The following is a 144,179-nucleotide window of genomic DNA, read 5'->3' as shown; positions in this document are numbered from 1 at the left end:
ATGATGGCGCGAGCTCAAAGCCACAAAAACAACAATCCTAAAAGTCGTGCACACAGTCAGTGTTCACAGTGGAGTGATCCACCAAAGATTGATACACTGCCTCAACACTCATCACTTGAGACTTCCTGTCACTTCCTGCCTGACAGAGAAGTCTCACCGTCGCAAGTCACAAAAGAGGAAGTTATGGTTACTACTATATGATGAAAGTGGCATGCAGGCTGCCTCTTAATCAACCCACTGTAGTGGGCACACAGAAACATGCATGCATAAGCATAAATTTGCTCTGTATGTGGCAAAATACTGTACTTTTGTTCTGTTGTACACACTGTAACTTAAGCTCCGTCTCACAGCTGCAGTTTTCATGCCAACTTACTACTACTTACTGTAGTTTGAACAACTCTAGTTAACTGTACTTGAGAAGTAATGCTACCTTTTGAGGAACTGTTTGCACTCTGTAACATGTCACCAGATGTCATGTTTCCATTCCTTTTATTTTTTCCTCTGCCTACAAACACTAAGGTACACATAATTGTCATTATCTGTCCATCCATATTCAAATAAACTATAATGACTAATGATTTATTTCCTCCTTTCACTACTTGACTTTTTTTCTTTTTTTACATACAGTACATGTAACAATGTCCAGCCTTTACTAGAACGAATAGATTACCATCAAATTGTCATTCTGTAATTTCTCACACTGGTATTACTCTATAAAGACATTACTCATGCTGAGACAGATTTGACAAGAGTTACAACTTACTGTAACTTATGTAGCATCACTTCTATAAAGAATGCATACATTTTAAAATAGCCTATCAGAAGTCAGATTCCATCTGCAGAGGAAACAGACAATAAAAAACTCAACTAACATGTAGGATACAGGTAAAGATGTGAGTTGAGTGCATAGCTGTGTCCCACAAACCAACTAAATAATTATTGTGTATGGAAAATGTGTTAATTTCAGGCACCATTTCCAACTTGTAAATTTAAGGCACCACCAAAAATGATAGTGATAGCTGTGTGCATAAAATGACAGTCATACCTTGTTGTCGACCATGATGATACATTTCTTGATGTGTTTCTTATACTTTCTGTAATGTTTTTTCACTGTGCTTTTGGCAAATCGATACACACTACTAAGACGAATCCTGGCGACCATCTTCACAAACAGAACACAATATTAGGCTATATAGAAACAAATGTAGCCTATAGAATGTTTAATTAAATGTCAGACTTTCTCCAAGTAGCCTGACCTCAAACAAACACTTGATGTCGCACCTGAAACAGGTGACAATTAGCTGATCGCGCTCGTGCATCTCATTGGCCATTGGCCCCCTGCATCCGCAGATTCCCCATTGGTTCATGTCACAAACTGAGACTGGTAGGTTGCTGATCAACTGGTCGTCTAGGTCTAGTCTTGAGGAAATGATAGGGATCTTCAAGCCTATACTGCACCTCTCCTGGTATCGAGGCTTAATTTTAGACCTTATCTGCGAGAAACATGGAGCATTGGCTACATGTTTGTACAAGTTCAGGCTTTAATTTGCAAGGAAAGTCGTAGCGTATTCAAAAGATTTCACCGACGTGAAACAGCGCTTCACCAGAGAGTGAGAGATCAATCAACAGCACCCTCTCCTGGCCATTGCGTGAATAAAGTAAAGCAACATAACATTGCTCTCTCTCTCTCTCTCTCTCTCTCTCTCTCTCTCTCTCTCTCTCTCTCTCTCTCTCTCTCTCTCTCTCTCTCTCTCTCTCTCTCTCTCTCTCTCTCTCTCTCTCTCTCTCTCTCTCTCTCTCTCTCTCTCTCTCTCTCTCTCTCTGTTTGAAATGTTATGTCATCCTCTTCATCATAATAACCAGTGGTGTAAAGTAACTAAGTACATGTACTCAAGTACTGTACTTGAGTACAACTTTTAGGTATTTTTTTACTTTACTTGAGTATTTGCAATTGTCTATACTTTTACTTCCACTCCACTTACATCTCAGAGGCAAATATTGTACTTTTACTCCACTACAGTTATTTATATCCTTTCTTACAATCCGCAAACCTGCAAATACTTTTGCACTTATACACCACCCCACCATCGTCATCATCATCATCATCATCATCATCATCATCATCATCAATAACATCAACACCAACAATAACAAGAAAAGCAGCAGCATCAACAGCAGTGCCATCATATGTGTTTCAAAGCATTACAGGCATATTGGAGTCCAGGAATGAATACATTTGCATTGTGTTATCAATGTTTACAGTGTTCAGTTTCACTGCATTTCCCAGTACAAAGGACAGGCTGTAGTTTAGGCAAAGTAGAGATACTCACTCTCCTCCATGGAATACAGTGGATGAAGACACAAAACTGATGCAACAGGTAAAAATAAAACCATTAAATTACCAAAATATCTTTATTACTCTTACTTTAACCACTTATATTGTAAATTTACGCACTTTCAACCTGGTGGCCCTATTTTTGGGCCTTTTGTTTTTAAATTCTAAACAATAGCAAAAATAGTACATCTACAAGTTCACAATGGGTGCGTTCGGATATTACGCACCGGAGCACACTCGCCTATTAGTTTGTATTGGCCAGTGCGCTCAGTGCTGTATTTTCAAACGCACCCAATGCATGCAGCGTGCGTTTGTTCTTCAATGGGTTTGTTTTCTGTTGAAAAAGAGAACATTTCATTTTAAATGTGTGTTGGCACTTTTGTGAGGAGTAGGACATGATAGGATTATGGTTGATTGATTTGAATTTTGAGTTCTCACAGAATTGTAAATATGCGTATACATTGATGACAAGTTTTCTGTCTAACAGATAATGGATGTGACAGAGATGTCGCTGTATCATGGACTTGGTATTCTCTTGATAAGTAAGAAAGCACTATTTTTGTTGAACAATTTGATATTTCCTCATGAAAATTGTCAGCGCTCACATGTTTTGTCTTCCCTATACTGTAGGTCAGGTTTGTTCTTCCTGCATACATGTCCAATGCCTGAGTTGTAATATCACAGGTGATGCACCTTTCACTGTTTATATTTAAACTGTGTTGTAATGTATGATAAAGTTCAAGAAAGCTGTTCTGATAAATGATCAATTTACTCCTCCTTTGTCTCTGTTTCACCTATCACCTTTCTACTAGATGATGGTACGGTCTGCTTCAATGGTCAGTAAACAATTTCCTCTGTTTTCTTATTGTTGTTTTTTCATATATACATATATGTGTGTGTATGTATGTATGTTTGTTTTGTTATGTTTATTTTTTTAATAAGGTGGCCGGTCTAAAGTTCATGCTGACCAATGTTCTGTTCTCTTTTCATTTTCGTGCTAATTTCCCTAGAAGTTCCAGGGAACTGCACTCTTAAAGGTAGATTGAAGAAGTGACTGACATGAATGACATCGCAATATCTGCATTACCACTTTTACAGAGATTAGGCATCTTTTGACTGACTTGATGTTCTACTTGTCAGATTTCCAGGTGTCTCTGAATTCCAGCGGTGGGTTTGCCTTGGATGAGGGTGATTCCATCACCATGAACTGTACCCACAACCTGCCCCCTTTGCCCCTGGAGTTGCCCCTGGAGTTCACGTGGAAGAAGGATGCTCATACCCTGGAGGGTCGCAATGCCAGTAGCCTAACGCTGATGAAAGTGTTTACCATTGACCAGGGCCAATACACCTGCGGTATCCAGAGTCGCTGTGGCAATTTCAGCTCTTTGCCACAGAAGGTCACTGTTGCAAGTAGTTATTCATATTTTTTATTGTCTATCTATTGTCTTGAAAATGAATGAACTAGAAGTTGGAGAATATGGCATGTTGAAGTCCTTGAACTGGAAATAAACAGTAGAAATGTGTAACGCTTTCTTAATCATCAGTGTTGTGGTATCTCAGACTTTGTATAACTGCCTGCGTTTTGTGTTCTTTGTTTTTCTTTTCTGTCTGTCTGTCTGTCTGTCTGTCTGTGTGTGTGTTTCCCAGCCAACAGTGCAGTGATTCTGATCATCTGTGGCCTTTCTGCAGTGTTTCTGGTTGTGTGTCTAGGACTGGCTATGAAGTACAAGTTGAAAACGGAGACTGGTAAGACTGGCCTTTTCTGTTTAACTAAAAATTAAATGTATTAACTTAATGATGCTTAATAATAATAATAATAATAATAAACAAAGCTTTATAAGTGCACATGTTTAGCGGTACTGTTTAACCTGAATAATGCACCCTGAAGGATGCAATGAACCATTTGGGTACATTCATTTTTGGTTTTTGCCCTGTTCCCTTCTGTCCTTCTTTTCATCTGTCTTTCTGTCTTCCTGTCTGTCTGCCGTTTGTCTCTACAGCTCAGAATCGGAGAAGGAAACTTCAGCTTCAACAGAACCAAAGGGGTCCAGAGATGAGACCTAGAGATGCCTGACTCACTTCTTATATCTTCCAATCAATCTAATCTGTATGCCTCTGGCTGAGGCATAAAACATGTTTTGAGTAACTACGTAACTACGTTGAGTGATACGTGTAAGCTGTAAATATGTAAACTCTTCTGTATAATAGTTCTAATGAATGTTAAAGCATCATGGGTTTCACAGCTCTTTATTTCAGGTTTATCTGGGGAGCCAGTGCCTGGGTCCCAAAGTGTCACGCTGGGTCAATACTGACAGTCACTTGTCATATGATGTTATATTATTGAGGGACCCCATTCAAACAGATTCATAAACGGGGAACTTTTCGGATTTCTCTCCATCTCATCAGTCTATGGTTGTACTGTACTGTACTGTATATATCCGAGCGAAACGCCCATATGGTTTCAGTAATAATATTAAAGAGAAATACAGCAAAGTGCACTGAGTTTGTTTGTGAAATACACTCATGAGCATGGACTGCTTTATGCAAATCTACTAAGACATGAGGGTCCATTGAAGGGACAATACCACTTCTAATGTGAAGCTGTAAATATTTAGATTATTAATTAGCCTATTTATGTAGTTTATTATGTTACTAATAGTTTGTTAATGTGATGGTGATTGATTGATTGATTGAATACTTTATTTAGAAAAGACATGGAAACATGAAGTCTTATCTCTAGCTCAAGCATTTCTAGAAGGACAGTATGAGTAATCTGAGTTCTCAGAAGTATACATACAAATGGGAGGGGAGAGAAACATTATGAAGAACTGTCTGCCACTAGGTGGCGCCATCAGACTTTGTTTTGACCACGATGCAGCAATGAAAATCGGTGTTCCTATTATTTCCTGCCTGCACACTCATCATGGGCAGACCCATCCTGTTCATTGGTATCAAAATACACTTAAATTAAAGTACAAAAGTACTCATTATGCAGAAAGTCCCATATTTTGCAATGTTTCAAATGTATAAAAATCTTTTGAAAATAGCAGATCTACAAGCTCACAATGCGTCGCATCGCGACCCGCGTGTGTGTGAGAGACAGAGAGAGAGAGATAATGTGTGCATGCCTGCATGCATGCATGTGTGCACGCACACACGTACGCATGCAGGTCAGCTGTAGTTCCACCCACGAGAGATGGTGTAAGAAGCTGTTTCCAAGGCTGTTCAGTTGAGGAAAATGTTTTAATCCAGTAATAAAACAAGAGTGAAAATAATCCAAATGAATCCTTTGCTCTCAGGAGCACACATGATGTTCACAGCATGATCAGTTTACTCATGATGATAAAAAGGCCTCCGTTCCCTAGGCTTGATGCTCTGCCATATGGTGAGTTATCAGGACTGTGCTTTTTGTGTGTGTGTGTGTGTGTGTGTGTGTGTGTGTGTGTGTGTGTGTGTGTGTGTGTGTGTGTTGGGTTTCTTAGCAGGTGGTAAGGGATAATCCAGCTAAAGCTCCAGTGCAAAGTGAGGATGGAGTGATGGAGGGACGGGCAGAGAGAGGAGGGAGGGCTGAGTTGATAATTCTGGCCTCCTAATCCTGTCCATTCCACCCTCCCCCTCATCCTGCTTGCGAACTCCAACCCAGGAGACATTCTTATCACATTTGCATGCACACACACAAACATACAGTACATACAGAGACAGGCACACACACACACACACACACACACACACACACACAGACGCACATGTAAAGATAGACTCACCCACTTTGGGAGGAAGACGAAGACGAGAAGGCCACCGGTGCCTTTTGCGTCCCCCTGATAGCTAACATACCTGTTAGCTTCACCTGAGGATGTAGCTTCAGCCGCTCATTGGAGCCACAGAAACATACGGCATCATGGGAGAAGCTCAAAGGGTACGTTAGCCTCTCTGCTTTCATTATTTCATATGCTCCATTATGCTTCAATGTGCCTTGCATCTACAAGGTGTCACTGAGTGCCCTTTAAACACCAAAGCATGTGTTGTCTATCATTGGTTGATATTTGGTTGTGGTGTCTGTTTTGTAGGTTGTTGTGCTTTCAGGGATGTAACTTACCTCATTAATCAGTTGGTCATTATACGAATGGTGCCTAGCAAACACTGGTTATGTTCTCAAACAAGAGACAGATGAAGTGTGCCAGAGCTGTAGTGTAGACGTCTACTAAGTCATGTCATATTTACTGACATCCTGGCAAAGGTCAACCTCTGACAAAGGTCAGAGGTTGAGAGTTCTGGAAAGTTTGACATTGACTGTGTCTGAAAGAATTCACTCAAAGTCATTCACTACTACCCTATATATGAAGGTCTATGTAGAGTCCGACTATATACAGTATAGTGAACGCATCGGTTAAAACTGTTAGTCGGGTCGACGTAATTTTGGCCAAACAAGTAAAACGTGCCAGAACATCATAGTAGTGCTTGGTTAGTGACCATAGTTAAAAGGTAGGGTATAATAATGATCACATTATATTCAGACAGCACTACAAAATGGCAAATATAATGGACTATGTGCAAATAGTGACCCCAGCAACTACAAAATACAGTAGTGAGTAGTGAGTGATTTCGAACATAACCCTCTGTTGCTCTCTACCTTTTGGGCATATGATTGTCATAGCAAGCTATAACCATGTGAACCATGGAGGGAAAGATAGGGTCAGTTACTTCCTGGTTCACTCAAAAGGTACACTGACTTTGCAAGAATGAAATAAGCAGTATAACAAAAGCACGTATATTTACACAAAACTACTTTACCGATGCCATTGGTCAAAGCAGAAATAATAATATAACCGTTAATTCTTAATTAATGTTAATTCAATCTTTACATTGAAAAATGCAAAGGACTAATCATAACATAGGTGTCAGTATACAGGTTAAACATATTCCCATTACTCAGAGCAGACCACCAGCATCAGTGGTACGACATACGACTTTCTCTTCATAAATGAAAGGCTGTGTCTTAGTTCTCCACAAATATAAGAAGGGATTCTCTCAGAACAACCAGTTCATTAACATATGTACTGACTGAGTACTGACAGTGTTGCATGTTGTTCCTTCCACTGAGTTCTCTTCATGTTCCTGTCTCTGAGTGAACTAAAGAAAACTCCTATTCTTCCATGCAGGGTTTACTGTCAGTCATTGAAAAACTGAAGGGGGCCACAGAGAAAGAATTGAGGATAGTTCTGCTGGGTTTGGACAATGCCGGCAAAACAACACTGCTGAAGAGCCTTGCCTCTGAAGACATTGACACAATCACACCCACACAGGTGAGGGGAAGCTGCAACACACACACGCACACGCACACGCACACGCGCGCGCGCACACACACACACACACACACACACACACACACACACACACACACACACACACACACACACACACACACACACACACACACACACACACACACACACACACACACACACACACACACACACACACACTCACACACACACACACACACACTCACACACACACAAAGCTGCACACGACTGCAATTATTGTAAGTGAATGTGAATTTCATTTTACAGTATGTGACCGCCTGGTGTCAGTTTATATAGTATGTTTTACTACAGCTATCTCGCTAGGTAGGCTACTCTAATATAATATGCATCATTTTGCGACATATACTACTATACATAAGCCTTCAATTAAGTCAGAACAGGTGTATCTCACAAGCTCTCATTCAAAGAATGAGTCACTTTCAGCTGTTTTTCCTGCAGCAAGCTGTGAAATGAGATGTTAAAGAATGTCTCATTAGGAGGAGATAGACCACTAGACCATCTGGATTTGCATACTCTCACAGCACTCACAACACTCTCACAGCTCTTGAGCGTTTAATGTATGTTTTGTAATAATGTTAATATACGTATACTCCTCTGCCTCAGGGATGTAGTGGAGTAGGAGTATTGAAAATACTCCAGTAAAGTAAAAAAAAAAAAACTCAAAATTGTACTTAAGTTCAGTACTTGACTACATGTACAGTACTTGTTACTTTCCACCACTGGTAAGGTCCCACTGGTAAGGTGGGTTTGATCCTTTGAGTCTTATCCTCAGCTGGCCTGTAGGATAATGTTGTTGCACAACCACCATGTGAACTAAATGTTATGGAAGAAGCTGTGGCTTTACTTACTGCGTAGCATTTCCAGTGTAAAACTCAATTTATAGTATACTTCTCACCACCGTCATATTTATGACGGCATGCTTGCCAAAAAGTTATTTTGGCAAGCGACTTCCTAGTGCGATGGAGCAGTAGGCTATAAATTAAGCTTAAGTGAGTTCAGTGGATCACATGCATGGTTCTTCTGGCATTAGTAGGATCACAATTCATTTAGACAATGTTCTTTATTTTGTGGCCTTCTAATTCTAGATCAAACTGGGACATTCCTTTCTTGCAGCAGCCATTTGTGATGTAACAGTTTTCCAAATAGGACACTGATATACAGTAACATTGCTGTGTCTTTGACCTCAGGGCTTTAACATAAAGTGTGTGGCTTCTCACGGCATGAAACTAAATGTCTGGGACATCGGGGGACAACGAATGATCAGATCCTTCTGGAAGAAGTATCTAGAAAACACAGACCTGTTGGTGAGTGGCTGTTCATCCAGAATTGTGTTTCTTTGTTTGTTGAAACAGCAGTTTCCGTCTTTTTTCTTTTGCATCATTACTTCCTTTTGAACAACTGTTGACTGTTTCTGTATAAGAGAACAAATGAGTTAGTAAACCCTGTTAAATCCAATTAACACCCATCAATTAGAGCAGTGTTCATGCTGCAAAGGTTAACCACATGACCCCTGGCATCCACATTCTAGGGTGAACATTCAGCCAAAATAGCCGATCTACAAGCTCCCAGAGCTTTGGTGTAGAAGGAAATACAAGCAGACGTAGTATAAAGCCCTGGGGGACCCCGGACAACTGGGTTTAAGTGGTTAATATGATGATAAACTCTTTCATCAGTAAGTCTCACTGATTTGATGTATGATTCCCTCTTTCAGATCTATGTTATAGATAGTGCAGACAAAAAGCGATTTGAGGAGACAGGATTGGTAAGTCTGAAGTACAATTTAATGACAATAAAACTGTAACACCCAACACAATTTGCAATGTGAACATCATCCATCCATGCATGTGTGTGTGTGTGTGTGTGTGTGTGTGTGTGTGTGTGTGTGTGTGTGTGTGTGTGTGTGTGTGTGTGTGTGTGTGTGTGTGTGTGTGTGTGTGTGTGTGTGTGTGTGTGTGTGTGTGTGTGTGTGTGTGTGTGTGTGTGTGTGTGTGTGTGTGTGTGTGTGTGTGTGTGTGCGCGCGCGCGCGTGTGTGTGTGTGTGTGCAGGAACTTTCCGAGCTGTTCGATGATGAGAACCTAAAGGATGTTCCAGTGCTCATCTTTGCCAACAAACAGGACCTGGTCACAGCATCGCCGGCCAGTGAGATTGCTGAAGGACTCAACCTGCACACATACCGGTGTGTATGCTAACTATGCAAATATATCGCCGCTGTCAGGTGGAAACCTTGTATGTCCAAAATCGTTCCTTTTTTATAAAAACAAAATAAGTAAAAAATAGTGAAAATAGCAGATCTACAATTCTCTGCTTTTGTGTGACACACTGCATGATAAAGAAGGGCGTTAATTTACGAAAAAAACATAAAAATGTGAAACATGGAGAAGATTCAAGGTTTCTGCCCGACAGCATTATTATGTTGGTTACTCGTACACGCATTATTTCAATTGACATAGACAATAATAACAACCTGCACACATACAGGGACCGCGAGTGGCAGATTCAGGCCTGCTCTGCTGTGTCAGGGGAAGGAGTTCAGGTAAGATCCACCTCTACGGTTAAAGAGAACTCAAAGTAAACACACAGCAAGTACCATCAAAACTAATACAACTGATTTTCTTGCTTTTTATATTTAACAATATTCTATCTAAAAATAAAAATAAATCCCAGCTATGATATTTATTTTTAAATATTCTGGATTGTATTTGTTGTACGTCTCTCTCTCTCTCTCTCTCTCTCTCTCTCTCTCTCTCTCTCTCTCATCCCTGACAGGATGGCATGAACTGGATTTGCAGCAATATTGTGAATAAGAGGAAATAAATGAATATCCCCAGTCCCAACTACATCCAAAAGAAGAAGTTACTCTTATCTTGACACAGTCTGGTTGTGAAGTTGGAACAGCCGTGAGGCATTTATCAAGCAATTGATCACCACCGTCTACAGTATAAACACTGCACCAGTGGGAGATGAACGATTTGTTCTTACTTCCAGACTTTCCAAGATGTGCAAATATAGCTACTGTTTAGCTACAGGAATCTTCCATGTCCTGGGGTTGCTCTACAGGAGAATTGGTGGGCGTTCTTTCTTTACAACAGCAGTGTGTAGCCATGTTGATCTATAGTTATGTTTTCATTCTATCAAATAGTGTGCGTACAATGTATGTTTGTGTTCTGAGATTTTTGACATTAAAATAATTAGACCTTTTTGCTCTTGTAGTGTTTTCATGACCTATTTGATAAAAATGATATATCTATATCTATATCTATATCTATATCTATCTATCTATCTATCTATCTATCTATCTATCTACTGTATCTATCTATCTATCTATCTATCTATCTATATCTATATCTATATCTATATAATTATTTTTTTTAAATACCAGAGATTGAAGAAACATCTAATTAGTGTAGAGATTATTGTTTCAAACTCAACAAATGGTGCAACCAAAATCTCTGCCGCACACCTGGTGGATTATCTCAATACTGAACCCTTACATTCCTAGAGGAATACCAGTGATGTGTTGCTCTGGGAAACTGAGTGAAGAGTCTTGGGTGACCTCGTTTACAGTGAGCTTGCTTGGTCTCGCTACCCACAGAAGATCCACCTCTCCCGGTGTAATACCTAGCAGCATCCTCCCCAGGTTTGTCCTTCAGGGCAACCTTGATATTAGCTGTAATGGATCCATTTTTTATGGCTCCTAGAACAGTAATTGACTGTGTTATTGACTGTTTTACTGACTGTAATTGACTGTCTTAACTCTAGACCCACAGCCACTATTACTTCATCTACAACAGATACAACAGCAGCTCATACTGTAGCTGAGGACAGTTAGACCTAATTGCTGTCTGATTCAGTTGTAATGGTTAATTATTTCTTTGTATGACCAACAGGTGGCAGTGTTTGGCAGCCTTGTTGAAAAAGGCTGTTCCTTTTCAAAGATAACTTATGTCGCCAGCACCTTAGAATTAGAAGGTTCAGCATAAAAAAGACACTCAAAATTGTCTTCAACTACTCTCATCCACACTGGATGTTTTAGGAGTACAGACAGCAGTAATAGAGGTTCTATAACAAAGTCACTTCACTTTCTTGCAGTTAATATCTAAGTGATATTAAATACAAAAACAGTTTTTGTATTTACAAACAGCTCAGCCTTTGGTATTATGAATTGTCATAATTTGTAAGTAAGCTTGTTAATATCATGCTTAATTTACTCATTGCACGACAAAGTATTTCATATCTAAGACATTATCTAACACATGGAATATCGCGATATTAAATACAAGAACAGTTATGGAAAGCTCACCCTTTTGGTATTATAAATCATAATTGTTATTATACATCATAATCTGTGAGTAAGCTTGTTAATATTTAGTTTAATTTTATACTTTGTCATACAGCAAAGTAAAAATCAGGCTTTTTTTCTTCCCTCTCTCCACCTGAGATGATGTCACAGTAAAAGCCCACCAGCGGCCACTCCATGAAGGTTACCATGGTAACCCTCCTTGTTATCCGTTGTTCTCCAGTCACCTCTCTCCTATTATCCCACCCTTCTTCTCTAGTCCTCCTTATCTTTCCTCTCCCTCTGCTCTGCTCATCAAAAGGAAGAAAGACTGGACCCCGCTGTATGAAGACATTACCGGTAAGAACAAAGACAGTGGCTGCTCTGAGAGAAGTTAAGCTGCTCATTTGAAGGGATGCAGATGAAGACAGCAGGGTTCCTTTGAAACTAGGGTTGGCTTAAATTAATTACTCATACGGAGCGATAGCAGAGTCTCTGTACGTCTATTGTCTGTCACTTGTTGTCGACGAAGAATCGTATTCGCTTGATGTCCTACAGTTATATCCACTTGCATTAGTTGAATAATCTTTGCTTGTGCTTGTGCAAGACAAAATGCTCAAAATTCTAACAAATGTTTTATTTAAACTGTTCTCACTGATACAGATGCACCTTGGCTGATAAAGGATCTTGATGCCATACCGTAAATCCACCCATCAAAACTAACATGGCCAACCTCAACTCTACAGGCCTAGGATCACACACGATGACCCCTAACCTAGATTTGACCCCGAGGCCAACCTTCGGCCTCCCGACCACGACCGCGTTTCCTTGGAAGGAGGAGCACATGCAGATGCCCACGGTGGTGGTGGTGATCGTCATCATCTTCTGTGGGGTGTGCATGCTGCTTCTTGTGGCTTTCTTCTATGCTTTCTGTATCTGCCGCTCCATCCAGACTCCTCCCAAAGACACCGCCGTCAGGCGTAGCTTCGAGCGAGAAGACGCGACGTTCAGACGCAGCTCCTCGGGCGGCCTGACTTTGGGGAATGTTGTCTGACTGTGTCTGCGTTTGGACTAGGGTTGTCCGATATTGGCTTTTTTACCGATAACCGATATACCGATATTGTCCAACTCTTAATTACCGATACCGATATCAACCGATACCGATATATGCGGGGATTATTGTGATTAGGGTAAGCTCAAATTTCATATCACACACACCATATACAGTAAGAACTCCTGTAACCTATTTAAAAAGCAAAAAAAAAAAAAAAAAAAAAAAATTTTTTTTTTTTTTTTTCAAAAACCGATACCGATATTTTCCCGATATCAATTTTTATGCTAATATCGGCCGATAATATCGGGAGGCCGATAATATCGGACATCCCTAGTTTGGACTGGACTACATGGGTCTATGGATGGAGATCCAATGCATGACATCCATTCAGGGGTCATCAATATGTCCGTACACAGACAAATAAGTCTGTGGCAAAAACTTGGTCTTGTCCGTGGAAATGTTTTAATTTACACACCATTATAATGTTCTTATTTTGATCATAAGAATTACTGAATGCCAAGTCTTCAGGTTTTCTTCAGAATATGTATGACTGAATGTTTTATTTACAAGGACCACCATAACTCTGAGAGTGTACACATTTGAACATTTGTACACTCTCAGAGTTACAGACCTGTTATATGGTGATTCAGGGCTCTTTATATGTTTCTGGTAATATTTGTTAATTATTGTTGTCCACTCATTTTGTATGTCTGTGGCAAAAAAAATATTTTGACCAAAATGTCCACCACAAGACAGCATTGTTTTTTCTTTAATTGTATTTTTAATTGTATCTTATTCTTATCTCTTTACTCTTACCTGTACATTTGTCCCACGATTACTGCTCTTGCTGCTACAGCACAATTTCCCCAAGGGGATCAATAAATGTTTATCTTATCTCATTTCATCTTATCTTATCTTATCTTATCTTATCTTATCTGCTGGCATTTTTACCATTGAGCTAATATATAGAACCTGCCTGCTTGCTCAGGGGAGAAATTACACTTTTACCTTCAGGTCAAAATTCATGTCAAACCATAAACAAGATCGTGTCTAACATAGACACAGGATCTAAATGTCTCAATAGAAGAGCAGGGAGAGACCAAATACAATAACCATAATTGTAAAAGTTATATTGTCTATGGTAGAGTTTGTTAAACTCTACCATACAGATTGGACAACCCCTAATTTAAATTACATTTGAATTAAAGAAAAGTTACACAATACCACTTCAAGTTAAATTAAAGTCAATTAAAAAGAATGTGTAAACATACTGTATGTGTGACTGTAAATGGCAGTGCCTGCCTGAGTGACAACAGAAATAATTACCAATTATTTTATTTGAACTTTGAGGTGAAAAGAGCTTCCTGGGCTCTTGGGCAGGATAACCTTATTTGATAAGATAATCTAATAAAAAACAGAAGAGAGGAAGTGAGAGGAAGAATCTGACAGGAAGAGTGAGAGAGAGACATTTTAAATGAGCTGCTCACAAAGTAGAGGAGAATATCAGTTATTTGGGTTCTATCAACGCCCCTTTGCTGTTCCAAAATCACAGTAAGCCTCCTGGGGCTTTATTACTTTAATCTAGCATTATCCACAACATTCAGTGCTTTATGGGAGCATTATACAAAAATACCTATCATTCTGATTAGGCTAAAGCAGTGGTTCTCAAACTTGTACATGTCAAGGGCCCCCCAAATGAATATGTATTTGGCCACAAACACTCATCTCAAAATATGTTGTGCCAGGATCTTTTTCCTCTAAAATAGCAGATATACAAGTATGTATGTCTATAGGGTTAAAGTGGTTAAACTGCTTTTTTGATGCTATATTAGCTAATTTTGCTGTGGACCCAGCCCACCCCTCAAGAACCCCACTTTGAGAACCACTGGGCTATCAGCTTGATCCAGATATAAAATGGGCTCCAGTGACGGTTTCATGACATTGAGCACATGGTGCTCTTCTGGGAGTCGTGGGAGCCATTTGCAGACGCCATGATGATGTGTCTGTCAGCAAACTGTGATAGGTCCAGCTCACAGTGGGGGTCCTGGAGACGCTCCTGCAGGGTGTCCTTATAGTGGGACTACAGGTGGAGGAAAAGAATAAATAGCTTTTGTATATAAACTAGAGGGTCGGGCCGCTACGCGGTCCTCCTGTCTAGTAGCCTGGCGCGCACATCGGAGACAGAGACAGAAGAGCGTATAGACGTTTTCCTTGCAACACCGGTGCTTGTTTCTCGCACATGATTTGGCAACGCGCAAAACGAAAGCGAAACCTAACTGCAGCATGCAAATCGAAAGCGAAACCTAACTGCAACACGCAAACCAAAAGCGAAACCTAACATGCAAGTGACAAACACGAAACAAGCACGAAACCTAACAGACAAACAGACAAACACGCAAACACGCACACATCCAGTTTGCCAATTGTATATATAGAGATGTGTCTTGGGAAGTTCACAACACACTGCGACATGTGCTATTTTCAGTGCAAGAAGACACCGGCGAGCAACTAAGTATAATTTATACTTAGTTGCTCGCCGTATAAATCAGGTGTAACAGTGATGAAGGAGTATATAAATACACTAAAGACAGGGAAACTAATCTGATAACCCAACGAGAGACAACAAACAGGGGTGTAATTAAACACATATCAAGATAACGTAATTAGGCAAAGTGTTTAACAACCCGTCATGTCTCATTGTAATGTAATCTTCCCCTGCCTTTCACCTTGATAAGAGTCATCTCCTCCACACAGCCCTCCTCCGGAGAATGGCCTGCGATTTGAATACGGTGGGAGTGAATAGACTTTACGTCGTCTTCATCCGCCCCTGCTACCCGCGGGAAGACCTGAGGACAGGACGGGTGGAGGGTGATGGTGGAGACACAGACCCAGGGACCCACACATCTACATTCAAAACATTTAAAAACTATATGGACAACTACACAAATAGCAGATGCGTTGTGAGCTATGTTTGAGAATGAGTCAGGTCAGGAATCATGGACTGTATTTAATCATATAATTAACTACATTTTGATCATTTCCGACAGTTCGCGTCACTGAAACGCGTGCTGCATCAGCATCAGGGGGTGTAGTGATGTGATGTAGGGTCGAAGCCTTGCTCATGTCCAGTGGTGGAAAAAGTACTCACATTTATTACTTAAGTAAAACTATCAATACTGTAGAATAGAATTCAAAATGTACTTGAGTAAAAGTACAAAAGTATTGGTATAAAATGTACTTAAAGAACCAAAAGTAGAAAGTACTCTCTGACATGGAGTGGAGTAAGAGAAAAAGTATAGAAAATTGGAAATACTCCAGTAAAGTAAAGGTACCTCAAAATTGTACTTAAGTACAGTACTTGAGTACATGTACTTGGTTACTTTGCACCACTGTTCATATCCGCTGCATCCTACAGTGGGGGATGCGATGTGATGTGATGAAAGCCAGTGGTTCTCAAAGTGGGGTCTGGGGAACCCCCAGGTGGGGAGTTCCAAGGGGTCCCTATAGCTAAATGATTGATAGCTGGGAAATGGAAACCAAATGGACCTTTACGGGTCTGTAAATCAGATAGATAGAACTAAATGGACCGGCAAGGGACCATTTGGTTCTATTTGATTGATTGACCGGTGGGAAATGGGAACCAAACGGACCTTTACAGGTCTGTAACTCAGAGAGTGCCCAAATTGACCCTTACGGGGTAGCCTGACACTAAGCCTGAATTTTCATTTCGATGCAGCTGGAGCCAGGCTACCTTACGGGTCCATTTGGTTCTATTTGTACACTCTCTGATTTATGGGGAGTCCATGGCCTAATGCATACCAAATGGCGGGGTTAAACCCCTGATGTAGGCTGAGAGGCCTGCTCATATCCTCACCAAAGCGTCTTCCTCCTCAGGGGCTCGGCGAGGCAAGACGGGGGCCTTGCTGATGGTCTTGGTCTCAAACTGGGGACACGCTGCCTGAGCATTCCCATCCTTGTCCCGCTTCCCCTTCAGCCAGTAGGTCTCAATCTCCACGTTCCCCTGAGAAGAGGAGACAGGAACGCTCAGCACGAATGATTCACCATGAAGCACACAAATAGACACACACGCACGCACGCATGTTTAATAATAATAATGTTTTTGAAACAAGTATATATTTTCATTCCAAAAATAAATTAGTACAATTTTGAATACAGGACTTTTACTTGTAACAGAGTATTTCTACACTGTGTATTGCTACTTTTACTTAGGTAAAAATAATATTTTTTACCTAAAGATAAAGTACTAAAGTACATAAAGTACTTCTTCCACCACAGCCTGCCCCTGACCTTGATCGTAATGGTGCCCCGCCTCTCAAAGATGAAGTGAGTTCCTTTCAGGTGCTCATAGGTGGCGCTGCTGAGCTGGATGTGCATCTCCTGATGGGACAAAGTGTGATCAATAACAGTGATGTCATCAATCACCACTTTCCAAATGGTGGATCAACGTGTTGATTTCATATAACGGTTGTTCTTTCTCACTGTCTCAATGGATTTCTTTCTTTCTTCCTACCTTGCCACTGCTCTCCATGGCAGATGCAGTGTGGACTGTGTCACCATGGAGACCGTAACGTGGCATCTTGTGCCCGACTACGCCAGCTACCACCATCCCAGAGTGGATCCCTGTTCAATAAGACAGATGGCATTGCAATCAGTCACACACAAACAAACACACACACGCACGCACACACACACACACACGCACGCGCGCGCACGCACGCACGCACGCACGCACGCACGCACGCACGCACGCACACACACACACACACACACACACACACACACACACACACACACACACACACACACACACACACACACACACACACACACACACACACACACACACACACACACACACACACACACACACACACACACACACACACGCGCGCCCACGCACACACACACACACACATATGACTATAACAGCAGGTTATAGTTGCTCACCAACACGTATCTGTATGTGGTTTCCATTGGATGGATCCTTGAGGTGGTCTATGGAGCGAAGCATGTCCAGAGCCATGTCACAGATGTTTTGGGCATGATATTTGGTCTTCTCTGGAGCTCCTGCCACGACCATGTACGCATCGCCAATGGTCTCAACCTGCAACGTACAATGTTCTGTTTCTGTTACAAAATCAGACAAGTAAATAAAAAAACAAACACGATAGCTACGATGGACTATGAGGTAACATCATTTCATGTGAACACACTTGTTTTTGTCTGCAACGCTGATTGATTCTAAAGTCATCACATTATTCTAATGACAGATTAGCAAACGTATCCATTGGCTGTGGTGTGTGTGTGTGTGTGTGTGTGTGTGTGTGTGTGTGTGTGTGTGTGTGTGTGTGTGTGTGTGTGTGTGTGTGTGTGTGTGTGTGTGTGTGTGTGTGTGTGTGTGTGTGTGTGCGTGCGTGGGTGGGTGGGTGCGTGCGTGGGTGCGTGCATGCGTGATTCATACCAAGGTATCAAAGCGTCTCAATATTTGTATAGCTTTCAAAGACAAAAATAACGCACGTATCCTCCGTCGTTGGTGCTGAGCCAAACTGCAAAACAGCGGAAACATGAAAACCAACAGGGCTCGCAAGATCACTTTTAAAATGCTCCAACCTTTTATTCTGTTGCTGCTGTGAATAAAGTTGGAGCATTTTAAAAGTGAGTTGCTTCTTGTTTTCCATAACACAGTATATAGCTACAACAAATACAAAACAAAGACTATATAACAGCTTGAAGAACAGCATCCCAGTGTGTTTTCACCTTGAACACGCGGTGCTTCTCGCTGAGGGTATCAAACAGAGTGTACATGGTGTTTAACATGGACACCACCTGTAGGGGCGTGATGTGACTGCAGATGCGGGTGAATCCCACCACGTCGCTGAACAGGATGGTCACATCAGGAAACACCTGGAGAAAGGAAGCACAAAGTCACGACATGATTCCATTATCATGTTACATACAAGGGCCCAGCTTCCGAGTTGTAAATTGAGGCTACATAGGAAGTTCATATGAATGGCCTGTAGTCTCGCTGTTTCACCCCTGTTGGTGTCAGAAGCAATTAGGCTCCATTCAAGCGGATGGGTTTTTGCCAAACTTTACACTTGATTTTATTACCTTACTAAACATTGTCATAAATACTATATGCTTCCAGTCTATACAACCAAGAGCCTTCAATCCCCATCCCCGCTCAGCTAAGGTGCTGGAGGTCAGAGGTCAGCGATTTCTCTAGCCCTGAGTCCCGTACCTCACATATAGAAAGTTCAGTCCATGTACCTCACATGTGTTCACAGCAGGCTCTCCTTTGCGTAGCCTCTTGGCTACTGGCTTAGGGATCATTCTGTACAGAAGGTCATCGGTCTTCTTCATCTCGTAGTCCAACATCTTCATGCTCTCCTCCAGTTTACTGGACTTCTTCTGCTCCTGAGCTCACAACAGGAAATTGATTGATTGATTGATTGATTGATTGATATATTTACTGATCATGAAATAAAAGCACATGTCACATGCAACATATCTGACCCACCATAATCAAAAGGATAATGCAAAAAAGCTTACATCTTGTTTCCATTGCGGCCCTTAGTATGAGGTGTGTACTGTATGTCTGTATGTCTCTCACACACACACACACACACACACACACACACACACACACACACACACACACACACACACACACACACACACACACACACACACACACACACACACACACACACACACACACACACACACACACACACACACACACACACACAGTCTACCTGTATGAGGGCTCTCTTAAGTTCCTCTGACTGCTGTGTTCCTGCCAGCACCAGGTCTCTGCTGGAGTCATGCATGCTCAGGTCGTTGATGTACAGACCTGTCTTAAACATGGCACTGAGACTCTCCATCCTGACAGACAGACAAACAGACAGACAGACAGACAGACAGACAGACGGACAAGACTATTCTTTACAATGTTTTTTTTTATTTGAACCTTTAATTATAGTTGAATGTTGGATGAGGAAATGTTATTTATTTATCAAGGCATGTCTACTGTGTGTTTATTTTGTGTGTTATGTGTATGCAATGGATGTGTTTGGTTTCCTTACACAGGAGTTCCCAGGAAGATGATGGACTCCCATTCAGGCATGTACCTCATCTGTCCCTTTAGTCTCAGACAGCGCTGCATGCCGTCACCCCAGCTCTCCATAGCATTAGTCACCCCAGCATCTGTGAGAAATGACACAGCTTACAGCACTGTTTCCCAAACTTTTTATGGGTCACAAGTAAATATCTCCTTTTTTCCGTTTCTTACATTTAAAAATATGTATATTATTTCAGAAGATTTTAGAAATTTTAAACAACACAAAAATCAAAAAAGTATTCAAATTAAAATTTTACAAACTTAAAACATCTAATAATGTTCATTAATAAAAAAAATAAAGTTTAAGAAGTAGAGACAATAGCAGATCTACAAGCTCACAACACAGCGCCCATACTATTTTCACTAGTATGGGTCCCGGGGCAAAGGTTTAATTTCTCTTTTGGGTCTTGAGCTAAACAATTTGGGAACCACTGGCTTACAGTATCCAAACTTGTCCAGATTTCACTGTTCTACATACTATAAGTGCCGTATTAGCCTTGCATCACCAGACATCTAAATTCAATATATGAGCTAGCTAGGAGTGGAGAAAACTAGCGCTAGTAAACCTCATACCACTGCCAACCAATCCAATGTCATTTTTTGTCAAAAGACAGTTAACAATCTTTTTTTAAGTGACCTTTGTAGTCGTCTGCGATGGACTGAAAGGCCATAAGCTCCACATCCACATCAGCAGAGCGGTTGGAGTTCTCATAGTCTGAATCTGTGGACAGGACGAATAAAACAAGGTCAAATTAGCACCAATATAAATAATAAAATAATATATAGCACCATTATGCAATCAATTCAAGCTCCAGCTTAGATTGAATAATAAACCACAACTGAGAGATGAATGCTGTGTTTCAAATCAATCTCATGAAATGAAATACATAATCACTTTTCATTGTCACACACATTTTCCTCTTCAGAAAATCTAATCATGTGGGTCTCGGGATCCACAAGGGAATGGTGTGGCTCCAATGTGGATCTCAGACTCCATGTGGCCAGGCTACAACGACAGTCGTCTACATATCTACAGTAGGACAAATCTTTTTGTATTCAAATTGGCTTAAAGGGAGGACCGGCCGGCCGGCCGCCCAGCCAGAGCCTCATTGACTTCCATTATGAAGTTAAAGTAGAATATTTCAAAAAGTATAAAACGTGTGGGGAAAATATTGCGGGCCTGTGGCCTATTGGCAGTATGGACAACAAGTTTGGTGCTGATCAGTGTGGAGGTTAGCTCCGGATACACAGACACATAAACACACAGACAGACTGACCGACCCTCCTACAGTATATAGAGGGTCCTGCAACTCACATAAACACTCGCAGGCACACACACACACGCGCACTCGCACACACACACACACACACACACACACACACACACACACACACACACACACACACACACACACACACACACACACACACACACACACACACACACACACACACACACACACACACACACACACACACACACACACACACACACACACGGCTGAATGGCTCCCACTCTTACTCTGGACTCGGTTGTGGAGGTTCCGTTCTCTCTTCACAGGTTCCTTGGACATGATCTCAAACAGGTTGTTAGGATGGGAGATGATCTGGGTACAAATTCACACGGTCACATACTGCACTGTACTGCTATTCAATAAGCACTGTCATGTGTGAGTGGTGAGGCCACGCTTAAGCTTAATTAATGGCTCTTTTCCACTACTACAAGAACTAAGGGAACCGCAGTGCCGTGTAACTTCACCGGGTCTGGATTTGTTTCCATACGCTACAGCTCACTTTCAGATAAGGTTGTCCCAACATAATTTGGGCCCTGCTCAGAAGGCACTGCTAACCCTGAGTCCTGGTCCGAGAACTTGTACTTTCAAAATGAATGACTATAAACTAGCAAGGCTCACAACATGTCGGCTATTTTTACTTTATTTTGAATTTTTATGTTAAGTATATTTTCGACACACTTATTCGAGTATCAATTAAGCGGTGTAATAGAGGTATAGCCTGAGAGATCACACCATGTTCCAGGTGAACTCCACTAGGGGGCGAGCCAGCAAGAAGGCATCGGTGATCTTCTTTCCATCCAGGTCAGGGAAGACAGTAGACAGACCAGAACCTACATTGTGGACCACCATATCCTGGTGAAACATGTAGAACCATGAACATACTGGATTCAATGAAGTGTACATCTAACGTAGCCTACAAAAATATATGTCTGTGTGTCCTTATTCTTTTAACCACTTATACCCTCTATTAGTGAAACAGTCCTTCTACACCAAATCCCTCCACCAGAAATAGCAGATATAAGCTCACAACTCGTCGCATTATTTGTTACGCGTTGTGAGCTTGTAGATCAGATTTTTCTGGCAAATGCCCCATTTGTCTGTGTGTCCTTATTCTTTTAACCACTTATACCCTCTATTAGTGAAACAGTCCTTCTACACCAAATCCCTCCACCAGAAATAGCAGATATAAGCTCACAACTCGTCGCATTATTTGTTACGCGTTGTGAGCTTGTAGATCAGATTTTTCTGGCAAATGCCCCCCCCCCCCCCGCCACCCAAGATAGGGGTCACTAGGGTTCAACTGGTCAACTTCCTTTGTTGAGTTTGGGATTGATCCATTACCTGTCTGAAGACGATGTTGAAGGGAAACACCTCAAAGAAGAAGTCTGAGGTGATGGGCAGTATTCCCTGCTCCTCTTCATCTTCCTTCATGATGTAGCGATACGCTGAGTTGTCAAAGTTCAGCCTGTGTTCAAAAACAAAAACAAAATCAATGTCATGGTTAGAATTAACATCATAAACAGCTGTACCAAATACAAACTGGGTGGGTGGGTGCGTGTCACATACCTCATGGTAACATGGGAGTAGTCTCCCACCAGCTGTTCAGAAAGCACCTCCACATGGATGTCAGTGTCATAGAACTGCTTCCCCATCTGCCTGAGCTGACCCATGGCATAGTGCAGATAACCCTTCCTCTTACTCCTGCAGGGCACAGAGGAAGTCCCTGATAAAGCTGTCACTTGTCTGCATCTTATCTTTTGAAGAAGGATGGGCTTCATCCAAGTGTGTGTGTGTGTGTGTGTGTGTGTGTGTGTGTGTGTGTGTGTGTGTGTGTGTGTGTGTGTGTGTGTGTGCGCAAGTGTGCGTGCGCGCGTGCATTCGTGCATGCCTGGGTGCGTGCTGTGTGTGTGTGTATGTGTGTGTGTGCGTGCGTGCGTCTCTATGCGTGTGTGTGCGCGTATCATCCCTTGTTCCCTGACCTGTAGTGCAGGGTGACTCCAGAGGGAGATTCTTCCTGACAAAAGAAGGTTGGTGGCTGGACCTTGGGGTAGCTGAAACGAAGGTACTCATGAAGATTGTCCAGCCCGTTGACAAAGTCACGCACATGACGACCCAACACCTTAGTACAGAGGCAGAAATAGTTAGCACTAACGTCAGTCTGTTACACTTGCCCAAAATGTTTGTTTTGGATTTTGTACAAAATCGACAGAAACCTTTGACATGCATATAACATAAAATCTTAATGATGTTTGCAAAAAAACGAACTTAAGAAATCTCTTTCATATGGGTAATTAGAGAAGTAGCCTTGCACTGACTTGAGTTAAATAAACTCCTTCCTACTTGAATGAAATATTAGAGAGTTCTTTCTGCCGTTACTTTGATGATCACGAAACACAGAGAACTAAGGCTACGAATACTATCGCATTCACAGCAATACGTTTAGACTGTTTGCACATATGAATGTCAACAAACAGCAGTAAAGAACAACCCCAATTATATGGCAAAACAGCAACAGAGCAGTACTGGCACTAACAACACAGTATACATCGTCTTTCTGTCATGTTTGTACCATTGAACAACACAGTTTCAACAGCTTCTTCTGCTTGAGTGTTTGTTCTCACCTTGAGGATTCTGTCATATCCGTACTTGCCCACAAAACCCAGAAAATATACACCCCAGGAGTTCATCAGGTCACTGTAGGGAGTACCTGTCACGCCACTGGCAGCCTTCGCAATGCGTGGAATCACACTTTCACTGTACACCTGCACCACACGCACACGCACGCACAAACAAACGCGCGCACACACACACTCTTATTAATTCAAGTCTACATTCTGCAACAAGTATATACAGACTGGCATGAACACATAAACAAACGTCCATACCATTGCAGACAAATATTGCCATGCCATTAACAAAAGGCTATCAAATAAAAACGCTAAACAGATAGCGTTTTTTATACAGATGAAAAAATTACACAAAACAAAATACCTGATGAGTGACAAAGGAGTGCAGCCTGACATCTGCCCTCTCTCTCACCAGCTTCCACACATCATCTCCATATGACTCCTTAATGAAGTCATGAAGGCTCTCACACAGCAGCCCGTACATAATCTCTCTCAAAAGAACTGTACACGCTATGTGCAAGGGAATCACTTCCCAACCAGAACACCAGTAAGTGGAACAATGCTTTTTACTGCCTGTTGTGTCTGAAACGTCCACCCCTCTTACTAGACAGCCAAACTGAGGTGTTATCTGCAGGACCACGATCAGATTTAAAGGTGCCCCTATTACATACAACCTTAAGTGTCAATGGGCCTCTATTGTCTTGCTGTCAGACTGTCACTGCCTGATGGTCCAGTATGTATTTCTATGTGACAGCAACATACAGCAGGGACCACCTCTCAAATACAGGTGACACCTTTCAAAAGCTTGTTGTTCCGTTCAAACAGACAGATCCAGGCTGCACATACTGAATTGTTCAACGATTGCATTGTATACATTGAATCTATGATTGATTATTATGTTTTAATTATGTAGCACTCTGGGATTCCCTGTGAATGAAAAGTGCAATACAAATAACATTTATTATTATATATTAAACACTTGGTCAATGGTGGCTACACTAACACTGTTGACAATGACAAATATTCTGTGGTCCTGAGTGTCTGGAGTTCCCAAATGGCATTGTTGACAACAACCATATCCACTATGTATGGCAGTGAAAGACCTTTCTCCTGCCACCACCTCGGGGTCGTCTTTGAATTCTGTAAAGAAATCTGTGAGAGAAAAAGGCATGTTTTGATGATTACGTAAAGGACACTGATGGAATTATTTTTTACATATACAGTATCATTGAAATACTGTAGTAAGCCTATAGCACAGTCACTTCTAGATGTTCATTCCTGAATTGTTATTATTGATGCCACAGTTGATTTCCTGAGATTGGGCTCGAACTGTAGTCCAGCTTCTCTCACTGAAAAGCTGTGATTAAGGACAATATGATCAATCTTTATCGTTTTATTATATTAAAATTGGCTTAAGGGAAGTCAAGCCGGTCCACATCGTCATTTCACTCTGACTCAGCCATAACCATATAAGGAGTTCCCAATGCAGCTACGCCCAAATATGGAGTGTGTTGTTTAACCTCAATGTGCCGTCAGGTTGAAAAGCAAATTGTTGTTTTATTGTTGTGACCTTTCTTTTGGTTACTTTTAGGTTTTAAATGATATTTACAGAAGAATCTTAATACAATATTTTACAATGGATGCAGATTTTTACATACTTGAAAAGAACCCCAGACGCAAACCAATAAACAAACAAAACAACCTATCTATCCTTACTTTTAACCCTCCAACTATCCTAACCTACATCAAAACAAAAAGTACAATGGGAATCTAAACTAATCTATCTGTTCTAATCTACATAAGGCAAAAGGTTTGGTTACAAAAAGCTGCCGCTGGTTTGTTATCCATACAATAAGGTTGAGGTTGAAAATAGAGTACAACAGAAAATAGTGGGTTCACAAACTCAAAATGTGAGCACCTGTAGACCACAGGGGCTGCCAAACTTTTAGCACCCCTACTGCAACACAGCACTCAGTGGACAGCATGTTACACCATGGCCACCATGTAACACACTGTCAATTTACACAGCTGTTCACAGCTCTTAAATAGGACGTCTTCTTCAGTGATTGGTCCAGGATGATTGAAGGTGCCTAGCCAATCAGTGGCAGCCAGGTCTCCTCCACAGCAGGACCTGAGCTGAATGAATGCATGTCACGGAGCATACCAAACCCTGGGCAACCCATACTACAGAAATAACCCTCACATGTAACAAGGGGGTATGCATATGTGGTAAATACAAGAGGTAAAGTCCCTGCCCACGCAAGGAAGTTGGCTGTGGGTTCAAATCCACCGTGGTGCAACCGGCTTTGTCGGGCGTCTATGCGAACACAATTGGCCCGTGTTTGGGAAGCCGGGCGGGGAGGGTCAGGGTGATGTTGGGGGCTCCTCACTGGTAGGTGAGTCAGTAGGATACAACGGCAGTGACAACACAGAAATGTGTGTGGGGAGGTATCAATTGGCATAACGACTAAATTGGGGAGTAAAAGGGGGTAAAAATAATTGGCTACTGTAATAAAAGAAAGACAGACGGGTACAACGGGTACTCTGACAAAATCCTGACACTATGACTCAGACATATTGGTCAGATCGGCGGTGCGACTTAGGTGTGAGGGCCCAAACCTCTCTGTAAATTCCCCTTTGCACTACTCTACCACTGCGCGTCATCCAGACCCCTCTTCCGCTCTTTTGCACCTGTCCTTGATCTATCACTTGCTCCATTCTTGAAAACTAACTCAGAGGTGACCTCTTTATGCAAGTATAATAACTGAGTGTTGAATGAGTGAATCTGCATAGAGATTTTGCACAAAGGCAGAAAAGCTTCACAATTATGGGAGAAATGTCTCTCATTGACATACTTCATTGAATTCTGTGTCTTTTCTTTTGTATGGAATTACATTTGCATTTTGTGTGAATTGAAAGTAATGAAAATTTACTTCATTTAGGTCATGGTCATGATTCAGTGGACCACAGTTTCATTCAAAGTGAAAACTGTATTCAACACTGTGTTTTGGTACTACTGACTGCAATACGACAGCACAGAACAGTCTGAAAGAGGTGCAAATGGAACAGCAATTTACCGTGGACTTTGACCGCTGACCTTCAACTGGAAGGGTCATATGTACATATGGGTGTGTATGTACATGCCCGCACGTGCGCGTTCCTGACATAGGCTGCATTTGGGGACAAATGTTGGACATGAAACCAGTTGATTGGGGTCGACATGTCAAATTGGGTACAAAATTGGTGTTCTAAGGTTGGGTTGGGATTAGGGTTAAGGTTACAGGATATTGAATGTGTGTGTGTGTGTGTGTGTGTGTGTGTGTGTGTGTGTGTGTGTGTGTGTGCGTGTGCGTGTGCGTGTGCGTGTGCGTGTGCGTGTGCGTGTGCGGGTGCGGGTGCGGGTGCGTGTGCGTGTGCGTGTGTGTGTGTGTGTGTGTGTGGGGGGGGGCATAGAGTATGTGGGCACATGAGGGTTTTTGTGTGGGCAGAGCTTGCGTGTTTGACCTCAGCATATGAGGGCTCAGTGACACACACACACACACACACACACACACACACACACACGCACACGCACACGCACACGCACACGCACACGCACACGCACACACTGTGGATCAAATTTTTATGATCACGCACACTGGGGGGCAGGGATGTAAATCTTTATATGAGTCCCTTCTCCCCTCAACCCCCACACCCCCCCCCCCCCCTCACACTTTATTCCTCCCCTCCATCCTTCTCTTACTGCTGCTAAAATAACCCAGTGAGGTTGAAGCCAAGGCATCCTGGTGTTGCTGCTATACAAACTCCCCCCCTATGCTGAGTTCTGTTACTGTGGACCAGGGCAGCATCCTGCAGACCAGCTCTGCTTCCTGTCATAAATACACAGTCAGCAGCAGGTAAGCCTGAGGGTTGCTTGACTTATCTACAGGTGTAGATTATCTGCTGATTCTGTCTGTGACATAGCTATGTTAACAAAATGTGTTGTTTTGGAAGTCAGCTGGGCTCATACATATAGATACGGTAGTAAAATCCTAGAGGTATGAGTTGACTGCTTGCTACTGTAAATTGTGGTTGGGGTGTGAAATGTTAGACACCCTGCCCTTCAAAATCAAAATGTAAACAAACATGGGTCTGCCAAAAAGAAAATCTAAACATGGGGTGGAGATTGCAGAGAGAACGAGACAACCATGTGCTCACTGGTTTAAAGTAGAGTGCCTATTTACTGGGTCCTCATTCACTCACGTGCAGGTTTCTATTGGTGATTGCTTGATTGTCCCTATGTAATAACTATGTATTAAGTGCTGCACCTACATGCTTTTGTTAAGTGTTTAAATATCGGGCTGGTCTCACCTGTTACCAGCCCTATGTAATGTTGTTGTTTTGTATTCATTTAGCCCTGATGAAGACCGCTTGTGGTTGAAACATGTTGATTTAATAAAGGTGCTCTCTCTTTTAACTCTGAGTGCCCGAATCTCCCATTTTTTATCTGACATTTTTTGTCTGATGGGGTGGTGATTGTTGCGCAATCATAAGTACATTGTAGCTAAACATGATTCTTGTTTTTATTACTTTAAAGACAAGCTAATTGCTGTCGGTTATTCATAGTCTCCCTTAATGTGTGGATAACTGAAACTTACATGATGAAATGGTGAACATATCCAACCTTGTAGATCAAGGTCAACTAAGTATAGGTTTTAAGTGACTAAAGAAATTAAATATCTATTACAAATATAATACTCTAAGTAAGCTTCCCTGCATTTGCAGTAGTTTATTATGACACATCTAATCTTAATGAGGTGTTCCTCATCCGTGTACATGGTCTGTTTCTTTTCAGAGGAAGATGATGATGACGATGGTGAATTCCGGGCATGAGGACCTGGCCAAGCAGAGGATGCTGCAGGCCAGGGCTCTGTGCCAGGAGGTCAGAGGAGGTATGTTTACACCGCTTGATTCAAGTTAACTGTATTAATACGGTTTGGTGACAATAGTAACCCGAGACTCCGGGAGACACAGGCATATAAACATGGAATTGAACACATAATCCAAATGCATTTAATGACAGGATATTCTTATAATTGACATTCATTACAATGACATTCAGAACGGTCAAGGGTAGTCAAATGGAACTGATCAAAGGGATTACATGGGAGTGTGAGAACCCTCACATTGCTGAAACTAAGTTCAGACATTTCCCCAGGAACATTTGGAGTTGTTTGGTTGTTGCCAGCTGAGCTTTGAAACCAAATTAATATAACTCAGCTAAATGTGACCCTCATCGCTGCAAAGACCGCTCCCGAAGGCTGGCACATGCCCTCTAATTCCCCAAACACTTACCATACCGTATCTTACAGACGACAGAGCGTCATCCGTTCTTACGAGAGCTCCTCCATCCAAAGATCCTATTTATATTCCCAGTTACCCATGTAACCCTGAACCACAACAAGCACTTGGACACCCTTGTACGTCATCTACGAATGCTATTTCAAGCTTGTCACTGTGTAATTTATGCACCCACTGAAGTACAGATGAGTCTGACCAGGGCTAAAGTGTGTGGATTACAGTGACGATCAGCGATGATGGCTGAAGGTTGGGTTTATCATATCGGTTGCTCTCAATTGTTTGTAAAGCTGTTAGTAATAAGAGAGCTTGATCATCTCTGAATGCCAAACAAGAAGAGAACTCCAAGTGAAGTGTAGGAATTCTTTATTCCCACTAGTCCACATACAAGCAGTCTATCAAAACGTCATTTAGTATAATTACCTTTCCAAATATAACTGATTGCTTCTGTCTGTCCCAATATAGTGCTATCTCTGGGTCAGTTTAGCTGGCTTGGCATTAGAGTATTTTAACCCGTGAGCAAACTGTAGAGTTAATGTCAATGTAATCTTAAAAGGTCAGAGGAAATTGGGTTCTTCAACTTCTACCTTTCAATTTGATCACTCGAGAACATCAATTTATGTGTTGTGTTGTATCAGGGGGTCTGAACCTTGGGAAGAAGGTCAGTATTCCAAGGGACGTGATGATGGAGGAGCTAAATCTTGAATCCAACCGAGGCTCACGCATGTTCCAGCAGAGACAGAGGAGGGTGGAGAAGTTCACCGTGGAGAACACGATCAACAGCCAGGTAAGGCACAACTACACATACGAGGATGGGTCACTACACATTAACCCATCCTCCTGATGTGTTGCATATTAGCAGCTTTAAGTGTGCTGTATTATAAAAGGACTGTGACTGAAAGCCAATGAAATCTGCCGGTCGCTTCTCGTTTTCCAGCGCTGTTTCTGTCAAAGCATGACAGCCGAGACGAGCAGAACAAATTGTTTTACTAAACTTTTTGCAGTCACATCTGCAATGTGTGGATGGTGGGTGTATTATCATCTTGGTGAAAGAACAACATCTGAACACTGGCAAACACTCAGACAAAATATCTGACGCCATTATTAAACCCAAATACTGTGGCTATAATAAACACACAATACATGGACACCGTAATGTGCTCCCCTCTCCCAGGTATTTCAAGAAGCCATTCCTCCCCCCCAGTACATCCCAGTCCCAGAACCACAGGGAGGAAGGGAGAACCAAGGTTTCTCCATCCCTGGTAAGCATAGCCTGGTCATGAACCTACAGAAGTCGGTAGCAAAGAAGGGAAGTCCTCAAGGCATTGCTCCAGGTAAATAGTGGTACAAAGAGGGAGGATTGCCGCTAGAATAGTTCACTGCAAAGCTGATGTTTGGCAATGCCACTGCCTGCAGAATGCCAACGCTTGGACAATGCTTGAGTGTTGTTTATCTGCTGGCAATGAGGTCTTGTATGAAAGTATTGGAGCAAGTTTTGGTTTTGTGAGACGAAAGAAAAAGTTGGTTGTTATTACTCAGTGGCTCACAGAGCACATACCACATAAATACGGCTATAGTCTTTCTCGCAGCTGACCCTGGTTCGAATTTGACCCGAGGCACTTTATTGCATGGCATGCCCTTCTCTCTCCTGCCTTCCCTGCCTCTGTTCACTGTCCTAATAAAACACAGAAATTCCCCAAATTCATCTAAAAAGAAAAAAATAAGTATCTGTTCTTTATTGGCACCTTAGCTGTTACATATTTGTCCTGACACATATGGCAGTGACATAAGCTCTGTTTATTGAGCTGGATTCATACCAAGATCAACAAGCTCTGCCAGCTTTTGTTACCAAGTGTAATATCTAACATGTTCATATGCATATTAAACCCAGTGGTGGATAACTTTTTGAGTATTTCTATGTTTTGATACTTCCAATTCCACTATACATTTCAATACAAGACAAATATTGTACTTTTGACTCCACTACATTTCTAGCAGGGGAATTTGTACTTTTGTATAGTAGTATTTTTAAAAGCATGTACTTTTTTTTACTACATACAGTAAGTATATTTTTAAAGCAAGTACTCCAGTACTTTAACTCAAGTATACATTTGACAGATCAACATTCACTTGTAGTTGAGTAATATTTGACCAGGAGTATCTATATTTTGGCTCAGGCACTGGGATTGAGTACTTTGTCCACCACTGATTAAACCTGGCAGTACATTACACTTCAAGGCCCAGTTATCTCACGTGTGACATTCATCTTTTTTTGCCAGGGTATTCTGGCCCTCTGCAGCACATTCCTCACGAGAAGTTCAATATGACGATCATCCCAAAGTTATACAGTTCCCCCTGGAAAGAAGCTCTGGGAGACTCTCGTGAGGAGCTTGTCTTCAGCCAGCTGCCTGAGCCCCCACAAAGACTTCCTCCTGAAAACTACAGGTGTTTCAACAGGTAAGGACCTGCCTGTCGGCCAGGTGAGCATTCGCAGAAAAACATCACTCGACTGATGCCAGTGGTCCATTGACGGTTAAAGACAACTGATATCACTTCCCTGAGGGCGGGCCTCGCCACTTTGAAGCTCATTCAGCACAGCTTTTTAGAGACCATGCAACTTCAAATACAGTGGCACATGACCACAGCTCCATGTCATCAATCAAAACTTTCTCTTAAATGTGATTCCTTGGCTCTGTACCATGTTTCCACTGTATGTGAGCCTCTGCTGGCTCACACCTCCTTGGGTTCTGGTTGTCTGAAGGCTATTTTAACCCTGGCTCTAGAAAGATGATCTACTGGGGGTCCACGTGCCTTTCAGCCCTCTCAAGAAAGATTGCGCACAAAGGGGAATCTTCTTTCCTACGACACACAAGGCATTGCGTCACATGAAGGCAGAGAAAATGTTTTGTCAGTATTAGTGTATGAGATTCGAAGAGGAAGGGGTAAGGGATAGAAGGCAGAGAGCATACACAACTTAAGTAGGTCACTGTCAATCATGCTATGCCAGATCGTCAGTAAGAGTACCTCTCATGGATGGATCCATTTACCCTCTGGAAGAGCATTATGAAATTATGAAGTCATAATTAAATCTGTGCCTACACTGATGGTCAGACAAACCATAGATGTCAAATAGGAGATAAGCTCACCATGCTCTCCAATGTCCAGTGGGAGTTAATCTGAAGCTTCAGTAGTCATTTCATCCCATTAACAGGAGCTTAAGTTGAGCCAGATTCATTACATTTTATGAATGACTGAGTATCAGGTGTCGTATAAAAGCTGCCCCCTTTTTAGAGTGTGGAGTATCTGATACTTTATCAGGTTATATACACAATCATGTTCAAAGTTCAAATAAGATCATTTCAAGTTTGAAACAAGTCTTTTGTTTTTGTCCTCTCCATCTCAGATCTGCCATGCCATTTTGTGGTCCGATGGCCAGTAACAGAGTCATCCCAGTGGTCAACCTCGAGGCCCTGCAGGCCCAGAACCTTCCCAGCATGACCGAGGACCACTTTTCTCAACGGCCTAGCTTCAACAGAGCACCAAAAGGATGGGGCAACGCCTACTGACCCAGATCTAATGAACTGTGAGAGGGTCTGAGAGGAATTTTGATCCTCGACCTCTTGTGATCTTTGCCAGACCACAGGCTAAAAAGACTGACAATGCTCTGACTTTTGCTTGCTCTTCTCATCCATCCTCTCTTCATGTGATCTTGTCTGAGTGAGCACTTTTAAACATGATTTGCAAATTAAAGTCAGCTATGGGGAGATCAAATGAAGACATTAGAGACATCCAACAGCTCATTGTCAAAGCTGAGTGGACAATCTGTAAGAACCAATCACCATCACTGAGACCTTAAAGTTATAATCAATACATTTGATGTCTGTTGTCTCCCTCTCCAACAGTTAATTGCAACAATGTCCGAATTTTACAATAAATAATAAATGGCGGCGCATCTAGTAAAACAGTGCGCCGTCTGCTTCAAATAACTTTAATGGCATTGTAAACCTGTAAGTGTCTAGTTATACTGTGCAGAATCACATATATGCTGGTTAATACTTGTTCAGAATTGGTTTTGCTTGACCACTAATGCTAACAATGTGATTTAGATAGCATATCGTATTGTATAGACAGATGCTAGGTTTGATGTTTATCTGGTATCTAAATGTAGTTACTGTGTAGCACTTCATTTTCTTTGTGTCTCCCTCTGACTAGGGTCTATGCCAGAATTACTCTGATTTTGCACTTGTAAGACCATCTGGATAAGTGTCTGCTAAATGCCTATATAGTAAATTGATTGTCCTACCCGACACCCGGGTCACTTTATCTTAATGGAACAGTATAGGAGACCACCTACAACCACTGTGGAAGTGCTAGTTACAGTATATTGTATTAACATTACTACCATACAGATTGATTAAAAACCTTTTATTCAAATTAGTCCTGGATTGTAGCTTTTAGCAAGCTCATCCCATCAGATATCTCTGCATTATACTTGCATCTCAATCCAAGACTCTATTCTGTTCATAGTTTGTAGTAAAATACATGAATATTTATAAATATTAAGTGATCTAATGGATGACAAGATGGAGTTTTAATGACAAAAGTGGACATTATACAAAGAAAACCTTACAATAAAAGCAAACATACTTTGGTGGAATATTAACATTTCATCAAAAAAAAAGGATGTAATTGAAAATCAATGTCTAAACATAATCACACTATGACAAACACGTTCTATCTAAAGTATACACTGTCATCTTAGTGAAGAATGTACAATGGCACCAACTATGGGAGCCCTTTTTAAAACCCATAGGAATCATCTTAATTGAACACCTGACCACATAAACCAGGCAGACGACATATGCTCTAGGTATGTTTAGCTGAGTTATAGGCCATCATCTTTTTCCAGATATAGCTGGTGCTTGTTCAGTCCCCTCTGTACACAGAAAAAGGTACAGATCTAATTTAACCTTTTCAAAGGCAATGTTGTTTCTTATGCAATGCATTTCTATCAAATATATCATATGGGGTTTAACCCCATCCGCAACTCAAGATTGAATTGAAGAACAGCACCTCACTTTGACATTGGTGAGGCCAAGTACAGGAATGACATCTAAATCACAGTGTAATTTGACCCTAGCCACTATTCGCCATGTCGTGAGCCATGTGCAGCGTGAGCGCCCATGCGCTGGGGGTCCTGGGAAGGGTAGTGGATGTGACCGGGAGGTCTCAAACCCATGGGAGGAGGCATAGGGGGGGCCATTGGACCCATATGGTGGAACATTGGAGGGCCGAAACCTGAGGTGATAAAAGAATAGATGAGATTGTAGTACTTTATTAAAGCAGTCATAAACATTACAATCAAAAATATGAACACGGCTCTGCCTAACTGAATTTCAAAACCGATGGAGTCATTTGTATGTAGATAAAGCCACTGTGCTCAGAAAGGTGGATGAATTCTCCTTGCTGAGAATGTTTATTAAAAAGAAATAGGACAAAACCTGTAAGTATTTTACAATGAATAATTCATGTAGAGCTTAATGAAGGCCAGGAGGCTGAAAATGTGAAAGTTAGTAAATCCTAAGTCTACCTGGAGGAGGTGGATTGATCCCAGGAGGAGGGGGAAGAGCGATGTTCAAGATCGCAGGAGAAGTACCAGGGTCAAGGTTGAAATAGTTGGCAGGAGTCTCTTCGTCAAGCGCTGGTGGTGGCGGTAGAGCTGTAGGAAGGAGAGAAAATTAGGGGATAAATAGTGTGCAAAAGTGTGTCAAGTCTAGCAATGCATTGATTGATAATGCAGTGAGTTTCCTGAAGTGATGCCACACAACTTTTGTCCAATGACAAAGCCGGTTCCATGAAGTGGAAAAGTGGCAATAGCTACTCACTTAACTAGAACCTAAGGGATGATTTAAAAGAAAGACACATAGCCACGAAATACAAACATATTTAAAATCTATGTGCATCTTGGTTTCTCTTTATTGTTACATCTTGTGTACCGGTAAATAAGAGTAAAACATATTTGTTTTTTTGATATAAGCAACGTATGTAGACACCAAACACCAACATTGTCTGTTAAGATATTCCATGATTCATTCAAACTCATACATACCACCAACCCACTGACATAAATGACCCCGTCAGTCATGGTGCACTCACCTCCAGGCAGTCCAGGAACCGGGTCAAGCCTGGTGCCCATTTCACTGACCCCTTCCTTAATGGCCTCCTTGCCTCTCGCTGCCTGGGACCTAGACAGATAAATGATAAATAAACCTCGAATTAGTCACATGATACCAGCGATACTGCAGGGAGTCGAACACTTTATATATTCTCCTCTAAAGTTGATGGATGTCACATTTGACAGGTGGTGTGTGAGATGCAATAGCGGGCCTGAGGCGGGAGGTTTGATTCACCGCCAACAAGCAACTTTTATAATGTAGAGCAATCACTCACCTGCCCCATTTAACGGTGAGTCTTCGTCCATTAATGATCAGCTTGTTGAAGGACTTCTCAGCAGCCATCTCAGCAGACTGTCTTGTAGCAAACTGGATGAAAGCACACTGCTGTCTCTGGACAATGGTAATGGTGCGAATCTCCCCAAACTGGTAGAAATGGTTCCTGCAACAGCATTGAAATGTAATACCCATTTTCACCCGTGGGGCAGTACCATGATGCCTCGTGAAAGTGACGGGTATGAATCCTTTTGCATAATATCAGATTCAAACCCTGACAGATTTCAGCTCTTCTTTAGCGCTGCTTATCACCTGATGCTGAAGGCAGGGTTTGAATTCTACGGTCACCTGTCCCTACAACTCATAACCATCTTTTTATACTTCTTCGCACGACTGTCTCTATAGATAAAATAGCTAGTTTAAAAGGGATAGTTCACCCAATAAAGGACTTATTTTTTATCAATTACACACCCCATGAAGCCTTGAATTCCTGACCGTCGGAAAGCCGTAGCCACCGCCGGTCATCAAATTATTGGGTCAGGAATGTGACAAAAACAAACAAATCTCAATGAATTCAAGTCTCCATGGGGTGAGTAATGGATACAAAAAGTCATTATGGAGGTGAACTATCCCTTTAACCACAAAAAAACAGCTGATTGAAGCATTGAGTTACCATAGCAACACCACAGGCCTGTTCACACTGACAGTAATAGGCTGGCCCCTCAGTGCCTGTGCGACCAGTCATTAGAATATATTTGATTGAGATTCTTGTCAAAAGAACATACTTCAGGTCTGCATCTGTAACGGTGTCTCCCAGCCCACCGATGTAGAGGGTACTGATGGTCTTGTCCTCTGGTGGGTCTAAACGAGGCATTGTGGAGGCTCTCTTCAGCAGCTTGTCGGCTACTGGGTCATTGATGCCATAATAACGGTCCTTGATGTTCTGGTCAGCCAGCGGGTCATCTGGATCTGTGGGCTTCTCATGCCTGTATGAATGAGTTGCAAAAGAGAGAAGTTATAACATAGTCCACCGTCTACTAACAAATACAATATATGTTTGTAAAACAGCATAACATTTCCATTTTAAATAGCTTCCCAATTGATGTACAGTAACATAGTAGATATTTAGCTTTTATTTTATTGAAATGGTCAGACATTGACTGACAAAGCACTGATGTCTATGTATCCATTTATTCTATTCATTTATCCAGGGCTCAATTATAAATTGATTGACAATGTTAATATTAGAATGAATGGTAAATATTATTTAATAACAACTATTTAAGAAAGCAACCTTCTGAGCTGCCCCTAAAATTAAAAAGATTTCATAGTCAAACTAAACAATCCCACTGAAAGCAGTGTGTGTCTAAATGTGATAATGGTTAGTATAAATATCTAATGGAAAATAAATTAATATATAATCAGCCAACTTCAAATAACTTTAAATGTTGTTTTACAAACCGTGGTACAAGGTCTGTTTATTACTGACACAACAGCACCACCAAGACTTATCTCTAAGATACTACAACTACTCCTTTCTTTGTTAAAATCACTCACCTGTAGGGGCACTCCTCTCCTCTCTTACACTCTCCCTTCACCCAAAATGAGCAGATGTGTGGCCGGTTCCTCTTGTAGTACGGCGTGGTGCGGGCCAGTTTCAATAACATGTCACTGGAGCTGGGAGCCTTACCCAAGAGACCCACGGGCCTCGTCCCATCAGAGCCTGCAATCTGAGAATTGATGGAAACAAAATGACAAGCTTAGGTGGGAAGCCCCAATATTATGAAAACCGTAAAAGAAAATATGTATAAATGTGTGGTCTGTCACACAACAGTTAGACATTCAACCCAGGAATATGTTAAAGTCTGGCAACCGTTTCTGTCATATTTTGAGGTGTTCCTACTGTTGCAATATAGCCATTAGCCATTCTTTTCCCCCTTCCTCCCAGTTATAGTTGATTTATTTTACAGATTTTTGCCTTTGCATTTAATGACATTTCACTTTAAATATATATATATATTCCATTCTTTTTTTATTTTTTTATTTTCTTATTGACTTTAAATTTGAAATATTACTGCCTCTTTCTATGCCAATGTATTGTACTAAAATCTCCTTTCATTTTGTGTTGATCTCCCAAATCTCTCCTCAGTAATTGGATGGTATGTACCTGTTTCATCTTGCATTGATTACTAGTGTCTGTGGTGTTTTGTAGTCGTTTGTTATGTGTTTGTATGTGTATAACTTTTTGAAAAAATGTAAAAACATATTTGAATAACAACAGCTGGACATACCTCCCTCTCCATATTCTGTGTGTAGTACTCCTTGTTCACATCTGACTTGGGAACATCATCCTTGACAGACAGCCCAGTGTCTCGCACCTGGATAGGTAAACCTACAGTACCACAAAATGGTTGAAAGGGGGTTTCAGTTATCAGCTTCCATGATACAGCCATGCAAGGACAGGAAAGTGACATCACAAACAAAGTGTGTATATGTGTCCTGTAGTTTCATGGGTCCTGACATTAAAGCTTAATACACATTCACTACCTTTCCGATAAGTGTCGCTTGACAAAAATTACAACGTGTAACTTTTTTCATTAGGAAATATGCATAATGCAATTTCTGTTACTAACGATTCATGGGACATGAGTAGAATCAATCAAGTATAAATTGATCCTTAAAGTTATAATGGCACAGTTTTACGATTCAAGGACCCCATGAGCACTTCCATTAGAAAGGTGTGACTAGGGGTGTAAATCACCAGCTTCATCACGATATACCACCATAAAATTCTTCAGATAATCATTTTGACACAATACAATAATTATTTTATTCAAGGGCGTATGATCGTTGAGGCAATACCTTGTGCCCAGCTAAGAAAAAATCATATTACAATACTTTTACATCAGCTCACAATTATGGAACCAAAATATGATGAAACTATATTACTACAACTCTATACTTTAGTAATGTTAATACATATCTAGCAAATTAAGTCACTGTCAAGTTATCACAAGTTATTAATACAATAAGATAATAGTAACATAATAAAATTATAATACAATAAAAAGCCTTTGCTGACTGCCATTATCCATGCTGCTTTTATTTTCGTTGGGGAAGATAAAGGGACACCTGGCGGCAGATGGATGCCTTATAGATGTGACTCAGGGAAATAAGGAACCTTGTGCACTTAAGGAATTCAAGGAAGATCAGTCACTATCAACTATGCGCAACAGCTGTGGGATTTTAATTTCTAAGCAATTTCCATCATGGTTTGCAATAAAATTAAACTCGAAATCATCAATCATTTTAGGGGGTACAGGGTGGAACAAGAGACTCACCATATTCCAGGTCAAGCAAGCATGTCTGGCAGACATTCTTCATCTTACTGCAGGTCTGGCAAACCTCTGTCTTCTTGAAACGCATGCGAGTTCCAGGACACCAACGGAATACTGTGAACGGACGAGCGCATATCTGCGGGGACAGCAGCCAAAGAATTACATCAAACCATAAAATGTACGTGATTGATGTTACTCAAGCTCATTTAAGGCACTGCAGCAACTTACCTTGCATTCTTTCCCATACTTCTCCTTGGTCTGTAAAAACATAAATAAGCAACCCCTTATTCAGAATAATGTAGTTTTCACAAAAATAGAATAGTTATTTGAAATAAATAAAGGTTAATGCTTATTTACCATACGGATGTAAGGATTTTCTCCTAAACATGTCTGGCACAGAATAGGAAAGTCCTGAAAAAGGAAAGAGATAAAGTCACCCTCTGAAGTTTCTAAACACATTAACATTCAGTGCTTGACAATACCTTTTTGGGGCACTTGTCCGTTGCACAGGTACATTTACAATTCACTTGTCCAAGCACAAAGGTCAATTGTCTCAAAATTGTCATTGTACATTAATAAAAATAAAAAGGAAAAGAAAATACTGTTTCATTTGTAAATGCAGAATTCAATTCAGAGTCAGACTAACTGCCATGTTTGTGTTTGCTATCTGTTCATCAGTCATTTAAAATATAAATAAACAAAAGGCGCTCGTCCAAGTGATATTATTAGTTAAAATACAAAGTTCTATATTCTGATCATTATTGGTATAGAATGTTTGTTCATCAAGAGGGGGTCCCGTCCTTTAGTAAACAGAAAATACATCAGGTGGGACACCAATTACATTAATTCAGGAGAGAACCCATTTATCAATATATTATTTTCTGCTCATTTTGTTTCATCAACACTTACAATTTCACTTCTTTATCCTGTTTCTGTATGAGTTCTCGATCCCAATTGGACAATATTACTCCTATTTTGCCATCTGTTGGCAGATGCAATTTCAATCCAAGTTCTGAGTCTGACTGCTGAATGGAACTTTGCCATCTTCTATTCCACACACCTCATCAGACATCAGCCTAAATATAATCAGCTCTTGGCAGGGGGAGATATGATTGCAAAGCTGGTCTTGGGTTGCAGAGTGAACACCCAAAATGTCTTGCTCAAAACCAATATTAACTAAAGACCCTATCACATTACTCAACTTAAAGCAAATAGCATGTTAGGTGCCGTCATGGACTCGGTTCCTTCAAGTGTGTCCAATATGCAGAAACCTACTGGACTGGTGGGTTTGTCTTTTATCTTATAAGATAAATGAGGACTGACTCAAATAAATTCCAAGTTGACCCATTAAGACCTGGAACGCATCCGTGTCATTTTTAGATTTGAGCTAAAAAGCATTATTTTACACTTTGGCTATTCAAAAATATCGTGAAAATGTGTGCAAATCTTTGAATATATTTTATTTTAAAGCGATTTTTCTTTTACTCAAATCTTTGCTTCTGGGACCCCCTGGAACAACATTTTAAGATGTGGGTCCGCGGCCAAATACATATCTTTTTGGGGGTCCTTGACATGAAAAGGTTTGAGCACCACTGATATAGAAACATACGTGTTTCAGAATATTGTTGGGATTTAGAAGACGTATGTAGAATCGGCTTCAGGTCTTAATGGGTTCATTTAAAATCATACAGCACTAAATCCATCCTGAATGACGTGGTATGGTCATAGTTCAGTTTTTATTTCGTTATTAATACAGTGGTTCTCAATGCAGGGTCTGGGATGCCGGGGACACTAGAGATTGGAATCGGGCCGGGGGGTGCACAGCTATATTATTGATATTTCATTATTCCAATACAACCTACACAGTCATCTACAGTGTAGATAGTAAATGTATCCTGGACCAAATAATAGACCATATCATGTCTCAATTCAAAGTTAAAATGTCGTAGTCTAATGCATATCCAGCTGGGGTCTTTGAATGTTAAAAGGTTGAGAATCACTGCATTCATAGATACACAACCAGTGGTGTTAAGTAACTAAGTACATTTACTCAAGTGCAGTACAATGTTGACGTATTTCTAATTTAGTGGAGTACTTTCCGATTTTCAATACTTTTACTTCTACTCCACTACATCTCAGAGGTAAATATTACACGTTTATTCCATTACAATTATTAGAAAACTTTAGTTACTTTGTAGATTTTGATTATTATTACAAAACATACATTAACCACTTCAGCCATATATACACATCTCGCCCATTTGAAAATAGTAGATCTTCAAGCTCACAATGCGTCGCTGTGAGCTTGAAGATCAGCTATTGTCAAAAGATTTGTATACATTTCAAAACTTGTGAAATGGGACATTCTGCATAATGAGTACTTTCTACTTTTGGTACTTTAAGTACATTTAGATAGGCAAACTTTGCCACTTTTACTCCAGTAAATTTTGAATTGTAGACTAACTTGTTAACAGAGTATGTCTATATTGCAGTATTGATACTTTTACTTGGTAAAACATGTGAGTACTTTTTCCACCACTGTCCACGACTACGGAGTCCTGGTTTCACCGGTTCAACACACGGCTAACTGCTAGCTAGCCACAGTAAGCTAGCTCAGGTCGCATTGTCACGTTATCCATCTATTGACAGACTTGGACCCGAAGCATCATGTTGTCTTCGCCTAAATATAATATCAATTATATTACATTACATACATAATCTAACTAATAAGTCACGCAGGCCTTCTTCAGTCAACATTAACAACCACGCTTCCGCTAACTATCGTAGCTAATGCTATGCTAATGCTATGCTACTCTGGCTAACTGAACAGTAAAGACAGCGTAAACTAACGAGCTAAACCAGATCGTTTTTTAATTTCGTTTTCTAATATTAATCTAAACAGACACCTCAGACTCTGTGTAATAATGTATTTTATAGCAGAAACATACCGCGTCTTCCCAGTTCTGTCTGTTGTATGTGTTAGCTCCCAGGGACGTCGCCATTTTGACTCAGAGTGTGTGCAATTTTTTTCCCTCAAGACTCTGAACCCAAAATGCACCGCGGCGTGCAAGGAAGTCACGTTTCACCGTTAGATGTCGCTGTAGCCTGATGGAGAGAATTCACTTCCCCTAGAAGGAGACATAGAGTTCTCCTAATCTCCTTAACGCTATGTTACTTTCGAGACGTAGCCAGTAAACCCGCGGTAGCGCCGGCTGCGCAGCCTCTCGTCTCTAGTAAAATAAGAAATACACTTTTGCTACTCACCAAAACAAAGACAGTTTAAAACATTTTGAAAGCATACTTTCCTTAGTGGGCACCCTCTAAGCCCCCCACCTCACGTTTTTGAATCACTCTACTGCGCCCCCTACAGATCTGATAAATGGAATTTTTCTATTGACAACATTTTTCCCCTCCGGTGAAATATTTTCTTTTCTGGACAAAAGATGTATTTTAGACGTGAGGTGGGGGCCCCGAGTGATCCCACTAAGGAAAGTAGTCGTTCAACATTTTTAAACCGTCTTTTTTTTTGGTGAGTAGCGAAAATATATTTTCTATTTTTACTAAAGACGAGAGGCTGCGCAGCCTGCGCTACCGCGGGTGTGCGGGCAATGCATCGAACGCTATGGACCAGAGCTAGTACAAACCCCAAAGCTATCAAAATCAGAAAAGTCTGTTACACATGTTATTGCCTATTCACTTTTTAAGCATGCAGATTTTGTCTGGCAGCCCATTATTTTCATCAAGGGATCAAAGCAACTAGGGAGCAAGAGAAGTGTGTGTGTGTGTGTGTGTGTGTGTGTGTGTGTGTGTGTGTGTGTGTGTGTGTGTGTGTGCGTGTGTGCGTGTGTGTGCCACTGTGTGGCCTGAGTCCATTTACAGTTTAACGATCCACCTGTTCATGGAATCTTTGCTGTGGAAAACACTAATTAGTGGGGTGACGGGTGTTTGGGATTACGGATCAGTAGTAATGGCAGCATAAGCCCCTGATGTTTATTTAAGGGTTCAGATGAGACACTGTTGTTGCATCTGACTGAGATCAGTAGATCCAGGCCTGAGAAGCTGTCATCTGATGTTTTAAGCTACCTGGAATAAGATATATAGCCAGGCTATCTGTTGTTTGAGAGGAAAACTTTCTACATATGGCTTTGATGTCAAATCAAAGAAAACGAGAGATGTGTGTTTACAAGGCCCCCAAAATGTTCTGTTCTGTCCTTTTGGTAAAATCCAAATGCATTTCTTTTGTCATTCAAGGGTGGATTTGTGCATTTAGTGGGGGGAAGATTGAGACACTGGTCTTTTCAAAGTCCCAACCTGTTCTGCACACTTCTAGACTAGAGAGTGGGGGTCAGGGGTCAGGGGTCCAACCTGTGTGTGTGTGTGTGTGTGTGTGTGTGTGTGTGTGTGTGTGTGTGTGTGTGTGTGTGTGTGTGTGTGTGTGTGTGTGTGTGTGTGTGTGTGTGTGTGTGCGCGTGCGCGCGTGTGCGTGCGCGTGTGTGTAGTGTGTACACTTATCACTATTATTGTGAGGGCCAAATGTCATTTTCATTTTCCCGGTCCTCACAATAGAAATAATTGTTCTATGGTTAAAAACGATTTTTAGAATTAGATTTACAATTAGGAAAATATTCAGGTTGGGGTTAGGATTATAATTATTTAGAGCTTAGGTTTAGGAGTTATATCTGATTTATACTTAGTTGCACACTGGTGTTGTACCGTGTCGTGCACCGAAAATAGCAGCTTGGGTTATAGGGTTAAAAATGGCAGACTTTTGTAAAAATGTCATTCATAGAATCGGCATCCTACATGTTGATGTCCTCAAGTATAGTAATACAAACCTCTGGGCGTGCGTGTGTGTGTGTGTGTGTGTGTGTGTGTGTGTGTGTGTGTGTGTGTGTGTGTGTGTGTGTGTGTGTGTGTGTGTGTGTGCGTGTGTGCGCGCGCGTGCGTGCGTTCAGTGCAGTTTTATATCTGCTCATCAGATGACATCACATATTGATCTAATTCTCCAATGGCTATAGTGCATTAGACTTCAGCATCATCTCTAAGACCATCTCCTCTTATTCTGCAGGACACAGACAGAGAGGGACTGGATCCGTTGTGAGTGGGACACCACACCAGCGTGAAGTCTCATGGCCTCCTCAGTTTTATGAGTCCTGTGACCCCATCTCCCCCATCATGTGATCTGGATAAGACAGCCAAAGCTTTTTTGAAGGACAGCTTTGTCCTGAGTTTAGCCCCCTATAATCAAAATCACCAACCTCATGGTTCATTTAACTCTCAAAGTGCATGTGTCACAAGGTCAGAGGATGTATCGTGCACTTCAGCCTGTCTCCTGTAACAGCATGCTCCAGAACTTTGAGACATATTTAGGATGTTTTGTGGTAATATGTGGCCATACTGGATGACTGCTTTTACTGTATATTATGTGCATTTTAATATGTATTTATTTATTTATTCATCTACCTACGCTCCTATACCAGCCTCTACAGTCTAATAGTGTACACATTGTTTATTGCACATTGAATATGGTTCATTTCTATTTTGAGTAAATAGTTTTAAATAATCAGAAAATGTTTCTGTTCTTTTGCTTCTAATGCACCAACCTCACCAAGATAAATTAATTATGTAATAGCTGGCAAACTATAACTATACAGTATCTGGACTACTACTACTTGGGTGAAACGATGTGTTTACCGCACATTGAATATATTTTATTATTTTGAATAAATAATTAAATAACCAGAAAATGTTTTTGTTTAATGTTTAATCATTCATCTTTTTTTATGGTTTAATCAATTTATATTTTTTTGTAACTGTTTTGTATTTGTATGATTAGAATGGTTACAAGTAATTCTTTGAAACATTTTTGGCATCAAAAGGTTGTGCCTCCAGAAATGCCATTGTAACTCAAAGGGCAACATTTGTTTGGTTTGATTGATTGATTGATTGAATACTTTATCAACAGTTTGCAAAAAGTACAGATCATACAATGAACGCTAAAAGGATAACGCAAAAATCCCTGAGGACTTTCATTGTGGTCCTATGTATTCAATTCAGTTAATTCAGTGGTGGAAAAAGTACTCACATGTTTTACTTAAGTAAAAGTATCAATACTGCAATGTAGATATACTCTGTTCAAGTAGAAGTCCCGTATTCAAAACGACTTGAGTAAAAGTACAAAAGTATAGGCATCAAAATATACTTAATGTACCAAAAGAAAAAGTACTCATTGTGCAGAATGTCCCATTTCACAAGTTCAAAATGTATAAAAAATACATAAATGGCCAAAATATATAGGCTAGTGTGTTTTGTAATAATAATAATATAATAATATTTGTATTAATAATCAAAAAGTAACCAGTAACTAAAGTTTTCATAGAATTGCAGTGGAGCAAAAGTACAATATTTTCCACTGAGATGTAGTGGAGTGGAAGTAAAAGTATTGAAAATAGCAAATACTGAAGAAAGTAAAAATACCTAGTACAGTACTTGAGTACTAGTTACTTTACACCACTGAGTCTATTGATGCACTGCAGGCAGGCCTCGATCTAGTCTACACTATTAAAACCAAATAACAACAATGATCATTTGAATAACAATATGAATCTAGTGATGGTGCCTAGTCTGTCCCTGAGCCGTGGTTACTATGGGTTTTATTGCCATATTTTCAGACAAACAAACATATTGTGCTAGCGCCCCCTACTGATCCGTACAAGCCACTGTAGGCCTGTAGCTGCAGAAAGAGAGAGACGGGTCCGCTGTGTGTGTGTGTGAGTGCGAGTGTGCAGCCGCGTCCAGAACGAAGAGAAAAAGCAACACGACGAAATGAATCAAGGATCCATCTGATCTGAACCAGCCTTCGTTGTCGTGTGATTTTGCACCCGTCTAGAGAAGGTTAGTGCTTTGATACGATCACGATGTTCATGTGGTTGTGGAGCTACCTCTCCGTGTCGCTCAGGCCGGGGGCTAGTGAACGTTGTCTGGCGCAGACGGTAGAGAATGCGGCCTGACTGTGACTGTGTTCTGGATCTAAATCCGATCCAGGGAGAAAGAGTTGGATCTCAGTGCGGGGTTTGTGGAGAGAGCAGCTGCATGGTGGCAGATCAGATGCAACGCGGTTGTTGTTGAATCGGGTCTGGTGGTCCCAAGTTTTTAGTTTTCACCCCCGTTTTAACGTAACGTCTGTAACTCGTATGTATCTGTTGTTTTGTGATCTACCGTCTGGATTCCTTTATGTGGAGAAAGCCCCGTGATGCAGGCGGATACAAAGTAACTTGTCTTTTGTAACTTTGTAACCGCCGAGGTGTCTATTTTGCATTGTCTTAACGCAGTGGTTCTCAAACTTTTTCATGTCAAGGACCCCTAAATTGATATGTAGTTGGTCGCGGACCCCCATCTGAAAAGGTTTTGTGCCAGGGACCCCCAGAATAGAAGATTTATGTTAAAAAAAAAAAATCAACGTTTTTCAAAAGATTCCTTACCCTTTTCAAATGTTTCAAAAATAGCAGATCTACAAGCTAGCTCGCTGTGAGCTTGTAGATTTGTTATTTTTGAATATCCAACGCATACATGGATAAAGTGGTTAACATGATTGTGATGCTACATTAACTACTTTTGCTGGGGACCCCCTGGAACAGCCTCAAGGACCCCTGGGGGTCCCCGGACCTCACTTTGAGAACCATTGGTCTAACGCTTGTCTAGTTTGCGTTTTAATATTTTGGCAACGTTTTACTGCAATTTGCAAACAATTGTTGTGGTCTTGTTGTCGTTGTGACGATAAGTTATGGTTCAGATATGATGGAGGACAGAAATATAGGCCGATTCTTTGGGGGAAACTCACGAAAAGCCATTAAGACTGTGTTGTCTAATCTAATAACGATCCACATGATGGTGATTGAAATGATTACCAGAGGAATGCACCGATAGATAGAAGGCTACTCTTTATGTGATCAAATTAATGTGATCAACTAGTCCAGACTTAATTATCAATCAAATATAGCAGACTATGTAATGAGAGTAACCTATAAAACCATGTTTTATGTTACCATGTAAACATTTCTTCTGCTGGCCATCAATTTGCATCAATGTACAATTTGCATCAATTCCTGAGTGATAATCTTCTAAATACTTTATGTGATCAGATGGACTTGATCAACCCAGACTTAATTATCAATCAAATATTGCAGACAATATATAATGAGAGTAACATAAAAAAACATGTTATGTCACCATGTAAACATTTCTTCTGCTGGCCATCAATTTGCATCAATTTACAATTTTCATAAATTCCTGAGTGATAATCTTCTAAATGAAACAGTTGTCTCTGAAACTCTGAAAAGAAACGTTGATTGCAGAAGATTTGGTCAGGAATCTGTGTTGATAGCTACTAGTTCCAACATCGGAGAAAGGACAGTTGGATGCATTAGCTATACAATAGATCATAAGGCATGCATGCCCACTTGAATTGGTTAACTATATTGTTTGATGCTAGCTGTTGCGTAATGCATCAGTGATAGATTATGTTTCATATCTTATTTGTTATTCTCCATAGTGCTTTATAGAGTAAATTGGCCTCTCCACAGAGAAAGTCTAATCTATTAAATCCTATAAACATTTGACTCCCCTCAATGGGAGGAGGGAGTCCAGACCTGCCTGAAATCTACTGCCTTAGGGTGTGCATGGAGGCCTATATGAGTAAGAGATTAGTGAAAGAGAATGACTCACACACTGTGTTCTGCAAAGTGGAAATTACTTTCCTTGCATTTTTAGTCTTAGCTTCACAAAGCATTCTTGCTCTCTGCTCCCAAAACTCCTCCAGTTAAGTGTCATGGGAATGTTATTTGACCGATGATGCTTCATACTGTGAACTCTCTGATAAACTGCTCTCTTGTTGTCAGATGGGTGTTTTGGTGTTGTTTTTAGTCCCGTTGCCTTGTGAATGTAGAGAAACCCACCCTTATTTCACACCTTATTTGAAATTGGATTAAAACAAATATTAAAGGAGTAGTTCACCCAAGACATGACTTGAAGCCTTGAATTCCTGGAGATTTTCTTGTAGTTTTTGTTGCATTCCTGTGCCAATAATTTGATGACCGGGTCATCGGTGAGTAGTAGACTCTTTGAGCCGATCATCAAATTATTGGTTTAGGAATGCGACAAAAACAAAAACATCTCCATGAATGCAAGGCTTCATGGGGTGTGTAAATGATAGAAAATAAGTCAATTTTGGTAACTTTTTAATGTCATTTGTTTTGTCATATATTTGTGCAATGTTCCACCATACTGTGTTCTAAGTCAGATATAGTGACTGTTGCTCTGACTGTTAGCCAACAACACTGACCTAGTGCTTTAAGTTTAAGAAGGGTGTGCAGCATTTCTGCTGCCAGCCACCATTTCATTGTATATCAGCATCTTTTGCTTCAATATGCCTTCAGAGTGTGACTACTAAGCTACAATGCAAATACATTATTTCAGGTTGGTAGCATAGTATATGTACAAGCACGAAGTGATGCGCTGTGAGCTTGTATATCTGCTATTTTTGAATAGCCAACGCTAAAATCTAAAATGACACAGATGCTTTCCCGGTTTGATTCAGGACTACAGGGCATAGTAAGAGTGTTGTCACCTGCCGTTCATAGTCACGTTTATTCTGTTGTTTATCACCCCTTTTAACCGTTTAACCACTCCTGCACACAGTACACTCACTACACTATAATGGGTTTTGAGATGACATGACGTCACTACTGACCATCCCATCTCATGTAACGTTATGCCAGGTACCTGCAGGCCGATGGGCATTGTGTTGCCCAACAACAACATGCCAGCTTGTGTATTTTTCCATGTCAGCGTCCCTTAAAGCGACACTCAGTGTGTGGGGGGCAGACCTCTCTTTTAGACTGCTGCTGGAGCTAGGCATCAATCCAATACACCAGCTCCCCCTTACCCTCTCTGCTGTGTACAGCACTGCTTTCGTGCTTTGTACTACAAATAATGTTACCCCATGGCTTTGATTCAGTGCTACACTTTATATTGGAACCTGGACTTCAAATTGCCCGTTATTCAACAAGCAACATCAAATGCATGGCGGAAGCATTAGTTTATACTTTTTGAACCACTTAAGCCCTATTTATACATCATTAATGACATGCAAAAATAGCCGATCTACCAGCTCACAACGCACCGCATTGCGATGAAACATTTAAGCACTATTTTATACTTTTTCGCACAATAGAGTCATGTGTAAAATGACGATCTACAAGCTCACAGCGCGTCACATCATGCAAATTAATTTGCCTACAATGATATGCCAGGTTGAAAGTTGCTAATGAATGGAGAAAAAAAGTAACATTATATTTTTTCATGCAAGTTATATATTACATTTGGTTTTGTATTGAAACATACAAGATGCAGGCTGTACTTTTTCCTTTTTTTAAGTAGCATTTTGTCTGCAAGTCTGCATTTTGAAAGGGATTAGTTTCGTCAGTCGTCAGTGCCTTGTTCTGCCTGGAATGTTGCATTTTTGGCTCAGGACTTGATATCGGGAGTGGTATATTGGACCTGTGAGAGTGGGAGCAGAGTAAATACATTTTCGAACATCACAGCACAACCGAGTATTAGCAAATGATCTGATAGCATCTGTAATCCTCTAGAAAACCTGGAGAGTTGTTTTGAATAGCGCTAACCTCCATCAGATACAGTTGGCAGCCACCGTGGGTGTCCGCATGTGTGACTAGCTGGCTGAGCTAGCAATGTGGCTCCATGCTACAGTATGCAGGCAGATCAGATTACTGAACGATTAGCCATGGCCTCCTATCCCCGGCCCAGGGAAATGATTTTCCACTGTCATAATTCCCCAGACTGAATTACGCAGGCCAGTGACTCAGAGACACTCTATACTGTAGGCTTGGATGCTGCACTGCACTGCACAGCACAGCACGACAACACAATATTGGTCTCTGGAGGAGGGAGCCGCGAGTTTTACAATTGTCATGCTGGGAGTGGACAAAATGGACAAGTTGTTTTTTGAAGAGCAATACTGTAGAGCTAGAGCCAGACAGACATATCGGTCTGGCTGATATATCGGCCAGTATCATATCGTATATAGGTATCCGCAGTTTGCAGCCAATCTGTCCCAGTTGTTTTACAACTTTCAATCTGGCGTCTATATTATGAAAAGTTGAAGTAACACAGTGATTTTTTTTTTTTAATGGGGCAGCTTGTTTATTTTTGTATTCGCTCTCCAAAATCGGAATCGCCTTCGGACTCAAATATCGGGCATCAGTCATACTGTACATTGAAAATTAAATTGATGTTGCCCGATCAGTGCGAGCACCGCTAGATAATGTGGCCCTACTTCACGTCGGGTTGGACAATGAGGATGGGTTCAGTTCAGTAGGCAGTTTAACCCCAGGCTGTGTCCTTGTTGGATGTTGGCATAAAACTTCACAGAATAGCCTTGAAACCCTACACTGCTCCATGCATGTCGTTTTCTTTTCCGATGGACATCAAAAATGTAAGCGCATGTCACAGGAGGCGTTCAAGTGGTGTGATTCAAGCAGGCCTCCGGTGGAATTTGGCTCAATGGAAAGTTAGACGGGTAGAGGGGTGGGGGGGTGCGAGGCGAGGCAGCAGAGGTAGGCCTACGTTTCCAAGGTGCTTACCCCCCGAGGCAGGAATCCGATACATTCCAGAGGCTCCTGTATCCAGACGAATAATGGAGACCAGGGTGTAGCGTTTCATCAGATGACACATGATTGGAGCATAAGTGCTGGGAAAGTGAGAGCAATGTCGTGGGCTCTCAGAGGTAACTAGCTCTGGTTGCCTGAGGGATAGGCAAGTATGCCACATGAGCAGTACAGGTTATTGTCCCCCACTGTGGGGTGGTGGCGGAGGGAAGGTGAGGATGGGGGGGTAATGGATTATTTGCCATTGGTTGGTCACACTGTAGTATTATCTACCACTAGCCTGGGCGATGAACCTTTGGAGGTAACAGGAGAAGAGATGTAGCCTGTGTGTGCAGTGTTGGGGGAGTAGATCGATAAATGGCTATAATAGTTATGAGGGGATGATATGGGGAGGTTCATGTAGCATAAATAACATAAAAGTCATTATAAATACTTAACCAGAGATGATGAACTAATTTCAATACAACTCTTATCTAATCTTCAGAGTTTGGCTTGTGGATGTACCAATGCAGTTTCATTTTCCTCACTGGGAGAGCCTACTTGGCCATTAAACCTTCCCCGTTGTTAGCAGAGCACACATATGGTGAATACCTGTGCACATTCTAACCATAACCACACCAAACCTATGCCTAAACCTCACTAGTACTTTAATCACATATGTCCTAGACATGGCAATCCTTGCACCAGCTGTGTCCCTTTAGTATCTACCCTGTTAATGTTCGTTTATTATGATGTTGTTTATGCTGTAATTGGTCTACTATTGAGGGGACATACATGGGTGCTTACGCCTACATGGCAAACTTAGGCCATCCTGAACAACCTTCATTTACTCCACCTTAAACAATCAATATGTTTCTACCTGGAAATATTTCAGAAATAGGCAATGTAGTTGCTGAATCTTGAATCATATTTGTTCTGCATTGTCTATAGTTTGACAGTTTGATCTGACTTTGGTGAGCCATTTGAGTCGCAGGAAAAATACAAGGGTAACATGAGAAACAGCTTTTGACTCCGCTTAATCCTGGCTTGGTGGCGGTGACTCAGGAGGGGGTAGAGCGGCAGCTTTGGAAAGGTTTCCGGTTTGATCCCGGGCTCCTCTTGGCTTTGTGTCGAAGTGTCATTGAGCAAGACACTGAACCCCAACTGGTCCCCAGGCACTGTTCAGTAGCCTGGGTGACCAATCAGAGCCCACTATTCAAAGTGGGTAATGTTTTGCTGGGACGTTTGAATCTGCGTTTAAACCGCCCATTGGAAATTAATCTTTCCACTCCGAAGTTCCAGACTAATATCTACACAGTGATATTAGTGTGGCCATGCCAGGCTAATTGTTGTTTCCCAGTAGTTTCCCACTGCTCCTAACAGTTGGGATGGGTTAAATGCAGAAGACAAATTCCAGGTAAATTATTTGGCTACCCCAACAACTAAAGCCGGGGACACATTCATTATTTTATAATTATACATTTATTATTTATTTATTGTATTATCATTATTATAATTTAACGCACACAAAAACTTTGGAGGACACACACACACAACTTGTAGATTTTAAGCTACACAGTCTACAAGTATCTCTTAATTGTAGGGGTGTAATAATTCATTGATTTATCAATTCAGCGGGCAGTGATCCAGTGTAATCAATGCAAAACTGAAATTCTGATTTAGATCAATTGGAGCTTGTCGATGCAGACCTTCCTTTAAGTGCACATGGTGTTTCATTGGGTAATAGTGGCCATCTCAGTTTGCTGCTTTGTGTGTGGTGACAGCTTATATTAGAGAAAAAACTGCAGGGAAAAAGAAGTACCTTGCCGAAAACAAAAACAGTGTTTCAACTTTTCTTGCTGCTGTTTTTATCCATTTAGTTTTCATTTGACATGATTTCACCAACTCTGAAGCAAAATAATTGCATCGGCCCCCCTCATTATGGTATTGTGTAAAAGAAAATTGTGATATCTGCAAATGTTGAATTATCTGAAGTGATGAAGCTTATTTTTTGCGTAGTTGTTGCTGAGAAATCATTTGGTTATATACAGTAGCTAGTATTGCTAGTATTGACGTTCAATCGTTCATGTTGTTTGTTGTAAAGTATAAAAGTGGTTAGTTACTTGCTTAGAGTGGTTAGTTGGACTTGGATACCGGTATTCTATTTTCTTCCATGCCCTGAGTTGGCACCTATTTATTGTGGCAGTTGCATTTAAAGTGAATGACACTGACATGTCTGTTGTGAGGAATTATCAAAGTCATCAAAGCTAGTTTCCCAACATTGTTGGCATGTTCTGGCAAGACACTGGCTTCTAGGCCTGTGTGAGATTACTGCACCTATTCATAAGGAGCGCTAATATTTTCAGGATTATAAAATGTCCAAAATACAATAACTTACACTGGCAAGAAAAAATATGTATCAGTTGGAATTACTCCGATCTGCTGCACAGTATATTCATTTAACAGTATATTAACCAGGCATGCTAGTTTAGTTGTAAGTCCAAGTACTCTGTATGTTACTCGGGCTCGTCAACTGAGGGTTATTTATACTGTTTATGCAGGAAAATACCCTGTTTTTATTTAGCGGTTAGAAAACACGCTCCTGGATGTTAATGGACTTCACCTCAGCCTTTGTGGACCCTCGGGGCACAGCCTGCTCATCCACTCTGCATGGGAGCTCTACATGTTGGTCTGATAATGAAGCCATTTTCAGAGACTGAGAGATGCAGTAATGGGGAATACACCAACACTTCAGTTAGATATCCTAACCCTGCCCTCCTCATAAGTGCTATCAGTTACCAAGAGATTGAAGATTCAAGAGATTTATTTGTCACGCTCGCTCATACAAGTATGTGTGTGATATGTTGGTGGGGCATGCTTTGCCACGCCGTGCTAACTAACCAGGGTCAAGGAGAGAAAATAGCACAACTTTAAATGACGGCAATACCGTAGAGGGAGAGTGCACATACTGTAGTGCAAATTAGTTAAATAACATGTATAAACATATTTAGTTTATTTTCAGAAAGAGTATGGTCTACCTGCTCTAAAAGAAAAGTGCCCTTAGATTTACTTTTGTTTTCATTTGGTGCTATATCAAATGAAACTGACTTGACTTTCATGGGGGTGGGCAATGGTAGGGGAAAACAATGAGATGGTTGTGTTTTTTTTTCCTGACTCAGTGTGTGTACAGTATGTGTGTGGGTGGGTGTGGTGAGTGTCTGTGGTGCACACACGGCATTCTGAATACCTGTTAATCAGATTCCTTTGTCTGAAAAGAGATGAGTTATTATTAGCAACGTAAAGGCTGTTTTCAATTTCAATAGGAACAGTTGTAGTGCATGTGAATACAGTGTCAGTCCAAACATGTATAATTCCATTGTCTGGCAAATAAATGTATGCCACTGTTGAGTGTAAATTGTGGAACATAAGACTGACTTGGTGTGTGTGTGGGAGGGGGGGGGGGTACATGGCATGCCTCCTAAGGCGTTTAGTTGTTGGTGCTGAAAGTGTGAGCACATGGACATGGCGTGGAGAGAGGGGGCTGTCTGTTTATCCAGTTGTCTTGCTGTAATGGTGATACCAACCAAATGCTCATACCTTAGTGCGCACACCCACAGTGCACACAGCACACCAGCATGCACACATTAATTGGCTCTCAAGATCAGTCATGCTGGGCCTGTGATAGAGTATAGCCTCATGCTGTGTGGCATTATATAGGATATTGACTCGTAGGGTAAATGCTAACCTCGTTCCCAGGCTTTCTTGTGAAGGAGAAAGACCCCTGTGATACCCGTGTCCAAGGGAAGGAGCCTCTGGCATACTCCGATTGGTCTGTTGGGTTGTCAATCCGAAAAACAGGAAGTGCAAAGATTATACTTGATAGGTTTTACAAAGTCGTGCTATTGCTTAATTGAATAATATTGCCTCTAATAGTTCCATATATTTTCTTTTGCGAATGTTAACTACTTGGTGTTTCCCTGGGGAATGTAAACACTGGACTGTGAGGAAATAGTTATCTTACAACTTTGGGACCTTGTTCAGGGCAAGGTACTAAATGTCTGATAACTGGACCATTCAGGTTCTATGACTACACAATATATATTTTTTTAGAGCACAATTAAACTTTAGTAGAGGTTTCGGTGGTGAAGTTGCATACCTTGCCAAGTTGCCATGTTGTCCATCCAAATATCGGCGAGATATCTTCACTAGTTGTAGATTTGATGAATTGATGATCCAATACATATCTTCCCACTGACTTACACTGCATGGTGAAACAGGTCTCAAAGTCAGACTTTTTTTTTTTTTTAGCACAAACGAATGTGAACAAATAAAAAGCTGCCAATGTATGAAATTACAAAACCCGGTTCTGAGTTTTCCCTCTGTTTCCCTCTGTTGTTAACAAGAACAGGTTCTTGACTAATGACTAATGACAATGTGACTCTTGTACTGGTGTCTCTGTATCTTTCATTCTTGCTGTGTGCTCATTATCTGTTCTTTTTGTCTTTTGTATGACTGCTGTACCTGCCCCTTGGCAACTGAATTTCCCTCGTGGGATCAATAAAGGCCTATCTATCTATCTACAATGATTAATAAAGATACTGTTGTTTCTTAAATGTGCAATAACAAACAGTAATTTGGTCACCGTAGCATACCAACCGGATCTTCCTCCTAATTAAATAGTTTTTTCCCCCCACTGAACGGAGTTTGAGGAAAATATGGCGAGCCTCGCCTCTACCTTGCCTTGATGGCCTTGTGTGTTGAGAAGCGCACCAGCCGAGTTACATATCATTAAGGTGGGAATCAGTTAGATTTTGAAATTGCACATCGTTGCTGTCGTCATTAAACCGTGTATCTCCATCCATATTTATTTTTTCATTTCTTTCATGAATTGATGCCCTATTGTGTAATTTTTCGTATGACAGTGTCCTGCAAAAATAACCGATTTTCATGCTCACAGTCGCATTGTGATAACGTATTACCACGAGCCTCTGACTAAATATTGGGATCCATATGACTTAGGTTATCGTCACCCGACAGCATACAGTAGTTGAATATTGATATGAAACATCATGTTGGTTCAGAAATGTTGACATTCAACGTAGCTGGCTTAGCTTAGCTTGACAAGATTACTAAATCTGTGCATACAACAATGCACATCAGGTACAAAACACTGATGCAGGACATTAAGGGACAGTCCCCTGGGTGAAACACCTTGTTTGTAGGGAGTCCCGTTGTAAATGGCTAGTTGATGGTCTCTATAGGCCAGAGCCTTCTATTGGAGAGTCGCGTCAATGAGGGGACAGAAACGGCACCGGTCACGTGGTTCATGTAAATTCGAAATAGTGACAAACAGTTCAGGGTTAGTCTTTTCCTTCTAACTATCAGGACATTCAAAGGAACCTTACTCCAGTAGTCGGGTAGTGGTGTACATGTATCCCTACAGTATACCTGTGGAAAAAGTTCAATAACATTGCTGACATATTAACATGGCCATATTGTCTGATTCTTACATAAAGAACAGCATCAGGTGGAAAGGTCTGTCTTTGAATCCCTTGTTTTCTCTTTGAAGGTTAAGTAAGATCACAGCTGTGACTTGATACAGTCAGGAAGACAGTCTCATGTTTACCAAACAGTGTATATGTGTTTATGTGTCTTGAGAGACATTGATCTGTTTAGCTTACAGAGGAATGCACACCTACACAGGATGACTCGGAGGTACCCACTTTGCTATTTTAGTCTATGACGTTAGATCAGCTTAGTCACACATGGTGATAGTTTGAAATGGACCAGGGCAGAGCATCATGGTTTCCCACCAGGACTGAGGCTAGGTGGAGCACGGCATCTTGTGGCCAATGCCCCCGTTGTGTACTGTCTCTTCGCCCCAGAGCAGTCCAACCCGCCACCCTATAAGCAGGGCATCTGGCGTTCAGTCAGCTCCCATCTGCGAGTGCTTGTGGCCTAACTGTAAACAAGGCATTGCTGCGTGTAAATGGACCCGGCTACATCTAAACAGTCGTGGACGGTAACAAAGTACATTTACTTGAGTACTGTACTTGGTTAAATCTTTCTGTATCTGTGCTTTACTTATTATAATTTTTTGATACTTATGACTTCCACTCAACTACATTTCAAATACTGTACTTTTGACTCCACTACATTTCTTGGAAGGGAAACGGTACATTATGAATTAACCACAATTAAAATGTAGTGAAAATAGCTGACCAACAAGCTCACAAAAACACAATGCGACATGTTCTGAGCTTGCACATCTGCTATTTTCCCTATTATTGATATCTTTTGAAAATGTGTTCTTTGAACTTTGGTGAAAATGTCTACATTTCAATATCATATTAAATAGAAAATATACATTGTAATTTGTTCTTTTGAATACCGTATAATAGTAATTTAAAAAAAACGTTTTGACTAAAGTATTTTTGGACAGAGCAACTTTCATTTATAATGTAGTTGAAAAATATTTGACCAGTATACTCTGAGTCAAGTACTGACGTTGAGTACTTTGTCTACCACTATATGTAAACTGCTTGGTCCCACTATTTAGCCTGCGGTGGTGGAGGAGTGGTGTGTGTGTGGAGGGGACTATGAACGCATTGCTAGGGGGTCAACTCTATTTCAATTCAGTAAATTGTATCAAGGCATTGGGATTCTATAATGCCATACCTCTTCTCCATTTTGAATTACTGAAGTGGAAAGAAGTGTAATGGCGCTGACCCTCTGCTGATCTAAGGATACGTCTAGCCAACCGTGTGTGTGTGTGTCTGTCTGTGTAGGACAGGTGTCAGAGTTCCATACAGGCACAGCTGAGGCATATAGACAGGATGAAGATGACAGCAGGATGAATGTGCCTTGTTTTGAGAGGTTTGATTTAGTGTGTTATGGTAAGAATGGGGTCAGGTGTGATGGCCAGGTGGTGCCATGGCTGGCTACTTTTCAATTGTTTTGGCTTTAGAGCCATAAGCATTTGCTCTAGAGAGGAGCTTGGGGCTGTTTGGGTATAGGAACTAAACTACAGGGGGTCCATGGTGAGCTGTACTAGCCCGCAAACACAACGCAACAGCCTCCCCCCTTTATGAAGTGTTAAGTGGCCGGATATTTGTGGTGAATGGGCCACAGGTGTCTGTGCTGGGTTGTGTGCGCTTGGCCAGAAGTCTATTTGTTTTTGCTTCTTAATGGTCCCAGGTCTTTCACAGCTGGACCAGACCAGACCTCAGTGGCTCTCAATGGGCCGGGGCGGAGGCCCTGTACTGTGGGACTGGGGAGGAAGACGAGGAACTGGAGGCAGAGCCAAGAAATCCCACAGCACACTGTTAAGGATTGAGCAAGTCTGGTATTCTTTACATCCATTCCTTTCCCTTTCTTTTCCCCTCTCTCCATCCCTTCAGCCAATTAGGGCTGCAAAGTATGACTCAAGTAAAGGCGTACTCGTTAAATAAACTATAAACGTTTATGAAAAAGTTAATTAAAATAGTTTTTCTAGGCTTATATAGTTTTTTTTTGTTTTTCTTTTCAACATCCTGATCTTAAGTCTGGTTCAGCTTTGTTACCGGCTGTTCTAGCAGCTACCTTGCATTTAGAAGTCCTCAGATGTATCTGTAGGCGGAGATCTCCAATCACCTGACAAAGCGAGACTACCTTCCTCCAAACACTACACCTATACCAGGGTCATCTCCACTGTGATGTTACTATTTGGTGTCGAGTTAAGGTGTGTTCGGGGTCTTAATACACGCACGCACGCACACAAAAACCTATGTGCTATACCATGAACAGTTTGTCCCAAGGGAGTACAGCAGGGTGAGGTAATGGGTTGTAACCTCCATGTTTCGATGTCCTTCCTTCTGCAGTAGCTGCTATCGCTGCTCTGATCTCTTGATTGTTTGACTAACCCTGTGGCCTGCACAGATGGCCAGGGCTCGTAGCTGCTATATTGTAGCCATATAGTTGATATCTGGCCCCCATTGGTCCCCTGGTCTACCCCTCACTCAGCCGTACCCCAGAGCCTCACAAACTATTCTCCGATGTTTTTCTCTGCCACCCTCTGTGTTATTGTCTCTGACACCCTCTCCAGAGTATGCCCTCTTTTTATTTCTTTATTTAAGTCATCTTTTCAAATTCCAGAATCCATTTCACTCCCCCCGCGGGCAGTAGGGGCGATGGCTGGAGACAGTGTGGCAAATTGAATTTGGTCTCCCTTTTCCTTCGCACAGGCGGACGAGGACAGAATAAGAGACGGAGCAGGGCGGGGACCCATGAAGAGCCCATTGCTCATGCATTGCCGCCTCTTTCCTCAGGGCCTACCTGTATACCTCTTAACAATCTTAATTATTTTTGCAAAAAAAATCTCTCATTCTCTGGTTTACTCTCTCCGATATCCCCCCCCGCTGTTCCTACTTGCACAGACTAATGTAAAAGTCTCTCCACACTCACTACTGCTACTGCAATCTGACCCAGTTTATTAGTTTGCTACTAGTGAATCATTAATGGAGGTTATCTAACTGTTCCTGTAATGACTCTGATCAGTCATCCTCTAATGCCTCTCTTTCCACCAGGTTTCACTCTTCAGTCTTCACGTTTGCATTCTATCATATGCATCTGACAAAAAGCCCCACCTGCCCTCGAGCTAGGCTATGCATTTAATAGGTATGCTGTTCACTGTAATATGTCATTGTGTCGGAGCACAATACGAGGCCTAAGTGCACTGAATGCAAATTAATCTTGTGGGAGATGTCAGCAGCTGAATAGTGTGTGTGGTTTGGGTAAAGGGGGGGACATGGTTGGTGACGGAGAGGAGAAAGGGAGGGAACGGAGGGCTAACAGTGGTGGCAGGGAAGAAGAGACCAATGGAGAAAGAGAGGAGAGCATGTGAAAAGGAGGAGGGATGTGGGTTGTAGTCATCTCCTGGCCCATTCATCATGCAATGCCTGCTGGGATACGGCATGGTTAGTGCTGAACAACACAATTAGTGCCTGTTGTGTTGTGTTCCGTTGTGTTGTGCTGTGCTGGGTTGTAGACAGTCGGTGTTGTGTTGTTTTGCTGTATTCTGTTCTTGTTGTGCTGTGTTGTATTGTTGTGGTGTTGTGTGCAGCCCCACTCTGTTCTATGTTCTGTTGCCTTTTTAGTTAGCTTTGTTCTTCAGTTTTTTCTGTACCGTCTGACTTTCCTCCGAGGCCATCCATCTGTTTTGTGTTCTTGAAAAGACATGACGTGTGCTGCATGCAATCACTCGATTACCCACTGCAGCTATTTTAGAAAATCATCTCAATTAACAGAGCATTTGTTGATGGTTTATCTGAGACTTGTAGCTCTCTCCTCTTACCAGTCTGTCGCCCATAAAGTGCCATATTTTATTTTCATGTGGCATACCGCCTGCTGGGCTGTCATCTGTCCTCTTTCATCCCCGTCTGAATCCTAGTCGCCAGCATGATTTATGTGATTGACAGGCTTGGCTACCCAAGGAGGGGTGGGGTAGGAAGCATGTTGTTTACCCTCTGCTCGACAGTCCTCTGTGCGTCCACAGATGTTTTCCACCAAACCGTAAATACGTTATGTCAGCCGACGGCCTTTCTGATCATAGAAACGCCTCCATCCTTCTGTGTCTGTGTATTTTCTTCATACACCAGCAACAGGGCTTTCCTGCCTACAAACAAACCTTTTTAGGAGGAAGGTGGTGAAAAAGGTCATGTATGTTGGGATATGCACTGCAGGTAATTCCGTGTATAAGCATTGACCTTTGACGTTTTTGTTTCCTCGTTAAAGATATTTGGAATGGCTCAGATACCCTTCTAAAGGACGTTATGTCTGATTAGTTTAGTACTAGCCTTTCTGTGCCGGGGTGAAACCCCCCTCATGGGTGGCGTTAACATTCAAGCCTGTAAAATAAGAATGCATGAAGTAATCTTCAATAGGCCCTTATGAACAGTCCTCCTAAAAGTTCACGGGTATAAAATGGAAAATGACCTAAGGTATTAGCACTGGAACAACGAATGGAAACCATGCCTAACCCCAAGTGTAACGGTATGGATACATGCTAATGCAGATGAAAGGTTAGTGAAGGCTGTGACCTCTGCCTGCAACAATAACGCTGGCTGTATTATATTATGCAGCACGTGAGTTCTAACCGCATCCCATGACGACAGGCTGCAGAGCTCACAACACCTGCTCGGTAGCTCCCCAACTTGCAGACGTGGCGGCTTGTCTATCGTCAGGTCGTCTCCTGTGTGTCCTAATGAAGCCAGGAGATGTGACAACATGGCACACATTTGATTCTCTGCCTAATTGCGTGGATGTGGGGGCTGGCGGTAGTGCTGCAGTGGTTAATCTTGCTGGTGTGACAGGAAACAGCAGAGTCATCAAGGGATATGGCACAGCTAATTAGATTTGCGCATGCTTCCATGTGTGAGGAGAGGAATGGGGTGAAGTGAGATGTAGTGAAGGAGAAAGGGGAAAAGGGGGGAAATTATAGAATTTTTCTCTTTACTAATTGAGGGGTATTAGTAGATTATCCTCGAAGTCGCTCTTGGAAATCAAGGTTTGCAGCTTAGCCCGTTAAAAAACGGAATTCTTCTGTCATTTTAGATTTTGTCGTTTGCTATTCAAAAACAGCTGATATACAAGTAAGTGTACATATGCTATTTTTGGAAATGCTTCAAAAATATTGAAAGAACTATTGGTTTCGAAGGCATTTGTAGAATCGGCCTCAGGTGTGAATGGATTAATGACAATGGACAACTTGAGGAAACCTCTAAGCTCGTTAGAGCCTACAAATCACACTTGAAGTCAAATCTACACTTGAAATCAAATCGAATTCAAAGGACCGTAGACAAAGTAAATAGCCAAATGGGTTGTCACTAGATGGCCTCTAGGGATGGGCATTTTCTTTTTTTCTTACTTTGTTCTTTTTTTCTTTATTTTTTTCAGTCAGTGGTCGATTAGTCAAGAGAATTATCAAGTTGAATTGATCGCTCAGACTTCCTAGTTTATTTTTGAACGCCCAAGATAAATAAAGACTCCCAGCGAACTGCTGTTTTGAGAGGAGTACATTAAAAAGAAGATAAAAAATGCACAGCTGCTGGCCACAGCAAGAGTATGAGCTTGTAGATTTGCTATTTTTTTTTAAATCTTGAAAATTGTAGCAAATCTTTGAATGTATGTTTTTAAAAGTGAACATCTGTAACTCAAATCTTTGCTTCTGGGGGTCCCTGGAAGAACATATTTTGTATTTTGGGGTCCTTGACATGAAAAAGTTTGAGCACCACTGATATAGCAACATAAGTTTTTCAGAAAACTGTTAGGATTTAGAATATTATTATCCTTTGGAGGATTAAAAAGTATTATTACAAACATTTGTTTGAATGAATCATTTACAGACAATTTAAGCAGTTCTTTACAAACAATGTTGTTAGAATTATTCCCTCCTCATTGCCCACAGTGAAAACTTAAAAGCTGCTGGTTCTCTTTCCCCTGGAGAAGGTTGTGTAGAGTTGCCCATGGCCAAACACATGCTGAGGCAGCTAGAGGGCAACTATTCTAATGTATTGTCTTGTCCCTGCCTAGTTTTACTGGGGTTAAGGTTAGGATTAGGTTAGGGTTACATTAACCATAGTTTGGAAAACGCAAGGCAGAAGTCGCACACAAGGCAGAACTGCCATTCAAATCGACTGCTGGCCAATCACAGCACGTCCTCACCGGGTCTTGGGTCAACAACACTGTCATAGCATTTAAACACGCGTCCCTGACCTTTGTTGATGGTGACTGAGAAAGTAAGCATGACACAGTCCATTTTAGGTGTAGGAAACCAAATTATATTTGTGACTCGTTGAGCTTTACAGACTCAGCTTTACAGGCTCAGTGTTTAATGATTTTGTCTGGTCCGTTCTTATGGCTTCCACTGTATTCTGTCCTCAAAGTGTTCACTGAAAAGTTAGATAGTTGTTTCAATTATGGGACTTTTAAAATATTTTATGAATTGTGTTCATGTGTATTTGTTTACACATGTACTATATTTCTTACATGTGACTGTAGTTGACAAGATAACATGAGTAGTTACCCGTGGCATTGGGCAGCTCCAATTACCTGGTCCAGCTCATTGTCTGGCAAGATTAGCTGAGTATATGTTATAAAATTAAAGATCTTGTCCATATGTCCATCTCTCATAATCTCTCATTTCCCTCCCTAGTCCTTTCACTGCTGTCTCCCTCTGGCAGTAACATAAACCTCAGTCTGTCCTTATATGACCTGGCAGTGATATGTTGAGGGGGGTCAACACTTGGTCTCAAGCCTCAGTGCATCCCATAATTTATTATGACTCCAGTACTTAGGTGCTGGGGGATTATATGCTAATATAATTGAGATTGCTTTTGGAGCTGCTATTAGGACTGGGCTTGTAGAGGGGGAAAAAGTACTAGAGAAAAAAGTACAGTGTCATACCTCAAAACAGGCTTCACTTTAACCCATTCAAACCGGGAACGCATCTCTGCCATTTTAGATTTCTTTGGCTATTCAAAAGTAGCAGATATAGCCGATATACAAGCCGTGCTATGAGCTTGTTGATCTGCTAATTTTTTTTTTATTGAAATGTGTGCAAATGTTTGAATATATTTTTTAAAGCGAACACGTGTAAACTATTTTGTTCCAGTGACCCCCCCCGCCACAGAAGAAAAAAAATTAGTTACAAATGTTCGCTTTAAAAATATATATATTAAAAGATTTGCGCACATTTTCGCAATTAAACAAAAAAATAGCAGATCAACAAGCTCATTGCACGGCTTGTATATCGGCTATTTTTGAATAGCCAAAGAAATCTAAAGTGATGACAGAGATGCGTTCCCGGATTGAATGGGTTAAAACACCATTGGGCCTAATTTGAGTCGTTTTGACTTCCACCCTATTGTCAGTTACAAACAAAGTACACACCACGATCCCCCATATTGACAGCTGTTGTTGGTACATGAGAGTCCTCATATTATCCACAATGGTGCCAGTGCCCGGCCACATTACCCACCAGCGGTCGTGCCGTGGCCCTTTCAGGCCATGGGAGACTGCTGGGCTCTGTCACCTGAGGGATATATGGTGGAAACTTGTGTCCTCTGAGGTATGCTGCAGGCCCCTCCGTTGGGTCAGCTGTTGAGCCGTGAGCAGACAGCAGACACCCAGGAGACAGCAGAACACGTCTCTGTCTGTCTGTTTTCCAATAGGAGCGGGTGGTGGGGGTTTGCCTGCATTCTAACCAGTGTTGAGTTCGTCGACTAAAACTATGACGAAAAATGTTCGTCGACTACCTTTTTTCACTGACGAAAACGAAATAAAAACTAAGCTACTATGGCTAAAACTAAGACTAAATATATTGACAATTTTGTTAACAAATAAAAACTAGACTTAAATGTTAGTGAGGGACTTGTGGAGAAGAGATCCAGGAGAACTAAAAGACAAGTCATTTTATGCTTGTTTGCGCTCTGGTGCGCTCTGAAAATAGCAGATCTACAAGCTGTTGTGACCTTGTAGATCGGCTATTTTCAGCATGCAACCAAGTGTAAAATCAGTCATTACGACGCCATCAAGGCCCACCGAAATACATTTTAGTCGACTGAATCAACTGTAGATTTAGTCGACTACAACTAGACAAAAACTAAAACATTTCAGATGACTAAAATATGACTAAAACTAAATGGAATTTTATTCAAAGACCACGACTAAAACTAAATCAAAATTTGCTTTCAAAATCAACACTGATTCTAACCCTTGTTTGTCACGTGAAGTCTGTATAAGTTCACTGGTTTGATTTACTTGAGTCGGATTGATCAGGCGTGTTCAGTCAGTGCTTCTACTACTGAATGCGGTCACCTAAAGACCGCACCACGCTAATCAGAATGGGTGATGTCATATGACCTCTGTGTGTCCTGCTGTAATGCTGCCACCGTTTTTATTAGTGATACGCCTGATCTCCTTCAACAGGGAGACAAGTGGTGACATTGAACAGGGTACTAGGGAGCTACACAGAACAAGCTCTTCCATCAGTCTCTCTAAAAGATGTTTGTCTGTCCTTGTTATTCAATGTTGCCCGATGTTTGGGTCCGATCGATGCGGTCCCGATTTTGGAGGGTCTGATTATGCGGACTACCAAATGTTTAGACTGTATGTGTTTTAGTGCAAAATCCATTCTAATAAATTTGAAAAACCTTCAATTGATTAGTTTTAAAAAATACAAAAATAGCTGACCCATGTGAGCTTGTAGATCTGGCTGCTATTTTTGACATTTAACAAAGAAAAACGTTTGCCTACAATGACATGCCAATAATAGGGACGCCAGGATGAAAGTGGTTAAGATTTGAGACATCATTTGCATAATTGGCCAAACCGTCAAAAGTCAAAATAATGGCCGACATGTCGGCTAAACCGATGTATCAGTCTGGCTCTAGTCTCCATCGCTCTGTGGTCTCTCCTCTAACTTCACCTCTCTTATGGCCTCACCCATTCATTCAATAGGATGACATCACCCTTGCATAATGGCATTCACCCTTATATCCTTCCATACTTCCTTCCTTCCTTCCTTCCTGTCATCAGCTGCTCCCTCTAATTACATGAGGGTGATTTCAATAAAGTAACTGTCGGCCTCACTCCATTAGTTATATTAACACCCAGATTCCTGCCCTGGAGTCTTCTATCTGTCCTCAGTCTTTTTTCACTGGAGGGGGGGGGGGGGATAACCTAGTTACGGAGGCCCAGCGGGGGAGGCCAATCAATTAATGAACAAAGGATCCAACTCGGTGAGCTGTGGGGTCAGTCTGGCACTAGAAGCAGAGCGTTCCCAAAAACAACATGTCTGTCGATTCTCATCTGATGTATATTTGTGTGTGTGTGTGTGTGTTTCTATATGTTCTGATCTGGGGTGGGAGACCATTTCACTGTCCAATGAGCAGTCATCTTGTCGATAAAATGGGTTGTATTTTAGGTTTTTCTCGGATCGCTCACACAACTCAATCTCTCTCTCTCTCATCTAGATCTTGCTCTCTATCTTGCTCTCGCTCTGTCACAAATAAATTAAGGGAGTTACTTCCTTGGCCTACTGGCAAGCCCCGGACTGGCGGATGGACACGCACACACATACCCTCCTCTAGACGACTCGCCCCATAGATAGGATGGATAGGCGGTGATATTCTGATAAGAATCTATTAATTCCTGTGGGGGTCAGAGGTTAAACAATGTAGGCTACTCAATGATTCTGATTAGTGGTTCCCATGGCAACAGGGTGATTGTCTCCCACTCTCATCCCCTCCACCTGCAGTCTTTCTCTCCATCTTTCACCACATTCTCTTTCTCTCCCTCCTTCTCAGTAGCCTTTCATCTCACTCACAGTGTTTTCCCCCTTCTCCACTTTCTCTCTTTTTATCCATGTTTTCTCATACCTTTTTCTTAATCCAGCCGTTCTTCATTTGCACCCCTCCCATCTTTCTCTCCCATAGAATCTCTCTCTCTCTGTCTCTCTCTGTCTCTCTCTCTGTCGCTCTCTCTGTCTCACTCTCTCTCTCTCCTACTCAGTCAGTTGTTGAATAATGTACGTGCAGGGCCATAGGCCAGAGTTGCAGTTAACCCTTTGATCTCTGATCACTCACACATCATAAATGACAGCAGGAACAACCAGACCCCCCCCCAACACACACACACACACACACACACACACACACACACACACACACACACACACACACACACACACACACACACACACACACACACACACACACACACACATCCTCTGCCACTTCTACCTGGAAGGCTTAAGCCACACACACACACACACACCCCGTTGCCACACCCCTTCCGGTCTCATTGTTACGCCATTGTTATCTTCGACATTGATGTATTATTGAAGGCCTCGAAAAGGCCTTGTTGAATAATTGATTTTGGAGCAAAGATGTGTGGTGGCATTCTGAACATCGCTTCGTATACAGTATTTTGAAGTGCAAATTAAAGATTTACCGGTTTATTGTTTGTTTCGCGCCCGTCAAGTCCACTGTGCACTGATTCACTGTGGCACCAATACTGCACACTTTTTCTCCGAGGGCCCAAAATCCATTAGTACGTGTTCCTTTGTGTGAAGTGAACTGTCGGGGGATCTGAATCTAAGCGCCATGGACTGTTTCATCAAGGCATATGCATGTATTTGACCAATTTGTATCAATTAAGTGTCTGATCACGTCACGCTCGTTCAGATTGCACAAAAGCATAGCTAGCAGAGGGTCCTATTAACCCTTTGTAATCAATAGTGATCCCCTTGCCTTTAAGTGCTACTCGTTAGCTTTACCGCCCCATAACCCCAGGCTGGGGGGGTATTGATCTCTTGGCTGACAGGACGTTTCCCCTTCAGTAGCGTGGGGGGGGGGGGGGGGGGGTCTTTGGGCCTAGATCAGCTTTCCTGTTCCCCCTTCCATCACCACAGCTGTTCCAGTCAGCAGGAAGAAAACATAGTGTGTGTGTGTGTGTGTTAGGGCTGGACAATGAGCTGTAAATGTATTGAAACCAAAATTTTGAACCAATTACTGACTTATAACTGAAAATACATTTCTAAATACATTTTTTATTATATATCAACGAATCGACCCAAAAAAATGACCCTGTGTTAGAACTTCATTGTACAATGGTTGTGGTGGCGTACAAAAATAGCCAATCTACAAGCTCACAACGTGTCGCAGCGGGACACGTTGTGAGCTTGTAGATCTGCTATTGTAACTATTAAAAAATATATATGATCGTTCATTAATAGTAATCAAGGCAAATGTTTAAAATAATTGTGATATTGATTTGAAGTAATATCGCCCGGCCCTAGTTTGTGCGTGTGTGCGTGTGCGTGCCGTGATATGCATGTGTGCTCATGGATGCATGTGTGTGCATGGTGTGGCCATGAGGCGTATCAAATGAAAAATGTGCTACATGGGGTTTATGGTGACAGCTTGTACCTGAACCACACTATTGTTGGCAGCTGCTGCTGTGTTAGGGTGGTAGCGAGACACCGCCTGGCACTGTTTCTGTATGACTGACACACACACACACACACACACACACACGCACACGCACACACACACACACACAAAAGCCATACATGTACATAGACACACATGGACACGCAGATGAATGCGCCATTAAACTGTCAAGCGGTGGGTATATAGGCGTGCCTGGTGGCATTTAATCCATAACCGTGACAAGCTTTCCTTGAACTGACAGGAAAAAGCATAGCTGTGGCTAGCTTTCCTGTAGTTGGTCTCTCACTCTCTCTCTCTCTCTCACTCATAACAATGTGAAGCACAGTTTAAGTTTCAATGGTACCGTTGGGTTCCGTTTATACTTCTACACTTCATGCAGGCATTATGGTGGATGCTTGTTCCTGTGCCCCGGCTCTTGGTCCCCCCCCCCCCCCACCCCCCCACTGTAAACCAATCACTGTGTGTGGTTGTGAGGTGTCATGGTTGGACACACAGCAGCTGTGGAGCCAGGGAGGGTGAAATGGGGGTGGTGTAGTGGTGGTTTGGGGGGCGTGCGGGTGGGGTAGTGTAACAGACGGAGATAGACCCGTCACCTCTCTTGACAGCCCCCCATACTTCACCTGCTGGGACAGCACACATGCAGGGGCCCGGGATTGGAGTCATATGGGGTCGGTGGCAGCAGGGTTCACACTAAAGCCCAGGAAGGAATAACGTGTGTGCGAGTTTGTGTGTTTGTTTCCGTTGTGGAGTTACAGAGAGATTGGAAACGGGGGGAGGGGTGGGGGGGGTGCTGGTTACACGAAGCGAAGGTCAGCGGTGGAATCAAACGAGGCTTTGGCTGGGGGGCAGAGTCCACGCCCAGGCTGTTAGCGGCAGTGTTGAGCAACCCTGGAGCATGGCTGCGGTGAGAAATGAGGATGGCAGGGGTTAGATAAGCCCCAGGGTCTGGGGCAGGAACTTGAACTGTGACTTGCAACGATGCAGAGTAGGGGTGCAACAGTTAACCAAACTAATCTATTTCATTGATTATAACAAAATATTAATAAGGTAATCGATCAATAACCGATCAAATATGTCATTGTAGGCGAAACATTTATTTTTTTCAAGTCCAAACTGCTGTATCTACACTCTCACAATGCACTGCGATGTGGCGCATTTCGAGCTTGTAGATACGGCTATTTTTCGATTATTTGAAAAAGTAATCGATAGAATAATCGTTAAGAAAATAATGGATCGGTGCAGCCACAATGCAGAGCCTAGGAAATGTCTCCTTGACCTTCAGTAGAAGTACACTGGGGTCCCTGCCTGTAACAGGCCTGCCATGCAAATGGTGTGTTCCTCTACAGTTGGGCAAGTGGATGAGATTGGTGAATGACATTACCGTTAAGGGCTGCATGTCAAGTCTTATCTATGTAGACATCGATCTGTTGTTCTTGATTAGGCTTTGAAAGCACGCTGGCGATTTAAAGGCAGTCTTCATGCAGGAGTTGGGGGGGAGGGGAGGTTCTATCCGTTTGATCTCGCAGGCAAAAATATGGGCGGCACAACAGAATCTCAGCTCTCTTTTGTCAGCTATTCTTCCTCACCGTGATATTCCCATGGGAACGCCATTTCTGCTGCGCAGATCACAGCTGGATCAGTGCGACTCAGCTCTCCCTTATCTGGACATGAAAGCAGGGGAGATGGAAGGGGAGGGTGAGGAAGGAGAGAAACAGGGCTCCCGTGGGGGCGATAATGTTCTGGTACCTGATGTTCATTGGACAACTTCTTAAATCTCGGCTCATCATCATTTCATGAGCAGATATTATACTGCTGCATATCGTTGCTGTTGGGCGCAAACCCTTACTTTCACAAAATTGATCTACAAGCTCACAGTGTGTCTTAATGCAAAGCACTGTGAGTTTATGGATTGTCTATTTTTGCTACATTTGCGGGACACTTGTCTTATGATGATTCATGAAATGGGGCTTAAGTGGTTAAAGGATGACCAATAGCATTCATTTATGAAAAAAGAAACGTAAAAAGATGATATATTGCTATATGCCGATACAAGAGTTTGAACGACAGCATCAGCGTTGCAGCTCGAGATGGCCCGCACCATCCAGTGCAATGTTTCAGATTGATTTCAATTGGGCAGCCATATTGCTTACTCGAGTGCCTTGATAGCCCATGTTAAAGCAATCCTCTGAATTTCATTATGATTATAAGTTGGTATTTCAGTTTTTTTGGCCATCGTGGGCAGCGTCAATTTGACATTATCTTTTGGTTCAGTTCAGTTCAGCAGATCCATCATGGCTGGCCTGCAGCACGCAAAACAACAAGCCCTTAATAAAGCTGTCGTTCACTGGCTCGGTTACTGACGAGCTCCATATAGGTTTTCCTTAGTCGGACAGTTAATTTGACCAGCAGACCTCTGCAGGGTGAAACAACTCTGACATGTGCTGTTATTGCTACCCCCCCCCCCTCTATTGCGTTACTTATACTTTATCGAGTTATTTACAATTGGATTATTTGATTGTTTTTTGTTACACTGTAAAGAACTGTGTAGCTGTTTTGTGAAGTAGTTGTGTAGATTTATAATAATAATGTATGATTTATGATATTATCTGTAAGCTTAACCTTTTTTCACCGCTGAAGGCTGTGTATTGCGACGTATTGAGACAGGCTCATTAAGCATCCTGCAACCCAATGGAGACATTGTTCTAGCTGCCTTGGTTCTGTGTCCTTCAGCGCCGTCCCGAGATGACAGTGGATAAACAACGGGAACAAACAGTCACTCCCACCAGCATTGATCTTTGGGTCTCTCTCTCTCCTCGCTATCGCCCCCCCCCCAACACCACCACCACATTGATTTCACCTGCACTCAATTTATATAAAAGCCAAGCGGCCGACGACCACCCCCCCCGCCCTCCCCACAATCCCCTTTACTACCAGGACTGACAAAAAATGATAAATGACCGCCTCCCTCCCCCGCCACCTCGCCATGCCTTGCAGTGGGCCGTCTGGGGACTACAAGCCTATTTCTTCCCTCAAAAATCCAATAGAGTCAACTACCCTTTCTACGTGTCTGTGTGTGCAATACCGAATGTTTGTATGTGTGTGTGTGTTCATTGCCCTGGGCCCTCCTTTTAATTTCCACACACAAACATGTCAGTCGTGTTATTTCAGCGCTCTAGGGCATCCATATGCATGACCTCACACCACGACAAAAAAAAAAGAGGGGAAATATCATTATGTATTTCCGTGGCCGTGCCTCCTGTGGCTTCTGGCTAATAGCTTGTGCCATCAGTCAAAAGATGAAACTGGGAGAGAGAACCATATGGAATATGGGGTCAATTATCCCTCATTCTCAGTGGCTCCATCAAGTCCATTGTCTGGTTTGTTGTGTCTTTATCTGCCATGTAATCAGATTCATCAGATTGCAATTAATCCAGAAATGACACCCCTGTTTGGCATATTGAGGGTGATAATGATTTCATTGTCACTCTTAATGGCTTGGCTGCATTAACATGGGCCACTGTTTTTTTACCCCCCTAATCCACCGTTTAGATTTTCTCTGTTGGACCCGCCCCCCCAGCACTAATATAATTTTGCAGTGTACAAAATAACCTGTTCCATTTTCTCATCTGGAGGTTTATAGTGCCGAACCTGTCCCCCACATCAGTAAAATGGGGCACTAAGTGCCTATAAATAGGCATGCTGTAGTAGCTAGTTGCCTGTAGTCATCAGCAGAGGTGTGTGTGTGTGTGTGTGTGTGTGTGTGTGTGTGTGTGTGTGTGTGTGTGTGTGTGTGTGTGTGTGTGTGTGTGTGCGTGTGCGCGCGTGCGCGCGCGCGCGCGCACACACAAAGATCATTAACCCATTAAGACCAGAGCACCCGATTCTACAAAATGTTGTGTTCATCCTAACAGTTTTTTTAAAGTACTTATTTAACTACTATATCAGTGGTTCTCAAACTTCAAGGACCCCCCCAGAATTATGTGTTTGGCCGTAGATCCCCTATCTCAAAATATTTTATTCCAGGTACCCCCAGAAGCAAAGAATTGGGTTAAAAATGTAATTAGGCTCTAGTTATTTGAGGTTACTCAAATTTGGATCCTGCCAAGTACAACCACTGTGTTTTTAAACACAACATGCTTCGACCAATTCAAAAGCGTGGTTTAGCTTAGTGGCTCATTTTAGCACCCCTTTTGTCTTTCTCTGTGATTCACAGGGGTTAAGATTTGCACAAATGTTCAAGATAAAAAAAAAAATGCAGATCTACAAGCTCATATACAAGCTTGTAGATCTGCTATTTTTGAATATCCAAAGTATACAATTAATGGTTAAAGTGGTTAAAATCTAAAATGACACGGATGCTTTCCCCGGTTTTAACGGGTTAAGTGTTGCACAGAAGTGATATACGCCACTGATGAAGGTGTCGGCTCTTTCTCCATTCCACTGCCCAGAGGTGGTTAACCCATTAAGACCGGGAACGCATCTGTGTCACTTTTTGATTTGAGCTAAAAAGCAATATTTTGCACTTTGGCTATTCAAAAATAGCAGATATACAAGCTCGCAGCGCGGCACAGAGTGCCACGCTACGAGCTTGTAGATCTGCTATTTTTGAAAAATCTTTGCTTCTGGGGGTCCCTGTAACAAAATATTTTGAGATGGGGGGGTCGGCGGCAAAATCATAATTTTGGAGGTCCTTGACATGAAAAGGTTTGAGCACCACTGATTATAGAAACATACGTTTTTTTCAGAATACTGTTGGGATTTAGAAGACATTAACATTTTGTAGAATCGGCTTCAGGGCTTAATGGGTTAAACCCATCGAAAGGAAAAGGCTCCATTTCACATCTGTGCACCACTGTTCCCTAATGGCTCTTCCTATCTCTCGTCCTCCCCATGGCACACGCATCACCATCCACGCTCCCGATCCCACCGCGTGCAAATCCATTTCACACTTCCTGCCTCTCTGATCCCACATCTCTCCTTTTTCCTGCCAGAGAGAGAGAGAGCCTAGATCTGAGGAAGAGTGGATCGGGATTGCGAGAGAAATGGGGGGGGGGAGGGGGAGGGAGGGTGGGGGGGGGGGGGGGGGTCGAGAGAGAGAGAGAGAGAGGAAGGAGCCATGTATATTTTATATTCCACCTTCCGCGATTTGATTCATCACGGCCCTGGTCGTCTCGTCTGCACAGAACATGAATCTATAATCACACTATTATGCCTGTTCGAGTTATCCTCGTGGAGCGGGATATCATGCTGATGGAATCTGACCACATCCTTTAATGGAAGCCTATTATGGTGGAATTTTCACTGTCTGATAGTGAATACGCAGGTACAGAAATAGTCAATTTCTCAAGCCATTCTAAGTGAACATGCTTTCACTGTCTTCCTTTTTACTCATAGTAGCTCTTAGGAAGAGATTGCGCTCTCCTGTCTGGATTTAAAGATTCATTTTTACCACTTTTCACCATTAGTGCATGAGCAAATTACATCACAATCATCTCAATTGCAAAGGCACTGAGTTTGGGTTCCCAAAGTGGGGCCCCCCAAGACGTAGGCTAATTGGGGGGACATGGACAATTTGAGGGAAAGCTTTTTTCTCTGTGAAATTGCCTCAGTCTTGGGGAGAGTAAATTGAGTTGCTGAAGAAAGATGTGATAATTCAGCCACAAAGGAAACACTTTCCAGAGAATTAGAAGACAAAACTACATTTCCTCCCAAAGTCCTCTGTCCTTCACACGCGGACATGAAATGAATTGATGAGACGCTGGGGGAGAGAGAGGGTGGAAGTGTAAATGTTTGCTGTGTGGCTGTGCATTTGGATTGGTTGTAGGGTGACAGAAGGAAGCAGTGCTGTGTTGTACACTATTTCACAAAATAAGCCTTTAATCTCACCAGCCACAATGAATGCATGAAATGGAATTTGAATTTCAGATTGATTGATTCTGTATTGATGAATGCCAAGGAGGGAGGCTTAAGCAAAAAGCGATGACTGTGTGGCTTTTAAATGTAGCGTGTGTGTGTGTGTGTGTGTGTGTGTGTGTGTGTCCTAAGAAAGAGTCCATGCTCTTCATGTGTGTGTGCTTTTAGATGTATTGCAAACTGCAGACATTTTCATTTCTTTTGAACCTTAATCCTGGGATGGAAGATGAATACAAATGAGAGATTTGCTTTTAGCTGTGTTCTTGAATGACAGGGAATTATAACACCATGTTCTTTAAGTCATCTTCAGTGGCCATAACCGTCAACTTCTAAATATTGAGTTTACTCCCAATATTTAGACTTGGATTTTTATTACCATGGTGAAAAAAGCAATGTGTGCCGGCGGTTAACCGCAGCACATGGAAATAAGAAATGTGTTCTTCAGATAAAAGAGAGAGAGTAGCACACATTAGTTATGTAAAACAAACAATGAGTAAATCCCAGATCAACTTGTCTTGTTAATCCATACAGTAACAGAGCTGGGCATTTTCACATTGTTAATGTTTGCAGTGTCCAGATTAACAGGATTACAGAGTAGGGATTACGCTGGCCTTGCCTGGATCCATTTGACATTGACCTCCCCTGTCATGGACACATCAGTCGGATAGACCAATCCTGAGATCCCTGATTGTTGCAAGTCCTGGAAGTCTGTGTAGAAGGAACAATAAGTTGTCTGTTGTTCAGACACGCAATACAGAGAGAGTGCTTTGTAGCGAGAGACTGGTGATAGAATGAGGGAGTATGTGTGTGTCTGGTGCATGTTACTCATAAAAAGCCATTTGGTTTGCGGATGTCCTAATCAGCCTCTCAGGTCAGATGCGATCCAACCACTTTAGATCCCAAACGGCAACAACAACAGCCTTTTGTGAGGCAGTCCTGTGGTCCATCCTTCAGAGTTTCCATCCAATGAACACACAACGTAACCCTGTTGTTTCCATGGAGAACATACGGTTGCCAAGGCACTTGGAGATGGAGCACAGAGGGGTCATCATTTATTTCTGTCAGCTGGCACCATGGGGGTGGTTGGAGTTGGTTAAGAGGGGTTGCTGGGGGAGAAGGGGGGGCACTGTCAAGGTCCTGAGGGGCCCAGAGGGCCGCCGCCACTCCCTGAAAGTTTTTATTTGTAAATGGATCAGAGAGAAGTAGAGAGAGAGAGAGAGAGAGATGTTAAGGCCTTTACAGACCAAGCTGTCTTGTCCTGACTAACTGTGACAAGTCTGGAGATCATATCGGGTTATGTGTCACGTTTAAAAATTACTCAAACACTCTGCACTATTACAGTTGACGACCAGCTGAAGACATAAATCTCCTTACCATACTGGTTGAATACATAAATGAATGACATACACGTGACAACATTTAATATACCCTTTGCAAAAAGGCGATAATGGTATGTAGCTCTTTGAGTTGTTGAACACACCCCTGCAGTAGGCGGAGTGCATTTTTATTCACTCTTTTATTATTATTATTATAATTTTTATCGACTTGCACATAAAGTGCACAAGCAAAGAGTTAACATGGTGGTTCGCTGTGAGTTTTCATGACAGACTCCTTTCCCACTGCCAGTAGACAAGTACGGTAGCGGTACCTTTCTTTTTATGTTTTTGGAATGTCACTTTTTGACCCCGATCAAAACTCACTACTGGAGCTTTATCAGCCATTACAAATAAAAGGATGCCTGTCATCTCATCAATCGTGACATTCTCTTGCCAGAAATGAGTGCGTTCCTTAAAATAATTGCATCTGTGTACCTGCGAGTCTCTCTCTCTCGCTCTCACTATCTTTCCTCTCTCTGTTTGCTTCACTATCTTCCTCTACTGCTGTGTGTGTGTGTGTGTGTGTGTGTGTGTGTGTGTGTGTGTGTGTGTGTGTGTGTGTGTGTGTGTGTGTGTGTGTGTGTGTGTGTGTGTGTGTGTGTGTGTGTGTGTGTGTGTGTGTGTGTGTGTGTGTGTGTGTGTGTGTGTGTGTGTGTGTGTGTGTGTGTGTGTGCGTGTGTGTGCGTGCTGTGTTTTTACGGCTTGCACTATCTGCTTTTAGGGAGAGAAATTCTTCCCAACGAGTCCCGCTGCCAAATCAACTTGCTGCATCGGGTGTTTGGGCCCTGCTAATGTCTGACTATCTCCAATGGTGGGGTCTGGGGAACACACTGCACAACGTATGACTGGACTGTACAACAGATATTAATTACGGTCACCTGCATGTTCAGCACAAATGTGTGAGTGCAAGAGGGTGCAAGGGCTGGAAGTGTAATAAATACTTTTGAGGAATGGGACAGCACTTTGTGACGACGATAGCGGTTGTAATAGACCGAAGAGATAAAGCGAGGCTCAGATTACAATACATAATTTATTTAGATGGGTTTGATGTTCACTCCCTGTTTATAAGCAAAATTGGAATGTTGTCGTTAGATCAAATCAGATGAAAAAGTCATCGTAGGATAAGCAACCACACAGTGCTATGACTCACCAGTGAGTTATGAGTTATTACTTGCATGTAAACGATTTCTTGCCAGCTCCTTCCATGTGGTTTTTATGCTTCTGGGATTCACCTCTCATCCCCTTCACAATGCTAGGAATTGTGGGCTATTGCCTCAAGCAAAGTCTGCAGCAAAGTAGTATTATGGAAACTGTGCATTAAGGGCTCAAAAAGTCTGCAAGACGAGCAGCCCATGAATGCTTGCGGTCTGTACAGCTGGAACACACATCAAAGTCTGTGAGTGCGGACGTTGAGACTGAGAGTGGGCCTTCTTCTTCACTGCAATCCTCCGTTTACTTTACTTCACTGTTACCCAAACAAATGGCCGCGACTGATTTTGGGTCACAGACCCGTTTCCTACAATTATTTATTTATGTATTAGTAAAAATAAATACATAAAATGTCTGAAGATTTTCATAAATAAATATAAAACAACTTTCAGAAACTTTGGGAAAATACTGATCTACAAGCTCACAATGTGTTGCGCTGCGGCGTGTTGTGAACTTAATGGCTATTTTCACTATTTTTTAAATGAGGCTTGAGTGATTACTAGCTGAACAAGTTTGGTACAGCGAACCCTGCATGGTTTACTTAACTAGCTCCATCTGCAAACTAACTGAGCATGGACTTCCGTCACATGAAATAACACAACCATCCAAATATGCATCACCCTTGCCTGCCCACCATCCAGCTGTCGTTTTTTATTATCACCGAGACTTGGTTAAACCCAGGTGACAGATGGGTCTATGTTTACCTCAGTCAGCCAAGATCCTCTGGTCATGGTGGTGACGTAGCAGTTATTTGTTAGAATAGCATCACCTGCTCTCCAGTTACAGTTGGATCCTTCATTTATTTTGAATTTGTGAGTAGGCCTACTGATCTATAACAATCCAAAGCCTTTCCTACGGTAGATTAATTCTCTTAGCCTACCCCTATCGCTTATTATGTCAAGGTATGACAGGGCGTTAATACTTTGGTCTGACCCTCGCAAGCTCTAGCTAGTGAGTGAATTCTTTATACCTCATTGAATCATTCAGCCGTGTCCAGACTTCAATTGGGAGAGGGGCATCGAAGATCACACTATGGAGTATGGATTTAGTTTGATCTTCAGGCCTCTCAGTAATTTCTGTCTCGGATCACAAACTCATTTTATTCAATACACAATTGTTTATCTCTGCTCTTTTCTGTTCCTGCATCCTCAACTCTACCACAGCTAGTCTGTTCTTGAATGAATCAATGAATACTCACCTGCAGCCTGCTTTATTGATTCCACTCTTCTATTGCACAAAATACTGACAAAAACATTAGAGCACATAAATGGAAGAATGAACCTTCAAATTTCCCACAACATTTAAGAATACGCCTATTAATATATTCTCTGACGTTCTATCCAGCAACCTACACAATTCTCGAATCTTGTTCAACATCATACATTTTGGAATAAACCCCCTCCCAGATGTGGCCTGGCTTGTTGACCGTAAAAAAAAATATATTCGTAAATAAGGTCAAGGGAATTAGGATGAGCAGGGTTCCTTCCGTTCTCCCAGAGAGTATACGGTTTTGCAGTACATTTTTCAGCCCATCCCCCTTTCTCTTGAGACAACTATCACAGGCATGACGCCAACTAGGCTACCAGCTGCCTGGACATTGTTCCGACCCCGCTCTTAAAGGAGGTTTTTGTGAATGTCGTTCCCAGCATTCGGACTATCACAACCACACTCTGGTCCCCTCCTATTTCAGACATGCAGTATTTCAACCCCTTCTTATACAACCTGGCTCATTTCAAAACTCTTTTCAAAAACTATTTTTGAGTAAAGTATTAACCACTTAAACCCTGTATACTTAATTGACCAGGGTCCTCCAGGGCCACTGGTTCTGAAATTGTATTTATTTCAAGGAACTCCAGTTTGGTATGCATCAGACTATCATTAATCCATAACTCTGAGAGTGTACAAATGTACACTTGTACACTCTCAGAGTTATAGACCGGAAAGGGTCCAATATCAATAATATTTTGCTGGGGAGTGGGTACCCCCATGGACGGACTCAAGGACCCCTGGGGATCTCTGGATGCCACTTTGAGAACCACTGCTCCAGGGGTCTACTCTTGGTTCTCAACTTTTTCCCCCTACACCAAAACATTTAGCCAAAAATAGCAGAACTACAAGCTCACAACGCGTCGTACTGCAATGCGCTGTGAGCTTGTAGATCTGCTGTTTTCGTCGAAGGTTCACATATTTTCACTTTCTGTTATGACATGACCCAGAATAGGGGTGCTAGGGTTCCTGTGGATAAAGTAAGGCATTCCATAGAGGCGCTCGGGTGGCGCAGTGGTAAAGTCCCTGACCACCACCACGGAGGTTATGGGTTCCGGCCCGACAAATCCGGCTTTGTCGGGCGTAGGCGGGGAGTGTTGGGTGGGAGGAGTAGAACCAAGGCCCTACGTCCTCCTGCTGGGGGCTCCTCACTGGCAGGTGAATCAGGAGGATACAACTGCAGTGACAGCACAGAAATGTGTGTGGGGAGGAATTAATTGGCATAACGACTAAATTGGGGAGAAAAAGGGGGTAAAAAATTTGCTACTCTAAATTAAAAGGGAAAAAAAGGCATTCTTCAACAGTCTATAAATGTCTGTATGGCATTAGAAGTTGGATGGCAGCCCAAAGACAACAAAACACATCATTTAATGTTTGGTCCTCTACCATCACCATTGCCAAGGCCCATCTTCTTTCTAGTGAGAATTATTTCCAAGATCATGGACCGTCCAAACGTTTCTCACCTAGAAAGAATCCTTCATTCTTCCTCACGACTCAATTACTGTGTAATTTGTTGTATTTTGGCATCAACCGTTTATACTGTAGCTGGTAGAAAATGCTGCGGTTACACTTTTGTGCAGATGTACTGGGATCACATGACCAAAGTCTTGGCCACAGCATCTCTGCAGTCTTCACTAACTCCCTGTTTTATTGTATGATTAACTTTAAAAGCTGAGGGTCACTGACTGTCTCTGTCTCTCTCTTGACTGGTATAATTTCACTGTTAAATAATGAACTTGGTGTTAGTGGGTGTTTTTCAAAGCCCACCTAGATTTGAGATGGATTGCCTCCTTAAGGGGGGTGATGTTCTCGCTCATTTCTCCTGCTCATCGGCCTTTTTTCCCCACTCTATTATTAACTGGCATTGTTTTGTATTGTTTTCCTTTCCTTTGTTTGCTTTTCCTTGTACCTCTCTGTGTCTGCCACTTCCGTTTAGGATGCCTCCAACTCCACGTGCGCAATTACATGGTTCATATTTCTGTCTCTGAGATGAATGAAAAGGTTTCTGTCTGGCAGACTGCACCTTCTGGCTGCTCTTTACCGGCTAGACCTCCCATCAGCTTCTTCTGAACATGAAATATTCATGTGTCCTTTCTTCTGCTTTCTGTGCTCTTTTGCATTTATTTTATTATTTTGGGGTGCAGGTGAGGGAGGCAGCGTTTTGCCTGAAGAACAGCCTTGTTAGGTGGATGTGCAGAGATTTTAGATTTATTCCTTGTTATTCCACTTGGTGCTGATTCTGATGTCTGTCTTAACCACCTCCATTATATTGCAATGTATGCCTCTTTACCACTGGGAAAGAAATGAAGGGGTATGTCAGACCAAATAAATAGAGAAAAGAATGAAGGTGTATGTCAGACCAGTCTCATTCTCTGTGCTATAAGCTCACAACGTGTTGTAGATCTGCTATTCTCCATGATCGACACTGTCGTACAATGACATATAAACCCTCTTGAAACGGTTTAGTCTCTTCGCAAATCTTTGGTCTGAACTAGGCTTAACACCCACTAACATCTGGCTTTTGCCTTTAGTGGGAAAGGTTACAATCGGCATTCATTCCCAGGACAAATTATTCTGCAGCAGGCAAGGGTATTTATTGGCTCCAGCTCCAGTTGGCAGTGATGAAAGCATGACATGCTGTTAGACGTGTTAATTTTCTGCCCTTTTCCAACGTGATACTATGAGAGAACTTCTCCTGAATTGAGGGGGAGATAAACTAAGGAGACAGAGGGCTCTACAGTGAGAGTATGTGACTCGCATTTGCCCTTAAAAATACATTTGCATGAACCGGAAAAATAATTGACGTGACACACCAGAAAAGAAACGGAGATGTACAATGGGAAAGGACCCATTCACATATTTTTTTGTGCGGTTGATTAAAAAAACTGAAATAATTACAGTAGCCTCAAACTGAAATCCTTGGGCTCTCCTGTGTTCGTGCTCCTTTCGTTCTGCCTGTTTATCGCTCTCCTCTTCTCTCCTGTAGAGCTGCGTCCGTTATTTGTCACAGAGTGTGAAGGTTAACATTGGGGGGCGGTCATCGCTGCTGAGAGTTGGGCAATACATGCGATAGCACGTGCCCCAGTTCTGTTTGTGCTGCCATACCGTTTAATCTGTTCCCAGGCCCTGTCAACAGTGTCATTAGAACCATGCTATAGACCTGGTTTCCCTGTAGACCTTGGCTGTTTAGATAACGGGAGCTCATTATTGTGACTAATCATTTACAGAACATTACGTTGAAATTACCCCCTTTTCTTAACCCATTAAGACCGGGAATGAACCTGTGAATCTTTTTGATTTCTTTGGCTATTCAAAACTAGCAGATATACAAGCTATTAGCTTGTAGATCTGCTATTTTTGAAAACAATCGTTAAAATGTGTGTACATTTTTTAATATATATATATATATATATATATATATATATATATATATATATATATATATATATATATATATATATATATTTTTTTTTTTATATTTTAAAGCGAACATTTGTAACTCAAATCTTTGCTTCTGTTTTAAAAATAAACACACATTTTCACTATTTTTCTAAAATAGCAGATATACAAGCTCATAGCGCGGCACTCGGTGCCGCGCTATGAGCTTGTAGATCTGCTATTTTTGAATAGCCAAAGAAATCCAAAGAAAGACACAGATGCGTTCCCGGTCTTAAAGGGTTAAGAGAGGAAGGTTTTTTGACTTTGTGGGACCACATACAGTAGTGCATCTTTTTTGTTCTGCACATGGATCACAAGAGAGACCTGACAGGAAACCCATGCCTGTCCGTGCGGTTCTCCTTTGCTGTCATCAGCACAAAGCTCATTGTCTTCCCGCGGCTAATCTGGTTTTGATGTCCGTGGCATGGACTCCCAGCTCCTGCAGACCAGACAAGGAGGTATGGGGAGGGGGGGTCTGTCTGCTCTACTGCAATACTGCCTTTGAACACCCACTGCTTTTCTCTTTAGAACCCTCTGGTCCTGTGAAGAGGACATTTAGAGGCAGCTCAGAGAAAAGCGTGGTCTCTTCAGCTATACTTGCAGAGAGCATTTTCTCTGTGGTATGCAGCTTGGAATGTTGTATGGAATGATACTGCTAGACTGTCAAAAATCAATAAGTCATTAAATATACCGTGTCAGATGGCTAATAACTGCCCGTGGGATATACAATGTCTGGGGTGGTGTACCCACTGCTTGGTTTCCTTCCATCATTAAGTCAATCTTAGTTTATAGTCCTCCTATAATGAACACTTTCAGTACATTTTAATGTGCCCTCGATGGGTGTTACTGTTGATGGATCAAGCGGTCATTGTTGAATGTTTTCTGTAATATGGTATCCAGGGTGTTATCCACAGCTCAATGGCTGAGCTGTCTCTCAGAACAGAGATAACACTCTGCCAGCGAGGGCTCCAGAATGATGTCTTCTGTGTGTTGTGACTGCCTTAGGGGATGTCAACGATACCGTCTCTTTTCCCCAGCAGACCAGACTTGTCGGAGGCATTTGCCAATTAGTCTTTGTTTTACTGTGCATTTTTTAAGATTCCTTCTGACATCACATCCAGATTCTGACATTACGTCCAGTATTATTATAATCTTGTCATTATTAAATTGTTGCGATTTAGCACAGTCTTGCAGAACATGCCACAACAACGTTTTGCTGCTTGTACCGGTTTGAGTGAGTGACAAATAAACACCTCTTGAATCTTGATGTAGACCTGTCATCTAAAAAAAACACACGCTAGGTAGGTAGCCTATGTTACATGGGGGTCCATCCATCTGTAGTAAGAACTACTTGGTCTTTGTTGGACAAGGCTTTGGCAATGCCTAGGCATGTCTGTTCATAAAAGCTATAATTAATTAGTTGTTATAGTTAATTACTGTGTCGCTGAAGTGCCAGCAAGTGGCGATATTATAGCGTGGCTCAAGTGCTAAATGCTGAAATCCTGCATCCTCCACAGAGCTACATAGAGCATATCTTTTGCTTTGACCCATTCAATCCTGGGAACGCATCTGTGTCATTTTAGATTTGAGCTATAACCATTATTTAATACTATTCAAAAATAGCAGATTTAGAGCGTAGATCTGCTATTTTTGAAAAATCATGAGAATTTGTGCAAATCTTTGAATATATATATATATTCGTAACCCAAATATTTGCTTCTGGAGGTCCCTGGAATACAATATTTAAACAAATGTTCGCTTTAAAAAATATATATTCAATTTGCACAGAGTGCCGCGCTATGAGCTTGTATATCTGCTATTTTTTAATAGCTAAAATGACAGGGATGCGTTCCCCTATTGAATGGGTCAAATGAAAGGAAACACATTTTTCTAATGCTTTAGTTATGGAGTTCAGCCCCGGTCTGAAATCTGCATGGAGACTTAAATGCTGCGGGGAGAAGGAGTTGCTGTTTCTTATCACACGTCTCCTCCTTGCTCTGTCAGTGGACACAGTGGGGGCGGCACACTGGCTCTCAGGATGTAGAGTGGCCGTCTAAGGAACTGGAAGGGTTCCCGGTTCAATCCCTGGCTTTGTGTCAAAAAAAAGTGTACTTGAGCAAGATGTTAAACCCCCTAACTGCTCCCGATGAGCAAGTTGGCACCTTGCATGGGTTGCTTCTGCCGTCATTATGTGAATGTGTGTGTGAATGGGTGAATGTAACGCACATTGTAAAGCGCTTTGGATAAAGGCGCTATAGAAATTCAGACCATTTGACACGCTGGTGTGTGCTGTGAATGATGTCTTGGTAAATGGGTCATCATAGGGGAAGTGCTGTTGCTATAGTGTTGCACAGTGCTTGCACACAGTCACCATTTTGTCCGCCACTTCTTCCCATCATTGTCATAGGTAACACTAAATCCGTGATGCTCCCATACACAGCACACCCAAACAATGCTGGTGGATCCCCTTAACCATTGGTTCTCAAAGTGGGGTCCGGGGACCCCCAGGGGTCCTTGAGGGAGTTCCAGGGGGTTCCTAGACAATTTCTTTAATACAGCGTCACACTCATTTTAACCCCTTCATCCATATTCCAACTTTTTTAAGTTTTGAAAAATTGTATAATGCTTAACATAAATCTTCTCTTCTGGGGGTCCCTGGCACAAAACAATTTCGGATGGGGGGTCCACAGCCAAATATCAGTTTTGGCGGTCCTTGACATGAATGGGTTATTGATTGAACCCGCATATCAATACCCCCCCCCACCTCCCCCCACGAATAACTTTACTGAACCGAAACACTTACATACCCAAACCGTGGTCAGTGTCTATTACTAAACTGTACTATTCCGCAGACAGCAAATGGAACATTTTTGTGCTTTTGTAAGCTAGTTTTTCGAGGTTTGTCATTTTGTTGAGAATTTCTTTTTCCATTATCTTTTTCCCTCCAATTTTTCATTATTCTATTCTCAAGTCATGCAAATTCCCAATTCCCCCATGTAGTCCGTGTCACTGTTGACCCCCTACTGATTGGTCTTGGGGAGGGTGTAGACAACCATGTGTCTCCTCCTCCGATACACGTGACACGTTGGCAGCTGCTTCTTTTCACCTGACACTGAAGCGTTTCACTGGGAGGATGTAACACAAGCAGAGGAACTCGCTATTCTTCCCAGTTCCACTCCCTGCTGAACGGGCCGACTTGTAGGAGTCATTATATTAGTGCAGCGAAGGAGATCACCCTCCCCACCGTGGATGATTTGAACCCCAGTCTCCGTGGTGGTGAGCAGGAATCTTTACCCTGGCAACACCCGGAAATGGGCATGTCACACTTATTACATAATCACCTAATCACAATCATTTGAGATAATCACAATCATTTTGCATAATCATCATAATTGTTTCCATGTTGAAACATTTTCATACATTTTCAAACATAAAAACAGTGGAAATGGCCGATCTACGAGCTCACAACACGTACTGTAGCTATGCAACGTGTGGTGAGTTGTAGATTATTAGCTGTATTTAATGTTATTTAATATGCAATGTATTTGTATAGTTACGTTATTTGTCATATCTGCCCTGTAGAATTGTGTTTGCAATCCCTGAAAGCCAAACAGAAATGTAGTTTATTTTTTTATGTTCAGTGCCAAAAACAATGAAATCGTTAATCACAATTATTTGTTTGCCAATTTAATCATCAAATAAGATTTTATGATTGTGACAGCCCTACCGGGAAACACCCGTCAACACATTTTAACATGCCTGATTCTGTATCTTGTACTTTTTTTTTACTTTTGCCTTTAAATGATCGGATATTCACCTGATCATGTTTTCAGCCTTGTAAGAACCAATATGTGATCTACAGATGCATGGCCATAATGTGTTTGGTTTAGGGCAGGGGTTTTCAACTCATTGTGAACCGGGGACCACCACCCTGACTAAGAATCAACCTGGGGACCCCTGTTGTGTTGGGTGGGGATATGGACTAAGATTAGTGCTTTGGTAACACTTGCTATGCATCCCATGTCTATGCATCCCACTGTTTCTCAACCAATAGTCCACAGACGAGACTACTAGTGGTCCATGGCATAAAGGCCTGCAGGTGGTCCATGGGGAAATGCTAAATAAAGTGTAAATACATAAATAAAATACCCTTTTGTTAAATGTATTAAAATAATATGTAATAAGTCTTGTAATTAAACAATGACTATTAAGGGCTTGATGTAATTTGTTGCACGATACTATGTGCAGCAAATGATATCAAGCCCAGGCATTATATAACTGAAATATGTGAGTGGTCCAGAGCTCAAAAAAAAAAAAAGAACCACTGATCTATTCCTATCCCACGGTTACCCTTATTCCATTCTCTTACTTTATCCAACCATCCATTAAACTGATGTTAACTGATATACTGATTTGTATCTTATGTATGAGTGAGCAGACACATGCGATTATATGGGCTTATACAGTATATGGGATTATATGGGCAACTCAATCAGGCAATCCGGTATAATTCTTCAGATTTTCTGTGGAATTTCGTGACCTCCGACTTCCCAGTAACTGACAACATTAAGCATCATCATAGGTCACCTCAGGTCATTTAGTGCAGGGGTTTTCAACAGGTGGTCCGTGGACCACTTATGGTCCCTGAAGGTATTGCATGTGGTCCCTGACCATGTTTCAATATGTTTTTTCTTCTTGTTCCATGGAACATGTCAATGTTGTCAGTTTCTGGGAAGTCTGAGGTCAAGAAATTCCACAGAAAAGGGAGTTAGAATCTCAAGAAGGGGAATTGTACGAGTCATCATTATTAGGAAATGTGACCATATAATTGCATGTGTCTGTGTAGTCCATGGACCACTGGGATTGTATCATGGAATGCATGCATACAGCAGCAAGTGTTAGCAAAGCACTAATCTTAGCTCTAATCTCACCCAACACAACAGTGGTCCCCAGGTTGATTCTTAATCAGGGTGGTGGTCCCTGGTTCACAATCGGTTGAAAACCCCTGATTTAGTGTACTGTTCTGTGGAAGAACATATTCACTTTCCTACATTACTAAATGCATGGTCAGGGACCACATGCAATACCTTCACAGACCACCAGTGGTCCACGGACCATCTGTTGAAAACCCCTGGTTTAGGGGAAGGGACGTGTGGATGTGTATAAATTGGGGTGGGGCAAATATTCAAAGAGTTGGAGTGGAGTTTTTGAATATTATTTTGGTCAGTCAGTCATGCACATCTCCACATAATGTATGCCTACACCTAGTACCGAATGTAGTAGTAAGCGTTAGCCTGCCATGACATAACCAAGGATTTTACCCACACCATTTCTACTATATGCAAGTGTATGCATCCAACAACATACACTTGTATGCTTTTTTGCCCAATGTCACATGCAGCCTTTTACACAACCCTGGGTAGGCCACCTGGTCTGGTGGAGAGATATGCATTCCTTGGTGTGCCCCTTTCTCGTTTTTGTTTGTTTGGCTTTTTTTAATTTTATTTTCCCCCTCCTTTCAATTTCCATTTTGAGGTTTAGGAGGAAATGGAATGCAAGTCCCTGTGGGTGATGGCTTCACTTTACATGCAGTCACAGAGTCCCGCTGTACCGAATCAGAGAATTGGCTTGCCTCAGGGCATTGTTGTCACTCTCATTGTGCCAGTTGATTGTGTGGAATGTGTGTTTGTGTGCGGTGGCCATGGATGCAGACTAGAGCCCGACTTGTGCCGATCCCAATGGTCCTAGACCAATCATCACTGATGTTTTGACCGATATTTGTAAAATAACATTTCTACTTGAGAACTTTTAACTTTATTTGTACAACGAACAAGCAAACAAGTAAATATAAAATACACACAAACTGAACATATTCTTTAACCACTTAAGCCCTATTCAAATATTTTCAAAGTATACCATCTACAATCTCACTATGTTGTGATGCGTTGTAAGCTTGTAGGTCTGATTCTAAAAAGAATGCGCCTATTAGACTTTCCGAGAGTAGGGACACCAGGTTGAGACGAGATTGTTTAAAAATCGGGACACATCCACCAATACCAATGTTAATCAAAAACGTGAAATGATGGCAGATATATCGGCCAAACTGATAGTATGAGAGTGTAAGTCGGGCTGTAGTAAGAGGAATTGGCAGCTCTGACAGCTTGAATGCCAGGTCTTCAAAATGTTACTTTTGAAGTAAGTTGTATTGTACCAATAGCATTACATTAGCAGTACACCTCCCAGAACCCTGCACAGCAACAAATATGGTTGATGTTGAGGTTCTTAAACTCTATTGTTGTTGGGATTTTATTTCATGTGCTGAACTTTTCTCTTTGTCGCTTTGTCTCTAGGTGAGCAGTTTCTGTCCAGAGGAGAATGGTGCTGAGATGACCTGCGTGACATCACTTTCTCCCCAGAGGCCATCCTCCAATCAAGAGAGCAGAGAAAAACCCTAGCAGGGATGCGGTTGGTTGGTTGGTGTGATGGACAGTTGACGGAGTGACTGCCCTTCCTCGCTCATAAGTCATCGTTGTGCTCCAGTGGACTCGAGGCCCCTCTTCTTCTCTGCCATGGTGACATAATCAGCCCGACGATATGAAGGAGAGCCAACGTGAGACCATCTCATTTCTTTCTCCAGTAGCCGCTGCACCCTGTGCATTTCTCTCCAGAACCAGACTGACTGTGTGGTGAGTTCCACCGCTCATCATCTTCTAGCCCCAGAGAGACTGTGTTTACCAGGAGGGGGCGTGTTGCTAGGCCGACGGGGCGGGGCGGTGTGGCGTGATACGATGCTGGGATGCATGACACGCCTTCGTCGGCTGGTCCGCCTACCCCTGGTCCGCCTACCCCTCCAGACCTCCCTCCTCCTCCTGTTCCTCTTCTGCGCCGTCAGTGTCTTTGTCTCCGCCTACTTCCTGTATGGCGTCAAGCGGGAGCTGGAGCCGTCGGGAGGCGGCGTCTCGGGGGCCGACGGCGCTTCGGCCGACTCCGACGACCCCCGGGTGACTCCGTCTCGACTGCTGCCTTTGCGGAGCGTGCCGGGCGGGCCGGGGGCGGACCCGGGAGGGGCCAGAACGGACCCCGTGGTTCTGGTGTTTGTGGAGAGCCAGTACTCCCAGCTGGGCCAGGAGATCGTGGCCATCTTGGAGTCCAGTAGGTTCCGGTACCGGACGGAGATCTCTCCGGGAAAAGGGGACATGCCGACACTAACGGACAAGGAGAGAGGACGTTTCACCTTGGTGATTTATGAGAACATTCTGAAATATGTCAACCTGGACGCCTGGAACCGAGAGCTGCTGGACAAATACTGTGTGGAATATGGAGTAGGAATCATCGGCTTCTTCAAGGTTAGGATAATACAGCACACACACACACACACACACACACACACACACACACACACACACACACACACACACACACACACACACACACACACACTATTCCAACTCTACTCACACCTTCTGCACTGTCCAGCTGGCTCACATGTCTCTAAGGAGACAGGACTCACAAGGTTGGAAAGACTTGCCTAGTTCTCCCTCTTCTCTCATGTTCTCTCTATCTCTACTGCTTTTTTATGCCCTTTCTCATTCTGGCCTGTTCTCCTTTCTATTTCTCTCCCAGCCTCGTCTCTTTTTCTCTCCTCTCTGGTATTAGTCCCTCTGGCTGTTCATTTTATTCTCTCTCTTTCTCTCCCTCTCGCTCAGTAATCCCCAGCCGAGCCTGCTTGCCCAAGGCCAGTTTTCAGGTGGTCACTGGTCATGGTTTTAATCACCAACTGTGAGAGATGGAGAGAATATAGAAAGAGACATGGAGAGGTGGGGAAGGGAGGAGGTAAAGTTCAGGGACTGCTGATGGGATTTAAAACGTGGGTATATCTGGGAATCATGACAAAGACACACAGTGCAGCTCCACTAACTCTCTGGTAGTGTTTGTAGATCACAGTGGGCAAAGAGATTTTTAATCAATAGCCATCGTGTGGGCACTTCAGAGTGTGGGCAAGTGTTAACTTAATAATGCTCTGTTTTCTCAGGCACCCACACTGTCATGGTAGTGAAATATTATGCAATAGCCACAGCAGAACTGGTGTATACCAGTATGCAGAGATGTGACAGAATTGTAGAGCAATGGCTTTGGAAGGGGAAAGTCTGGATAAGAATAATCACTGTATCCTCCTTCTGTGAATCCTCAGAGGACACAGCAGGGGGTTATTCATGGGGACTGAAAACTTTGAGAAGAGCAGATTGAGTGTAGCAGGTGGAAGCTGTTTTGTGTATAATTGGTCAATTATGTCCAATAGAACTCATCACTGCCTTCATCACTCTTAATGTGCAATGATGTTGTTGTTTTCTTGAGGGTGGCGTTGCCTATATTACTCTCTCATGTCTTCCTGGCTGTCTCTTTCACTTCTTCTGTCTGTCTCTTTCTTGATGTTTTTGTCACATGTCCATCAATCAGGCCAACGAGAACAGCCTGCTGAGTGCGCAGCTGAAGGGTTTCCCCCTCTTCCTCCACTCCAACCTGGGCCTGAAGGACTGCTCCGTCAACCCCAAGTCGCCCCTCCTTTTCATCACCCGCTCCGGGCAGCCGTTGCCGGGCCCGCTCCCGGGAGACGACTGGACCGTGTTCCAGTCCAACCACTCCACGTACGAGCCCGTGCTCCTGGCCAAGACCCAGTCCGCCGACAGCGTGGCGACGATCGGTCAGAACGCCGCCCTGCTCCCGTCGGTGGTGCAGGACCTGGGCCTCCACGACGGCATCCAGAGGGTCCTGTTCGGCAACAACCTGGTCTTCTGGCTGCACAAGCTGGTGTTTGTGGACGCCGTGGCCTTCCTGACGGGGAAGAGGCTCTCGCTGTCCCTGGAGCGCCACGTCCTGGTGGACGTGGACGACATCTTCGTGGGCAAGGAGGGAACCCGCATGAAGGTGCCTGATGTGAAGGTAAGTTCCAAGTCTCAAATCCACGTGTGTTCATGGTTGTAGATCTATTCCTTTTGACACGCAACATCCTACGTAGTGTAAACAAAGAGTATAGAAGCCAAGAGATGGAACTCTGGCGCTTTGACCAATATAGGCTCTATGCACAGCAGCCATATCGTCAAGAAATTCACAGGTGTTGCCAATGATACCAATGAAGGCTCTGTTCCATTCTGGTCAAACGGGTGCTGATGTTGTGCATGTTGGCTCACTGGAAACACTCTGCAACACCAGTGGGTCTAAAATTGGGTATCAGGGACCGTTGAGGGGGTTCCAAATGGCCTCTTACGGGTGTGTAACTCTGAGAGTATACAAATGGAACCAAATGGACCCGTAAGGGTCCATTTGGTTCCATTTGTACACTCTCATTTGTACACTCCCATTTGTACACTCTCATTTGTACACTCTCAAAGTTAAAAAGTCTTTGAGAACCACTGTGCTACTCTAAATGGAACAGAGCCTTCATTAGCATCATTGGTAACACCTGTGAAGGAAGTGATACTATGGCTGGTATGCATAGAGCCTATTGAACTGTAATGAACACACACGTGAGGTAATTAAATTCCCTCTCCCTTGTTCTAACGGTGGTTGCCAGGCAATTCAACTGTTAAATTCAACTTTTCTGCTCATGCTGAAAAACGTAGAAACCGACAACCGACATAATGCTGTTGCTGTTTGCGCGATTGAACCACTCCGCTGCGCGTGCATGTAGATATGACCGCCACAGAATTGGATTTGTGAGACCGACCAGCTGGTCAGGATCACGGCCGAGCAGCTGAAAACTGGCCGATTCTGATTTGGTTTGGGTGGGCTGATTGCTTGGTACATTTACACATACCGTACAAGCCAGCAGTTGTACTAGCCAGTTACAATGTGATTGTCCCTCCGCCTAAGGGATGATCAATTTATCTTGTAGCAATAGCTACCAAGTCTGAGAATAATTACACAATAAGCAGAAAAGGAGAATTGTTTAAAAACACAATTTGCGTCCATGTCTTCTAATGTAATGTGTTGTTGGCTACTGTGTGTGTACTGTGAACGAACAGGGACCGGAGGGACAGAGCAAGAGGAGGCTGTCACTAGTTAATCGATTGTGGAGGCTGTTGTTTTCTTGGACAGAAAATAGAAATAGAAACTTGATAAAATGGGTCTTATATATACCTAGACAGCAGTTAGTATACCAGAGTGGCCCACCCCAGCAAAACCCTCTTTTTTTCCTTTCTTTTTTTTTAAACATTTTGTTAGGATGAATTGACTGTCAAATACCCCTAGCAGCACCATTTGTCCAGGAGCTTATTGGTATTTCAGTTCTGACCATTCAGGAACCCGTACCAAATTGCCTCCGGTTCTCAGTACTTAGCCCTAGCTCATAGGCTTGCATATTTGTATGTGTTTGAGTGAAAGTGAAATTATTTATTTGATGCTGCACAACACAGGCTGACTACTTATGTTCATACATAGTATGGTGATGGTCTATCATTTAGCCAAATGAAAATGGTGATCTTTACCAATAACAACAAAAATGCTTCACAAGATCAATGTTGGTGTAACATAAGAGATTTGCTAAAACAAGTATAGATAACCATTAGAACTACGATCCAACTTTCATGAAGAGCATGAAAGTTGGATTTTGCATACAGACAATCCCTGAGCTAGACCACTGGTTCTTAACATATGGTAAGGGGACCCCCAGAGGTCCCAGGCGTCCCCAGCTAAAATGTTTGAGAAAAGGCTGAGAATCACTGCTCTAGATCAGGGGTCTTCAACGTTTTTCAGGCCAAGGAACCCTGTGAGAGAGAGATAAAGCAGGGACCCCCATTATGTATTGTATAAAATATTTTTTTTCCCATAGATTTCATAGGCAGCTTCATAGACTTGTTTGACAGCACTGTCATCAGTGTGCGTTGGATTCATGTTAATGTGGATTTTCAGACATTTGACCACTTAAACCGTCAATACTAAGTAGGTTAAACTTGCCCTTTCACTCTGTACTTGGTCTGCTCTTTTTCCCCCTTACACCAAACCTCGTTGGCAAAAATAGCAGATCTACAAGCGCACTGCTAGGCGTTGTGCGCTTGTAGATCTGCTATTTTTGGCTAAAGTTCTCCTCAGAATAGGGATGCTTGGTTGAAGCGGTTAATGTAAAAATCACACAAAGATTTGGTGGACCCCCTGTAGTAACTCTGAGGACCCCCTAAAGGTCCCCAGACCCCCTGTTGAAGACCTCTGCTCTAGATATCTTGACTTATGGCCATGTCGTAAAAAGACGGCCGACGGTCCTCTTCCTTTTCACTGAGACGCAGTGGAACACGGTGTAGGTAGCGTACAGAAAGCAGTTCATGTGGGATTTGAACAAGCCAGCCGAGGGCGTCCCTAAGCAGAAATAAAGAGACCAGAAATATTGGTTGTTGTCCCCCCAAACACCCATGTGCCGTCCCTCTGCTAGTTAAAACCAGCCTCTTTCCTCCTGAATGGTTCCGTCCCAGGATGCCTCAAAGCAGACAGACTCCAGTGCTCATACTGTCACAGAAGCTCAGTGGCCATGAATATTTCAATGTGCCTCTAGAGACATACAAAGAAAGAGAACTCCTTCTTGCGTCCCCTTCTTGAGTGGAACAGACCCCCCCCCCCCCCACATGCAGGCAGGGGGTAGAGGAAAACTTGGGGAAGAGGCATCAAGGCTTTCTCACTGGCAAGGCAGCACAACTGCTAGGAAGAATGAATCGCAGCCTGAGAGAGGGTGGGTGGGTGTGTGTGTGTGTGTGTGTGTGTGTGTGTGTGTGTGTGTGTGTGTGTGTGTGTGTGTGTGTGTGTGTGTGTGTGTGTGTGTGTGTGTGTGTGTGTGTGTGTGTGTGTGTGTGTGTGTGTGTGTGTGTGTGTGTGTGTGTGTGTTATCATCCAGTCAAATGAAACAAACACCCAAAATCAGAGGAGAGCAAAGAATCAAAAACAATGGAGGATAGCCTGAAGCAACTTCGGGGTCAATGTTGTTGCTGTGTTCCAAAAGAATCTTCCACAATAAAGATTTGTAGATTGCATGCACATCCACATCCACACACATGCCTGGAAGTGTAAACGTGCCTGTGGGAGGGTGTGCATGCTCATTAACGTGCCCGTTTACAATTTAGGCATTTAGCGGACGCTCTTATCCAGAGCGACTTACAAAAAGGTAAACACATGCACCAAAAGCAGAGAGACAGTGTAGTGCGTCAGTAAATTAGGATCACAGGTAAACCAAGAACCTAGCATCAGTCTAAAAACAATACTATCAAAAATAATCATCTATACACTAAAGGATACCAGGTACACAATGAACCTAGCATCAGTCTAAATAACATGCTATCTAAATTACATCTTGCATAAGTCTGCATGGCCGTTTACTGTATACTGTATATGTGTGTGTTGCCTCACTTGTTTACTGTGTTTTGTTTACTGTGTTTTCCGGCTCAGGCTCTACTTGAGACACAGAAGGAGCTTCGTACTCATGTACCCAACTTCACGTTCAACCTGGGCTTCTCTGGGAAATTCTTCCATGCCGGTAAAATCCTGTGGCCTTTTGAGAGCCCCCTGTTTATTCAGCCTCAGCACTGATAAAAAACATGGCACCAAACTGAATGTGATAACACCCGTACAACTGTAGTTGAAGAACAAGTTTTCACATGCTCTTTTTTTGTCTTTCTTTATCCATCACCCTTCTATCTCATATCTCGTTGTTCTTCTGTCTGAATCCGATCCCGTGCTTCATTTACTTCTCTTTATTCGTTTCTACCTTCACTTTGCCCGTTTCCTTTACCTGCTTAACTTAACTTTTTTCATTGACCTTGCATTACCTTTACCCTTTTTATGGCATGGCTCGTACAGTGTGTGTGTGTGTGTGTGTGTGTGTGTGTGTGTGGGGTCTGGAGCTAATCTCACAAACCAAACCACTGGACATCGTCGTAAACTTTGTGCGCACGCTCCCAGTAGGCCACTGAAGTACCTCCATATAAACATTTTTTAAAAAGCCATATTTTCTCATACTTTTTGAAATATAGAAATAAAAACTTTTTATAATGAAAGTCAAATTGGCCTTTTAAAATCTTCACATGAACCCTCAAATTGACTTGAAAAATAATGTAATATAACTGTACATGAGAAATAGACTTCATAGTTGTGATATTGAAACGTATTGTTAGTCATATTTTCTGTATTGTAATGACAGATTACATTAGATTACCCTGGCTGTGGAACCCCTGACCCCTGAAGTACTGCAATAGGTCATACAGTATAAACACAGTGGTGGTCAGACAAGACAAACTCAAGTTGGTAAATTCGTAGCAGTAGTAGTCCCACCGCTTTACAGCGGCTTAAATGCATAAAACACCTTAAACATTATTTACCCATTCAATCCGGGAACTCAAAACTGTGTCATTTTAGATTTTTAGCTATATTTTATACTTTGGGCTATTCAAAAATAGCAGATATACAAGCTCATAGCGCGGCACCGAGTGCCGCGCTACGAGCTTGTAGATCTGCTATTTTTTTGAATAAACTTTTTTTTTGTTGCAAATCTTGGAATATCGTTTGTCTGTGTTCCTGAAGGTTCGGATGAGGAGGACCTGGGAGATGACTTGCTGCTGTCCTACGTCAAGGAGTTCTGGTGGTTCCCACACATGTGGAGCCACATGCAGCCGCACCTCTTCCACAACCAGTCTGTGCTGGCTGAGCAGATGCTGCTCAACAAAAGATTTGCCATGGTGAGTCGCAGGAATCAAGCACTCATCCTGTGTCTAAAGGCAGTGTAATCAATTCCCAGTTTAGGCATTTAGCATGCAGCTCATTGACCATGACTCGCCAATCACCGTATGCTTGTTGACCATTTTCCAAAGATGTTCTTTGAGAAAGACAGCGTTTCCCATTCATTTCAGTACAAAACAATTTCACAACCAATACAATCAACTTGCTGGGACCTTGCTTGAGATGGGTACTAACACATCGTGTGCCAAACACGGTCTGAACCGTGTGTTTACATAGTGGCGGTTCCGAAGCTTCGGTGCCGAACACGGTCTGAACCGTGATTTCAGTCTTTTTGTTTTTTTTTGTTTTTCTCCGCGCGGGCGGGGCTAGAGCAGCTCTGGGAGCACCCATTGTAATCCTGCGAAGGAAGTGCCAGATCGCTCACCGGAAACATTTTTTTTTCCCCCATCCGCTTCCTGTCTATTTCCTACTTTGAAACGCCTATATCTCCGAATCTGTTTCCTGTGGGGAAAAACGGTCATGCGCGATGCGCGATCCCCCCCCCCCGTTGTAACCTGCGAGGGGAATGTTATGGTTCCAGCCTGTAGCCAGGCTCATGGCAGAACATGAATCGATGCTTTTTTTTGCGTGGATTTGCTTGTAACGCACGCGGACACTTTAAACAGCAAAGCGCAGTCAATGGGGAGAATGCTGGCACCCACGGTAAGTTGTTATGAAAAAATGCTGGCACCCGATGTGTTAATAGGGTGGCACTGTCTCAGGAGGCAGAGTGGCCGTATTGGAATTGAAATGTTTCCGGTTTGATCCCTAGCCCCTGCTGGCTTTGTGACAATTAGTGTCCTTGAGCAAGACAGTGACTGAAGAACAGCTAATTGCTCCCGATGAGCAGGTTGGTGCCTTGCGTGGTTTCCTCTGTCGATGGTTTGTCACTGTATGTCAGTGATTCTCAACCAGTGGTCCGGGGACCACCAGTGGTCCTTGAGGAGGTTCCAGGTGGTCCCCAGATAAATGATGGAGAGTTGATAACCAAATGGACCCTTATATATCTTTAACTCTTGAGAGTGTAAAATGAAACCAATCTGGCGTTAAAATTATTGTTAAACATCTGCATTACATAATTAAAGAATTGTTATTTTGATCAAAGTTTGCCTGATATCTCTCCTATGGTACCACATCAATACAGCATGGAATTGTGGACAAAATCCAACGAACAAACAAAATATTAAAAGTTTTGTGTCCGGGTAGCTCAGTCGGTAGAGCTCTCGCCTTCAGACCAAAAGGTCATGGGTTCGAATCCCGGGCACCGCCAACTCAGCGCATGAGTAGCACGGCTTGGGTGCGGCAAGTCGTGCGGTAAGTACTGGGAGCTGAGGATAGGTGTGGCGCTCCACCTCAGCAATGCATCTCCCAGGGGTCTAGCGCATTGTAACAGGGACAGACTCCTGCGTGTTACTCGGCTGATACCGACAATAAGCCACCTCCCGACCTACTTATATTATTGGGTCCGAGAGTCTAAATTTCATCAAATGGTTATGAATCTGTGACTCAAATGCAGAATAAATAATGGACCTTGAAAAGAAAAGCGTTGAAAAACACTGCTGTATGTGAAGGGTGAATATAATGTGCTTTGTAAAGCGCTTTGATGAAAGGCGCTACATAAATGCACCATTTATAGTTTAGGTAATGCTATACACTACAGTAGTTGCATTATTGTTGCCACAAATGGTCCCTGGAGAAGAGCTTGATTTGCGAATGAAATGCAATTCTCCATGACTTATTAATCACACCGTTTTGTTGGTTCAGTTGTCAGTTTTTAAAATAAAGTCGTTTTGTACAAAATGTAAACAAACGTACAATAACCGTGACCTCTGAAATTTAACGCACAACATATTGACGAAGCTGTGAGTAGACGATAACATGTTTATACCGTTATGGTCCTTCAACATTAAGTCAAACAACAGATAAAATGGAATTGGAGAGCAAGGATATTATGCTACAATTTATCTAGGATAACAAGAAAATAACACACACACACACACACACACACACACACACACACACACACACACACACACACACACACACACACACACACACACACACACACACACACACACAATTGTACAGGAGCTGGAGCTTTTTGCCTCTGGTCTTTACCATCCAAGTTTAGATGTGTTGATGTTCTCCTGATTACTTCTCATTCTCTCTTCACCAGGAGCATGGCATCCCGACTAACATGGGCTATGCAGTGGCTCCCCATCATTCTGGGGTGTACCCCGTACATCTGCAACTGTATGACGCCTGGAAGAAGGTGTGGGGCATCAAAGTGACCAGCACAGAGGAATACCCCCACCTGAAGCCTGCCCGCTTCCGACGAGGTTTCATCCACAGCGGCATCAGTGTAAGGCCACACACCCGTATTGTGCGGCTGCAATGTGTCTTACTGCTCTGGCTGGTCTATTTTCCTCCTCTGTGCTTTTTTGTTTCAGCTTATAGTTTTGTTCTTCTCTTCAGCTACGTAGTTCTTGCTCACTCTCCCCTCCAACTCCTGCAGCCGTCCATAATCTATTCTCTATCTGTCCATTTCTGACAAATCACAATCTTTGTGATCTCATCGTTGATGTCAATCATTTTCTTGCCATCCTACCTTTGACCCACCCATTTTGGAGACACATTTTGGTTTTTATTTACATCGATGTGGCAACAGGGGCCTCAAGGAAGCTATCATCATCTCCATAGTAGTTTACTGAACCGCATGGTATCAAACAGCCCTGTCACATGTAATTGTGAGACTTCAGTACCACAGTGATGACTGACAATGTTGGCCAGAAGATAGCAAATGCTTGTACAAAGCCAATCACTGAAATGTCAACATTGTGAAATTTTTGGCTTTTGTTTTGCTTGGCAGCGCTTGGGCAATCTAAAAAAAATGCGCGCACACACACACACCTAAACAAAGCTTTAGGATACCTTGGGAATGTTGTTTCACATTTTAATATTTGAAACTGTTTTTATTTTGCCTTAATCAAGCTTTGTTTTTGAGGTCATATCAAGCATTTCACAAGTCAACTAAAGCTCACTTTGAAAACAAAAGAATGGAAAATATTGAAATATTTCCGCAGGCTTTCACCGTGACCTTCAGTACAGATAGGAAATAATGACGCCTCAGTCCAGGTCCTTTGTAGTGGTTGCATTTCTTCATTCAGAACCTCTATCTCAAGGACAACAGTTTGGACAGTCTCCACTGCTTACCCATGATTGATATTCAGTTCCCCAGACTCTCCAAACTGTAAACGCATTTCCATGAATTTCCATATAGACTCAGAGTGGATAAGAGGTTTGCCTTGGCTAGATGAGCAGCATAATATGAACGTTATTGAAAGCAAACGATGTGTGTGGGACTATCGGCTTGGGTATTGACTGCTCTGTATTCAGCAGAGGTGTGTGTGTGTGTGTGTGTGTGTGTCACTTTGTTGATCTGTATTTCTGTGTTCATATTTCAGGTGCTGCCCAGGCAGACGTGCGGTCTCTTCACACACACCATCTTCTACAAAGACTACCCAGGCAGTCCGAATGAACTGGACAAGCTCATCAATGGGGGAGAACTGTTCCTCACAGTGCTGCTCAATCCTGTACGTTAAACGAACACGAACAACGCCTGGATGCTTACTTCGTTCACATTGCATTCATTTTAACCACTTTCATTGTCATTATAGGCAAAAATGAATTGTAATTGTAATTGCTTGTAGATTATTGAACGCATCCCTACTTCATGCTCCACCTTTTCATCCCGTCCTCAGATCAGCATCTTCATGACCCACCTGTCCAACTATGGGAACGATCGCCTCGGCCTGTACACCTTCAAGAGTCTGGTGAAGTTTGTCCAGACGTGGACCAACCTGAAGTTGCAGACCCTGCCGCCTATCCAGCTGGCCCAGAAGTATTTCAGCCTCTTCCCCTCTGAGAGAGACCCCCTCTGGCAGGTGAGACACTGAGAAATATGATCATGTCACAGCTTTTTTTTTATGGTAATTCTTTTTTTGGGAGGTGTTTATTTTGTGCAATATTGCACTGGGTGAGTTTGTCTGGCCAATACGTGTCCATGTCACTTACTTTACTCACTGACTCCCCATTGTTGAAACATGCATGTGTGCATGGTCCCACCAGGCTATGGGATGTACAGTATGTGTAACATCTTGATACATTAATTACATGTGTACATTCAATATCATTTATCTACACATGTCCCCACTGGGATGTATACAGGTCTGGCTTAACTATATGTTTACAGAGTCTTGTTGAACAATATTTACATAGCATGCTTTTAAATTAAAATGGTGAAGTCTCAGTTTGGTTTCCACAACAAACCAAATTATAATGTGACATTTTATGTGTGTTTATTTTGACGAGATGAAGATAAATATTTGAGTGTTTGTCTCCGAAAAATAGCAAACAGACGAACTCTGCAGCCTATCCTCAGCCTTAACAAATATTGCTCATTCTTTTGTTTTGGCTGTGCTGATACATACTGTACACAAGCAGCTGGTGACATCACATTCACAATATCAAAGGAGACACATGGTTGTCTATGCCCTCCCCAAGACCAACCAGTAGGGGTCAGCAGTGACAGCGACTACATTAGGGGGATTGGCATGGTGACTATTTACACCAAATCAATGACATCACCAGAACCAACCATTTATTTTCTGGGTAGATAACGCCGACAGCGTCGCATTGTAAGAGCTCATTAACCTTATTTCTGGAAGAACAGGACACTTAGGATATTTATTGACCATTAGAAATATATATTATTGTGTTGACAAACTAGTCATGGCTAATGTTCTGGACACTTTATTCTATATTGTGAAAACCTCCCGGAAATACATGTTAGTTTACAAACATTCTGATCTATAGGGAGTGAAAAAAGGGGGAGTAAAAGAAGAGTAAATTACCTCTCTTGAAATCCACTGATGGTTTACATTTATTTCATTTCTTACATTTTCTTCAAGTTCAAGTTCAAAATGAAAATTTAGTTTTTGTTTTCCTCTCCTTTTTGTGGCTACAGGATCCCTGTGAGGACAAAAGGCACAAGGACATTTGGTCCAAAGAGAAAACATGCGACCGCTTTCCCAAGCTGCTTGTCATTGGTCCTCAGAAGACAGGTGAGACGGAGCACCAGCACCCCCTACTGGCAACGGCTTGAAAATAATTTGGAGTATGCTTCTTTGAGGCAGTTTTTCAGTTTTATGTTCCTTTTACTTTGGGGTTTCTAACTAAGTTATATTGTTATTTAAAGAGATATCATATTATATCTCTTGCTCTTTACCTATTTTTCCCACCTGAACCCTCCTCCACTCGTTGATACATGTGTCCATCTCTGTCTCAATTTCCAGGGACAACAGCCCTCTACCTGTTTCTGGGCATGCATCCTGACCTGACCAGTAATTACCCCAGCAAGGAGACCTTTGAGGAGATCCAGTTCTTCAATGGACACAACTATCACAGAGGGATTGACTGGTATGTGACTGTGTGTGTGTGTGTGTGTGTGTGTGTGTGTGTGTGTGTGTGTGTGTGTGTGTGTGTGTGTGTGTGTGTGTGTGTGTGTGTGTGTGTGTATATATAATTGGTTCTGTCCTCTCTGGTTCAAGTTGTAGCGGTTAATGGAAGCACGTTGTGTAGTTTTGATCTGAAATGAAAATCTGAATACAATCACACCCTCCATGGCACATAATTAAAAGCCACCGACAGAGTAAACACAGGGTGTGTAGTGAAAAAGGATCGTATGCATTAAGAGCAAAGTGTATCAGCCTGTAATACCTTTTGTGTGTTTGTATTGAATTGTACCAGGTATATGGAGTACTTCCCTCTGCCCTCCAACACCAGTTCAGACTACTACTTTGAGAAGAGTGCCAACTACTTTGACTCTGAGGTCGCTGCAGAGCGGGCCGCAGCTCTTCTGCCCAAAGCCAAGATTGTCACCATCCTGATCAATCCAGCAGACAGGGCCTATTCCTGGTACCAGGTGTGTCTCAAATAGGGCCTGACCCACATATCACTTTCAAGCTGGCGTCCCTTATTTTGGAATGCCATTCAAGGGACAAAATAAAATAAATCCCAAAAATAATTAAATTTGCTGCTCACAATGCGTTGCGTTGTGAGCTTGTAGATCGGCGATGTTTTGAAATGTGTGAATAGGGCTTATGGGGTTAAATGAAATAAAGTTCAGTTTGTATTTATTTTTTATCTCAAAATGTTTTGGTTTATCGCTTTATTTGCTTATAAGTTCAATGTTCTCAAATAGAAACTTGAATCAAATCAAAGTTTTCCAAATTGATTAGAACATTTTGGTCAACCGCCGGTGCCGTTCCCAAAATCGGGATCAGACACAGCATCTCTAACAGCCTTAACACATTGATTGCCTAGATCGAGTTAACTCGTTTTTGAGAATCCATCACTTGCTTGCCTAGATCGAGTTTTAGGCAAGCAACTCGTTTTTTTTTGTTTTGTTTTTTTTTTTGACCGAAAGATGATTTTTCGAATGATGATTTTTCGAAGAGACTCCTATCCACTTCCTTGTTAACTTAAAACTTAAAAATTCTGTATCTCGGCTCCTGAGTACTTTTTTTTTCAATGAAAAATCTCTTGGCATAAAACTGCAAAAAATCTGAAAAAATTCTGGCAGTGAATGTGTTAATTGTAAAAAAAATAAAACCACAACCATATTCGTGCTGGCCATTCAAATGAGTAACGATTCACGTTTTTCAGAAGGGTGTATTCGCGTGACAAACGTAATTAACTACAAATCTGTCACCATGATCATTCATTACCATCAACATTCATCACAAATTCATCACAATCACATTATTTTAGCTAGCTAGGTATGGCAATGATATCAGCACAAAAAGGAAAAGTCATTATTTTCTTTTTTTACTCTTGAATATATTAAAAAAACCTTTCCATTTATTGTAGTTGATGACAAAACGTAAAGATGTAGTGTATTTGGAGGCCATAGCATAGAACATAAAAACTAAGAGATGTAGAGTTGGTCCGTATGACAACATCACATGAAATTGCTGAGAAAGAAAATATGAAAACACTGCATCTCACAGAGCCATAAACTAGCAGACGAAATAGTCAGAAATGAAATGAGGCATGGATTACATCTATTCGATCCAAGGTTATCCAGGGTTATTGTGGATGAAAGCGCCTCTCTAATTAATTCATCCTGCCTTATTGTGTATCTCAGAACATCAGTTAAAGGCTCACAATCATTGATCTTTATCTCGGATCTTATTGAGCTCAAGAATACCACCGCAGTAGGAATTACTGATTGGACTGCTGAGATATTGCGTGATGAAGTCTTATTTAAACACTGTCTGGTGGCGGCTCTGTAATATGGAGCGACTTGGAGGCTGGTCAGCTGCTTCAGCTAAAGAATAGTTTGACAACTAATGCACGAGCACTTGAAAACAAGGCAGGCACGCCAACAGAAGCAGGCCTAAAGTCTGTCGACTGAGCGCCATCCAAGTTGCATGCCACGAGGGTGGGAATATACTTTGAAATCGCACATAGTACTTGACAATGGAAGTAAATTAGTCTACGTAGTGTCGACAACATCCGAATCAAGAAAAGAGGCTGCATACTGTAACTCTTAGCCACGATTCGGTATGAATTTATTCACAACCAACGTTTGACCACTAAGGTCTTCTTAAGGGTTTTGAAACCCTGTCCGAAACATTGGTCTTGTTTTCTGCACCGTGGTCAGCACCTCCACAACTCTGTTGGGTGCCCTAACCGCCCTTCTGTCTTGTTTGTTTGCTCAGAACATTGTAACAACGTTTAAACTTATACAGTAGATACGGTGGCTGGTTACGGCATCCAGCCACTCGTGGGTGCTGTTAGTTAAGGAGTGTTGAGGATACAAACGTGTTGGTGGTTATTATGATGCAAGACAACACCATTTAGAAAGTATGAAATGAATCGATATTGAGCAACTGTCTGGCCTCTTTCTTGCTTAAAGGGAAGTATTTTTCATCATGTGATTTCAATTTCTGCTGAGGTCGCGTGAATTACTGTCAACTGCGGTGGTCTGCCATCTTGTCTGCAGCCTGATCAGAGTTGCTTTTGTGAAAAACGTTGCTTTATGATGGATGGTCTTGAAGAACTTAAATACTGAGTCTCTGCAGTCCAGAGACATCAGAGTATCACAGTCAATCAATTTGATAAAAGTGCAGGATGGGAAAGAGGTTCTTCCAGAGATTGTCCCATCATTGAAAATCAGCTCTTATGTTCACCAAAATGCTTGGCCCTCCTCTTGAGTCTTGGAAACCAACAAAGTACAGTACGTGAAAAAGTGGGTGCTTACCAGAAGGTCTGCTGACCCGTTAAGCATGTAGTAAACATTGTTAGTGGGTGAGAGAAGAACATTATAATCCTTTGAGAACACAATTCTTATGCAATTATTGTTTTTGGTATTTTGCACTGTTATTCATAATTCAGGGTTGAAATGGTCTAACTGCTTACTAACAGAAAATTGTGCTACACTTCACTAAATGTAAAGTCAAGTAAAAGAGTCAAATTTTCTGCTTCAATACAAGAACTGAGAAGTAGGCTATATTTACCTTGCTCAGATCAAGTGAGTGCTCTCAAAAATAAAACTACAAATTTTGGCTTAGAATTGTGTTTAGTCAAGAATACTCAACTCAAACATAATAAAAGAGCACTAAACACCATTGTCTGCCATCAAGCATGCACAGCCATAATTATCCATAATAATTATCACAGACCTTACAGTAGTCTCTGCTCTTCACTGTTGCATACAGCACCGTTTGAGAAGAAATGATTATGTTGTAACAGAATTTAGACTGTTCGCCTGATGTTGTATACATTTTATGCAATGTTTAAATCCAGTGATGCATCCAGTGTCAGACACACACCACTGTAACACTGTCCTTCCTGTCCCACAGCACCAGAGAGCCCATGATGACCCGGTGGCCTTAAAATACTCCTTCCACAATGTCATCACAGCAGGCCACAACACCCCCATCAAACTGCGGGTGCTCCAGAACCGCTGCCTGGTACCGGGTTGGTACGCCATCCATATGGAGCGCTGGCTCAACCACTACCACTCCAGCCAGGTACTGTAGTATTTGTAGGCTGTTAACCGTTGGACCTATATAGGGGATTTTTGCTTTTTCACTGTCTTTGTTTGTTAGCCTAGGACATGGGTGCCTTTCGTAAATTCACTCCCAGGGCGTTGGAGCTCACTGAGGGCGGTGGTGTTCAGAAATTCAGACTCTTAACACATTGAGTGCCATAAACGGTCCGGACCGTTTTTGAGAAGCTATGTGTTATGTGCCATAAACGGTCCGGACCGTTTTTGGCCCATTTTTAAAAATAAATATTTTTCCCACGTGGGGCGCTCTAACGAAACTTTGGGATCATCCAAGGAGTCTCTAAGAAGGAGAGGCCGGATGTGGATCCATGTCAAAAATGCTTCCGGTTGTCCGCTCCAATGTTAACTCCTTGACTAAAAGCTTAATATCTCCATTTCTTTTTAACGTGGTGGAAGTGAGCCGTTTTCGATCGGCGATCACTCTGCAATAGACCATATTCACACGGCGGCCATATTGCCATTAAGTCAATGAAATGCCACCCCAGCTGCCACCCCAGTTGCCACAGCAACGCAATGTTAAATTCCAAAATGGCCGCCATGTGAATATGGACTATGGAGGATCACGTTAGAAATATTGTTCCAGGCGTTAGTCGGGACCCTCCGCCGTCTCGCATGCACGCTTTGTTTACATGCACGTCCTCGACGGGGATTCTACAGCACGAAACATATCAACGTAAGTGGATGGAAGATATGCTGGCACTAGATGTACCCTATTTTAATAAACCTCTGGCACACAATGTGTTAAAAATAAATTCTGAGTACTGAACTCATAATGCTCTTAGACCCACTGCGCTCTGAACGCTCTCTGAACACTAAGCTCTGAACGCTCTCTGAACACTGAGCTCTGAATGCTCTCAGAACACTAAGTTCTGAACGCTTACAGAGCTCTACATGCGCTCTCAGGACACTAAGCTCTGAATGCTCTCAGAGTTCAGAGCTATGACGTCTCTCAGATAAACCTGTGATAATGATTAAAGGTTTTCATAAATTCTCAAAATTAGGTTGTTTCCAAACCAAATTTAAAGAGAGGAGAAAGGAAACGTTCAAAAGGGCATAAAAAACCCAGGGCCAGTCACTCGGTGTAGTTTTGAGAAGTAAAAAGCCTGTAATTCAATGGGCTTGACACATTTAAATACACCAACGCGTGTCGGCTTGCGCCTGACACATGGAAGTGACCGGTATCAGTGAAGAGGAACAATGGGATCAAGTTGATCCCCATTGTGTGTGTTTTCATGTCAGTGTGTTTAGTATTGAGGGAATTCATATATTGAAAAGAAAGGGTGCGATTTTGGTTCGTTGGGGTCAAAGGAGTGTGTGTGTGTGTGTGTGTGTGTGTGTGTGTGTGTGTGTGTATATATTTGTTAGTTAGTGTGTGTGTGTGTGTGTCTCTGTCCTTTCTGTACTGGTTAAGTTCTATAAAGGATATCTAATGATTTATACTCCTGTGTCTCTTCTAGTTGCTGGTACTCGATGGCCAGATGTTGAAGACTGAGCCGGCCTCAGTCATGGATAAAATCCAAAAGTTTCTAGGCCTGGCCAACGCAGTCAACTATCACAAGATCTTAGCGTGAGTGTCTATGTTTCAGATTGTTTTGTAAAGTCAAATGTGTCAGAGCAGGCATTGGCACATGTTTTGCATTATTAGAGGCCTCCTCCAATGACCTTAAAATTACTTAAAGGCGCTCGGCTGTCGCAGTGGTAAAACTGCCTGCCCACCACAGCGGAGGTTGTGGGTTCGATTCCACAGCGGTGCATCCGGCTTTGTCGAATGTGTATACGAACACAATTGGCCCGTGTTCGGGGAATGATATTTGTCACTGCACGTAATCCTATGGGCTGGGGCGATGCCTTTCAGTGTTGGGTAGGAGGAGTAGGAAGAAGGCTCTACCTACGTTCTCCCGGTGGGAGCTCCTCACTGGCAGGTGGATACGACAGCAGTGACAACACATGTGTGTGAGGAGGAATCAATTTGCATCCCGACTAAATTGGGGAGAAAAAGGGCAATTATTTTTTTTGTTGATGATAACACTCAAAACGGTGTGTGATATTATCATACCTGTCACAATTACTAACAAAATGAGTTTCATTTGTGCAGCAGGTGAATCAAGGTGAGACTTGCCTCCATTGCAATATAAACAAATGATTTGCATTGATTGCTTACATTTGATACTTAACCCCCCCAAATCTCCAGGTTTGACCCTAAGAAAGGCTTCTGGTGTCAACTGCTAGAGGGAGGGAAGACTAAGTGTTTGGGAAAGAGTAAAGGACGGAGGTACCCTGACATGGACGCTGAGGTATGATGTCTCTCACATACTGTATCGTTTGTAGATGTACTGTATTTTATCTACCATATATAATTCATCCTGACAGTTGTATTTGTAAATGTTCAATATCCTTTCTTTGTTTCACCACCAGTCCCAGGCGTTCCTCAGGGATTACTACAGGGATCACAACATTGAGCTGTCCAAGCTGCTGTACAGGATGGGTCAGCCGCTACCCAGCTGGCTCAGGGAGGAGCTGGTTCATACCAGGTAGCAGCACCATGGTGGTCCACAGACTGAACCGCTGCTCAACCCCTGCCCTCCATCGGGGGTTTGGGGGTTTGTGACAGAGTATGATGGGAACTCTCTTGGAAGATGAAGTGGGACATATTCGACCCACTGGTTCTAGATGAGAATCAATATCTAAAGAGAATCGATCAAAGTGGAGATTTGAACACAGGTTGACCAACCTTAACATAGTGTGATCTTCATGAAATAGATGGATGGATGAAGGAAGAGTGGGTGGTGAGGAGGAATGCTGCATAGATGATAACCGGAGACAGTATTTAAGCGCATTCCCCTCCCTTCTCTTTGTAAACCTTTATACAGTACAAACCAGAGACACGCAAGCCTTTTGGTGCAGGATTGTACCATGTTGTCACAGTGATAACATCTCCTACTCTCCTCATTTACACCTCTCCTTCACATGAACTAAAATCTTCATCTTAAAATCAGAAGAACGAAGGCTGAGACTGTCAGTCTGCAGTGAGTGGGGTCGAGCTCACTTGAACACACAACCAATTGTGTTTCCAACTACAAAATGTACTGTACGAGTTGCCATGTTTGGAGCACAGTTAAGCAGGCAATGCAGAATGAATGGAGCTACTGTAGATTACTAGCTACTTGATGGACAAGACGACCTGGGCAACAGGTGCCCGTGGTGTCAAAAAGGAATTGTGTGGGATTAGCGGGCATCACTGACTGAGGCTACATGTTGTAGCTGATAGGCCTTGCTAGAATATAGTTATCGCATTTACAAGTGCCAGGACAGAATCTTCAATATAATATTATCATGTGGACTTTTGAGGGTTCTTCTTTTGTTTTTGTTTTTTTAAGATAGATTTTTTTTTTACCCAGATTTTTTTGTTTTAACTTTTCTATGATGCTGTTGGTGATGCATTGCATTATTGTAGAATGTACCACAACACAAAACACTACAGCTCAGTTTAGTTTTTAAGTGTCACAGGCGCAGATGTACAATAGCCTGGTTTGTTAATTTGTCAGTGTCTTAACCTTCTCTAGAGTCATTCTCATGGCTAAATCAGCAGGATCCGCAGGATGAACGTTGAAAGCACAATATTTAAAGTACTCTAGAGTGACCATCATTTCTCATCGTACACGTTTGGAAAGCACAGTCATACAAATGGATCTTACTACAGTCTGTGAAGGTAAACATAAGCTAGCTAAATATCCATTTAATACACACTCCAGTCCAAGAGTTTCAAACAGGATGTACAGAAGAAAAAATAATTCTGGTTGGTACCAGTTTTCAGCAAGGGGTGGGCAGTTGTCAAACATTTTGTAAATTTGTCCTGTGTTTCATTTCATTTAGCAGTTGATTTTAAGTTGTCTCTTGGGAGAAAAACATAACTGATGCCAGGCGAACCAACAGTATGACTTGTAGACCGTACAGGCGGGTCTTACCACTGCAACTAGATGTCAAGCATTGATTACAGAAGCTGCTCTTTTTGCAATAGTTTTGTACGATGTTCTGACGTAATAACGATGCACATGTTGGTCCTCTTTTTATTTCCTGACATTGTAATGTACATAATACGCAGCGCTTGATCAACCTAAATTATTGAATGTGGGTTTACACTCTCCATTAGTCCCTTCTCACAGTGTGAAATGTCAGTACTGTACTAAAGGGAGTGGACGTGTATTGTTCTTTTACTTCATTTCATTGTACGGAGGTACAGTACATTATGTCGACAAGATTGTTTCCTTCTCACATCCTCTCACTGCCAACTGTTGTACATAGGTACCGAATCTCTTCATATAAAGTATTAATTAAAGTGATAACGCATAACAGCAACAATGGTACTAATCTCCTGGACTGTATGATAAAGATTTGTAATTGTTGTCAATAATTTTTACAGTGTAACTAATATTGTCGGTGCTTTTTAATTTGCAAATAAAACACCACTGTATTTTTCAGTAGTCAGCCATTTTACTTTCTTGCCTCATTAACCTCATTGTCTTCCTCCGTTTGCCCAGAAGTCATATTTTTCATTGAGGCCCACGTTCACCAAAAAGATCACCAAGTAAGGATGATCTCTTGTAAGACAGTTTCATGCAGAATGAAGACTAATTGCATTTCTAAAGGCCTGAAAACTGAAATGAAGGATGTTAAGTGAGGATTTGTCTGTTAGATAAAAATGTTACTTTTTTGTTTTGGTTTCACTTATGATTTAGTATAAAGCCAGTTGTACAGGTTACTGAATGTCGAAGGAACTTCTCTAACACATATGATCACGAATAGAGTCCTTGTAAAAAAATGTGTCTGTCTATTAGTGTTTCGGGTAACTTTGGACAAAAGAAAATTTGTGTCCTAGAATCATATGGCTTTCAGAATTTTCTAGTTGGATCTTTGTCATTGGGGAACGCCCTGCAGAACAAAGGGGAATTTGCTGTTCTAGGAAGTGTAATAAATAAATGTGATATGAGTCATCATTAATGCATCCTTTTAGGCCAGGGGTGACCTAACAGTACATACCAGACTGATCTAGTCTTGGATTAGTATCACATAGTATCATAAAATCTATCATCTATCATTATGTCATCATTGCCATTGTACATCTTACACCTTCCTTAAGCTGTATAAGATGATTCTGTTTAAGAATCATTTATAGTTTATAATTTTTCACATCTCCTTGAACAGATATATTTGTTCTATGTGCTTTTCCTCAACCTTACATTTAAACTAATCTCTTCACTGTTCCACTTCACAGATAGATGAATTTGCATTAAGTCACGGACTGTAAGTGGGTCATTAGGATTTATCTGACAGGTTATTTGTTTTGGTAATTATAATACCAAGAACATATATTCAGTTTGTGATAGTGATAAGATGAAATCAGAAGATTTATTGTAATAAACCTGTAGTCGTGGAGTACAGCTTGATTGATTAGTCCTGGATACAGTAAGTAAACAACAAAATGAATAAAAAAAAACAGTAAATTGAACAAAAAACATTTATCACGATATAATGTATTTATTATTATTAAGCCTTTTTAAAGAAGTCTGTAAGTTAGGCCTGCTTGTTAGGCCTGATTTCATTAAATCCACTTATGTCTGCCTCTTCCAATAAGTGATGATGGCATTATTGTAATAACCATGTAGTTAGTGGAATCTACATTCAGTAGCTACAGTTGATTGTTAATCCTGGATTCTTTAGTCCTGGACACAGTTAGGCACCAATGAACAAAAGACAATTACTTTTTTATTATTGCTATTTTTGTTGTTGTTGTTCTTAATATTAAGACTTTATTAAGTGCGTATGTTAGGCCTGCATTAAATCCACTGATGTCTGCCTCTACCAACAAGTGATGATGCTCCAGTCAGCCAATGACAGCCCTAGTTATTTATTTTCAGCCTAATCCACACCTCGATCTCGGGGACTTTCCAGGAGTCTGCACCTTTCACTTCACTTTTCCTTGGAGTCTGTCTCGCTTCCGTATTTACAAGGATATAAGATCCACCTGACAGTGTCCTGCTAGTTTCATTGAGGACCTTGATAAGAGCTTGAAGAACATGGAGACTTCTCAGGAGCATGCACCACTGGCCACTGGGAGCCTGTCAGGCAGTGCGGAGGCCCTTGTTCCCCCAGAAACAACCAGAGGGTGAGATACGCTTGATATATTTACATAAACAACAAAATCCAGATAGATCGCTGAAATTATCAATCAATCATGATAAAGGCTATTCCATGTTTTATTCAAAAGTACATTTACTGATGATAAAAACTGAAGACTTGTGTAACCAGATAACAATGTAACTATTTTTGTAGTTTATTTTGGTGATAAAAGCTAAAAACATTTTTTTTTAAAAAGATGACTTTAAAATGTTTTTAAAAGTTTTTTGTTTAATACGTTTTTAAATAAGGAAAACAAAAGTAAGTAATACTGAGCATAACATACAATAACAAAACATACAGTAGTAGGACTACATTAACAAAAAATAAACAATCTAAATATAAAATAAAATGTCAGTCTTACATAATAAAATATTCAAAGTTTTCAAATATTAGTGGAGCCTGAAGAATTGTCTTGCAATAAGAGAAGGTGTCTGGATAGGAACTAGTGATGTCTCTAATATTATTGGTTCAAAATATGCAGCAGAGAAAAACATGGTTTCTATGTAACTTTCTTTTGTACGAAAACATATACATTACAGGTGTGGTCACACAGAACCTAAATTCTGCTTATGAGGGCGGATTCTGCCTATGCTTTTCAATGGAAACAGAGCGGAAATCTGCGAATGACGGCACAGAATCCGCCATATATGTCTTCTTATCAGTTTTTAAATTTCAATTGCAAGGGGAAAAAGTCAGGCAAAACAGAACATAACTTACAATAGCAAAAACATACAATAGTGTGTGTCACAAAATGTGACATAATGTAAATAGGGGTAGGGTTCAAAGTTTTAAAATAACAAATAGTGGAGATCAAGATTCTCTTGAACTAAGAAGGTGTCTGGCTAGCAACTAGTGATGCCTCTATTATTGTTCCAAAATATGTAGCTGAGAAAAACGTAGTTAGGGTGTGGTCACACCGAACTTTAATTCTGCCTATGCAGGCAGATTCTGCCAATGCTTTTCAATGGGATTGTAGTTTTTTTTTGCGGTGATGATGCTCCAGTCAGCCAATGAAAGCCCTAGTTATTTAAACAGAGCGGAAATCTGCGAATGACGGCACAGAATCCGCCATATATGTCTTCTTATCAGTTTTTAAATTTCAATTGCAAGGGGAAAAAGTCAGGCAAAACAGAACATAACTTACAATAGCAAAAACATACAATAGTGTGTGTCACAAAATGTGACATAATGTAAATAGGGGTAGGGTTCAAAGTTTTAAAATAACAAATAGTGGAGATCAAGATTCTCTTGAACTAAGAAGGTGTCTGGCTAGCAACTAGCGATGCCTCTATTATTGTCCAAAATATGTAGCTGAGAAAAACGTAGTTAGGGTGTGGTCACACCGAACTTTAATTCTGCCTATGCAGGCAGATTCTGCCAATGCTTTTCAATGGGATTGTAGTTTTTTTTTTGCGGAAATCCTCTAATGGCAACAAACCGATCCGTTCTCATTGAAAACATTGGCAGAATCCGCTGCATAGGCAGAAGTAAAGTTCGGTGTGACCGCACCCATAGGGTTGTATTTTACTATTTTCTCATTATTGAAGCCATTTCACCACTGACATTTATTTTTATGCACGATTACCAATATACATATATCTTCAGTTTTCAAGGTTCTTTTTTCCCCCTAATTGTGGGGAAAAATACACATTTTTAAATGTAATTCAATGGGTGAAAATGGACGTCAATAATTGTAAGACTTTTGGATTGAAATGTACTTAATATTTAAAAAAAAGTAAAAAGCTTCCTTTGTTACACTACTGTTTTCTTGCTTTTCCCCCACATCTTTCTAACTTTCCAACAAAAATGTTTTCAAATCAAATTAACATGTTCACATTTTCCTCTGTCACTAGTGTTTCCAACAAACGTGCATTCAAGATAGCAGGGCTGACCACACTGGCCTGTCTGCTTCTGGCCAGCCAGGTGTTCACTGCCTACCTGGTCTTCAACCAGAACAAGCAGATCGATTCACTACAGAGCAACGGTGAAAACATGCGCAAAGAGCTGAAGAATACCCGATCCCGGAGTAAGGAAATAAAAAGTTCTACAGGGGCCAAATAAAATGATGGTTTTGTTTATGGAAGATGGGCAGTATCGCAAGGAATATTATTATTATGTTAATATTAAACTGATAATAACTGTATTTATTAAGAATGGTAGCTGGTATAAATTCAATATCTTGAGGGGTTTTATTTCAGGAGATATGAATATGAATATGAATATGAATATTGCGAAGCAAACAGCAGATCAGAGAATGTGGGGGCTGTAGGACATGAAACTAATCTTTGGGGGAGGAAATGAAAAGGACTGGAAATGTTGCAGAACTGGACTGAATACTGCTGTAGATACAATACATTTGGTATGGCCTCTGGATTGAAGTAAATATCAAAAAGTAATAATGAACAAATGCTAATATTAATAGAGAAAAATATGAATAAAGGCATTTGATGACTATGTACATATTGAGTACATCTACCGTATATGTGTCCTGAATATCAGTTCATGCTGGTCTTCCATCCATGACATTAATTCACCAGGTCACTGGTCATTCTAGCTCTCTAATGGAGTTTGACCTGGTGGGATAGAAAATCAAAATAGTGGAGGTGGGAACCATTGTGGAAACCACTGTGTACATTCTAGTCTGATCTCATCCTGGATTACGATAACATAGCATTCATTCTGTCATCATTGCCATCATATATCTTATCTCTTGAGCTGTGTCAGACTTGTGATCCAGAAACGAAACGGTCTGGTTGATTTTTATTGGTACATTGATAGACCAAGAGGAGAGATCTCCACCCTTCAGTCTGGTGTAAAATTCTGATTAGTCTGTCAATCTCCTCCCATTCTTCCCAGCTGTGCCAGCTGTCCAGATGCGTATGCCTATGAACAGCATGCCTCTGTTGATGGACTTCACTGAGGACGAGGCTGTGGCTGACACTGAACCCATGACGGTACTTTGATCAAACTGTCACTATGTGGCAGCAACTTTTTAAACTGAAATAAAGAAGGCAGAAAAAATATTCAAATAATGAATAAACTGTTCTACAGTATGGTTGGTCATTTTCAATCTTTTAATATTTGTATTCTATGCCACCAGAACCTGGAGCAGGTGAAGGATCTCTTGCAGGTGAGTCCATCATGCTAGTGGTCAGTGGATGTCCTTATAGCATTGACATATTCTTCTATACTTTTTTTCTTTGTAGTAGATTAACACAACTTGTGTTTGTGTTTCTCACCAGAATTCCCAGCTGCCCCAGTTCAATGAGACATTCCTGGCCAATCTGCAGAGCCTGAAGGAACAGATGGAGGAGAGTGAGTGGAAGGTAACGTGCATGTACACACACACACACACACACACACACACACACACACACACACACACACACACACACACACACACACACACACACACACACACACACACACACACACACACACACACACACACACACACACACCCAAGCCTACAACCTGTGACCAATGTTCTTATTATGTGTGTATAAACATATTGTTTTCCACAGGGCTTTGAATCCTGGATGCGTCACTGGCTGATCTTCCAGATGGCCCAGCAGGCCCCTGCACCCCCCACGCAGAAAGGTAAATGCCCCTAAATATGATGAAAACCCTCATAGCCAACATGGCACCACCAATCAGACAGTATAATCTCGACTGAAAATCTTGTTAACCTATCTTCCAACACCGTACTCTCTCCATCCCACAGCCCCTCTCCTCCAGACTAAATGCCAGGTGGAAGCAGCTGTCCGAACTCCACGAGTGTTGGGGGCCTACAAACCCCAGTGTGATGAGCTTGGTAACTACATGCCCATGCAGTGCCATCCCAGCACTGGGTACTGCTGGTGTGTGGATAAGAGCGGAACTGAGATTGCTGGTAGCAGCACCCGTGGCACACTCGACTGTAACAGAGGTAGAGAGTCAGCATATTAAATCTATATATACCACTAAAGTTAAAAATACATATATATTAAAGTCTAATTTTGTATGTACAGCAACCATGAATGACCACACTAAGGGTTTTCCATGTGTTCTGTTCATTTCTCCTGTGTAGCCGCTCGTCGCATGATGGCTTTCCCCAAGAGGATGCAGCTGAAGGCCTTCAGCGATGGTGGTGAGCATTTCAGTTTACCATTAAAACTCTGCACTGCAATTTGTTCTTCATTTTAAGAGCTAATACTCATAATCATCTTTCTGTAGCTCTTTTTTCAGATGAGTGAGAGAACTCGACCAGACTTCCTTCATCAACTAATCTTTCCAGATAGATCAGAAGTCAGACTTCTTTTAGCTTCATACAGAAATATTCATGACACTTTATCATCAACTCTATCATTTAATCTAAGTCTTAACATACAGTATAATGATGCCAATATTTAACAGAAGCTGCTCTCATTGCAATCGTTTTTTAGATTCTAGTTTTGTATGAGTGTTCTAACTAATTAACAATGGTCCTCTTTTTATGACTTGAAATTGTAACATACATAATACGCAGTGCTTGATAAAAGATATTGAATGTGGGTTTACACTCTCCGTCAGTCTCTTCTCACAGTGTGAAATGTCTGAATTAAAGGGAATGAAAGTGTGTTGTTTTATACTTTACTTAATTGTACGGAGGTACAGTAGATTATGTCGACGAAGATTGTTTCCTTCTCACTTCCTCTAGCTCTGACTGCCAATTGTTGTAATGAATCTATTCATATAAAGTATGATTTAAGTGATAAAGCGTAACAGCAACAATGATACTAATCTACTGGACTGTATGATACATTTTGTAATTGTTGTCAATTCTTACTATGTAACTAACATTGGCAGTGCTTTTTAATTTGAAAATAAAACACCACTGTAATATTTGATTAGTCAGCCATGTTTCTTTCTTGCCTCATAAGTCATTAACCCTCATTATCTCCATCTGTGTGGCCACAAGTCATTGCAGGTCACATTCACTTAATAGGTACAGCCAAGTAAGGATATCTTAGAAGACAGTTTTGTGCAGAAGATCTGACAACTAAAATGAATGCTTTTGTACGTTGTAATTGTTGTTTAGTGGGGATTTGTCTGGAAGTGGCATGAACCCTACTCAACAAGAACCCTAGTAAACAAATAACACGCTACAGTAAATGATCATGTAAGTAGACCACAAAGAAAAATAATAGTGGCTACAAAGTAACTAGTATACCATGTAAATATCAAACCAAGTAGCATCTGTCTTAACAACATGCTATCTAAACAACATACTGTACATCTGCATAATATAACTAGCATCTATCAAAAAGTAGGCAACAAGAAGGGATACAAGGAAGGAATGAGGAGTGCTATAGGGCTCAGGTAGAGTCTGAAGAGGTGACCTTTCAGACTGTAGCAGTAAGTGGGGATCAGTCTAGAGTCACAATTGAGATGGGGAGGTCATTGAGGAGCTATAACAGTGATAGGAGAGTTTGAGCAGACATGACAGAGACAAGTAGTCTGACGATCTTCTCATATGACAAGGTACGCCCACGCCCTAAAGTCTTTGCATTGGTTCTGTGAAGCTGTTATTTTTTTAAATACTGAATTGTTTCCACTCAGTTTTAGCCCATTCACAGAATTTATGTCACCAGACGTACAGTAACAGTAGCTGGAGATCTCTGATCATCTGGCTATGCAAGACCAGGTAACATGGTCAAACGAAAATTGTTTCGTAGAATCATATAGATTTCTGACTTTTTCTAGTCTGCGCTGCGTAATAGGGGAACATCCATTAGCAGAACAAAGGGGATCTTGCTGTTATTCTCGGAAGTAAAATGAGTAAATGTTATTGGAGCCATTATTAATACACTCTGAAGGGAAGTTCAATAGACCACTTTTTCCCAAACAGTGGGTGGGGACCCATCTTTGGGTCGCGGACCAAATTTTTACGTGGCACAAAATGACACGATGTAAGCTTGTAGATCTGCTATTTTCACTAGTTTTCTAATAATCTCTTGACTTTTCCACTTTACAGACCAATTTGGGTTGTAACTGGGTTATTATATAATGATTTATCTCTAAAGTTAATTTAAAATCATAAGCATTATTGAAATAACAATATCATGTAGTTAGTGGAATCTATGTTCAGTACAGTTGATTGTCAGTCCTGGATTGTTTAGTCCTGGACACAGTTAGGCTTGACCAATGAACAAAAAGACACGTTTTTATTATTACTTATTATTGCTATTTTTATTTTTGTTGTTCTTCTTAATATTAAGACTTTATTAAGTGCGTAGGTTAGGCCTGCATTAAATCCACTGATGTCTGCCTCTACCAACAAGTGATGATGCTCCAGTCAGCCAATGACAGCCCTAGTCATTTCTTTTCAGTCTAATCCACAGCACCTCGAACTTGGGGACTTTCCAGGAGTCTGCACCTTTCACTTCTGTCTGTCTGGCTTCCGTATTTACAAGGGTATAAGATCCATCAGACAGTGTCCAGCAAGTTTTATTGAAGACCTTGACTAGAGCTTGGAGAAAATGGAGACTTCTCAGAAGTATGCGCCACTGGCCACTGGGAGCCTGTCAGGCAGTGCGGAGGCCCTTGTCCCCCCAGAAACAACCAGAGGGTGAGATACGCTTGATATATTTACGTAAACAACTAAATCCAGATAGACCGCTGAAATTATCAATCAATCGTGATAAAGGCTATTCCATGTTTTGTTCAAAAGTGCATTACTGATGATAAAGACTGAAGACTTGTGTAGTTTATTTTGGTGATGAAAGCTAAAAAAAGAGAGAAAAAATATGACTTAAAAAAATCATCTTTTTAACTTGTTTTTTTGTTTAGGGTGTGGTCACACCGAACCTTGTTTCTGCCTATGTGGCGGATTTTACCAATGCTTTTCAATGGGAACGGAGCGGTTTGTTACCATTTGTGGATTTCTGAAAAAAAAAAAACGCTCCGTTCACCTTGACCGCGCCCTTACGCCGTTTTTAAATCACAGTTACAAGAAAACAAAAGTGAGAAATACTAAGCATAACATACAATAACAAAACATACAGTAGTAGGACTACAATAACAAAAAAAATACAAGTTTTCAAACACTAGTAGGGTGCGGTCACACCAAACTTTAATTCTGCCTATCCGGTGGATTCTGCCAATGGGAACGGAGCGGTTTGTTGCCATTCGCGGATTTCTGCAAAAAAAAAACTCTGTTCCCATTGAAAAGCATTGGCAGAATCTGCCCGCATTGGCAGAATTAAAGTTCGGTGTGACCGCACCCTTAACATGTTTTTGTCTTCATATCAGTTTATCATTATCATTACAATTGCAAGGGGAAAAAGTAAGGCAAAACACAACATAACTTACAATAACAAAAACATACAATAGTACAATATAATGTGAAATAATGTAAATAGGGTTAGGGTTCAATGTTTTAAAATAACAAATAGTGGAGATGAAGAGTGTTCACAATTCTCTTGAACTAACAGAAGGTGTCTGCCTATAGCAACTAGTTATTGTTCCAAAATATATACTTTTTTTATTTTCTGCACGATTACCATTATACGTATTTTTTATTGACAATATTTTTTTCAAATCAAATAGATATATGTTCACATTTTCCTTTGTCACTAGTGTTTCCAACAGACGTGCATTCAAGATAGCAGGGCTGACCACACTGGCCTGTCTGCTACTGGCCAGCCAGGTGTTCACTGCCTACCTGGTCTTCAACCAGAACCAGCAGATCCATTCACTGCAGAGCAACAGTGAAAACATGCACAAAGAGCTGAAGAACACCCGCACCCGGAGTAAGGAAATAAAACATTATGCGGGGGCCAAATAAAATGATGGTGTTGTTTATGGAAGATGGGCAGTATCGCAAGGAATATTAAACTGATAATAATTTTATTTATTAAGAATGGTAGCTGACTAGCTGGTATAAATTCAATATCTTGAGGGGTTTTATTTCAGGAAATATGAATATGAATATTAATATGAATATGAATATTGCGAGGCAAACAGCAGGTCAGAGAATGTGGGGGCTGTAAGACATGAAACTAATCTTTGAGGGAGGAAATGAAAAGGGAACGGACTGGAAATGTTGGACTGAACACTGCTGTAGATACAATAAATTTGGTATGGCCTCTGGATTGAAGTAAATATCAAAAAGTAATAATAAACAAATACTAATATTAATAGAGGAAAATATTAGTAAAGACATTTGATAACTATTCAGTCCGGTGTCAAATTCCCTGATTAGTCTGTCAATCTCCTCCCATTCTTCCCAGCAGTGCCAGCTGTCCAGATGCGTATGCCTATGCACAGCATGCCTCTGTTGATGGACTTCACTGAGGACGAGGCTGTGGCTGACACTGAACCCATGACGGTACTTTGATCAAACTGTCACTAGGTGGCAGCAACTTTTTAAACTGAAATAAAGAAGGCAGAATAATAAATAAACTGTTCTAGTCATTTTCAATCTTTTCATATTTTTGTACTATGCCACTAGAACCTGGAGCAGGTGAAGGATCTCTTGCAGGTGAGTCCATCATGCTAGTGGTCAGTGGATGCCCTTATAGCATTGACATATTCTTCTGTACTTATAGATCTTCTTTGTAGTAGATTAACACAACTTGTGTTTGTGTTTCTCACCAGAATTCCCAGCTGCCCCAGTTCAATGAGACATTCCTGGCCAATCTGCAGAGCCTGAAGGAACAGATGGAGGAGAGTGAGTGGAAGGTAACGTGCATGTACTGTGTACACACACACACACACACACACACACACACACACACACACACACACACACACACACACACACACACACACACACACACACAGCCGACAACCTGTGAACGATGTTCTTATTATGTGTGTATAAATATAATGGGCCCGATTCACTAAGCTGTTTACACCCATATTTTGAGTGTAAACAGCTTTATGGTCTTAAATGGGGGCGTGGAGCAATGCAAAGGATCTTCCATATGAACGTGCCTCTGACCTTCAGGCAAAAATGAGGAACAACTGTGATCCGCACATATCAGTGATTTACACACCCCTTTGTGAATTGCACGTTGGTTTTTGCTTAGAGAAAATACTCCCTCCTTTAGTCACTTTATTTACACGTTATTTACGAACGAATTAGCGAATCGAGCCCATTGTTTTCCACAGGGCTTTGAATCCTGGATGCGTCACTGGCTGATCTTCCAGATGGCCCAGCAGGCCCCTGCACCCCCCACTCAGAGAGGTAAATGCCCCTAAATGTGATGAAAACCCACATAGCTAACATGGCACCGCCAATTGGACAGTATCTCCACTGAAAATCTTGTTAACCTATATCTTCCAACACCGTACTCTCTCCATCCCTCAGCCCCTGTCCTCCAGACTAAATGCCAGGTAGAAGCAGCTGCCCAAGGTGGAAGCCTGTGGCCCGGGTCCTTCAAACCCCAGTGTGATGAGCTTGGTAACTACATGCCCATGCAGTGCCATCCCAGCACTGGGTACTGCTGGTGTGTGGATGCAAGCGGAACTGAGATTGCTGGTAGCCGCATCCGTGGCAGACCCGACTGTAACAGAGGTAGAGAGTCAGCATATTAAATCTATGTATACCACTAAAGCTAAAAATACATATTAAAATCTAATGTTGTATGTATTTTATGTACAGCAACCAATGACCACACTAAGGATTATCCATGTGTTCTGTTCTTTTCTCCTGTGTAGCCGCTCGTCGCATGATGGCTTTCCCCAAGATGATGCAGTTGGAGGCCTTCAGCGATGGTGGTGAGCATTTCAGTTTACCATTAAAAATGTGTTCTTCATTTTAATAGCTAATACACATTATCATCTTTCTGTGGCTCTTTTTTTCAGATGAGTGAGAGACTCGACCAGACTTCCTTCATCAACTAATCTTTCCAGATCTATCAGAAGTCAGACTGCTTTTAGCTTCATATATATTATACAGAGATATTCATGACACTTTATCATCAATTCTAGTTTTAACTTAAATGATGCCAATATACAGAAGCTGCTCCTATTGCAATTGTTTTGTAAAATTATACTTTTGTATGATTGTTCTGACATATTAACAATGCTGGTCCTCTTTTTATTTCTTGATATTGTAACATATAATACGCAGTGCTTGATAGACCAACATTATCGAATGTGGGTTTACACTCTCCATCAGTCCCTTCTCACAGTGTGAAATGTCTGTATTAAAGGGAGTGGAAGTGTGTTGTTTTACTTCACTTCATTGTACGGAGGTACAGTACATTATGTGGATTGTTTCCTTCTCACATCCTCTGGCTCTGACTGCCAATTTTTGTAATGATACTATTCATATAAAGTATTAATTTAGTGATAAAGCATAACAGCAACAATAATACTAATCTACTGGACGGTATGATACATTTTGTAATTATTGTCAATTCTTTCAATGTAACTAACATTGTCGGTGCTTTTAATTTAGCCAGCCATGTTACTTTCTTGCCTCATTAGTCATTAAACCTCATTCTCTCCTTCTGTGTCATTGCAAGTCATTGCAGGTCCCAATCACTTAATAGGTACAGCCAAGTTAGGATATCTTAGAAGACAGTTTTGTGCAGAAGATTTGAAAACTAAAATGAATATTTTTGTACGTTGTAATTGTTGTTTTGTGGGGATTTGTCTGGAAATCAGATAAAACATAACTCTTTGTTGTTTTGGTTTCATTTTGTAACCAGATGCCTGTCAGATACAATATAAAGAAAATTGTACTGGCAACTTAATCGCAAAGGGTCTTATCTACCATGTATTGGTCATAAATAGATTAAGGTTTATTGGAATTTCCTTTTGTCTATGTGTTTATTATGACTGATGTTTCACAATTTAAGCATTTAGCAGACATTCTTATACAGTGGAACTTACAAGTGCAAGCTCAGAGTAAGTGGCATGAACCCTACTCAACAAGAACCCTAGTAAACAAATAACATGCTACAGTAAATGATCATGTAAGTAGACCACAAATAATAACAATAGTGGCTACCATGTAACTATTATACCAGGTAAATATCAAACCTCGCATCTGTCTTAACAACATGCTATCTAAACAACATACTGTACATACACTGTACACTGTGTATAATAACTAGCATCTATCAAAAAGTAGGCGACAAGAAGGGATACAAGGAAGGAATGAGGAGTACTATAGGGCTCAGGTAGAGTATGAAGAGGTGACCTTTCAGACTGTAGCAGTAAGTGGGGAGTGAGTCTAGACTCTAGAGTCACAACTGAGTTGGGGAGGTCATTGAGGAGCTATAACAGTGATAGGAGAGTTTGAGCAGACATGACAGAGTCAAGGAGTCTCCTGATCTTCTCATATGACAAGGTACGCCCTAAAGTCTTTGCATTGGTTCTGTGAACCTGTTACTTTTTTAAATACTGAATTGTTTCCGCTCAGGTTCAGCCCATTCACAGAATGTATATGTCACCAGACGTAACAGTACTATTAATATTATAGTGTTTATTATAATATATATTGTGTACTAATGTACCAGACTACTAGTAGGTGGAGATCTCTGATCATCTGGCTATGTAAGACTAAGTAACTTGGTCAAAAGGAAATTGTTTCATGCAATCATATAGATTTCTGACTTTTTCTGTTTCGCGTAATAGGGAACCATCCATAAGCAGAACAAAGGGGATCTTGCTGTTATTCTCGGAAGTATAATGACTAAATGTTATTGGAGCCATCATTAATACACTCTGTGAAGGGAAGTTCACTAGATCACTTTTTCCCAAACAGTGGGTCAGGACCTATCTTTGGGTCACAGACCAATTTTTATGGGTTGTGAGTAAATATCAAATTTTTCCATTTCTAACATTTAAAAAAAGAAAATATATATAATATTTCAAAAGATTTAAAAAAGTTTAAACAAAAAATATCACAACTTTTCATCAATTAAAAACAATTTTTAAACTAGAAATTGTGCTCCTCGGAGCACAAGTCTCCGCCAGCAAATATTGGAATTTATTCCAAGATTGGAACTTTGATGATAGGCGTTGCGCCTTTGCTTCTTCATCAGTTTGCAGACAATGATTAGCTTCTTCAGTTTGCATAATAAGAGTTAGTTGCACTGTGTCATCAACTGTGACTGGAAAGTACTGTTCTTGATTAATCCTGTCTAAGCTATTTATATTATGTATTGTGATGACACCAGTGTGTCTACATAATGTATTGCTCCGCCATTTCTCAGCCATTTCTCAGCCATTTCGTGATTATTCCTGTCTTACCTCACTTTGAAAGAGACCAAAACTCTTTCAAAGTGACACATCTATTTATAGGCCGCTATACGTCATGCGTCTCACTAGCCAATCAGAGCACACTCTTTCAACGTATTGTCACGTGTCACGTGAGGCTTGACCAATGTTAGCTTGGCCGAGGGGGGGGGGGCGGAAAGTGAAAACATAGTCTCCTGGCGGAGACAAAAATAAGTGAAAATAGCAGATCTACAAGCTCACAACTTGGTGCGAAGTGACGTTTTGAGCTTGTACACTAGATCTGCTATTTTCACTAGTTTGGGCGCCGGGCAAAAGGGGTCTTGAGCTAAAAGGTTTGGGAACCACTGGACTAGATCACTGGTTCTCAGACTTTTTGTCTAAAGCCATATTCAACCCATGAATGACATTTTTCTTTTTTACATAAATATGGGTCTGCGACCCAAACATGGGTCCCGACCCAGTGTATGGGAACCACCACAGTAGATGATCGTGTACAAGACCAATAACGGTATGGCTTCCCTGTGCAATCTGTAGCTGTGGATGGATAGCAAGTTACTACGTGCAGTTTGTGAACGATGCCAGAGTGTCTGGGCTATGGAGCCTAATATTTCTGATCAGACTGAAGTCTGGAGCTGTGTGGAACCCTATATTTGGGCTAATATTTGATGATGTGAGGAATTCCATATTTGGGCAAGATTTTTACTGGGGACATCCTATCCTATTCTACATTAAAATTGCCTAATGAGTAGGTAGGTGGGTGGGTGGGTAGTTGGTTGGTGGTGGACTACCACAGCTGGGCCCCCCGTCAACCGTCAACCGTCAAATGCACATGGAGTCAAATAGACGCCTTAACAGACGACGTCACACTGATATGAAACAGTATGCGCGCGCAGGTCGGCAGCAAAAGAACCCCACCGCTCATAAGATGCAATGTAAAAGTGGTCACAGTCTCACGTGTAAAAATGCATCCCATCAAACTTTCAGATGCTGTATTTCTCCCAGTGTGGAGGAAGAATGCTTAGGATTTTTACTGTGATCTGTCGCTCTTGAAATATATAATCCTTGGTTTCTGTTGTGTGTAAACAATAATAACAATTCAAAGCAGTTGTCCTCAAAACTCCACCTCCAGTGGCTGTCATAAGAACGGAGGGAGCGCTCTATGATGATCATGGCACCAGAACCTGCTTGGCTCTCGCAGCTGCAGCCCATCAAGACTAATTTATGCTCCGTCCCGCGAAGGTGTCGCGCGCTGAGAATGGCCGAGAATAGCAGATCTCCAAGCTCACAGCGGTCGCATCCGCGACGCGATTGTGAGCTTGTATGTCAGCTGTTCTCGGTGCGCAATACCGTTGCGCGATGAAGTATATATGTGTCGCCAGGGCGCACCCCCACTAGCATACACACAGAGGAGGTTGAATGAACTGAAACAAGCTCACCCTAAAACAGCAGGTTTGGGGATCTGTTGGGAAGTGATTACATGAAACAGTCACCTGTGCGTCCAGTCTCAATGTTTGTAATAAACAAATAATTGGTCTATACACATACAGTATATGAAGATTTTCAACATGCACTGATGTCAGACACAACAGAAGTGGCCCCAGGGGCCCTGTAGATCGGCGGTGCAAAATAGGCCTCCTATGCAACCCAGTCTCCAGGTTGGAACGTTAATTTTGACATAGACACGTACAAATATGAATTGTGTCACTTTTCCTCAACCTCAGATTCTAATAATCTCTTGACTTTTCCACTTTACAGACCAATTTGCGTTTTGCAACAGGGTTATTATATTATGATTTATCTTAAAAGTTCATTTAAAATCATAAGCATTATTGTAATAACCATGTAGTTAGTGTAATCTACGTTCAGTACAGTTGATTTTCAGTCCCGGATTGTTTAGTCCTGGACACAGTTAGGCACCAGTGAACAAAAGGCAATTATGTTTTTATTATTATTTCTATTTTTGTTGTTGTTGTTGTTCTTAATATTAAGTCTTTATTAAGTGCGTAGGTTAGGTCTGCATTAAATCCACTGATGTCTGCCTCTACCAACAAGTGATGATGGCTCCAGTAAGCCAGTCAGTCAGTTCAGTCTAATCCACAGCACCTCAAACTCAGGGACTTTCCCCAACCCTTTCACTTCACTTTTCCTTGAAGTCTCTTTGGCTTCCCGTATTTACAAGGGTATAAGATCCATCAGACAGTGTCCAGCAAGTTTAATTGAGGACATTGACAAGAGCTTGGAGATCATGGAGACTTCTCAGGAGCATGCATCACTGGCCCCTGGGTGAGATGAGATACGCTTGATATATTTACACTAAACTAAACTAACTAAATCCAGATAGACCACTGAAATGATCAGTCAATCATGATAGGCTATTCTGTGTTTTATTCAAAAGTACATTTACTGATGATAAAGACTGAAGACTTGTGTATCCAAGACAATGTAACTATTTTTGTAGTTTATTTTGAAAAAAAACAGGGGAAAAAAAAAGATGACTTGAAAAAAAAACATCTTTTAACATGTTTTTTGTTTATGATGCGGTCACACCAAACTTTGATTCTGCCTATGCGGCGGATTCTGACAATGCTTTTCAATGGGAACAGAGCAGTTTGTTGCCATTTGCAGACTTCTGCAAAAAAAAACGCTCTGTTCCCATTGAAAAGCATTGGCAGAATCCGCACTCAAAGTTCGGTGTGACCGCACCCTTAAGCCGTTTTTAAATCACAATTACAAGAAAACAAAAATAAGGAATACTGAGCAAAACATACAGATTAGGACTACAATAACAAAAAAAATAACATAATCTAAATATAAAATAAATTGGCATACCAAAATATGAAAAGTTTTCAAATATTAGTGGAGCCTGAAGAATTGTCTTGCAATAAGTGAATAAGATGTCTACGTAGCAACTAATGATGTCTCTAATTATTGGTTCAAAATATGAAGCAAAGAAAAACTGTTTCTATTTACAGTATGTAACTTTTCTTAGGGTGCGGTCACACCGAACTTTAATACCGCCTATGTGGCGGATTCTGCCATTTATTTTTCTTTTCTGCACGATTACCATTATACATATCTCAGTTTTCAAGGTTCTTTTTGCCCCTCACACACATGTGAGATAGGTAGGCTAATTGTGAGAAAAAATAAACAATTCAAACCAAAACAACTTTGTTTTAAATGGCTGAAAATGGACTTCAATAATTGTAATACTTTTGGATTGAAATGTAGCCTACTTAAAAAAATATGTAAATAGTAAAAAGCTTTCTTTGTTACATAACCCTGTTTTCTTGTTTTTGCCCACATCTTTCCAACTCTTTTTATTGACAATCATTTTTTCAAATCAAACTAATATGTTCACATCTTCCTCTGTCACTGGTGTTTCCAACAGACGTGCATTGAAGATGGCAGGGCTGACCGCAATGGCATGTCTGCTGCTGGCCAGTTTTTCAGCAGGTCAGAGAATGTGGAGGCCGTAGGACATGAAACTAATCTTTGAGGGAGGAAATTAAATTGGCATATTAATAAAGACATTTGATGACTATGTACATATTGAGTACATCTATATGTATCCTGAATTTCAGTTCAGTAGATGCTGGTTTTCCATCCATGACATTAATTCACCTGGCCATTCTAGCTCTCTAATCGAGTTTGACCTGGAAGGATCGAAAATCAGCAGGACTGATTAAACGGCACAGAATAGTGGAGGTGGAAACCACTGTGTGTACATTCCAGTCTGATCTAGTCCTGGATTACGATAACATAGCATTCATTCTGTCATCATTACCATCATACAGTATATCTTATCTCTTGAGCTGTGTCAGACTTGTGATCCAGAAACGGTCTGGTTGATTCTACTGGTACATTAATAAGACCAATAGGAGAGATTTCCACCCTTCAGTCTGGTGTCAAATTCCCTGATTAGTCTGTCAATCTCCTCCCATTCTTCCCAGCTGTGCCAGCTGTCCAGATGCGTATGCCTATGCACAGCATGCCTCTGTTTATGGACTTCACTGAGGAAGAGGCTGTGGCTGACACCAAACCCATGACGGTACTTTGATCAAACTGTCACTAGGTGGCAGCAACTTTTTAAACTGAAATAAAAAAGGAACAGCAAAATAATAAATAAACTGTTCTACAGTATGGTTGGTCATTTTCAATCTTTTAATATTTGTATTCTATGCCACCAGAACCTGGAGCAGGTGAAGGATCTCTTGCAGGTGAGTCCATCATACTAGTCGTCCGTCAGTGGATGCCCTTATAGCATTGACATATTCTTCTGTACTTATATTTTCTTTGTAGTAGATTAACACAACTTGTGTTTGTGTTTCTCACCAGAATTCCCAGCTGCCCCAGTTCAATGAGACATTCCTGGCCAATCTGCAGAGCCTGAAGGAACAGATGGAGGAGAGTGAGTGGAAGGTAACGTGCATGTACACATACGCACGCACGCGCGCGCGCGCGCACGCACGCACGCACGCACGCACACACACACACACACACACACACACACACACACACACACACACACACACACACACACACACACACACACAAGCCTAGCTACAACCTGTGAGCGATGTTTTTATTTTGTGTGTAAAAACATATTGTTTTCCACAGGGCTTTGAATCCTGGATGCGTCACTGGCTGATCTTCCAGATGGCCCAGCAGGCCCCTGCACCCCCCACGCAGAAAGGTAAATGCCCCTAAATGTGATGAAAACCCACATAGCTAACATGGTACCACCAATCAGACAGTATAATCTCCACTGAAAATCTTGTTAACCTATATCTTCCAACACCGTACTCTCTCCATCCCTCAGCCCCTGTCCTCCAGACTAAATGCCAGGTGGAAGCAGCTGCCCAAGGTGGAAGCGTGTGGCCCGGGTCCTTCAAACCCCATTGTGATGAGCTTGGTAACTACATGCCCATGCAGTGCTGGCACAGCACTGGGTACTGCTGGTGTGTGGATAAGAGCGGAACTGAGATTGCTAATACCCGCATCCGTGGCAGACCCGACTGTAACAGAGGTAGAGAGTCAGCATATTAAATCTATACTATACCACTAAAGTTAAAAATACATATATATTAAAGTATCATTTTGTATGTATTGTATGTACAGCAACCATGAATGACCGCACTAAGGGTTTCCATGTGTTCTGTTCATTTCTCTTGTGTAGCCGCTCGTCGCATGATGGCTTTCCCCACGATGATAAAGCTGGAGGCCTTCAGCGATGGTGGTGAGCATTTCAGTTTACCATTAAAAATGTGTTCTTCATTTCAGTAGCTAATACACATAATCATCTTTCTGTGGCTCTTTTTTCAGATGAGTGAGAGACTCGACCAGACTTCCTTCATCAACTAATCTTTCCAGATCTATCAGAAGTCAGACTTCTTTTAGCTTCACACAGAAATATTCATGACACTTTATCATCAATTCTATCATTTAATCTAAGTTTTAACATAAATCATGCCAATATAACAGAAGCTGCTCTTATTGCAATTGTTTTGTAAGATTCTAGTTTTGTATGATTGTTCTTATTTCTTGACATTGTAACATATATAATACGCAGTGCTTGATAGACCAACATTATCGAATGAGGGTTTACACTCTCCGTCAGTGTGAAATGCCTTTATTAAAGGGAGTGGAAGTGTGTTGTTTTACTTCACTTCATTGTACGGAGGTACAGTACATTATGTCGACGAAGCTTGTTTCCTTCTCACTTCCTCTAGCTCTCTGACTGCCAATTGTTGTAATGAATCTATTCATATACTGTAAACCAGGGGTATTCAACTAGATTAGGCAGGGGGCCACAACTGCAAAATAATTTGGAGTTGGGGGCCACACAGTGCGAACACAATTTTGCGCGCGTGCGCAAAGCGCACGCGCGCAAATTTTTTCGGGTCTAATTCGGTCTAATTCGGGTCTAATTCGGGTCTAATTCGGTTCTATTTGACCAATATAAATCAACCTTTTTTCGGGTCTAATTCGGTCTAATTCGGTTCTATTTAAGGTTCTAAGTTAAGTTCCAATGAAAGATGGCCTTTAAAGAACTAATGAAGGATAAATAATTGGTACATAAATCAAAGTTAAAATAAATAATAATTATGAAAATTAAAAAAAAAAAAAAAAAAAACTTTTTTTTTTTTTTTTTTTTTTTTTTTCAAATTTTTGGAATATGGCCAGGGGCCACAAGGAAGCTCCTCGCGGGCCGCACCTGGCCCGCGGGCCGCCAGTTGAATATCTATGCTGTAAACTATTCATTTAGTGATAAAGCATAACAGCAACAATGATACTAATCTACTGGACTGAATGATAAATGTTTTAATTGTTTTCAATTCTTACAATGTAACTAACATTGTCGGTGCTTTTTAATTTGCAAATAAAACATAACTGTATCTTTTTTACTAGTCAGCCATGTTACTTTCTTGCATCATTAGTCATTAACCCTCATTCTCTCCATCTGTGTGCCCACAAGTCATTGCAGGTCACATTCACTTAATAGGTACTGCCAAGTAAGGATATCTTAGAAGACAGTTTTGTGCAGATGATTTGAAAACTAAAACTAGAAAAAGTGCTCCTCGTAGCACAGGTCTCCGCCAGGTCAGGTACGTTATTGTGGCCTCCTGGTGGCATTATAATAGGCCAATAATAGGGTGCCATTTCTTCTCAGGCCTTTCACGGCAATCGGACACTACATTCATGATTTGAGGCATTCGGACGGACGGACGGACAGACAGACAGGGGGTAAAACATAATCTCTCGGAGACAATAAGCAGGATGTAATTTGCATACATATGTGAGGGGACTTAATTTAACTGGCTACATTTTATTTGTTTTACGATGGCGTTGCGGGCTGAAAAAAGCAGATCTACAAGCCAACAAAGCGTCTCATTGTGAGCTTGTAGATTTTAACAGCTTACATTGTATAAACTAGTGCCATATTGCGTCATCTCTTTTTTAATATGTTGATTTATTGTCGACCACTTCCACTTGCTTTATTCATTTTGTCCACACGAGGGCGACAAAGACCGTTGAATAAAATGCACTCTATTAGTTCAATGCATTTAGATCAATGTTAGGTTTTTGACCCATGCTGTGAGTGAGTGAGTAGTTAGTGAGTTAGTGTGTCTGTTTGTGAATTAGTTAGTTCGTTTTGGGAAAAACGTTGGTACCTCTAAAGCAGTGTTTCCCAAACGGGGGGGTCGGGACCCTCAGGGGATCCCCAGATGAATAGCTTACAGGGTGTCTGCACATTTATAAAGTTACAATTTAAGGACTTTTTTCTTTTTTTTTTAGACCTTTTTAAAACCGCATTGGCCAAATTGTCAAACATTACGTAAGAAAGAGTCAAACGTTGTGAAAATAGCCGATCTACAAGCTCACGACGCCTCGCACTGCAAGGTGTCGTGAGCTTGTAGATCCACTAGGTATGGAGTAGTCCTACTGCCGGTCTTAATGGATCCTATTAATAATCTGTAAAAACAAATGAAAAATGCCCCCTTGCGGCCTAAAGCATCATGTCAAGGGGACCTTGACATGAAAAGGTTTGAGAACCACTGATCTAACATTTTTTCATGTCAAATGAAATCAGGGAATCATAGCAAAATAATGATATATTGGTGATATATTGGTTAATAAGAGTGAGTGAATAGTTTTGAAACTAGAGCTTATAGAACTGAAGTCAAGTTAAAAGTCTTCAGCAGAGAAAAGACCAGTTGAATGGATCTCATTCAGAGATAGTATACTAACAGAGAGAGTGCTATAGTTCTCCACACAACGGAGTGTCTAACCGAGAGAATCACAGCTGACAAAAGAAATTATTATATATTATCGGAGCTATTATCGGGATGAAGTCATAATTCAAGCAATCGGCCAGATACTCATCAAGCATGACTAATACAAATGATATCACAATATACTAAAGGTCATTTGTACAACGTTTTTTTCCAATGTAGGGCACTCAGTTTTTGGAAGCAGAGTTTAAAGAGTGGTTCTCAAACCTGTTCATGGCAAAGACCCCAGGGACCCCCCCAGAAGTGTTAAAAAGCTCCACATTTTTCAATATCTAATCTAAAATCAAAATGACACAGATGCACAGATGCTTTCCCGGTTTTAATGGGTTAAATGGCCTGTCTTGGTTTAAAGCCCACTCACCACGACAAGGTGCAGGCCGAGAGTGGGGGGGACACCCCACCACCCCTTTCTGGGGGGGTGGGGATGGAGGGATGGGGGTTGGGGTGGGGGGGGGGGGGGGTGGCATATCAACAATTGGGAAAGGAAAAACATACTCTGGTGAGACAACATGAAACATAAATTACAACCTAGAAGGAAACAGATATCACGTTATATTACAACCTAGAAGCAAACAGATATCACGTTATATTACAACCTAGAAGCAAACAGATATCACGTTATATTACAACATAGAAGCAAACAGATATCAGATAGATATCTGTGTGTTCCAGAATGACCCACAACGTTGCAATCTGGTCCGTGCTGATGGAACTTCCTCTCTCTCCCAGATGTCTCAAAATAGAGGGTATAGCGTTCCAAAGCTTGTCTCATCATCAGCTCTCGGTGCTTCTGCCGGAATGTTGTGCTGCAGCTGCAGCCTTCCCATTTCTCAGTAGTTTAAACTCCTTGTGGAGCTCCTCCTTGGAAGGGACATCACAGGCTATCTGCAGGTCACTTTAAGCTGGCTGGATGTCCGCTTAGCGGAGCAGATAAGTGCTACGATCTTTCAATTTATGATAAAAGCGTGAAAATTGGCGTGAGCAGTCTCCATGGGTCACTTGACAAGAATATTGTCTGAGCCATTTGTAATTTCAAGATGGCGGCCATTTTTCAAGATGGCCGACACCTTAGTGGGCAGTTAAGTGATATGATGGTTTATTTGGTGATACAAGCATGAAAATTGGCATGAGCAGTCTCTGTGGGTCACTTGACAATAGGCCACCCACAGCTATTTGAAATTTCAAGATGGCGGCCATTTTTCAAGATGGCCAACACTTTAGTGGAGCAATTAAGTTATATAATAGTTTATTTGGTGATACAAGCATGAACATTGGCATGAGCAGTCTCTCTGGGTCACTTGACAATAGGCCACCCACAGCTACTTCAAATTTCAAGATGGCGGCCATTTTTCAAGATGGCCAACACTTTAGGGGAGCAATTAAGTTATATAATGGTTTATTTGGTGATACAAGCATTACATTTGGCATGAGCAGTCTCTAAGGGTTGCTTGACAAGAAAACACTCCCAGCCACTTGAAATTTCTATTTTCAAGATGGTCGCCCCCTGGATCCTCAAAAGATACATTTTCTCATAGAAATGTAGGTTTTTTTTTTCATTAAGGACGATTATTATTATTATTATTATTATGCTAAAACAGTTGTGTTGATTTGTTGATCATAGACAGATTAGATAAGAGTGAATATCTGCACTACCAGGGCACACTGGTGATATATCACTGCTGTTAACCTCAGAGTGGGGTTCAATGTCAGCTAATTGAAAGTTAGTATCCCAAATGCTGTCTAATTTACCCCAAAACAGTTAGATAGCCGCACCTGAATTGACAGGTTGTGCCAGCGCGGGAGAGCCGAGCCAAGGTTAATGGGGTTTTAATTAACCGGATGGTGTACAGATCGCATGGGATTTAAATGGCATTGGATGAACGATCGGACTAAGTGTTGGGTTAAGGCACAAACTTAGTTGTATCCCATACATCAAAGTGCTTGGAAAAAGGTGGTAAAATGATAAACCCTCTGCCTCTGCCTATGCTGCAGACATGGCAGAAGCCATCATAACAGTTGTGAAAACTAACTGGGACAGATGTTTCATTTGTCAGCAGGTCACCAAGGAAAAACTCATTCAGCCAAGTTTATTCAACAGAGAGCACGATCGTACTGGTCATGATACCATTGCAAGAATTGTTCCATTATTTCATAAGATCAATGCTCTGCCTATCTTACTTAGTCCAACCCGACTAGATGAAGGTGATGGCATAGAAAGCACATTGACAAGAAACAGAGCAACATATCATTCAAGCTGTTCAACAACACAGAGCTGGAAAGGGCCCAAAAGAGAGCATCTACATCTGCTGAAGACACTGAAGATACCAAAGATATCCATGTCAAGAGATTAAGAAGATCTAATGTATGACCGGTCCAGTGATGTCACAACTGTGAACGAGGCCAGGCTTGATCTCTTTGCCAGAAAGCAAAGACGATATGACTTGATCCTGCCAACTCAAGCAGCACTCAAAGAGCATGCCAAACGTGCTTCTTATGAGGCTGGATACGTGTGGGGACAGGCATTGAAGCGACCTCCACAAATGCCGAGCCCATCTGACTGGGGATGGGTGGAACAGGACGAGAAGTGGAAAGTCTTCTGGACTCCACTTCCACCTATTGCGGAGAGTTGTTGGGAGTTGACCAAATGTGGGTGCACCAAGGCATGTACTGGAAGGTGTAAGTGCTTCAGATATGGACCCAGTTTCACATGCCTATGTAATTGCCCCTGCTAGAACCTATTTGCATGCTTATTTTGCCAGAGTTATTCCCCGTTGTCCTCTGTGTTTTCAAGTGTAGGCCTAAGGCTCGGCTTCCCCTCGCCACATCGGCGCATCATGTTTTACTTTGTATCTAGTCTATTACTGTGTGATTTTCAGTTGTTACTTTGTAACATTGCTTCCACTACCTTCCACTGCCATATCTAACAGTGCACATTTTCAGTTTAGTTCCTTAGTATAGTTTGTCATGGTTCCGTGGCTATTGCCATTCAGTGTTAGCCATTGCTCATAATTTTGGAGCACTGTCCGTTCAGCACCACAACTGTGCTTATCAGCACCACAACTGTGCTTATCAGCACCACAACTGTGTTAATTTATTCATCTTATTTTTTGTTCCCCCACCCCTTACTTAGTATCTATTTGACACATGTAATGGCTGTTAGTTTAAAAAAAAAAAAAGATATATATTATCCTCCCATGTGACTGTTACCTTGTCGTGGTAAGGGAGCTTGTGTAAGCCTACCTCAGTGAACCCTGAGAGCTATGCCGGTGGGAGGCAACTCCTGACAGGTTTTACCAAACTGGACAGCTTGTGGGCGAGGAGTCAGACAAAACACAGTCAAACAACCTCTCTTGACAGAGCTTTTTGAGGAACCCAATACATTTCTATGAGAAAAGGTATCATTTAAGGATCCACATGGCGGACGGCAGACATCTTGAAATTTCAAGTGGCTGTGGGCGGTTTCTTGTCAAATGACCTTTTGAGACGGCTCATGGCAATTTTCATGCTTGTATCACCAACTAAATGATTTCTTAAGCTTACTGCTCCACTAAAGTGGTGGCCATCTTGAAAAATGGCCGCCATTTTGACATTTCAAGTAGCTGTGGGTGACTTATTGTCAAATGACCCACAGAGACTGCTCATGCCAATTTTCATACTTGTATCACCAAATGAACCATTATATAACTTAAATGCTCCACTAAAGTGTCGGCCATCTTGAAAAATGGCCGCCATCTTGAAATTTCAAGTAGCTGTGGGTGGCTTATTGTCAAGTGACCCACAGAGACTGCTCATGCCAATTTTCATGCTTGTATCACCAAATAAACCATCATATCACTTAACTGCCCACTAAGGTATCGGCCATCTTGAAAAATGGCCGCCATCTTGAAATTACAAATGGCTCAGACAATATTCTTGTCAAGTGACCCATGGAGACTGCTCATGCCAATTTTCACGCTTTTATCATCAACTGAAAGATTCTGCCAGAAAAAAGCATTTAGCCGCTCCACTAGCTGGATTGAGTGGAGCTGGTCTGTTCAACAGCTCCTCAAAATGCTCCACCCATTTAAGTCTCTGTCTCTGTTTCTTCCCTTCTTTATCCTTCACTGGTCTCTCAGGTTTACTGAACTTTCCAGACAGCTTCGTAATAGTGTCATACATACTTCATGTTCCCATGCTGTGCTGCTCCCACTGCCAGAGCCATCCAGAGCCTCTATATAGCTCCTCTTATCTGCCCTTATACTGTACTTCTCCTGACTGTTCTGTTTGCTTCTGAGTACTCTACTTGGGCTTTTGCTTTTCCGGCCTGTGTGTGACTGTTGTTCCTAGCTGCCTTCCTCTGTTTCCTCTCCTCTAGCCTTTTCAGGGTCTCTGCTGTCATCCATTCCTTGTGGCTATACTTTGTCATAGCCCCTGTAGCCTGGCCTACCAGGGCCTGGGTTGTGTCTTGTGTACTCTTGTCTGTGTCCGTCACAGGGCCTGTAGGCTGGGGAATTGGGGTGCAATCAGGTGCATTGGGAACAGTGGCCAGGTGCTCCCAATGCACCTGATTGCACCCCAATTCCCCAACCTACAGGCCCTGTGACGGACACAGACACGAGTACACAAGACACAACACAGGCCCTGGTAGGCCAGGCTACAGGGGTTGTGACAAAGCATAGCCACAAGGAATGGATGACAGCAGAGACCCTGAAAAGGATAGAGGAGAGGAAACAGAGGAAGGCAGCTAGGAATAACAGTCACACACGGGCCAGAAAAGCAAAAGCCCAAGTAGAGTACTCAGAAGCAAACAGAGCAGTCAGGAGAAGTATAAGGGCATATAAGAGGAGCTATATAGAGGCGATGGATGGCTCTGGCAGTGGAGCAGCACAGCATAGGAACATGAAGACCCTGTATGACACTATTAAGAAGCTATCTGTGTCCAAGGTGTCCACTGGATGCCATTTCTTTTGAGATGTAGTTGTCTTCATGACCCAGTCAATGGCCAGCAGGAACAGAACACGTGACAATAGGCAGCCTTGCCTCACTCCTGTCCTCACATGGAGGGCATTGGCGAGTTTTCAGATGGTCTTCCTATCCACACTGTCAAACGCCTTTTCACATAAAATTAAATATAATAAAATTGACATAGGTGAGTTACACTCCAACGACTGTTCCAGAATGAACCACAACGTTGCAATCTGGTCCGTGCAGGATCTATTCTTAAGAAAACCAGCTTGATGGCCTTGAGGTGTGGGTCAACAGCATCTTTCAACCCAAATAAAAGCAATCTGTTGAAGGTCTTCCCTGGTATAGACAGCAGTGTTATTCCCCTGTAGTTGAAACAGGAAGCTAGATCTCCTTTCTTTGGGAGCTTGATGAGGCAACCCTCCTTCCACTCTGATGGAACTTCCTCTCTCTCCCAGATGTCTCAAAATAGAGGGTATAGCGTTCCAAAGCTTGTCTTATCATCAGCTCTCAGTGCTTCTGCCGGAATGTTGTCTGGCCCTGCAGCCTTCCCATTTCTCAGTGGTTTAATGGCCTTGTGGAGCTCCTCCTTGGAAGGGACATCACAGGCAATCTGCAGGTCACTTTAAGCTGGCTGGATGTCTGCTGGATTCTTTCTTTCTTTCTTTCTTTTTCCTTTATTTATTCAGGGAAACCCATTGAGAGCAAGCTCTCTTTTTCAAGGACGCCCTGATAACAAACATTTGAATCACATTATAATGTCACAACTAATTTAACAATAAAGCAAAAAAGAAAAGCATGCATAAAACAACATTAAAATAATCGCAAAAGGCGGTGAATCAGACAATACAGTGAGGACATGGATAACAACACAGAGATTTAAAAATGAGATGCAAATAAACAGTGTCACATGAAACAGGTGCAGTCACTATGTAGTAGGTAGGCCAGACTACATACTTCCTGGCATGTTGATGTCACTGTGTTTTTTTTGCCACTTCCCTTCAATGGTCTCTTTCTCTGCTCTTGTAAGACCTGGAACTTGTTGGCGAGTGTGATCTTAAACACTTCTAGCCTGGTTCTTTCCTTGAGAGGTATGGTGTTCCTCTGGTGATTATTGGTTTCTCCAGTCCAGTTTCTCTTCAGTATGCGGGCAACCAGGAGATGGTGGTACGAAGCAACATCTGCTCCTCTTCTGACGCGCACATCTTGAAGACATCTTCTGAACCTTTTTCCAATGCACACATGGTCGATTAGTTTTGGTGTCATCAGGTCTGGTGGTACCAGGTTGCCTTGTGTATCCTTCTGTGATGGAGGAAACTCCCGCCGATGACAAGGTTGCTTGTGGCACAGGTTGGTGAATCCCATTTTCATTAATTTCCCCCCAGCTTGCAGCTCCATTATCTCCTCATAACCCCAGTTGTCGCTGCCGATCTTTGCTTTGAAGTCGCCCATGGTGATGGTTATGTTTCGCCTTGGGAGGCGGGCCTGGATGATTGACAGCAGTCTGTGGTAGAACTCCTCATTGACATCCTCATTGCTCTCATTTGTTGGGGCATAGCACTGGATGTAGTTGTCATCATGTGGTGTGTCTTGGGAAATTAAACCTGGCGGCGCCCACCCCTCTCCAGGTTGGAGGCAGTTTAACATCGTACCCAGGACGTAATCATGGACCCAGTCACTCATAAAAAAAAATGATGACCAACAACAACAATGGCATCCGCTCAGACATCAAAGTCAATGGACAGGACAGGCACTGGACACGGTGTCTAGCTTCAAATCCCTCGGAGCAATCCTGTCCGATGAAGGATCCAAACAGGAAGTCCTTGCCAGAATTGCCCAAACAACTGCTGCCCTGGCAAAACTCAAGCCTATATGGAAAGACAAAAACATCAGTCTGGCATCAAAGGTGAGACTACTGCGCTCACTTGTGATCTCAATCTTTCTATATGCTTGCGAAACCTGGACCCTTACAGCAGAGCTGCAGAAGAGAATACAGAACACGAAGATGAGATGCTACAGAAGACTCATGGGTATCTCCTACACCCAATATGTCACTAACGAGGAAGTCCGGCAAAAGATCAGCCAAGCCATCGGCCCACATGATGACCTGCTTACCAGTGTCAAAGCGAAAACTGAGGTGGTACGGACACATCACCAGATCCTCAGGCCTCGCAAAGACCATCCTGCAAGGGACCGTACAAGGTGGAAGGAGACGAGGGAGACGGAAGAAAAGAAGGGAAGACAACATCGGAGAATGGACTCACATGAAACTCAGTGAGGCAATGAGAGCTGCCGGGGACAGAGAGGGATGGAGCTGGTCATCAGGTCTGTGGTGCCCCAACGACCCTCCGGGGTTATGGGATAGGTACAGGTAGGTACAGCAGCACTGGATGATGTCCATATTTATCCTCCACTTTTCTGTTCGAAAACAGGCTGTGATGATCCGTGTGCCATGAGTCTCCCATCCAATGAGAGCCCTCTGTGCAGACTTGGCCAACATCAGGGCCACTCCCTGGCTGTGGGGTACGTTGTCTCCCTCGTGGCCCGAGAACAACAACAACATCTCCCCCGTGGCTAACCTTTTCTGACCGGAACCGGTCCACCTTGCCTCACTGATTCCCAGGTGTTCCAGATTGTACCTTCTCATCTCGGCTGCCACTTGTGTTGTTTTTTTGGAGCTGGGCGTAAAATATGTCCTTGTCTTCCTCTGGGGCTACTTCGGTAAGGGCATAGACATGGACGATGGTCACTTTGGCATGTCTGGTGTACAGCCTTGCCGTGATGATGCGTTCGTTCATCGGCGTAGGGAACAAGTAGGGAACCACAAAAGACAGGTGTATATCGGTGGAGGGGGGTTAAAGGGGGTTAATTTATGGAATAATTTAGATAAAGAACTAAAAATGTGTAAAACAGCCACTACATTTAAAAAGATGTTCAAAAATAAGTTAAATAAAAAATAAAATTAAACAAATATAAAACATTATGATAAAGTATTCCAACAGTAAGTAAAAAAAAAAAATGTACAGTAGCCAAAGTTGACTTAATACAGGGATTAATGCATTATTATTGAGGAGTAATGGGTGCATTAATTTGTATACTTACCGAACTTGGCACCAGCTTTGGACATGAATCGTATGTATATGGACAGAATATTAGTAATGTGTATGTGTAATGTGCTTCTTTTTTTTTTACATAGATACGTGTGAGTGTGAGTGTATGTATGTGTAGCCATGATATGGGTGTATGTGCTTTGGTGTGTATGTGTGTGTATGAAAATATGTGTGTGGAGCTAGAACCATATTCTGTGACCAATTAGCCACAGAGTATGGTATGGTGAAGCATCGAAGGTGCATCGGTGTATAAATATGGACCCATATTCTGTGGTCAAATAGCCACATAGTATGGTGAACCATAGAAACAAATTCTATTAAGTGAAACCTGACTTGTTTCCTGTATCTGTTCTTGGACAGTCTCTCCTTTTGAATTATCCAATGCATTCAGTTTCGTTACATCAGTGTTTTAAAACTGATATTTCGTTTTTGTTTTGAAACTTCTGTTACTTTTGTTATCTTTGTTACCCTTTGAATAGTGTATGTAAAAGCCAAGTCTTTTGCTTAGATTTGTCTTAGTTTTGTTAAACCAATGTTTGCTTAGATGTATTTCTTTATTCTATCAATTTGTCCGCTGTATTTAGCTTAGTTAAACCAATTGTGGGAAAATGTGTTACTACATTTTCTTTTTTTTTTTAAACCTAAGTTGTTTCAAAAAGGGTAGGCAAAATAATTTTCGGTTCCACTAGCATTAGTAGACTCAAATGTATGTATTTATATTTGCTCTTTTTATTTAATGGACCGAAATAAAGATTGTTGTGGTTTTCACACTATAGATAGACCCCCATACAAGATCTGTGGTTTTGGAAAATATTCGACAATTTTCAATTTTTATACCTAAGGTATACGCTAAGATAAAAGTGCAATATATCAGCTACCTACTTTCTTAAACGGATGAGACAAATAGGAAAATCAAATGAGCAAGAGCTAAAACAAATATGTGTATCAAATAAACAAGATACAATAAAACAATAGAACAAGAGCTCGTACAGCTAGTTAGCAAAAAGTAGGCAAGGCGAAGATAATCTCTCATCGGCTTCTGCACCTGGTCCATACGACCACACTGGAACAGTGTTCGGACGTTTCAGGTGCCTACTCTGGTGTTGGCCTTGGTGTTGAAGATCGGGGTCAAGAAAGAAAGAAAAGAAAAATGCTCATTAGATTGTTCATAAAATAATAGGATCATAAGTAGCACATTCTGATTTTGGATTGTATAGTTACCTTGCCATGATGTAACTCCAACGGTGGGCGAGTCAATAAAAAATAGTTGCTCCATTGGTTAGAAATTAGTCCATACCCCCCCCCCAACGCGTCCCGTCGCGTCCCGTCCTTTCAAAAGACCTTTTGAAATGACCAGGTCCAGGCCTGGATTTACAGAGGCTTATGTCTAAAAACAGATTGACTGCAAATTCTCTCTCTCACACACACAAACACACACACACACACACACAAAATAACAGCCACAACACTACCAACATAGTCGTACTACAACCTGAAAAGAACTACTTCGTAGATTCAACATGTAAACAATAACTACACCAACCAACATAGTCATAGATTCAACGTCGGCATTCCGATTCCACAACCTGAAAAAAAAAAGCTGCATAGCAACATCTTTAACCACATCAGCACACATACGACACAATCACACATACGCCACCAGCAGCGTCCAACAGCATACGCCACATCCAACAAACTGCAGCATGAGCTGCAGCATCCAGCAAAGGTAAAGGAAACATTTTTCCTACTTTGAGGTGTCTTCAGAGAAAACCCCCGGCGGACCCAGGTCTTTGGCGGAGACCACCAGTGGAGACCGCCGTGAGGTGACCAGAATACTGATCACTCAGCGATCAACCACAGTGGAGGTCCACCGAAGACCAGGGTCAACAGCGCGGACGAATCCCCCCCATGCGGGCGAATCCATGGATAGAGCGAGATTTCCATCTCTAAGGGCATCCTCGGGTTGAGCCTTCCAGCCGCGTCTCGTCTTAGGGCACAAGAACAGTCTCAGCACAGTCTGTGTCTCCACTCTGAGAAAGAAAGAAACAAAGAAACAAATATTAATTCAAGTGACCGAGAGCCAGATATACGTGTAGTGTATACACAGCCTAATGCAGGTGTCTTCAACGTTTTCAGGCCAAGGACCCCCTAGCTGAGAGAGAGATGAAGCAGGGACCCCCTCTATATCGTATAAAATTGTGTTTCAGATTCAACATTTTTTGTTTACGTGGTCTGCTCTTTATTCCCTCTACAATTATACCTCTTTGCCAAAAATAGCCGATCTACAACAGCCGATCTTCAACGTCTATATATATACCTCTAGACGTCTAAATAACAGCTAATATACGTCTAAAGCTATATTTAGACGTTTGTTAAACGTTTATTTTTATATCAAATGTATACCCCATAGACGTTATTTAGACGTCATTTAAACGTCTATTTAATTATAAGGATATGAATACTTATAATTAAATCCAGACGTTTAAATAATATCTAAACTTAATAGCATTAGATAGACTACCTTTACAAGACATATATTCATTTAAAAGCCTCAATATTTAATGCAGATCCAGCTTCTCTATTTAAAAAAAAAATACTGAAGGGAACAAATTTAACCTGTTATCCTTACCTTGATAAATGTGGTAATGTAGTCCCAGGATGTTCTGACAATGTATTTACATTGTTATCTTTATGGATATTTTAAACAGCTTTGAGTGTAACACTAATGTCATTTGTACTGTACAACAGGATATAAATAAATGTATTTATGTTAAGATTTGACTATCCCTCAACTACATTTCAATCACAACATGTTTCAACAATTTTTCAAAATTGAACTTTTTTATTCCTTAACTTATTTTTATACTCATATTGAGTGAAACAATGGAGGTGCAGGTAAGAGTCAAGAACCAAACCAAATATAACAATTTGTTGAACTTTACTATACTTTGCTATAGACAAGCACACACACATATATATTTAACTATCATACACATGATCCCTCCCCACACACTCAGTTTATTACACACACTCTGCATCTGCGTAAATAGCAGGCAAGCAGCAGCCAGCTTCCCAAATGCACTTTGCCCAAAACTGTGAAAACATGCTGTGCTCTGAAATTGAATTAGAACTGCCTTAAGTTTTAGATAGGATTTAGAAACACGGCGGTATGTGCATCTTCTGGGAGCTAAAGCAAACATAACTTGTAAGTTAATGCCTTTGAACACTGCATCCAGGGACAAATCAAAGGCATTCTTCTTCTCACCATACCAATACTCATCAAATATATCTCCACATTCCACTTTGAAAGGTTAGGCCTACAGTATATCTTTGTCCTGAAAGAGGTATTTTTTAGAGCCTGTTAAAAATCCTTGTGATATTATCACTATCAATCCTCACAGGTTGATCAATTCTTGAAAGTGGCCAAAGAGCACAGAGATTGTGAAACAAAGCAAAAACTGCATTTCAAAGCAGTGACCTGGCTTAAAAATCTTGAAAATGATTGACCAGGAGAATAAAAGTGTGACAGCAACATTATGAAATGGCTTGCAGCAACAAAGAAACATACAAGGCTAGGAACATGCATGCATGCATGCATGACACACACACACACACACACACACACACACACACACACACACACACACACACACACACACACACACACACACACACACACACACACACACACACACACACACACACACACACACACACGCAGGATTATGGTGGTATGGTGCAGACTTCAAATTTTCAAGGGGTGAGTAATCGATAGTCATTTTGGGGTCCTTGGGGTCCTTGTCCTTGGCCTCTTGTACCCCCCCCCCCGCCACTTCGAGCTGGCGCCTGCTTGAAGTGGTCGGCTATTGAGGCGCTGACCTGGGCCTCCGTTGTCTCTGCAAAATTCTGCCGAACAGCTTCTGCAATCAAAACAATGACAAATATCTACTCTCAGACTTGACAGTAGCCATTACAGAGATTGCCACATATAGTCCAGACAAATTGTCATTTGTTAATGTATGTCATCATGTCAGTCACACATTTATAACATGAAGAAGCATCAACAAAGAACTAGCACAGACAATTGTTCTATTTACCCTGGATGAGGGAAAAGAAGTTTGTACTCTTTGAACGCCCTCTTTTTTTGCTGCCCACCACCGGACATATTGTATTTCCGCATCAGGCCATTGGTGAAAAGTCTGAAACAGATTTTTTTTTAAAGCAGATACATTCTCAACAGCATGCGCTAGCAGCTTGTAATGAAGACAATGTATATGGAACAGCAATAATACACTGACTACCACATTGGAACCCCCCCCCCACATTATATTTCTTTTTCTACAGTGTCATGTTATTAAACTTCAATTTGTATTCATACCTGTCCAGGATCTTTCTTGTACATGCCCTCACGTCGTACCCCCCAATGTGGGACAGCTTTGAAATCTGTATGATATTACAAATTATCAACATTGATGTAATCGTTTTGAATTCAAATTATTTAAAGCATATCCTTTTTTGTATTTACCATTGAACGTCGGAATCGTTGCTTCTCCAGCTCCTTAGACATGAGGTTGAACTCCTCCTCGTCGTCTATTGGCAACGCTCCACCCTCATCATCACTTTCTCCCCGATTGTTGAGTGTCCTCAATTCATCGAGGATCTCCAACAGCGTCTCCACAACGACCTTCTGAAGCTCTGAGTAAAAAAAAAAAATATTAACCTAAACACTTGCCTTAACAGATATGACCACTTTATTTCAAATTATTTTAAAACCTTAAAATACTTCCATTCTTACTTTTCTCGGGCATAGGGTAGTCGTACACCTTCTTCTTTGCTGTTAAATTATAGAATGAAACAATAAATGTTGTATTAAAGGTTGAGAGTCTGGTGTGGCTGGCTATGTGATGCTGCTTTACTTTTGGCTTGTCAATACATAAAATTAATTGTTTTCCAAGATCAAAATCTTCCTCTCTCCCCCCCAGTAAGATCACTGCCAAACTTGATAAAAATGTACCTTTTGTAATCCTGGGACTTTTTGGCCCTCTACTTCCAACACGCTTTCCTGATGGTGAAAGACAAGCCAATTACATTTCATACTTGCGACATCACTATTTAAGATTACTGCTATAGTCAATCTGTACCTTGTGGGGTCTGGCCATTTCTGAAGACTGACGGTCTATTTGGTGGGCTAGGAGTCTCTGTTGAGAGAGGGCTAGGAGTCTCTGTTGGGGGAGGGGGTAAAGGAAGTAACTCATCTTACAAAGTCACCAGTTACACTGTATATCACTGTGAAACTAAATACTTTTTTACCTTGTTGAGTCCTTTGCCTTGGACTCCTTCGACTTGGAGTGCGATGCCCTGTTGAGGGCAAAACAAATCAAATTGCACATCTTAATCACACCATCGTCATCACTGTTACAGCAAATACAAATCTATCTTTGATAGTCCTGTTTCTTTGATTGAAACTATAGCCACGGTCCACTGGGGTGGAAAACAATTAAATAATACATCCAAATTAAATCTTTGCTATGCCATCTCAAAATCTGTCAGCCTTGCCATCTACACTTACAGTTTGATCTCTGTGAGAGAACATCCCTGGCTAGTCTAGTAAGCCGGATGTTGCTGTCATCTGCAAAAAAAAAAATGTTTTAATGTTACAGCTTTCACATACAGATCTATTATATAATCAAATAAAATGTAAAACATTTTTCTCTGTACTGCGAATATCATCTGTTGATGACGAAAACTTCAGTCGCCGACTGCACAATCACCCTTGTGATCACCTCTGTACTCAGAACACCTACCTTGTGGGGTTCCAGCTCTTCCACCTCCACGTTTAACTATTCATTTAGCAATTACATTTCTTATTAACAGTCACCATTGTGATCTCTGCTATAATCAATAGAATTTACCTTGTGGGGTCCTGGCTCGAGTCAGTACTGGACTGCGTCTAACTGTTGTGGGGGGGGGGGGGCATACAGTAGTATTGAATAAAATACACTGTATTAGTAA

The 144,179-nt window shown here is 41.7% G+C and overlaps 9 protein-coding genes and 1 long non-coding RNA gene across 13 annotated transcripts in view; 7 read left to right on the top strand and 3 right to left on the bottom strand.

Moving 5' to 3' along the window:
* Positions 1-80, bottom strand: part of rgs14b (regulator of G protein signaling 14b) — a 10,804-nt gene extending 10,724 nt beyond the window's left edge. For both annotated transcript variants that reach the window (XM_084085917.1, XM_084085918.1), the window contains exon 1: positions 1-80. This exon is cut by the window's left edge and continues 43 nt beyond it. In XM_084085917.1, the coding sequence (XP_083942043.1) occupies positions 1-2 (2 nt within the window). In that variant the 5' untranslated portion in view covers positions 3-80.
* Positions 81-2,289: 2,209 nt separating this feature from the next.
* Positions 2,290-3,024, top strand: LOC311033621. Its single transcript, XR_014599513.1, has 3 exons — positions 2,290-2,378; positions 2,823-2,877; positions 2,966-3,024. It is a non-coding gene; the product is annotated as an uncharacterized lncRNA (long non-coding RNA).
* Positions 3,025-3,151: 127 nt separating this feature from the next.
* LOC311065557 (uncharacterized protein) lies at positions 3,152-4,442 on the top strand. The gene is made up of 5 exons (XM_084085952.1): positions 3,152-3,171; positions 3,346-3,372; positions 3,476-3,745; positions 3,983-4,081; positions 4,336-4,442. The coding sequence occupies exons 3-5, from the start codon at positions 3,538-3,540 to the stop codon at positions 4,407-4,409; spliced, it is 381 nt and encodes a 126-aa protein (XP_083942078.1). The 5' UTR covers positions 3,152-3,171; positions 3,346-3,372; positions 3,476-3,537; the 3' UTR covers positions 4,410-4,442.
* Positions 4,443-5,985: 1,543 nt separating this feature from the next.
* arl3l1 (ADP ribosylation factor like GTPase 3, like 1) lies at positions 5,986-10,857 on the top strand. 2 transcript variants are annotated; one of them, XM_084041130.1, is made up of 7 exons: positions 5,986-6,251; positions 7,495-7,638; positions 8,847-8,963; positions 9,371-9,421; positions 9,706-9,836; positions 10,139-10,193; positions 10,427-10,857. In XM_084041130.1, the coding sequence occupies exons 1-7, from the start codon at positions 6,234-6,236 to the stop codon at positions 10,472-10,474; spliced, it is 564 nt and encodes a 187-aa protein (XP_083897256.1). In that variant the 5' UTR covers positions 5,986-6,233; the 3' UTR covers positions 10,475-10,857. The 2 variants fall into 2 exon arrangements, with proteins under 2 accessions (XP_083897256.1, XP_083897257.1); XM_084041131.1 differs by having other exon boundaries at positions 10,139-10,228.
* Positions 10,858-14,923: 4,066 nt separating this feature from the next.
* On the bottom strand, positions 14,924-24,540 carry LOC311033948 (soluble guanylate cyclase 88E-like; the record flags this gene model as incomplete). The annotated part of the gene is made up of 18 exons (XM_084041683.1): positions 14,924-15,070; positions 15,717-15,836; positions 16,865-17,011; positions 17,299-17,388; positions 17,522-17,631; positions 17,959-18,115; positions 18,769-18,915; positions 19,282-19,428; positions 19,770-19,899; positions 20,100-20,220; positions 20,772-20,855; positions 21,657-21,741; positions 22,162-22,281; positions 22,771-22,894; positions 22,996-23,130; positions 23,409-23,548; positions 24,051-24,191; positions 24,469-24,540. The coding sequence occupies 18 exons, from the start codon at positions 24,538-24,540 to the stop codon at positions 14,924-14,926; spliced, it is 2,217 nt and encodes a 738-aa protein (XP_083897809.1).
* A 3,314-nt stretch (positions 24,541-27,854) lies between these two features.
* Positions 27,855-33,265, top strand: LOC311033625 (myozenin-2). The gene is made up of 7 exons (XM_084041211.1): positions 27,855-27,952; positions 28,451-28,496; positions 28,891-28,987; positions 30,032-30,180; positions 30,568-30,727; positions 31,673-31,850; positions 32,797-33,265. The coding sequence occupies exons 1-7, from the start codon at positions 27,870-27,872 to the stop codon at positions 32,957-32,959; spliced, it is 876 nt and encodes a 291-aa protein (XP_083897337.1). The 5' UTR covers positions 27,855-27,869; the 3' UTR covers positions 32,960-33,265.
* Positions 33,266-33,965: 700 nt separating this feature from the next.
* Positions 33,966-42,223, bottom strand: rbm22 (RNA binding motif protein 22). The gene is made up of 11 exons (XM_084041210.1): positions 42,129-42,223; positions 39,538-39,591; positions 39,409-39,438; positions 39,184-39,316; positions 38,134-38,234; positions 37,400-37,572; positions 36,628-36,828; positions 35,844-36,008; positions 35,550-35,638; positions 34,984-35,112; positions 33,966-34,691 (listed from the first exon to the last, which is right to left on the bottom strand). Exons 1-11 carry the CDS (start codon positions 42,180-42,182, stop codon positions 34,537-34,539), a joined length of 1,284 nt encoding a protein of 427 aa, XP_083897336.1. The 5' UTR covers positions 42,183-42,223; the 3' UTR covers positions 33,966-34,536.
* Positions 42,224-45,936: 3,713 nt separating this feature from the next.
* ndst1a (N-deacetylase/N-sulfotransferase (heparan glucosaminyl) 1a) lies at positions 45,937-108,405 on the top strand. The gene is made up of 15 exons (XM_084041086.1): positions 45,937-46,074; positions 87,387-88,382; positions 89,494-89,976; positions 93,463-93,550; positions 94,594-94,748; positions 96,965-97,150; positions 98,253-98,381; positions 98,550-98,732; positions 99,815-99,911; positions 100,143-100,266; positions 100,597-100,771; positions 103,716-103,886; positions 105,382-105,491; positions 106,116-106,218; positions 106,340-108,405. The coding sequence occupies exons 2-15, from the start codon at positions 87,825-87,827 to the stop codon at positions 106,457-106,459; spliced, it is 2,682 nt and encodes an 893-aa protein (XP_083897212.1). The 5' UTR covers positions 45,937-46,074; positions 87,387-87,824; the 3' UTR covers positions 106,460-108,405.
* A 1,483-nt stretch (positions 108,406-109,888) lies between these two features.
* On the top strand, positions 109,889-114,964 carry cd74a (CD74 molecule, major histocompatibility complex, class II invariant chain a). 2 transcript variants are annotated; one of them, XM_084042042.1, is made up of 9 exons: positions 109,889-110,087; positions 111,955-112,127; positions 112,958-113,055; positions 113,202-113,231; positions 113,344-113,427; positions 113,626-113,701; positions 113,826-114,029; positions 114,171-114,230; positions 114,329-114,964. In XM_084042042.1, the coding sequence occupies exons 1-9, from the start codon at positions 109,999-110,001 to the stop codon at positions 114,334-114,336; spliced, it is 822 nt and encodes a 273-aa protein (XP_083898168.1). In that variant the 5' UTR covers positions 109,889-109,998; the 3' UTR covers positions 114,337-114,964. The 2 variants fall into 2 exon arrangements, with proteins under 2 accessions (XP_083898168.1, XP_083898167.1); XM_084042041.1 differs by having other exon boundaries at positions 109,890-110,087; positions 114,317-114,964.
* A 1,518-nt stretch (positions 114,965-116,482) lies between these two features.
* On the top strand, positions 116,483-128,720 carry LOC311033947 (thyroglobulin-like). Its single transcript, XM_084041682.1, has 18 exons — positions 116,483-116,690; positions 117,701-117,873; positions 118,354-118,451; positions 118,575-118,604; positions 118,718-118,804; positions 119,237-119,312; positions 119,436-119,642; positions 119,786-119,857; positions 119,944-120,015; positions 124,474-124,603; positions 125,709-125,773; positions 126,271-126,368; positions 126,508-126,537; positions 126,653-126,739; positions 126,938-127,013; positions 127,140-127,346; positions 127,497-127,556; positions 127,648-128,720. Exons 1-18 carry the CDS (start codon positions 116,602-116,604, stop codon positions 127,737-127,739), a joined length of 1,749 nt encoding a protein of 582 aa, XP_083897808.1. The 5' UTR covers positions 116,483-116,601; the 3' UTR covers positions 127,740-128,720.
* The last annotated feature ends 15,459 nt before the right edge of the window (positions 128,721-144,179 follow it).

Source organism: Gymnoscopelus microlampas (genome assembly GCF_963454915.1).
Source record: "Gymnoscopelus microlampas genome assembly, chromosome: 18".
NCBI lineage: Eukaryota > Metazoa > Chordata > Actinopteri > Myctophiformes > Myctophidae > Gymnoscopelus > Gymnoscopelus microlampas.
Note: the sequence above shows the minus strand (reverse complement) of the source record. Positions and strands in the feature narration are given on the sequence as shown.

Bases quoted from the DNA above. Each gene is read 5' to 3' on its own strand.
- LOC311065557 (XM_084085952.1), top strand. From the start codon at position 3,538: ATGAACTGTACCCACAACCTGCCCCCTTTGCCCCTGGAGTTGCCCCTG. The intron at 3,746-3,982 runs GTAGTTATTCAT...TGTGTTTCCCAG, and splicing joins ACAGAAGGTCACTGTTGCAA to CCAACAGTGCAGTGATTCTG. The intron at 4,082-4,335 runs GTAAGACTGGCC...TTGTCTCTACAG, and splicing joins CAAGTTGAAAACGGAGACTG to CTCAGAATCGGAGAAGGAAA.
- arl3l1 (XM_084041130.1), top strand. The intron at 7,639-8,846 runs GTGAGGGGAAGC...CTTTGACCTCAG, and splicing joins ACACAATCACACCCACACAG to GGCTTTAACATAAAGTGTGT. The intron at 10,194-10,426 runs GTAAGATCCACC...CATCCCTGACAG, and splicing joins TGTCAGGGGAAGGAGTTCAG to GATGGCATGAACTGGATTTG.
- LOC311033625 (XM_084041211.1), top strand. From the start codon at position 27,870: ATGCTGAGTTCTGTTACTGTGGACCAGGGCAGCATCCTGCAGACCAGC. The intron at 28,988-30,031 runs GTATGTTTACAC...GTGTTGTATCAG, and splicing joins GTGCCAGGAGGTCAGAGGAG to GGGGTCTGAACCTTGGGAAG. The intron at 30,181-30,567 runs GTAAGGCACAAC...CCCCTCTCCCAG, and splicing joins AGAACACGATCAACAGCCAG to GTATTTCAAGAAGCCATTCC.
- rbm22 (XM_084041210.1), bottom strand. From the start codon at position 42,182: ATGGCGACGTCCCTGGGAGCTAACACATACAACAGACAGAACTGGGAA. The intron at 39,439-39,537 runs GTAAATAAGCAT...ATGTTTTTACAG, and splicing joins AAAATCCTTACATCCGTATG to ACCAAGGAGAAGTATGGGAA. The intron at 39,317-39,408 runs GTAAGTTGCTGC...CTGTCCCCGCAG, and splicing joins AGTATGGGAAAGAATGCAAG to ATATGCGCTCGTCCGTTCAC.
- ndst1a (XM_084041086.1), top strand. From the start codon at position 87,825: ATGCTGGGATGCATGACACGCCTTCGTCGGCTGGTCCGCCTACCCCTG. The intron at 94,749-96,964 runs GTGAGTCGCAGG...TCTCTTCACCAG, and splicing joins TCAACAAAAGATTTGCCATG to GAGCATGGCATCCCGACTAA. The intron at 97,151-98,252 runs GTAAGGCCACAC...TTCATATTTCAG, and splicing joins TCATCCACAGCGGCATCAGT to GTGCTGCCCAGGCAGACGTG.
- cd74a (XM_084042041.1), top strand. From the start codon at position 109,999: ATGGAGACTTCTCAGGAGCATGCACCACTGGCCACTGGGAGCCTGTCA. The intron at 112,128-112,957 runs GTAAGGAAATAA...CATTCTTCCCAG, and splicing joins GAAGAATACCCGATCCCGGA to CTGTGCCAGCTGTCCAGATG. The intron at 113,702-113,825 runs GTAAATGCCCCT...TCCATCCCACAG, and splicing joins TGCACCCCCCACGCAGAAAG to CCCCTCTCCTCCAGACTAAA.
- LOC311033947 (XM_084041682.1), top strand. From the start codon at position 116,602: ATGGAGACTTCTCAGAAGTATGCGCCACTGGCCACTGGGAGCCTGTCA. The intron at 127,014-127,139 runs GTAAATGCCCCT...TCCATCCCTCAG, and splicing joins TGCACCCCCCACGCAGAAAG to CCCCTGTCCTCCAGACTAAA. The intron at 127,347-127,496 runs GTAGAGAGTCAG...TCTCTTGTGTAG, and splicing joins CAGACCCGACTGTAACAGAG to CCGCTCGTCGCATGATGGCT.